Source organism: Akebia trifoliata, chromosome 9 (assembly GCF_017979445.1).
Source record: "Akebia trifoliata isolate Shusen 1 chromosome 9, ASM1797944v1, whole genome shotgun sequence".
Taxonomy (NCBI): domain Eukaryota; kingdom Viridiplantae; phylum Streptophyta; class Magnoliopsida; order Ranunculales; family Lardizabalaceae; genus Akebia; species Akebia trifoliata.
In genome coordinates, this window is record NC_141383.1 from 4,229,396 (window position 1) to 4,373,574 (window position 144,179).

The 144,179-nt window shown below is 36.8% G+C and overlaps 6 protein-coding genes, 4 long non-coding RNA genes and 2 pseudogenes across 32 annotated transcripts in view; 3 read left to right on the plus strand and 9 right to left on the minus strand.

Annotated features, from left to right (window-relative positions):
* Positions 1-11,363, plus strand: part of LOC147394138 (uncharacterized) — a 13,098-nt gene extending 1,735 nt beyond the window's left edge. Inside the window, exons 1-5 of one of the 4 annotated variants that reach the window (XR_015181792.1) lie at positions 1,382-1,567; positions 1,732-1,819; positions 1,964-2,156; positions 2,249-2,601; positions 11,090-11,363. This is a non-coding gene — a long non-coding RNA (uncharacterized LOC147394138). Of the gene's footprint in view, positions 1-1,378; positions 2,157-2,248; positions 2,602-11,089 lie in introns of those variants that run through there. The other 3 variants (XR_015181791.1, XR_015181793.1, XR_015181790.1) reach the window with 3 other exon arrangements.
* Positions 11,364-14,657: 3,294 nt separating this feature from the next.
* On the minus strand, positions 14,658-17,004 carry LOC147394139 (uncharacterized). Its single transcript, XR_015181858.1, has 2 exons — positions 15,453-17,004; positions 14,658-14,997 (listed from the first exon to the last, which is right to left on the minus strand). It is a non-coding gene; the product is annotated as an uncharacterized LOC147394139 (long non-coding RNA).
* A 155-nt stretch (positions 17,005-17,159) lies between these two features.
* LOC147394140 (putative disease resistance protein At1g52660) lies at positions 17,160-18,814 on the minus strand. The gene is made up of 2 exons (XM_086454568.1): positions 18,439-18,814; positions 17,160-17,254 (listed from the first exon to the last, which is right to left on the minus strand). Exons 1-2 carry the CDS (start codon positions 18,812-18,814, stop codon positions 17,160-17,162), a joined length of 471 nt encoding a protein of 156 aa, XP_086310694.1.
* A 9,938-nt stretch (positions 18,815-28,752) lies between these two features.
* LOC147394141 (putative disease resistance protein At4g27220) lies at positions 28,753-34,809 on the minus strand. Of its 5 annotated transcripts, XR_015181804.1 has the most exons (4): positions 31,524-34,809; positions 30,273-30,482; positions 29,579-29,742; positions 28,753-29,186 (listed from the first exon to the last, which is right to left on the minus strand). XR_015181804.1 is itself a non-coding variant. In XM_086454780.1 (2 exons), the coding sequence occupies exons 1-2, from the start codon at positions 34,770-34,772 to the stop codon at positions 30,474-30,476; spliced, it is 3,258 nt and encodes a 1,085-aa protein (XP_086310906.1). In that variant the 5' UTR covers positions 34,773-34,809; the 3' UTR covers positions 28,753-30,473. The 5 variants fall into 5 exon arrangements, 1 of the variants encoding a protein (XP_086310906.1); XR_015181803.1 differs by having other exon boundaries at positions 29,579-30,482; XR_015181805.1 differs by lacking the exon at positions 31,524-34,809 and adding an exon at positions 31,264-31,517 and having other exon boundaries at positions 29,579-30,482.
* An 8,573-nt stretch (positions 34,810-43,382) lies between these two features.
* LOC147394142 (dnaJ protein homolog) lies at positions 43,383-49,606 on the plus strand. Of its 11 annotated transcripts, none has more exons than XR_015181600.1 (7): positions 43,383-44,087; positions 45,306-45,407; positions 45,651-46,372; positions 46,699-46,891; positions 46,985-47,035; positions 47,171-47,337; positions 49,272-49,606. XR_015181600.1 is itself a non-coding variant. In XM_086454377.1 (5 exons), exons 3-4 carry the CDS (start codon positions 46,243-46,245, stop codon positions 46,878-46,880), a joined length of 312 nt encoding a protein of 103 aa, XP_086310503.1. In that variant the 5' UTR covers positions 43,390-44,087; positions 45,306-45,407; positions 45,651-46,242; the 3' UTR covers positions 46,881-46,891; positions 46,985-49,252. The 11 variants fall into 11 exon arrangements, 1 of the variants encoding a protein (XP_086310503.1); XR_015181596.1 differs by having other exon boundaries at positions 43,390-44,087; positions 45,651-45,815; positions 45,941-46,372; positions 46,985-47,337; positions 49,272-49,603; XR_015181598.1 differs by having other exon boundaries at positions 43,390-44,087; positions 45,651-45,815; positions 45,970-46,372; positions 46,985-47,337; positions 49,272-49,603.
* Positions 49,607-52,672: 3,066 nt separating this feature from the next.
* Positions 52,673-57,697, minus strand: LOC147394143 (putative disease resistance protein At4g27220; annotated as a pseudogene). The gene is made up of 5 exons (XR_015181681.1): positions 56,653-57,697; positions 56,592-56,602; positions 54,451-56,544; positions 53,505-53,646; positions 52,673-53,236 (listed from the first exon to the last, which is right to left on the minus strand). The product of XR_015181681.1 is annotated as a putative disease resistance protein At4g27220 (transcript).
* Positions 57,698-62,865: 5,168 nt separating this feature from the next.
* LOC147394144 (uncharacterized) lies at positions 62,866-68,273 on the plus strand (annotated as a pseudogene). Its single transcript, XR_015181682.1, has 9 exons — positions 62,866-63,030; positions 64,435-64,623; positions 65,873-66,009; positions 66,083-66,198; positions 66,276-66,408; positions 66,522-66,651; positions 66,772-66,851; positions 66,957-67,091; positions 67,580-68,273. The product of XR_015181682.1 is annotated as an uncharacterized LOC147394144 (transcript).
* A 1,342-nt stretch (positions 68,274-69,615) lies between these two features.
* LOC147394145 (uncharacterized) lies at positions 69,616-77,224 on the minus strand. The gene is made up of 9 exons (XM_086454570.1): positions 76,877-77,224; positions 75,991-76,075; positions 73,809-74,014; positions 72,040-73,664; positions 71,902-71,970; positions 71,734-71,814; positions 71,002-71,083; positions 70,122-70,198; positions 69,616-69,726 (listed from the first exon to the last, which is right to left on the minus strand). The coding sequence occupies exons 6-9, from the start codon at positions 71,785-71,787 to the stop codon at positions 69,616-69,618; spliced, it is 324 nt and encodes a 107-aa protein (XP_086310696.1). The 5' UTR covers positions 71,788-71,814; positions 71,902-71,970; positions 72,040-73,664; positions 73,809-74,014; positions 75,991-76,075; positions 76,877-77,224.
* A 355-nt stretch (positions 77,225-77,579) lies between these two features.
* LOC147394146 (uncharacterized) lies at positions 77,580-78,173 on the minus strand. The gene is made up of 2 exons (XM_086453088.1): positions 77,808-78,173; positions 77,580-77,721 (listed from the first exon to the last, which is right to left on the minus strand). Exons 1-2 carry the CDS (start codon positions 78,102-78,104, stop codon positions 77,692-77,694), a joined length of 327 nt encoding a protein of 108 aa, XP_086309214.1. The 5' UTR covers positions 78,105-78,173; the 3' UTR covers positions 77,580-77,691.
* A 1,185-nt stretch (positions 78,174-79,358) lies between these two features.
* Positions 79,359-91,609, minus strand: LOC147394147 (uncharacterized). The gene is made up of 4 exons (XR_015181717.1): positions 91,372-91,609; positions 86,725-87,161; positions 84,355-84,528; positions 79,359-79,472 (listed from the first exon to the last, which is right to left on the minus strand). It is a non-coding gene; the product is annotated as an uncharacterized LOC147394147 (long non-coding RNA).
* A 4,771-nt stretch (positions 91,610-96,380) lies between these two features.
* On the minus strand, positions 96,381-101,338 carry LOC147394148 (uncharacterized). 4 transcript variants are annotated; one of them, XR_015181731.1, is made up of 6 exons: positions 100,939-101,338; positions 100,065-100,215; positions 99,063-99,146; positions 97,333-98,808; positions 96,996-97,025; positions 96,381-96,429 (listed from the first exon to the last, which is right to left on the minus strand). It is a non-coding gene; the product is annotated as an uncharacterized LOC147394148 (long non-coding RNA). The 4 variants fall into 4 exon arrangements; XR_015181730.1 differs by having other exon boundaries at positions 96,996-98,808; XR_015181729.1 differs by having other exon boundaries at positions 96,381-98,808.
* A 4,257-nt stretch (positions 101,339-105,595) lies between these two features.
* Positions 105,596-109,125, minus strand: LOC147394149 (putative disease resistance protein At1g61190). Its single transcript, XM_086454727.1, has 2 exons — positions 107,087-109,125; positions 105,596-106,598 (listed from the first exon to the last, which is right to left on the minus strand). Exons 1-2 carry the CDS (start codon positions 108,830-108,832, stop codon positions 106,545-106,547), a joined length of 1,800 nt encoding a protein of 599 aa, XP_086310853.1. The 5' UTR covers positions 108,833-109,125; the 3' UTR covers positions 105,596-106,544.
* Between the last annotated feature and the right edge of the window lie 35,054 nt (positions 109,126-144,179).

The following is a 144,179-nucleotide window of genomic DNA, read 5'->3' on the forward strand; positions in this document are numbered from 1 at the left end:
ATTTTTGGGGATTTATGGGTTTTTCTTTGATTTGGTGATTTTCCTAAAATCATGGTTTTCTATTTTTGAAAAATTGAGATTTATAGATTGCTAATTTGGGAAACCCAATTTTGATAATTCTCTAATTTGGAAAATCCTTTTTTTTTTTAATTTCTAATTTTGAACTCTCAATTTAGGAAATTTCTAATTTCTAATTTAGAAATTTCATGAATTCCCAAATTAGAAGTTTCATATTCCCAATTTTCCATTTTAGAAAGTTTTCACAAATTCCTATTTTGGTCGATTTGGAAAGTCTTCACATATTTGGATTTGTAATTGAAATGTTGCGATGTAGACTTTGAAGCATAGACCGGAATTAAGGCTTTTTCAAATATTTCCATCTTTATGCGAAATTCGAGAAATTATATAATATTTGGAGAATATTGGCCTTGAGATTCGTTTATCACACTCGATATAATTTGATGATGATGGTGATGATGATTGGACCATAATCTTGACTTTAGTCTCTACTCGTTGACCGTAGGATAGTTTGGATCGTAGTAAAGACCAATCATCTCGATCGGACGGGTTCGGTGCCTAACACCTTCCGAAACCCGTAATCTGACTCCTTACCCAATTCTCTGATCTGTGGACCGACCCGATCAATTTCGGAGTCATTTATGGTTCCTAGACCTAAACTAGGTGGCGACTCCTTACCTTTCAAAATCCCCAACTTTCCAATCGGACCTCTACCCACAATTTGATGGAAAACGGGTCGAGGCGATTTCAATTACCACATCGATATGGTTATGGTCCCAAAAGTATTGTCAATAACTATATCTGATTCATGAACATGTTTTAGCAGTTGTAAATATTTTCATTTCCAACTGTTCGAAAGCAAAACACACAGCAATTAGGATTGTCTGGTCAATGCAATTAAGGGACATACATGACTATATCCAAGAGATGCTCCATTTATTATTGGATCTTACTTGATGTGTGATGAGCGACACATGTTCATTGATTTCAGGTAGAGCCAAAGAACCAGCTTTCAATATTTTACTTCCTTGAGAACTAATACCATTCTAAATTTCATGTCTATTTATTTCATCAGAGTAACATCAAGGCTTTTTGTTTTTTAAATTTTGCAATCAGTTAGATACGTAGTTTGTATTCTATTGTAGGCATTCAAGCTGCTATTGCTTGGATGCCACCATGTTGTCCATGTGTGTGCTGGCAACAAAGTAAGGGTGTGAGATGGGGTTGCTGTGAACTGCCATATGGCATGATTGGGGGAAAAAAAACAATGGCATTTGCTATTGACGACATGAAATGGCAACAACTGGCTACTATTGCATGTGAAAGAAGGTGGTGGCAATGTGGGCTGAGCATATGTGTTTGCTGTTGTGGGTAGTGAGAAGTGAGAGTGGCTATTTTGGCTTGCTACATTGATAGTAGATGGCAAGCACATCTGAAAAAACACGTCAAAGGAATGGAAGCAGCAGCTGTGCTTTTGTGCAAAAGGTACGAGGACATGTAAGAGGTGGCATAAGCAAGAGGAAAAGGCAAATGGCAAGTGGGACAATAGGTATGCGTGCTGGGTTTTAATGAAATGGAAAAAATAGAAAACAAATAGCTAGGCCATTGTTTCTCCTTTACTTTTATTATATGAATTAGTTTGAATTTCAACCAAAATCCTCGGTTAGGCCATAAGGTTAGTAACTTAAAGAACAAGTTTAAAAAAAAATGCAGTGAGATAAGTCAGTACTTGATACAACATGCACGCACAATAGCGGGGAAGTCATAGCCTTTTATAAATTCTTATGCAAAAGCACTTGAGGTAGGATTCATGATGCTTCCATTTATTTTTTATTTCCCTATTTTATTTCATGAATGTTTTCTTTATATATTTGTAATAATAGTTTTCCTTGATGACGGATACTGGTATTAATTTATGGGGTTGACGTTATTATTTGTACAACAGATCAATTCAAGGCAATTGATGACGAGGGAATGCTGATGTACTAGAGGCCCTTCATGAAGGGGAAGCTCAATATCCACTTCATAGTTGAATTCCCCGAATCACTGACAATGGAGCTATGCAAGATGCTAGAAACGGTGCTACCCCCAAGGACATAAATGCAGTTGACAGACATGGAGTATTAAAGTGCGAACAGGTATTGCTTTTCTTCCTCTTTTTTCTCAAAACTTGTAGGTAATGTGGGACTAAATCTTCAACATACTAACTCTTTTTCTTGATGTATAACAGTTTGTTATCGACAAGGAGAGATGAGGGGATTATTTGGGAAAAACTGTACAGGTGTGTTTCATAACTTTGAAATTTGACATGTTTTCTCCTCTGTTTCATCGTATCTATTTTGATTGCTCTAAATCCTATATTTGCAACTGAATATGCCTCTTTGCCTTATATGGAACATTGTGTGATTCAAATGAGATGTTCCGCAAAAGTCCAAAAAAAGAATGAAGTAGTGATAGAATGGACTCACTGGACTGGGAAGCAGTGAGATATACAGATGTCACCGTGACTTGAAGTTGGAAAATACACTATTGGATGGAAACCCGGCTCCTTGTTTGAAAATATGCGATTTTGGGTACTCCAAGGTATATGTTGTCCTTTACATTATTTTATCGTTTTGGTGTTAGTATTTATGAGTCTTATATGATACTTAACTTTGGGAGTTGAGATTACAAATTTTACGTTTAAGACTTGATGATGTTTTCTACAGGGATAGCATATTTCTGAACTCCGAACAATTTCTTATTTGTAGTAATGTACAAACAGCGTGTTGTAACAAATTTTACAGCAAGCAACTTTGCAAGACTTAGAAGTTCCATTATATTTGGGGCGATTTGAAGTTCAAAGACGATACTAAACATTAGAGCAGAGTATCAATGTATTGGATGTGATACTCAATGCACTTAGGTGTCTTAATTACACTTGGCATGCTTTGACGATGGTGATTACACTTTTTCATTTCTCATGTTTGTGTATCTTTCCTGTGGGGTTGTCATTCATCTCTGAATCTTGGATTGTGTCTTATTACAAATGTGTAATCTAAGTGTGGTTAGGTTCCCTATGGCCTCTATATGGGGTTGTGGTGCATTCAGCGAAAGTGATTCCATAGGAGCACCTCCATTGCATCCATTTTTGGTGGAATTACGATTGCAAACTTGGTTGTTTGGTAACCATGCTCAAAAACTCCATTTTAGTGTTTACAAGCGGGGTTGATCATTTTGAAGAAAAAAAATTCTGCACAGTAGATTGTGTATGAGTAGCATTATTAAAGAGAGAGAGAGAGAGAGACAGAGAGGTGTTAGGAATTCAACCCGAAATTCCCAACCTGTGAGAAACAAGAAATAGAGAAAAACACACACGTTGAAAAAGAAAACAATCACACGCACAAAACAGTATTTACGTGGTTCGGCAATTTGCCTACGTCCACGGAGTTGTAGAGATTTCACTATTTCGAGAAGAATTACAAAGTGCGGTTCAAGTCTCAAAGACGACAACCCAAAATCATAAAAAACCCTAATCACCAAAAATGGCTTCTATATACTGCGCACATGATACACAATGGGTTACAAAACAGGCCCAAAATACCATCAAAATACCACGCAAACATTATTCGGGTCGGGTCGAGTCGTCAACCGGATCAAAATATAACTAAGCTCCACAAAGCCCAACAAATCTCCCACTTGGAGACTAGTTCAACCACCAACATCAACTGCAATCTTCCAAAACACAATCCCTCATCCCTACTGTAGACACCCCATTTTTGCACCCGCCTGATTAATCAACTCGTCAACCCGATCGCAATGATTCCCAATGATGGATGTGTATTCCATTGCTTTACTTTGTTACCAGATATGTTTCAGAAATCCGGATGAGGTATCTCAAACTGACAAAACCTTAGAAACCACGCTACGCTAGGAAAATACAACCCTAGAAACATAGAAATCATCATCTTGCGGACCAAAAAGAAGTTTCACGATAAAAATCACTAAAATTGATCAAATTACTAAAATACCCCTAACCTCAAAACCACCTTAGAGCCTACGTTACGCTTAGGAAAACTCTCTCAAATACATAAAATAACAAATTGAAACCAAATAAATCATTTCACCAATTTTAACAGAATTCGACAAAATTACGAAAATACCCCTCATAAAGTTCACGACCATTTCACACAAAAAATTTCATAAATAACACAAACCAATATTTCCATTGAATTCCTTACGAAAAATCGATTCTAAAATATCCTAGAACATTAAAAACTGACTTAAAACGTGAAAAGTCCTCTCCGGGGGCAAAACGGTAATTTCACAATTTTCATGATAAAAAATTCTGAAATTAATAAATAAAACATTAAATAATTAAATTGAAACATTAATAAAATTAATTTAAAATTTTGAATTAAAAAATCGATCAATCGGGCTCTCAGGCAAAATTGTTGAGGGTTCGTGAGATATTTCTTTAAGGACCCCTCAATTTGGGGGTCCAAAGAATTAAAGATATTTTAGAGGGGGGTTCTCCAAAAATTAAAAGTAAATCAAGCAAGACTAAAGTCAAGGTATTAAAGTCAATTAAGTGAGACTGAAGTCAAAATTAAAGTCAATTAAGCAAGACTGAAGTCAAGATATTAAAAGTCAATCAATTAAGACTAAAGTCAAAACATTAAAAGTCAATCAAATAAGACCAAAAGTCATAATAGAATTATAATTGATTAATAACTCTATCTAATAGAGTTCTAACTTAAAAATAATTCTACCTAAAACAATTCTAATTAAAACACAATTCTACCTAAAACAATTTAAACTAAAACACAACTCTAATTAAAAGATCTCTAATTAAACACTAACTCTATCCAAATCAACCCCTAAAAACATCTATAAATAGAGGTGCTCACACCCTATTTTCGATAAAAATCAAAAACCCTAGGAGAAGTAGGTCTAGAAGCTCCCCTAGCCCCCCATAAACCCTAGTTTTGGAGCCCCAACTCCTTAACTAACATCCCTCCTTCAATTTTAGTCTAGAAAACACCCAAAAGCCTCCTAAAAACATCCCCAAATTCGCAACGAACTTGAAGAGTTCAGATTCAAAAACAAGGAGATACCTTGCCTCGGAGATCCGAAGTCAAATCCGGAAGCAGAACGAAGCAAGGGAGCACGGTACAAGGAGTTCTTTTTGTCAGATCTGAGGGAACCAAGTCCTTGCCATCGGAAAGGTAAACCTTTTATTTTTATTTTCTTATCTAGGTTTTAGCAATGTAATTTACTTGGGAATTTAGTAGAGACCGGCTTTGGTCGGGCGGGGTTGGTGCCTAACACCTTCCAACCCCGTAACTTGATCCCCGAATTCAGTTTTTTTGGTTTTAGATTAGTTTTTAGCCGTTTAGAGTCATTGATCGGTTCCTAGACCGTAATAACTAGGTGGCGACTCCCAAACCTCAAGGGTCAAAAGCGGATCCGCGCACCCCGCGGATCGAGGGCGCTTTCAGCAACTCATCCTCCTGTCCTCAAGCTAGAAGACCAACTGAAGCTGCACACAGCTTTAGCTTCTCAATAGTGACACCCTTAGTCAACATGTCTGCTGGGTTTTCAGATCCACAAATCTTCTCAAGTATTATCAACTTATCTTCAACAAGGTACCGGATAAAGTGGTATTTTGTTTGTATATGTTTCGACTTTGAATGAAAAGTCGAATTTTTAGTAAGAAAAATTGCACTCTAACTGTCACTGTGTAAAACACCCATCTCCTGTTTCTTGCCCAATTTATCTAAGAAACCATGTAGCCAAATCATCTCCTTCCCAGCTTCAGTTGCTGCAACATACTCAGCTTCTGTAGTAGACAAAATAACAATCTTTTGTAAATTTGAAGCCCAGGATATAGCTGTACCACCAAGAATACAAACCCTGTAGTACTCTTTCTACTATCAACTTCACCAGCAAAATCAGCATCTACATAACCCTGCAGTTTCAAACTTGCACCTGTGAAGCAAAGACATGTATCTAATGAACCCCTAAGGTATCTCAGAATCCACTTGACTGCCTCCCAATGCTGTTTTCCAGGTCTACTCATGAATCTACTCACAACTCCCACTACATGTGCGATGTCTGGCCTTATACACACCATAGCATACATCAAGCTGCCAATAGCTGAGGCATAAGGCACCTTGCTCATTTTACCCCTTTCTTCTTCTGTCTTCGGTGATTGTTCTTTGCTTAGCTTGAAATGACTGCCCAAAGGTGTGCTAACTGGTTTAGCTTCATTCATGTTAAACCTATTGAGAATTTTCTTCACATACTCTGACTGTGAAAGCTTCAATGTACCATTAGTCTTGTCTCTAATGATTCTCATACCAAGGATTTGTTTTGCAGCTCCCAAATCCTTTATTGCAAATTGTTTTGATAATTGCTTTTTCAGATTATTAATCTCTTTAATGCTAGACCCTGCAATAAGCATATCATCCACATACAACGGTAAAATGATGTAAGAATTGTCAAAAGACTTAACATAGCAACAGTGATCAGCTTCACATCTCTTGAACCCAATTCTATGCATGAAGCTGTCAAATTTCTTGTACCACTGTCTAGGAGCTTGTTTTAGGCCATACAAGCTCTTTCTCAATTTGCAGACTAGATTCTCTTGTCCTTGAACAGTAAACCCTTCTGACTGAATCATATAAATATCGTCTTCTAAGTCACCATAAAGGAATGCCGTCTTCACATCTAACTGCTCAAGATGTAAGTTTTCTGCAGCCATCATTCCCAGCACCAGTCTAATTGTTGACATCTTCACAACTGGAGAAAATATTTCTGTGTAGTCAATGCCTTCTTTCTGTTGGAACCCTTTAACAACTAATCTGGCCTTGTAACGTTTGCTACCATCATGCTCATTCTTTATTCTGTATACCCACTTGTTGTGCAAAGCCTTCTTTCCTACTGGTAATTTAGTCAGTTCCCATGTCTGATTCTCCAACAAGGAATCCATCTCATCCTTCATGGCTAACTCCCATTTGCTTGAATTCTCATCTTGCAAGGCTTCATCATAACATTCTGGCTCACCACCATCAGTCAGCAAGAGATAATTTAGAGCGGGTGAATAACGTTGTGGAGGTCTAGTGGTCCTGGAAGATCTGCGAACTTCAGCTACAGGTGTACTCTGATCTACTTGTGAATCTACATTCTCCTTATCTTCTCCACCCATTTTTTGAATAGTACTTTCAGTCAATTCATCTAAGTTGACAAACTCAAATTTATTATGATCTATCTCTGTAACATTTGGCACTACATTTGACCTGTCCTTATACATAACCTGATCATTAAATATCACATTTCTACTTCTGATGATTTTCCTATTTTGTTCATCCCAAAACCTATATTCAAATTTCTCATCACCATAGCCAATGAAAAAACATATTTTTGATTTTGCATCAAGTTTACTACGAGCATCATAATCAATATGAACATAAGAAACACAACCAAAAACTTTTAAATGGGAAAATTTCACCTCTTTTCCGCTCCAAACCTCCTCAGGAAGTTTGAATTCCATGGGAACTGATGGTCCTCGGTTTATCAGATAAGCTGCAGTGCTAACAGCATCAGCCCAGAAAGTTTTTGGTAGTCCAGCATGCAACCTCATACTCCTAGCAAGCTCATTGAGAGTTTTGTTCATGCGCTCAGCCACACCATTCTGTTGTGGTGTCCCAGGAATGGTCTTTTCCATCCTAATTCCCTGTGCAGCACAATACTCACTGAACCCTCCATCTATGTACTATCCTCCATTATCTGATCTTAAACATTTTAGTTTCAAGCCTGTTTCTGTCTCAACCATGGCCTTCCACTTCTAAAAAATTTCAAATACATCAGATTTATTTTTCAGAAAATAAACCCATACTTTTCTGCTTGAGTCATCAATGAAGGTGATGTAGTACCTTGAACCTCCAACGGATACGACCGGAGAAGGCCCCACAAATCAGTATGTACTAACTCCAATTTTTCAGTCTTCGGTGTTCTGCTAGTTTTCAAAAAACTCACCCTTTTCTGCTTTCCTAAAATGCAACTTTCACACATGTCAAAGTCAATGGACTTTAATTCTGGTAGCTTTCCTCTTGACAACAGCATCTTCATCCCTTTCTCACTCATGTGCCCAAGCCTGTGATGCCACAGGTTTGTGTCAGTACTTGCTTCAGCAATTGCAACTGTATCTCTTGGACTTGAGGTCATATATAGAATGCCAGTCTTCTTTCCACGAGCTAATACTCTAGCTCCCTTTGTAACCTTCCAAGTACCACCAACAAATAGTATTGCATGCCCTTCATCATCAAGTTGTCCAATAGAAATCAGATTCCTCCTTAAGTCAGGAATATGTCGAATCTTCTCCAGTAGCCAAACAGACCCATTGGGCAACAATATTCGGACGCCTCCCATACCCACAACATCCAAGGCTGAACCATCAGCTAAATACACCTTACCAAAATCACCTGCAACATAATTTTGTATGATTTCTCGGTGTGGAGTGGTATGAAACGAAGCTCCTGAGTCCAAAACCCAATCATCAAGTGGACTGTCAACTGCAAGAAGTAATGCATCCTATACCTCTTCTATTACAACATTAGCAGAATCATCTTCATTCTTCTTCTTAGGACTTTTGCATTGTCTCTTAAAGTGACTTGTTTTCCCACAATTCCAGCATTGTACTTGTTGGCCTCATCTAGATTTACTTCGGTTCCGATTAAAATTTCTGGATTTTGATCTGCCCCGATTTGAATTTCTATCATTTCCTCTGCCTCTTGTCTCAAGGTTTAGGGCAGAACCAGGTCCTGAGGTTTCGCCTGCATCTCTTCTGCAAATCTCTTCAGCCAAAATTAAATCTCGTATGTCATTGTACTTCAACTTTTCTTTTCCTGTAGAATTGCTCACTGCCATCCTCATTGCCTCCCAACTGTTTGGTAAAAAAGCCAAAAAGATCAGTGCACGAATCTCATCATCAAAATCAATTTCTACAAACAACAATTGATTTGTGATAGTGTTAAATTCATTTAGATGTTGTGCTACTGATGCGTTTTCTGCCATCTTCAGATTGAACAGTTTCTTCATCAGATGCACCTTGTTGTTTGCTGACGACTTTTCATACATACCAGACAAAGCCTTCATCAAATCTGTTGTGGTCATTTCCTTTACAACATTGTGTGCAACAGACTTAGACAGAGTTACCTAATAACTCCCAGTACTTGTCTGTCAAGAAGAGCCCATTCATCAGCCTTCATAGTCTCAGGTTTTTCCCCCAAAAGAGGTAGATGCAATTTCTTACCATAAAGATAATCTTCAATCTACATCCTCCAATACGCAAAGTCTGTGCCATCGAACTTTTCTATTCCAGACACCTTTCCTGCTTCTTCTACCATTGCTCCCACTCAAACCTAACCCTAGGCTCTGATACAAGTTGTTAGGAATTCAACCTGAAATTCCCAACCTGTGAGAAACAAGAAATAGAGAAAAACACACACGTCGAAAAAGAAAACAATCACACGCACAAGACAGTATTTACGTGGTTCGACAATTTGCCTACGTCCACGGAGTTGTAGAGATTTCACTATTTCGAGAAGAATTACAAAGTGCGGCTCAAGTCTCAAAGATGACAACCCAAAATCATAAAAAACCCCAATCACCAAAAATGGCTTCTATATACTGCGCACAAGATACACAATGGGTTACAAAACAGGCCCAAGCCTTCACTCCATGGACTAAGCCTCAGAAAATATCCCATCAAAATACCACGCAAACATTATTCGGGTCGGGTCGGGTCGTCAACCGGATCAAAATATAACTAGGCTCCACAAAGCCCAACAAGAGGGATGTGAGAATAACCATCCAGAGATAGAGGTGAGAATAATCATGGATGAGGGAGCATTATTTCTACCCATTTTGGCTTCTCTTTTTTTTTGGGAAATGAGAATCAGAAAGGTTACTAAACGTTATTCTGAGTGCCAAATATGTTTTTGAGCATTAAGTAGTGGGACGTGAACCTCAAAACCAATTCTCAAGCACACCTATTTCCTCCAACAATTGGCATGTGGTTGTTTATTGTTGATGGTGTAATTCCCCACATTTTACGAGTCCATCATGGGAAGGGATGTCCCAGCTCTCATCCTAACTTACAGTCCTATCAATTTTTAAGGAAAAAGAGTTGAAGAAGTATTCTACATGTGGGCTTGGCTGTCAGTCCTGTTGTTCCCACTCTATTCTATTTGAAGTCATTTATTCTGTTATTGCAAGTGTTATTAGGTTTCCTTCCCTTGAGAGCTGGGCGTGTGAATATACACTATTGATGTTGTAGGAGCCCACCTTATATGAGACAATGGTGGGAAGTATTACATTTGGTGATATAAAATCACCACACTCTCGTTTCTTAGAGTGGATGGGTTTTACCACTCGTGTGGAATATGTATATAATACGCATAAAAGAATTGGGTTGGGGGGTATTAGGGTTCTTTTTCACATGTATTGTTTATTGGTGCACTTTCTTTTACCTTGTGCTTGCATTGCACACATTCTTTAGGTATTGGATGCCGGAATTAATTAATAGTTATTTTGGATTGATTCCTATTAGACTATTCTAATAGTCTTTTTTTCTCAAATGTGGGAACTCTTGCTTTGTAATATTTATAAGGCACCAGTTTACTGAAACAGGGTTATTTACATACAAAAAAATTTCAGAAATAACATTTGGCGTGATCCAGTATAAAACTAGCATACAATATACACCAAAACTAAGTCCAAGTGAACATTATAACACCAGCTACAAACTTCATCCCCATACACTCACATCATGCTAGTTTGACCCCCTCACGTATAAATTTGGTAGTAATCAGGTGTTTTGGCCCACATCCTAGAACCAACTGATTGGAAACCAGAGGTTGTTATCTATGTTATGCCATATGTGAATGAAGTTTTTAGAATGTAAAACATCATATGCAGAACATGTTATACATTGTTGTTAGTTACTTTAGCCATTAGGAAATTTTTTTTTGATGCAGTAGCATTTATATACTAAAGCATTATTTTTGTGTATTTCTACAACTTGTAGTTCCTTACTACAAGTTCCTTCTACGTGAACCTAGATCGATCTCTTGAGGTGGAGCAATCAAGATTTCTACAAGCCTTATCCAAGGCGGCAACAGGGGGCAATATTTCTGCTCTAACAATTCCAGTTGAAGAGTTATCGGATGTTTGCCGTCGCAATAAAGGAGTTCAAGAGATTGTTTAGGGAGCTTTGAGGCCACATGAATTGAATTTTGTACCTATGACTCATTGTAATTCTTTTTGTGCATAAATTAATGTGATAGAGAACCTTGATGTTTTCTATTTGGGTCTATTTTGATTGCGGGTAATAGGTGCGTAAAAAAAAATTAAATTATTTATTTTTTTTAAAGTTTAGATATCAGTTTGTAACCGATGCCTAAAGTCTCGGACTTAGGACATCACTCTTATAGACATCGGATTTTAAATCGATGTCTAAGATTTTTTTTTATATATATATAAATACAGATTTCGAATGGTTTTAAGTTGCTCCAACATCTGAGTTTTGGAATGGTTGTTAACCGTTCCAAATCATGAGATCTAGAACGGCTTCCAACCATTTAAATTCATTAACGATGCCTCTATTAGAGAGGGTCTGCAAGTCGTTTCATATTAGTTGAGGAGTAGTTATAAACTATTCCTAATTGCTATATTTGTTGTAATGGATTGATGGGTGAGCTTGGATTGGGTTATATGGAAAATGATTTGAGCTTGGGCTAGGAAATCTCAACTTGAATTGAATTTGAGTTGAGGCTCCGAGCAACCCAAACCTAATGCTATGTATTTACATGTAAATATTTTTATTTATTTATTTTTAAAAAATATTAGTTTTCTCTTCCTAAATATATTTTTATAATTAAAAATAAAAAAATTATAATAAAAAAAATAATAGATATGGAGGTCGTGTGAAAATTTATTTACTAGTGATTTTGTTTTTTTTATATTGTATTTATATTTTAAGATATAAAATAAAATTTATGTGTTGCTCAAAATGAATTAGACTTGAGCCCAACTAGTCCAAAAATACCTAACTTGGGCTAACTCGAGCTCAACCCGATTTTAGAAGCTCAATCTTGGGTTGAGCTTGGGTTAATAAGCTCTAACCTGATGGTTGGGTTGAGGGTTCAGGGTGGAGCCTAGGTCGAGATATGAGTGAAAAACATCTATGGTTCCTTGCACAACTCCACATCAACGCAATGTTGTAGGAAGCCAATTCAACATTTTTCTTCATTTTATAAGTAATCATAAAAGAACTCATAATTTATATTATAAAAAAACTATGAAAAACGATTTGACATGCTTAATTGCCCAATGTTTATTGAAATCAATAGATTGTCCAACATTTTATGCCTTCCCTCATTGCGCTTTGGAGTCATTGGTTCATCAACTTACCAAAGAATGCCATTCACAACAAATATTTGTTTACACATTTGCATTATAAGCCTTGCTTGGTACAATTCACATCACTACAAATGTTTCGCAATGCATATAGTTTACGTTGAAAGATTTACTAATGCTTGGTAACCATTGGAAAACCTCTTCCAAATATTTTTTGTGATTGTTTGGTAATTGTAATAAAAAATTTTGTTGTGATTTCTTGTTAAAATAAAGTGTGGAGACAATTTTAATTTATTCAACCTCATCAAAGAAATTATTCAAATTACAAATATACCCTCAATACTTGCTACATCAAAAGATGAATTTACAAAAATGCCCTATCAAAATATATAGTAACGTATATATTGGAATAATAAAAAATACCCATCATAAAAAAACTGTTCAAATTATAAAAATACCTTTAGTATTAGTTACAATAACATGTATATAACCTTCCAAAATACCACTGATGAGAGATATTTTTGTAATAAAATTGATGAAGGTATTTTTGTAATTTTCTTTGATGAGGGATATGTTATAATTTCAATATGAAATTTAATGTATCTTAGGAAAGGTATTTTCATAAATGTATGAGCATATTTGTTGTATCAAGTACTGAGGGCATTTTTATAATTTGATTAATTTTTTTGATAACTAGTATTTTAGTAATTTCGATATGCATAGGTTGGAGTCAAATAATTTTGCAAATGATTTTCGGTACAATCTGTGCCGCAAATCATTTGCTGAAATTTCTTAAGAATTTAGGTGATCGTGCAATTTTTTTTACAATGAAAATCATTTGCATTATGTAACCAAGCACCAATAAAATTAATTTTAAAAAACTAATTGCGTTTGCAAATGATTTGCAGCATACCAAACAAGGCCATGGTATCAAAACATTTTAATTACCAAAAACATGAAAGTGCGAAATCTCGCTGGTTTCTATAGTGACGAACTCGCTAAAATTAGCGAAACCTACAATATGGTCACTTCATACCTGTGAGATTGTCACTTTAAAGCTGCTAAATTGTAACTTTCAAACCTCCAATATCGTTGCCGTTCACGTTTTGATAATTAAAATGAACCTCAGCTGGAATTGTAAATTCGTCAAAAGTTGGTCATGTTTTCGTTAATATCTTTATTTGTAAAGCATAACAGAATAAACAGGGCATGTTTATAAACATGAATATGTTATCTTCCGTAGGACTAGAAAGTTGGGTGGCAAGAAAATGTGTTGCATCAAAATATGCAGCTTCAAACATTTCAGAAAGGGTTTGTAGGCAATGGGCATTTTCATATTCAAATATATAAAGAAGCCTGAAACGTGATACGTTTGACCAACCAGCGATCTCAAACATTGTCATATAATTAATTAAGAAAATCAACATTTTATGAGCTATTTTCCCATAAAAATAAGGTTTAAGGAGATTTGAGAAGTAGAAGAATGAAGGTTGAAGATGATGGTATAGCGAAACATTTCACTGATTTAATCGACTAATCCCTTGTATGGTGAATTTTTGAAAAAAATTCAAAGATTTTTGTAACAATATCCCAAAAAGTGTTTAGAAATCGGATCAAACCGATGGTTTTATTAAATCTAACCACATTTTGCAATGGTTAGTGAACCATCGAGTTTTATGAAATAATTTTAAAGAGATCCGATTGCTAAATAACCATCTATATTTATTGATAAAGAAAGGTAAACACTACAAAATTTTAGGTTTTTAGCGGGGGTCAAAAACCGTCGCAAATACAAAAAAACCGCCGCTATTATTAATAGTGATGGCCACGTGTAGCGCCATTATAGGTGGTATCGCTAAAGGCCATATGGAGCCCTATAGTGGCGGTCAATAACCGCAGCTAATAGATTGTACTACCGTCGCTATAGACATGAGTGAGTCTTGACTGAGTCCTTTAGTGACGGTCAGAAACCGCCGCTAATAGTGTATTACTGTCGCTATAGATACGAGTGAGATCTTTGGTGGTGGTTAAAAACTGCCGCTAATTAGTTTTTTACCGTAGCTATAAATACAATTTTGAATGCCTATAGTGGCAGTAATGATCACCACTAATAAGATTTTTCTTTTATTTTTTAATTTCTTTTATTTTAAAATTATTTATAATTAAATACCTAATTTTATACAACCTATCAATTAAACACAATTAATTAGTAAATCAAATTAGTTAAGAGACAAGTATAACAAAATAATAAGTCAATTGAATTAAGAGTCAATGCTTATAAATCCATGTTTATGACTCAAAAAATAAAAACTATCTATCATGGTTGTTGTAGACACTGATCATTGTCAGGTTGATTGTGCTGCTCATTAACCTACAATTCATATATATTAATCAAATTAATATACCCAAGTATCTTTGGAGCTTAGCCACATGCTTCCCCACAGGCTGTCCATGGCTATCTCGCACTATTTCAAACCTTTCTCCTGGATTTAGATTCTGTAATGAGAGGCATCGAGTACGGCCTCCTTTTCTCTTCGACTTTGTCCTCTCACCAGATGAACTTTGTCCAGGTTCCATCTGCAAATGTAAAGTGCAACAAAAAAATAAATTATGCTTTGTTTAATCTTTTCCAATGTATCATCTATTGACACTAGCATCTTAAAGGCCAAAATGAAGCATGATGAACAAATTGATAAGCATCTGCTATGAAGGTAATCCATGTCCAAAAGGAGATATTTCTAGGCCGGCATCCTAAAGGGGAAAATGAAGTATGCAGAGCAAATACATACTGGACAACATCTCGTTCTTCCTAGTGTTACTCGAATTCCAATAGGAATTCAAGCAGTACTTCTACAACATAAATCTTACGTGCTGTAGCTCTTTAAAACCATGTCCCTATTGGACACCACACCACAGGAGTCTCTATTGGACACTTAAAACATAAAGAAGACAACACATGTTGACATGTAATTGATGTATGATCCTTGTTGCGAACATTAGCAGATAAAAATTTAACTGGAAGTAGCTCATACCTTTATCAGCTTCTTCAAACAAATTGTAACCCTCTCTAAGGCTTTGACATCTTCATCTATCCCCAAATATTCGAATTGGAATCTGCAAGATGGAAAAATAAGTATAAAAATAAGTTATTCTGAAGTCTGATATACAACCCTCTGTTTTTTACCATCTGTAAACTATAATCTGAATCCTGTTTCTTTTATGCAGTTAGAATTTAGTGTTCTTATCCATCAATCAATTGATGTTGCATTAGAATCACTTATGCATTTGAATTCATTATTCAAATAAACATTAGAGCTTCATAACAGATAGCTTACCTTATAAAAACAAAAAATCGGTACATGTGATGGTGTTGGGTGAACAAACAAAATGAACATGAAGATGATATGAGCATGGGCCTACATCTAAGATTCCGAAAAAAATATGGAAATAGAACAATAAATGCTTGTATTGTTCTAACATGGCATGATGAATTTGTCTATTAGCACAAGTTATTATGTTAAAAACAACAAAAGGGCTGTAAAAAACAATGCCCCACCCACTAAATGTTATCAGAAATTCTATTCTCTTCATCTTCATTTGATTTTGAGAGTCGGGATACTTTTTTGCTCATAATTATTACAAAGAAAAATAGTTGATATAGGTTCAATCATTGTTTGTGTTTTATGACCAACCAACCATAGTCTTACACTTCCATTCAACCATTTCTCATGTCGGAGACAAAGATACATTTCTACACTGCAGATCATCGAGTACATGATGCTTATATGAACAGAACATTTAGATCATCATTGTCGCCAGGTTGTTAACAAAAACACTTTCCTTACTAGGTTAGTCAAGCTAGGCCTACTCTAATTTTAATATGTAATGAGATAGAAAGTTTAGCTAACAAAATCTCTGATACAAAACATAGGAGCTAGAAATATAATAAATAAAATGGTAGCTGGTTACACTATGTGAAAAAAGCCCATATTTGACGGTCTTAGCCCGCCAAAATTTGAGAAATTTGACGGACCCTCCCATCAAATATTCTCTTGTAGAATTTTTTTTTTTTTTTTTTTTTGACGGCCCTGGCCTATCAAATTATTGGAGAATGGACTTAAAAAAAAATAAACAAAATCCATAGAGTATGACCGTCCAATTTGAAGGTTTAACAAACAATCTAATTCACCAATCACAATGAACGAAATAATAATAAAAAAAATTAGAAAAATAAAAAACAAAAGAAAAATCATAGAACAAGAATATGATGGGCATCCATATTATTGAAGAACAAAGAAGAGAAAACTGAATCAATATTCATCAATTAATATTTTGAAATTGAAATAGACCCAGCTTTACATTAAATCGAAGAAAAAAGAAGAGATAACTGAAGAACAAAATCTCGAAAATCTGAGTAAGAGGAGAAAATAAATTCGGTGGCCCAATTGATTTTCTTCACTGACATGCACTTGTTGATTGTTTCTTTGCAGCTGTGACTTTCTTCGCAGCCTCTTTTAGAGCATCCATTGCCACATTATAAACATGTACAGATTGTACCCCTTCATCCATTGCTTAACCAACACTTGTATAATGGTAGATGCATTCACATACCCATCAAAAAACGAGTTTATGCTATCAATCCCTTGGGTTATAGACATTTCTCCCATGTGGAGCGAGTGAGGCAAAGGCATAAGATGTGATAAATTGTATAAATAGACATGCAAAAATAAAGTGAAAATCTACGTGCTTACAGGACATCCGATCCGTCCATTAGGCAAAAGCATTGGCATCATCGCCATGCCAGCAGGAGTGGGCCCCTGCCATATATCAGTGGCTACAAATAAACATAATTCAAGATCAGAAATGTAAAAAACACATAATAGTACTCCACTTGCATTACGTGAAAATCTAAAATTTGCATTAAAAAAATTGTTGGGCCTGGTCCGTCGAATTTTAAAACCCAAAATCCGCGGCCTGTGAACCACGTTTTAAAACTCAAATTATAGTCTCACTCTCTCACTGTTTCTCTACCTCTCTTATCGATCGATCGCTTCTCACGGTCTCTCTCTTTCTCTCAGTCTTCGATCGATCAATCGCCTCTCACGGTCTCTCGCTTTCTCACAGTGGCTCTCTTGATCGATCGACCACTCTATCGATTGATTGACCTCTCTATCTCTCTCTCGTAGTCTCTTTCTCAATCGATCTCTCTTTCGATCTATCTGCCTCGATAGATCTCATCTCCCACTCTATTTGATCGATCTCCTAGATCTGATTCCCGTTCTCTCTATATCTCCTCACTCCCTGTCTTTGATCAAAGTGACCTATCGATCTCACTATTTGTCTCTAATAGATCGAAGGATCAGATTGCTACGTCACCTTGCGCGACAAGCCAAGAATCATTGTGACTTCAGGCTAGGTACTCTCTTTAATCCATCTTTTCTTTATATATACTGTATTAAAGTTTTTTATCCAAGTTATTGGTTCTGGTTAAGCATTGAAGAAATAAGGTGGAATTTGTGGTGGTTATTTCTCCCAACCTTAACCACTTTCTGTTTCCGGAAACCAATAACTACCTTAACTACTTTCAGTTAGCATTTATTTAGAAAGGCAGTCTTATAAATAGAAGCTGTTATTTTGTATTTGAGATGAGATATTATATTATAAGAGATTAGGACTCAAGAAAAAGAGAACTAGCTTCGTGAGAGAATTTTCAAGACTGTTTGGAAAGTTGAGAGCTTGAGTGCTTGTATGAGAATTTGTATTCTGAATGTGCTAGTTCTTCTCAACTGTGAGGAGTGTGTAATCTCAGATTCTTGATGTATAATGAAGGCTTATGGTGGTGTCGAAAACTGGATGTAGGACACATTGTCCGAACCAGTATAAATTACCTGTGTTGATCTTTTACTTTATAGCTTTCACATTTTCTTGTTTTCTTGTTTTTTAGTTCCTATCTTGTTTAATGTTATTCGTTATATTGTTTGATCTTTAGTTGAATCTTGTTATTGAAATTTACAACACCTCGCAATGCCCTTCCTACTGTAACAATTGCTAACGGCAAACCTCCACATTCAGCAGCAACCTCCGTGGCCAAAGTTTGCAAATCAGGAGAGTCCACGACCTTATCCGCCTTCTGTCGAAACAGATTCCATGAATCTTGTTTTGATAGTACTTGAAGTTCAATAATTTTGTGTGCTTCCATATGGCTACATACATCTCGGCTTCTGGTGGTGAGTAAAACTCTGCAATGATTGTGGTCATGATTGTCAAAAGAGATTCCCAAGTTGGCTAATTCCAATCTCTCCCAAACATCATCCAAGATTACAAGGACCCGCTTCTTCAGTCTCGCACATAAACGTCCTGCTCTTACATCTTCAATATCTTCTTCAAGATTCATCCCCAATTTCGCTGCGATTTCACCTTGAATCTTTGTCAGGACTGGGTTTTGGGATACGGTTGCAATCACAACCTCATCAAAAAGCTCATCCCTTTTAACTTTCTTTCCTATTTCTTTGATCAAGGTGGTCTTCCCCACCCCTGCATCCCCCATACCCCGATCATGTTGACGTTCTCATCCTTCAAAGCTTCGATGATTTGCTTCGTTGCAGATTTTGTGGATTCAAAATCATGAAAATCTCCAGTACTACTACTACTGCTGGGGATAGATTCTATGCTGGGAGGAGGTGCAGGTACTGATACATTAGTAGTAGTAGTGCTGAAGTTTCTTCCATCATTGAGGAGCTTCTCCACGGTGCCAATCTTCTCTTTTGCTTCTTTACCAACATCATAACGAGAACAACACCACCCTTTGAACCAGCTATTATTGATCTGTTCAACTTCATCATTCAACCTCGTCGCATCAGCAGAAATGGTGTCCACACTTGCTAGCCACGCTTCAACAACTTGTTTGATCGTATCTCCTCTTCGCCGAGCTGCTTCTACCAGAAGCCCTACGTCGTTCCTCATCCTTTCTAATTCTTCAACTTCTCTCTTAAGGTTTCTAGTTTTTCTCTTGTAATGAACAATGTAACCGATATGATGCCCAATAGGACCAATCCAACGCTTGACAACATCTGTAACAGGTGCAGACAAGAAACCCAAGATTTCCATTGTTGTTCCTTGAGATGCAAGAGAAGGGGAGAGAGAGAGAGAGAGAGAGAGAGAGAGAAAGAATCTGTGTGTTTCAGATAAACACGGAAAGCATCAAAGACTGCCATCCACAAAAAAAAAAAAAGAAAAAAAAGAAAAAAAAAAAAAGAAAAAGAAAAAGAAAACATCATATTCTTAGTATATCCCGAAGAAAAAGATCTATGATTTTATATTTTGCCAAGTCATTAATATACAAATCAAGCGAAAATTTTCTGATTGGAAAATCACGACTCAAAGTTGACGGATCACGTCTGTAGTGTACAGACCAAGCGAAAATTTATACTTTACTTTTAGAGTCGTGATTTTCCAACTCACCTATACCAGACTCTCCGTAGCTCTCCTGACGTGACAAGTGCAAGAATCGTAGATTTTTTTCTTAGGCTACATATTGCAAATAAAAGTAATTATTGTACTTTGGGCCCAGTTAGTTGAATTTATTAAAAACAAATGGATGCCTTCTAAGTAAGTCAAAAGAAACATGCTTCCTCTTCCACACGGTATCCGAAAATATATGTAAATCAAATTTGATAAATATACGTTTATTTGATTCGCTTTTATGATGAAGTCGGTGATGATTTGTCATCTATGATTAGTGCTTCAGAGACCCCACTTGTCTTTTTGAGAATCTTTCAAGGTGTAGACCTCAAACCCTAGTCTTATTTACGTAAGTCCTCCTTCTTTCTACTGCAAAAACTCGTAAATAGAAATTTTTACAATGATTTATGGAATACGATTGCTTGGATATAAATATTTTTGTGAGTCTCATTGTAAATAATCGTGACATTTCACAAAAAATCATTTAAAAATATCATAAAATTTTGTGAAACAAAAGCCTCTACAAAACTTTATATTTTTATCTTCTTTTCCACATGATTTAAGAACAATCTAAGCTCATCTCTCTCTCTCTCTCTCTCTCTCTCTACCCCTCTGTCTCTATTCTTCCTCAACATGATTGTTCACATTTTGATAATTAAAATGAAAAGTGGTTGAAATCGTAAATATCTCATTTCTAACTCACAAAATAGTAATTCACTCTATATTTTTGTTTTGCTTTGACGAGCCACACATACCAACCACCTTAGCACGAGTTAATAGTTAAATATAACCACTTTTTAAGTGGAGGGGCTTATAAAGATTCAAAAGTGTGATTTAGGAGTATCCAATCACCCTTACCATCTCAACTTACTCTTGATGGTGTAATTCACCCTATATGAATAGTTTAGTTAGTTGACAATGAAGGTGCCACTTAGTTAAGTGGTAAGGCTTGTTGAGAGCTGATCCCATGACCTAAGGTTCAAATTCCTATTAACCAATAATCCCTTACTTGCTTAGCCAAAAAAAAAAAAAAAGCTTAGTTAGTTGACACATTACATATCAACTCACTAATATGGATTATGTTAAATAGAGGCTCATTTGCTCATGTTAAAAGTTTGTTTGTATTTGGTTTCTACTAATGACAATGATAGGTTTGAGATTTATTTTATTTTATTTATTAATTTAACTTTTTGGTTGGTTCAAATGGGTAATCATCTTTCAAATGTTAATCCATTATAGAAATGAATCTTGGTTTGCAGTTTTTCAATTTGTTGAAAAATGATGGAGCCAAATGTCAATTTTTCAAAATTTTAAATTAGATTTTATAAGAAAAATAGGGTTTTTCAAAGAAAATATAAATTGCATTTTTTTATTTTTTGTGATTTCGAAATAACCAAGCAAAAACAAAATTCTGCATTCGACACAACCAAGCACTCTAATTGTAAAATTACAAAAAATCTAATAAACGCAAAACTCTATAACCACAAAAATTTTGCATTTATAGTGATTTGAGATCCAAACAAGCAGGACCGTAATTACTCCTTTCAGACCTTATTTTACTAACTTCATTATAAATTCTCCCTTGAGAACACCTATTTAAAATAGGGATTGTGTACAAATTGTTAAAAAAATAAAATTTTGATTTATGATCTAATGATGTTGGAAATAAAATGTCCAACATCATTAAAATATTAATTATTTTTTAAATAATAAAAAGGTTGCTTTTATTTTCATATATTATCAATTAGAAAATCATGATAGGCAACACGATCGTGATATATCAAGTTTTACTATTTTAACTATTTTCTAATGGAAAAAAAAAAAAAAAAAAGGTTTCCTAATGTGTGGATTGCCACATTGGTCCTAACGACACTTCAGCCCTGTAGAGCTCATGTTTTAGTTATGTAAACACCCCAATATGCATGGGCCCACTTCAGAAGGGATTCATTTTTGTCCTGATAAAATGACCCAAAACCTTTAATTGGGTCATGGGCTGATAGAAAACTTGATTTCAAATTCTCATTTGCATCCATGCACTCTTATTATATTCACTTCTAAGTTCATCATTTCTAAATCACTTCTAACAAACTAACCCCTCTTTCAAATCCTACCTTAAACCAATTTTACTAAGTTAACTTCCAATCCTTAGCCAAATCCCAATCCACCCTGATTCAAAGTCCATCTAGATATCACTCTTGAAAGTCCACTTCATTTCAAATCCAACACCATTACAAACCTTCAATCAAGGTCCATTGACACATGTAAAGGTCCAACAAGGCACCAAAGGCCATTATCACAAAATTGCCATAAATCACCACCTCATTCACCCTTCCAAATCTAATCCATAAAATCGCATCAACACCTTCAAAAACTGGTGCACATTGGATTGGGTAGATCTGAGAACCGAACCAATTCGAAGCCTGTCGGATTAGATTGGATCGGATCGGATTGAGTATGGTTTGGTTCGGATGGGGATTGCAAAAAAAATCCGATCGATTTGGTTCGATTTCGGATTAGGGGTATAATGAATCGAATAAATCCGAGAACCGAACCAATCCAAAGTATCTATTATTATTATTATATATATATATATATATATTTATCTAAAAATAAAATCTTAGTTTCGTTCTTCTATTTTCTATTTCTCTTTTATTCAAGTTTGAAGAAAACCTAACCGTCATTCGTCTCCCTCACCTTGCTACTCGTCAACTCGTCGGAAAACGAAAGAGGTAACTATTCTCTCTCTCTCTTTCAACTGTGTTAGTATGTTACGAAGAGGTAACTCATCAAAGTCATCAACTTCATCTCCTCTATTTTTTTCTAACAAAAACTCAAAAAAAATGTACACAAATCTCTCTCTCAACTCTTAAATGGATCTACTCATTTATGGAAAAACTTTATCAAAGAGTTTGATTCCTTATTTTTTTACGAGAACCTTTATGTCATGTTTGTTAGATGAAATACAATATACGTACCTAGACTTGGATTCGTTAATCTACCATTTATGGATTAATTTCCTCACTAATCCATCCAAAATACCAATTTAAAATTCTAATTTTTTTAGTCACATTAAGCTTCCTCTAGTTTTCAATTTATATATATTTTAGTTAAAATTTAATCATAAAATCATTTTCATTTTAAAAATAGGCATTATTTATGATCTGTTCGAAAGGATTCCTCTTTTGAAAGAAAAAATACTAGTTTTTCTATTTTGAAAGTATGAAAACTGAGAACAGATCCGAACCAAGGCTGATTTGGATTGGTTCAGTTCTATAAAGTCATTGGTTTTGTACACAACAATGGGTTGTGAGTTTTTGTGATTACTTTTTATAGTTTAGGTGTAAAAAGTATAGAGAAGATAGAAATACAAACCTGATTAGATTGGTAGTTGGGTTTTGGTGTGGCTTTAGAAGAAATGGAGAGAGATGAGCTTCTGTTTGTTGAAGGGAAGAGGAGGAGAGAGGGCAAGGCCCTGACAGATGGGAAGCTCAATGAATAGCTCATCTTAGAGAATCACTCTTTTTTCCATCTCACCTTATCTTTTGGGTTCAGTTTTATGTGTTTAGAGGGACTTCTTGTGTGAAATAAAGTAAATAAATATGATAATTTAGAAATACTCCCTAGGTTTTGGTTCAATTTTTGAAATATCCTTCTATTATCAAATTGATGATATAATCCTTGACAACAATCTTCTATGAAGACTAATTCAATGACCTAAATGCCCTCTTCAACCTTTAGCTAGAAACCCCATCATCATCAACATCTAGGGTGAATTTTTTTTTCACTTTCACATTTAAACTTAAGACTATGTTTGGATTGACAGAAGGGAAGGGAAGAGAAACTCATTAAGGGAAGAGAAGGGAAGATTAGTTTCTCTTCACCTTGTTTGGATTGAAAGAGAAGAGAAGGGAAAGAATCAAGTTTCTCCTGTTTGGTTAGGATTCATAAGAGAAGAGAAGAGAAATTATTCTTGTCAAATGACTATTATACCCTGCATAGTCTAAAGAAGAAAATTCTACTTGTACAATGATACAAAATATAAACACCTAAACTCATTTGACCTTCTTTGTTCTAAGAAATATTTTAAAAATCGGAGCAGTCGAGTTAAATTAATCGGATAAAAAAATGTAATATTAAATAGATATTTTCTATTTCTTTCCAAAATAAAGTAACTTCAACTTCAAAACCATGATCCAATGCCATAGGATATAATCTACAAAGAAGCTCTTTTTGTAATTTTGGGTCTTAAAAGGCTCAAAGATGATGAAGAGAAGCTCAATAAATTCATCAAAACGCATGTATTGAGGCTCTTGAAGATGGACATGATTGCTGTCTCACTGAGCTTGAAAGGCAGGAAGAAGTCACTTTGGCTCTCAAGGTGCTGTTTTTATGCCTAATAAGTTCTACTTTTTGTTTTCTTGAATGATTTTACGATAAATACTCGAGATTTCTTACTTTCAAGGATAGTTTAGGGTTTTCTTAAATGGTTTCAGATTTTTCAACTTGTAGTTTAATGCACCAAGTTTTGTCTAATTGTAATTCGTCCTTCGGGTTGTAAGGAAAATCCGCAAAATTAAGGAATATTTGCTATAGTGTACTTAAGACCATAGTGATAAAAATCTGAGTTTTTTTTTTTTTTTTTTAAATATCTCAATTAAATCATGATTTAAATAGTTATTGATTAAATCATCACAAAGTTTTTGAAAAAAGTCACAATTAATCATGATTTAATCGAGGATTTTTAAAAAAAAATCACATATCAATTTTGTTTTTTCTTATCATTTTTACTTTTTAAGTTATCCGATGTTTTCCCAACTGTTTCCAAAGCTTTCTCTTGCCGAATTATTCTCAAACCGCGACTTTGTCACTGTGGTTAAGAACCATGTATAGCTAGTGTTCAAGTTCTGGTTTGTTCTGCTTGATATTCATTTGTTTGTCAAGTTAATTTACAAATGTAATTAAAAATGAGAATTTCTATTTTCACACCAACCCTTTAAGACTCCAATTAATGGAATTATAAATGAAACACCTAGTAGCAATATAAGCGTACACTGAATATCTCCTCCTTGAAAGAAGAAAAAGAATGAACATTAGAAGATTACAAATACCTAGAGAAAGATGAATGGGATGACAGAGATTACCTTTTGGGTAATTTATTAACATTCATCTCAACCCATTGTTGACCCCCCTGTTCCTCATTTTAGTGTAAAAAATGTTTGTACTCTCGTTATCTCCTTCTAAGCAATCTTAAAATCACAAAGAAAAAGATAGGATATTTGGGAACACATAATAACATGATTTCTTAGAGAAGTCTCAAGAGGTATTTGAAATCAATCATATATCACTTTGGGGAAGAACAACAATATTTCATTGCTACAAACTTGAACTACCGTGTATAGATATGATTTTTTCTACGACATTGGAATTGGAAACCAAACATGTCTCAACAAAAACATTTAAGTTACAAGTTTGTGTATACATTGCATTCACAGATTAAGCTCTACACCCACTTCCCCATAACCACCATAATTGTTGCCATTGCCAGTACCACAAGAACAGTTCCTGTGGCCAGGTCTTTCCATATATTGTTTCCATAACTATTTCCCTCGATTGGATTTATATGGATGCAATGAAACAACTCTGATAGATTTTTCACCATCGCCAACACTCTTAACTTGATCGTTTGCATCAAACTCATGGCCGAGCTTCCAAATGGTTCTCCAATATCGGGATTATTTTCTGGACTTTTCTCACCCTCAATTCTTGATGTAGATCCCACCCATGTTCTTGTTCATTTCTGGAGTAGAAGTAGAACAACCACAATGCAATAAGTATTTAAGAACACAAATATGAAAAAGAGTTTATAAATAGCATACTTTTATATAACTCCATAACCTTCTCGTTCGTCATCACAGCTTCCTAGACATTTTTATCAGAGGTCAGTGAGGCTATTACATTCAGCAAACAGAACAAAACCACATCATTCGGATGAGAACATGAATCACATTGGCCATCTGTAATCAGTGAATCATTCTTTTCCATTCAATTCTATCTAGATCTAAATCTTACATCAAGGCACGAGTCTTTGATATTTTGAAACAACTCATAATTTATGTCACTTTCAGCCTTCTTCTCTATTTAGAACCTTCAACCAGCATTACTGGTCTTAGTTAGACAAGCCAAAACCATCTTAATTGAATTTTTTTACCTCTTTTAATAAGGTTACTACTAAATTCATCAGGTTGTTCTCACTTTTATTTCATCTTTCCTAGTCTTTCCACTCATCTATCTCGATACCATCATTCCTCCTACAGCCATTTTAGATGGGCCAACTTTCTGCGGCCTAAAGATATTTCATCTTATTGTTATGATGTACAATTTTCGTTTCCCTTTGGTTTAATCAGAGTACACATATCAAATTGATGATATAATCCTTGACAACAATCTTCTATGAAAACTAATAAAATGACCTAAATGCTCTCTTCGATCTTTAGCTAGAAACCCACCAACATCAATATCTAGGGTGACTTTTTTTTTTTTACATTCGCATTTAAATTTAAGATTCTATCTCCTTAAACCTTCAAACCTTAAGAACAAGTTGGGATTTTTAGGAAGAAAAATTGAATGTTTTTGGCAAGAAATTGAAGAGTAGTCAATAAAAGGTTAAAAAAAAATTAGCCTAAAGGAGGGAGAGTCTGAAAAACGAAGGCTTTATGTCATTTCATATTAGTCTTTCATAAAAGACTTTAGTCAATGAGCAAGCCATAGAAGCATGAGTTATTCCACGTGTCAAAATCCCCTAAACAAAGAAGAGGCGAAGGTTCATTCCAAACTGAATTTGTGGATATCATTATGATATGGGTAGCTGTATTTGCACCTACCATTTGATGTAAGTGCACCTTACTAATTATCACACTTTAATAAATTCACCTACACTATTAAGTGCACCTACCAAATCAATCTACCCGATCTCGACTTCTTGCCATTTCCCGCCACCTAAATTTACATTCTTCCTTTCCTCTTGTTTTTTCACCTTTTATAGTTCATTGTAATGATAAAAAGGTAGAAATATAGGATTTCATTTGAGATAAATTTTCCTTCTTTCTTCTTCTTATCCCTTCTTCATTTTCTCTACTTTCGATTTTATCAATTAAAAGAAATTTGAAATTTTTTGCCATTCCAAGTCGATAGACTAGTGTTGACATGGCTTAAGCCATGTCGGATGGGCCTAATTAACATAGAAAGGTTTCAAGCTTTAATTGTGTTGATAGGGACCATCTAACATGGCCTATTACATGTCGACATAGGTATTCCAAAATGTTTATTGATCGATCCTTTTCTTTTCTAGCTTATTTTTTCTTCTTGTTCATTTAACTCATCAATTCATTTAGTTTGTGTTAGAGCAAAATCATCGATAGAAGTATAAAATCAACAAAAACACGAAAAAACAATCACACAAGACACAAGATATACGCAGTTTGTCAAAATAGACCTACGTTCACGGGTGAAAGTGGCAGTTTCACTATATTAACCAATTGAAGAACAAAGTTACAATCTTCCTCTACCCCCTGTATCTATTTAATGATGCGGCTAGGGTTTTTTTCTTGTGCAACATGAAAAACAAAATACATATATATCACTCCCGAGGGTAAAATTGATGAGGACCTCTAATAGAAAACGTTCATTATATTTTGGCCCAGGGGCGTTGCCCCCACAACTCGACCCCCGTGAGCTTAGTGAGGAGCTTGACCCTCGTGTTTGTCCACAACATTAGTGATACCTATGTGATAGTCCCTTCATACCTGCGAGATTGTCACTTTAAAGCTGTTAAATTGTAACTTTCAAACCTCTGATATCATGGCCGTTCACGTTTTGGTAATTAAAATGAACAAAGAGCTGGAATTGTAAATTCATCAAAAGTTGGTCATGTTTTCGTAAATATCTCTATTTGTAAAGCATAACAGAATAAACAGGGCATGTTTATTGACATGAGTATATTATCTTCCGTAGGAATAGAAAGTTGGGTGGCAAGAAAATGTGTTGCATCATAACATGCAGCTTCATACATTTCGATGGGCTTTTAACGTAACGATGCGAAATACTGGACTGTCCAACATTTTGTAGGCAATGGGCATTTTTCATATTCAAATATATAAAGAAGCCTGAAATGTGAAACGTTTGACCGACCAGCAATCTCAAAAAATGTCATATTATTAATTAAGAAAATCAACCCTTTATGAGCTATTTTCCCATAAAAATAATGTTTAAGGAGATTTGAAAAGTAGAAGAATGAAGGTTGAAGATGATGGTATAGCGAAATATTTCACCGATTTAATCGACTAATCCCTTGTATGGTGAATTTTTGGAAAAATTCAAAGATTTTTGTAAAAATATCCCAAAAAGTGTTTAGACATTGGATCAAACTGGTGGTTTGAGCAAGTCTAACTACATTTTGTAATGTTAGTGACCTGTCGAGTTTTATGAAATAATTTCAAAGAGATCCCATATGAATCAACAACTCTTTCTGTTTTGAGGGACTCTTGGTTGTTTGTTACCCTTCTTCTGTTGTTAACATGGTGTAAACTACTATATAACAAAATCATAAGAATCTCTATGAGACTCAACTCTATATTTCAATTCTTAATGGTATTAGAGCATATCACATTCTAAGTGGTAATTCGTTTTCTTCACAACGTTTCATCCCTGGCATCGTCTTCATCACCACCTCTCAACATTACTACCATTGCTTAGATCACAGCTATGGTGGTGTCCAAGAAATTATCATCCACAAATTATTTGGCTTGGAAAAATTAAAATATCGTGCCACTGATTGTGAGAGTTGATCTCATTCATCACCTTACTCCAACAATGAAGAACTAAAGCAAGTGATTACAAATACCCCATTATCTATCGATAATATTTACATCATGTGACAACTCATGAGTCGAAGTACTGACTTATAACAATAACAAGTGGCATTCAAGTTTGCATATGTCCTTCCCCAAAATCAAAGTTGCTTGAGTGAAACGACATAATGAGCTAGCTTTAGTCATTCATTTATGATGCAAGTTCGAAACCAAGAATTAGAACTTCGTACTCCGCAATATTTTTTGTGCACTGGAATGTCAATTTGAAGGATAATGGTCGAACCAGGGACAAGAAGGATAATGCTGGAGAGCAAGGATATTGTTTCTGCAAGCCAGTCAGCAATGATCTTCCACCTTGACGTCGGAAAGTATAAAAACTGCACTTAACAGCTCAACTGCTTGTGTTTGCATCAAATTTTTACCGGACCACGTGTTTAACTAACAACAAAAAAGGGGAAAAGTAATTCAATTAAAACTAACCAGCAAGAAGAAAAGGTAAGACACTACTTGAAATAAACATGGACAAGATGTTAGGGCATCGCGACATTTTTAAGATTTTCATTGTGCACTCTCAGGTCATAGAACCACCAATTAAACAATGGCAAACGGTTACATAATCAAATCCAAGCAAGAAAATGGGCACTAATTACTGAGTACCTTTGATTGGGCAAAAAGGACTGACTGGACATCCGAGTTGAGTTTTCGAATTCTAAAACTATCCCATAAAATGAATTTTGATGATATGTGATTTTGATATGTATGAACAATGCACTAACTTTAACTTAAGAGTGTTGAAAGCCGAACAAAAGGATTAGGAATTAGGACTTTACAGTTATAAGCGCGACTTTATACTCTGCACAAGGATGGAGAGGCATGGACTTCTTAACCTGGGTCAGCAATGGTGTGAACTACCATGAATGTGGATGGCACCAAATTATCTCGAACAGTATAGGTGACGATGGAATGAGACCAAACATTCAAGTGGTTTTTTCACCTATTACATCATTAGATTAGAAGCAATAGACCATTTTAATCATAAGGTTGCAATATTTTTCTAATTTAATTGGCTGAAACTCAAATCAAAGACTTTAGAGAAATATTTAATAATGAAGATAAAAATAAAAGCAAGACACTAAACAAATAAGGCTAAAAAACGAAGATGTACAAATTTGATGATTTGGGGGAAAAAGATTTGAGGGCAGTGAGCTAAAAGAAGTGTTGTAAATGATTTTTTGGGAGTAAAGATCAAATGTTGCTCTCCAAGTTTGGAGAGTAAGCTTGTTCTCTTCCCATATGTTGGAAAGAAACCAATAGGATGTACAAATGATGAATAATTTCTAAGAAAACAAAAAAGTTTTCTTTTTAAATGAAGATAAATATTGTAATAAAAGTTACATGAATTGAGATGATGAAAGAGACAATAAGTCTCTCATAAAAGTCCTTTTTTATTTTTTCAATACTAGAGAACTTTGATTTATTATGATATAGAAGAACCATTAGAACTTGAAGCATGTTTGGCCATACTGGTTTCTTTCACGGCAGACGTGGACCACATCGCAGACATAGTTTTTGAGAGAGGGCTTTGTTCAATCCTCTAAAAAAATACTCCATCTTCAATGAGATGGCACTTCCCTTGTAGTTTTTAGAGCTTGAGGCTTTGTTCAACCACATTGTTCGTTCGTCATCTCCCCAACTAACCAGTAGGCAACAAGAATGAATGAAACATCATTGCTTCTGAAAATATAGAACAAAAACTGCACTGAGTCGAGTGAAGAACTTTATCGAGTTATTCAGATATTAATAATATTTTCGTGGAAAGCAATATATAAACATTTTTATTCTATTGAAAATACTATATATATATATATATATATATATATTTAACATTTTTAACTCCAATATATTTTTATTTGGCTCATATGAGTCATTATTGAGTCAACTCAATGGACATCCGAGTTGAGTCAAAAAATTTAATTCTAATGGGGATATGTGTGATTTTAATATATGTATGAACAATATGCACTAACTTTAAATTAAGAATGTTGAAATTAAGCAAAACAATAGTAGGAATAAGGAGTTTACTGTCTTGAAAGCCAAACAAATTAATGGCTAGAAATTAAGAGTTTCGCTGCAGGAACAGGGGTTGCAGATCTTCCCATTCCAAACCGTCAAACCATTCAATATTCTCCCCATAAATCCTACTTAAGTTGGGGGTGCTTTGGAGACCTAAAGGGAGTCTTCAAATTCAGACACTTCACCACAATTAGATATTTCAAGGAAGGCCAATAAAAAAGTAACCTCCGTTTGTAGAAACAGTCCTTGTAGTTCCAGAGAAAGCAAAAATATTTTTAACATTTTTAACTCCAATATATTTTTATTTGGCTCATATGAGTCACTATTGAGTCAACTCAACGGACATCCGAGTTGAGTCAAAATTTTGATTTCTAAATTCTACATTAATCTAAATTCTACTCATTTTTATAGAAATGAAATAAAATTCTTTCGATCCACGAACCTTGTTATAGAGAAAACTTCAAACGCCACAGCCAATCAAGAGGTGCAACAAATTAAATATTCTCTTCTTTAGTCTCTTTTACTCATAATCAGACTATTTTGCACTAAATTTTTTATTTTATTTCTGCAGGTGTATGGAATAATTCTGGAAACAAATGAATATATTTAAATTCAGATTCTCTGATTTCGTGAGATATGTGTAGTTAAACTTAAAATGTATTGAATGCCAAACAAATTAATGGCTAGGAATTAAGAGCTTACCTGTCGGAACAGGAGTTGTAGGCGAGACTTGATGCTTTCATCTTCCCATTCCAAACCTTCAAGCCATTCACTATCCTCCACAAAAAAATAATTTAATGTGGGGGCGCTTTGGGGACCTAAAGGGAGTCTCCTCAAATTCAGACACTTCACCACAATTAGATATTTCAAGGAAGGCCAATCAAAAAGTAACCTCCGTTTGTAGAAACTCGAAAGCTTTGGTAGTCCTGTCAGTGCTAGAACACGTAATTGAAGGAGCATCTTCTTGTCCTCCTCTTCGTCTACCTCCTCCTCATCTACAATTATTTCCTCCATCTCATCACAGTCATATACTTGAAGCTGTTTTAGTTGCACGAGACCACGAGCTAGTTTCACTGGGAAGAGGTAATTTAGACTGCCACACGAACTGATTTCTAGATCTGTTAGGTTTGGGTAGATTAGAGGTGTCGGAAAAGAAGTAGAAACATCACAAGAATTAGACTGCCTTAATCTGGTGGCTGAAGTAGTAGGAATCTGAAGGACTTTCCATATGGTCGTTAGCTTTGGTAGATTCTTCAATTTCATACTTCTTAATTTAGGGATCATAGCATGCCCTTCCTCAAGCCCCTCTGACTGAAATATCTCTTTCAATTCATCACAGTCCTCGACATGGAGTTCTTCCAGATCTTGTAGCCTTGAAAGCAAATTGCAAGGGATAACATGGATTAGTTTACGGCACTTTTTTATGTTTAGGGATCGTAATTTTTCAAGGAATCCATTTGGAAGTGCTCCATTACAGATTGCCTCCAACTCCATCTTTTCAATGACTAATTCCTCCAAACCACTAAATGCAAATTCTGAAGGCCCTTGCACAACACTCATAGGATAATCCATTTCATGACATTCTTCAATTTTAAGATACTTCAAATCGTTAAATCCACATGCATTAAGTTCTACGACATTCTTGAGACCTTTGCAACGATACAGACGAAGTTCATACGTTCTTTTCAGCAAAACTTTAACCCAATTTGATATTGGGTCCAATGTAGTAGTGAGGCTCATAAACCTCAATGATTGAGCTAAATCCCATTCCCCAGTTTTCTCATGAGCACATATACCAAAAACTGTTAAATTTTCAAAAAATGTGGGAATGTCTTCGGACAAGCAAATAAGATTGTCTACATGTAAGAATAAAGTAGTCAAGCGGTTCAAGGATGATAGCTCAGCTAATCTAGCCATACTTCCACCTCCCATTTCTCTAGCCTCCCACCCACTAAAGCTGAGAATCATGTTCAATTCCTCCAAGCGAGACAAGTTCGAGAGCACATCTCGTGGAATACTTTCAAGTCGCTGATTGTCTGACAAGTCCAACAACCTTAGATTGGTCAATTCCCTCATTTCTTCCGGCAATCTTCGTATCGAAGTCCCACTTAGATCAAGCATTTCAAGTTTCTTCAATTTTCCTACTAGAGATACATCTTCTAATAGAGTAGATTGAAGCCGAAGTACCCGAAGGTTCACGAGGCATGACAATGATTGAGGTAATGATAAAATTCCAGTATCCGTTAGATCTAGAGTCACAAGGGATGTCATTCTACTGAAAAAACTATCAGGGAATTTCTTGAAAGAAGAATTATCTGACAATGATAAGGTCAACAGCTGTTGGCATTCAGGAGGTTGATCAGGGAGCTCACTGATTTGGTTACGCATTAGTGACAATCGAATGCAAGTCCCCAAATTTTCCTCATGTGGCCACTGACTGAGTCCCCTGCCAGCTTTTACAATGAATCCAAAATTGCTTTCTTCAGAAGCAATTGATATGGCTACATCGCGAACAACATCGTGCATCATCACTACGAATCCATCCTCCTCCTCATCATCATCATCGACTTTTACCAACAAACATGAAGCTATAAGCGTGTCGAATAGTTTTCCCAGTCTAGCCTTTGCTTCCTCCAACGTATAAACGTTTTCAAGTAAATCATCTCCCATAACATACGGCATCAAATTGGAACCAGAAATTGGAAAGTCTTCAGGGAAGAAACAACAATATAAGAAGCATTTTTTGGTTTCTTCTTTTTCTAAGTAATCGTAGCTCAACTTTACTGAGGTGAAGACTAGTGACATTATATCTTCAAAGATAGATCTCTTTAGTCGTCGCAATGCATCATCCCACAAAATTTTTTGCTTCTTACCTCGCAATGCCCTTCCAAGTGTAATAATTGCTAACGGCAAACCTCCACATTCAGCAGCAACCTCCGTGGCTAAAGTTTGCAAATCAGGAGAGTCCACGACGTTACCTGCCTTCTGTCGAAACAGATTCCATGAATCTTGTTCGGACAGTACTTTAAGTTCAATAATTTTGTGTGCTTCCATATGGTTACATACATCTCGGTTTCTGGTGGTGAGTAAAACTCTGCAATGATTGTGATCATGATCGTCGAAAGAGATTCCCAAGACGGCTAATTCCAATCTCTCCCAAACATCATCCAAGATTACAAGGACCCGCTTATTCTTCAGTCTCGCACATATACGTCCTGCTCTTACATCTTCACTATCTTCTTCAAGTTTCATTCCCAATTTCTCTGCAATTTTACCTTGAATCTTTGTCAGGACTGGCTTTTGGGATACGGTTGCAATCACAACCTCATCAAAAAGCTCATCTCTTTTAACTTTCTTCCCAATTTCTTTGATCAAGGTGGTCTTCCCAACCCCTGCCATCCCCCATACCCCGATGATGTTGACGTTCTTGTCCTTCAACGCCTTGATGATTTGCTTCCTAGCAGATTTTGTGGATTCAAATGCATGAAAATCTATCCTGGGGATAGATTCTATGCCGGGAGGAGGTGCAGGTACTGATACATTAGTAATAGTAGTGATGAAGCTTTTTCCTTCATTGAGGAGCTTCTCCACGGTGCCAATCTTCTCTTTTGTTTCTTTAGCAACATCATAACGAGAACAACACCACCCTTTGAACCAGCTATTATTGATCTGTTCAACTTCACCATTCAACCTCGCTGCGTCACCACGGATGTTGTCCACACTTGCTAGCCACCCTTCAACAACTTGTTTGATCGTATTTCCTCTTCGCCGAGCTGCTTCCACCAGAAGTCCTACGTCGTTCCTCATCCTTTCTAATTCTTCAACTTGTTGGTTAAGGTTTCTAGTATTTCTCTTGTAATGAATAATGTAACCGATATGATGCCCAATAGAACCAATCCAACGCTTGACAACTTCTGTAACAGGTGCAGAAAAGAGATTCAAGATTTCCATTGTTGTTCCTTGAGATGAGAGAGAGAGAGAGAGAGAGTATGTGTGTGTTTCAGGTAAACGGAGAGCATCAAAGACTGCCATTCAAAGGGGAAAAGAAAAAAAAAAAGAAAAAGAAAAAAAGAAAAAGGAAAAGAAAAAGAAAAAGGAAAGTACCGGTGAACATTTTCACTCGGTCTGTACTTGGATGACGTTCCAAGGGCATAGAACCGGTGATCGTTTCCGTAGTATAAAAATAAATAAAAAAACCTATGATTTTGTATTTTGCCACGTCAGCAGTGTACAGACAAGTGAAAATTTTCGAATCCTGAAATCACGACTCAAAGTTCAAATGCACTTTGTTTTATACTCTACTTTTAGAATCGTGATTTCCTAACTCACCTATGACAGACTCCCCATAACTCGTCTGACGTGGCAAGTGCAAGATCCATAGATTTTTCCCTTGGGATACTCACTAGACATCCCCATGAAAATGTGTCATTGTGCATCCCGAGGAAAATCATTATTCTTATTTTTATTACGACTTACAAGAGAATAAAAGTGAACATTTAAAACCCGTCCACTCGACTCATTGTACTGAAGTTTAAGTTGACTCGTTTTTTAAACTTGTTGAGCCAACTCTCCAGTCAGACTCAAAAAGCCGATGGAGTTCACTTAAAAATTTTCAGCGCTAAAAGCCCAGGCATAATACTTCATGATGGTATGGAAAAACAGAAAATAATATAGGCAAGAGTCCTGATGAATACATGTAGTAAATCATATGTGGTTGACGAAGCAAAAACACAAAACCATAGATCTTATTCTTCGGCATACACAAGAAACAGATGTGCGGTTCTGTGCCCTTGCCACATCGGCCGCGTAGAGACCGCATATGATCTACTATGCGCATTCATCATTATTCTATAGGAAAATGCTTGGCTACCTGCATTCGACATTGCGATTAACACTGCACTAACGTGGTAGTGTATAGAGAATTGTTGATTTTCTCACTTGTATCTCGAGAAAATAAATTTATGGTTATCTTTGCATTGCCAAGTCAATGTAGTGTCCAATGAAAGCAATGTATAATGACTCAATAATATATATATTTAAGTTTAAAATATTTTAAGATGAATCATGATAATCTGACGCCCCCCTCTAACATACGCCCCATCATAGAATCATTAGATAATTGCTTTGGGATACACAAGAAAATATTTATGATTCTGCGTATCCCAAGGTAAATGATCTATGGTTTTGTGATGAAGGCATCAGAATATCATTAGTATTTTAAAATAGTTAATAAATTTAATAGATATTTATTTTACTCATCCAAGTTGACTCGTAACTCGTCAAGTTGTCTGAACTCCATAAATTGAGAGTGAGTCGTTTTACACTAACTTCCTGCAACACTACAGTTGATGTGGTGGTGTGCACTCAACCATATATGCTTTCCATCACATCTCAAGGAAAAGCAATTATGGTTATGTAGACACCATCACGTCAACACGATGTTCAACATAGTGTTGTAGGAAGTGAGTTTAGCATTTTCATTCAGGGACGAAGTTAGGATTTTGTCTACATGGGAGCAACTAAGAAGAACTTATTAATAGTATTAAATTTTATTTGATAAAATCTATCAAAATCAACGTCTACTATATAGATATCTGCAATGATTTTATGACATAGATCCCCACTCCAAGGTTTGGTTACCACTGACTTGTGATCAAAATATGAGAACTCTTCAGAAACAATTGTGAAAACTTATACATATAGATTAGTGAATGATTTTTTTGTGAGACAATGTTAACATTTTGTATAAATGCTATGTGTTGATAACATATCATGGAGTGGATCCTAACCGCATCTATTTGTGGCATCCAAAAACATGATCTGGTGTTACAAGTTATAAAGGAAAAAATTCTAAAATTTTGAGAAAAAACGTTAATTTTTATGGCTGAATTTTAGTTTAGATTTGGGAGTTTGGTAACCATCTATTTTTAACACATTTGATTAGGCTAAATTTTTTATTTTATTTTAATTTTTTATTTCTTTTTGAATCGATGTTTTCCATGAAATCTAGAAGATTGTGGTGTTGGATTGAAAATTTGATAATCCATATAGGCCCAACGATCTTTAGTAAGACTAATTCATAAAGGAGGGTTTGTTCACTAACAAACTTTGATAAAGCAAGGGAGTTTTTTAAATAAAATTGCAGCAGATAAGTTTGTCCAGTAAAGCTCTCTTCAATTTTTTTTAAATTATTCAAAAGTCCTTTTAAATTTTGGAAATTTGTGTGTGGACGAACTCTTACCAAATTATTTTAAATTATTAATAGAGAGTTACTATTGCCATACTAATGTTTACTAATGCCACACCAATTCCTATATAAAAGAATTCACACAGTTGGTGTGGCCTTAGCAACTCTCTTATTACTAACCTATTAAGATTTTCAAAATTCTTGTGAGGGTAATAAGAGATTTTAGAAACTTTTTTGGGGGCAAACTCTTAGGAAATCAATTTTTCATTATACATTACAAATTACTCTTTAAGATTTTATAAAGTCTCGTGGGGGCACCCATTGCCCCCACTGTAAATCCACCCTTGCTTTCATTGAGATTTGCGATTAGAAAAATGATGTTAAGATAATGAATAAATGGCTGAAGAATGCTAGCCTCACTAATAGGTTGAGGCTCTCCATCAACATGATCGTTGGGATGGTTGTAACCCTTGGACAAAGTGTAATAATCCTGAGAAGACAGAATTTAATCTCAAGAAAATCTACGTTTTTCCTCAAAGCCCAACAATCGAGGTTGAGGTTAGAAAAGTAATTTCTCTCCGCCTATGACCTAACTAAGATAGGTTTGCAACTCGGGCGGATTGGGGATCAACCCTCGCCCAACCCAACCTCGGACATGAAATGCTCAACCTAAACCCTAGCCAAGTCGGGTTAATTCATTCATTAATACTAGGTAATTCAGTATTGGTTTATATAAAGATAAAATAATGATGAATGTACGTGGTAAATTGTATGCGGCTGATGTGGAAATGACATAGAACCGCAAAAAAAATTTCCTTGTATATCCCGAAGAAAAATATATAAGGTTCTTTGCCCTTGTCACATCAACCACGTACAGATCACGTATGGTTTACCACGTGCATTCATCATGATTCATAAACATAAATGGCATGTAAAAGAACTTAAAATTTACAATTATTTTTTCTAAAAATATGTTTCAAAAGTTTAGATACATAAAATTATAAGGAAATTTAAAGAGAGAAGAAAAATAATAAGATTAACTAAAACTGTAATGTCCTAAATTTTCAACACGCATATTGAGGAATAATGTTTTAGTGTGTCCTTAATATTCCAATATTTGAGAGAGGACTTTTTGGTACATATTTTCAACAAATAAGCCTTTAAAGTTATTTTCATTTTATAATATGGAATAATTACTTCAGGAACCGTCTAATTGCACACCATCCATTACCAATTGCACTCCATCACTTAAAAATTCTCTTTTCACTCCATGGACGATTACATTTGAAAAATGATAGAAAAATATTGGACTCATTTTCTTCTTCTTCTTCTTCTTCTTCTTTTCTTCCTTCCCAATCATGCTCACATAAATTATTGTTGGTTCAATTATTTTTGTTTAGTCTAATATATTTGCAAACATCACAAATCTCTTCTAATCACCATATATCCAGATTGATAAACCAAGGAAGGGTTTGTTTTGACGATTTTAAAAACATTGTGCGAGGTTTAAGAAACTCATTGGAATTCATGTCGAAACTTTCGGCTAACCAGTGATCACCAAATTGTAGGACATAGGATCGAAGCATAGGCTTTTATCAATTTCTAAACAAAATCTACATATAAATTAAAAAATCAATACCTTCAATTGGTGCCAATGAGAGAGAACATGAACAAAACCATTCAAAAAAAAAAAATGAAGTGCGAACATAGAAAAAGCCATGGGAAGATGAATAAGCCCCTAAATTATAAGGTTTACCATAGTGAAACGCAATTAGTAGGTTAAATTTGAGGTTTCTTTTTAAAAAAAAAGAAAAAAAAAATCATTTTTTTTAATGTTAGAGTGCAACCAACCACTAGTGGTGTGCAACTAGTTTATCCCCTTACTTTATTGACCTACCCAGAGGGACATCTATCTAAATGCACCCTGACTTTAGTGGGTAGCTTAACAACCAGTTAGTAAAGTCTTTTTTTCTTAATAATACTCACTAAGTCGAGATCGACAATTCAATTATTGAGATCTCATTTAAATCATTGATTTCGATGATTTACATAATTGTTGAGATCCCGAAAATTATAAAATGTCAATGTCGATGATTTGAATAAAGGTCGATCTCGATGAGTTGAATCATTGTTCTCAACAATTGAAAGGGGTGAGGGGGCATTAAAAAAGAAAATGTTTACTTACTAGACAATCAAGTTATCGCCCAAAAGTTAAGGGGTATTCAATAAGAAATCACTTTATCAGGATTCATTATTATAATTTTTTCTATAGTTTATAGTATTCTCTGCACCATATAATTAGATTGCATTTTACCAATTTAGTAATTCCATTTAAAATAGAGCTAATAGGCCCTAAACAAGTCTCATTAAGTCAACTTAACCACTTAATTTATGAAACATATTGTTCAAGGGTAAGACTTGGTCATCTTGGTCATCAAAGAGTTAGCTCCTCATAAATATTTTTATCAAATTTGGTAAGGATTGCAGTAACCTCATTAATGCATTTGTCAATTAAAATGTAGGTTTCATCTAATGAAAGATTTTTTATTTTTTTTTATTTTTTATAATCAAAATTGTAGTGAGATGAGTTTAAAAGAAAGACAAAAGAAGAAGAGAGAGAGAGAGAGAGAAAATAAAAAGTTTGAAAGAGGACCCACTTAAAAAGAAGAAGAAGAAAGAGAGAGAAAATAAAAAGTTTGAAAGAGGACCCACTAAAAAAATTAAAGAAGCATGATTCCTATTCCACAAGGTGTCTGGGGACGACTTTATCTGATATTTTATAAAGGAACCCTTCATTTGGTTCACTTTTATGATGTTAGTGCTTATGGTTAGTGCTTCACTGGTCCCACATGCTATATAAGAATCTTTTACGATGAAGATCTCAAACCCAATTCATATTTACATAATCTCCCTAACCTTACTCTACCAACTTCCTTACAAATCCTCCCTTTACAAGTCATTTATTTTTTTAATGATCAGATTATCTATATTTAAAATGACGATGTTTACAAACTGAAAATAAAAATGATATATTATCTAATATTGTTGGATAGAAAATGTTCAACATCATTAAAATATTACTTATTATAAAATACAAAATTATCCTTTATTGTCATGTATTATCAACTAGAAAATCATGGTAGTCCCACATTGCCTGGGTATCATGACTTTGGGTAGTATATAAACTTGGGTAATCCTCAATTTTGTGAGGATGAATTAGGCCCATGGGCTTCTTTATGGTATCAGAACTCAAGTTCTACTGAACACAATAATCTTGGTACGTCGTTATTCGAAAACGACGCCATCGCCCTCGTCAGACCTAAATCTTGAGTTTTTTTTGTTCTCACTTTACTATTGTTTTAGTTTTTCGATAAAAATCACACCTCCTTACACATCTCTACAAATCTCCCAAGTTCCCATATAATGTCTCACAATCTCTTTTTTTTTCTTATCTAAAGTCTCTCTGACCAGAGTTATTTCATTTAAATCATAAAATCCTACATTGTATGCTCTTGGGATAGATCATGATAGACCTAGTCTCACAAGCCACCAGCTCCGACAAATTCAAAAAAAACGAGCGAGAGAATAAAGTAAAGAAATAAGATAATTTAGAAATACTCCCCAGATTTTTGGCTGAATTTTTGAAATATCCTTCTGTTCTCAAATTGATGATATAATCCTTGACAACAATCTTCTATGAAGACTAATAAAATGACTTAAAAGCCCTCTTCAATCTTTAGCTAGAAATCCATCAACATCAACATCTAGGGTGAATTTTTACTTTTTTTTTTAACTTTAGCATTTAAACTTAAGATTCTATCTCCTTAAACCTTCAAACCTTAAGAACAAGTTGGGATTTTTTGGAAGAAAAATTGAATGTTTTTGGCAAGAAATTGAAGACTATCCAATAAAAGGTTAAAAAAAATTAGCCTAAAGAAGGGAGAGTCTGAAAAATGAAGGCTTATGGATAGAAAGCTGAAGATGAGGGTCATGTCATTTCATGTTAGTCTTTCATAAAAGACTTTAGTCACTTAGTAAGCCATAGAAGCATGAGTTATTCCACGTGTCAAAATCCCCTAAACAAAGAAGAGGCTAAGGTTCATTCTAGACCAAATTTGTGGATACCATTATGATATGAGTAGCTCTATTTGCACCTATCATTTGATGTAAGTACACCTTAACTAATTATCACACTTTAATAAATTCACCTACACTATTAAGTGCACCTACCAAATCAATCTACCCGATTTCTGCTTCCTGCCATTTCCCCCCACCCAAATTTACATTCTTCCTTTCCTCTTGTTTTTTCACCTTTTATTGTTTATTGTAATGATAAAAAGGTAAAAACACAAGATTTCATTTGAGATAAATTTTCCTTCTTCCTTCTTATCCCTTCTTCATTTTCTCTACTTTCGATTTTATCAATTAAAAGAAGTTTGAAAATTTTTGCCATTCCAAGTCGATAGACTAGTGTTGACATGGCTTAAGCCATGTCGGATGGGCCCTATTAACACAAAAAGGTTTCAAGCTTTAATTGTGTTGATAAGGACCATCTGACATGGCCTATTACATGTCGAAATAGGTATTCCAAAATGTTTATTGATCTATCCTTTTCTTTTTTAGCTTATTTTTTCTTCTTGTTCATTTAACTCATCAGTTCATTTAGTTTGTGTTAGAGCAAAATCATCGATTGAAGTATAAAATCAACAAGAGCACAAAAAACAATCACACAAGACACAAGATATACGCGGTTTGTCATAATTGACCTACGTTCACGGGTGAAAGTGGCAGTTTCACTATATTAACCAATTGAAGAACAAAGGTACAATCTTCCTCTACTCTTTAATAATGTGGCTAGGGTTTTTTCTTGTGCAACACGAAAAACAAAATACATATATATCATTACCGAGGGTAAAATTGATAAAGACCTCTAATGGAAAACATTCATTATATTTTGGCCCAGGGGTGTGGCCCCCACAACTCGACCCCTGTGAACTTAGCAGCGAGCTTGACCCCCCGTCTTTGTCCACAACATAGTCTGCAATCACCAATCAGGAATAGAAGTCATAATTCAACAATTTTTTTGGAGTTCTTTGAGTTCATTCGATTTATATTGAAACCATTGAGTTCAATGGTGAATGCATGGAAGAGAGAGAGAGAGACAGAGCGAGTTGCAACTTGGGCGAGCTAACTCGAACTCAACCCGATTGATGGGCGAGCCTGGGTTGGGTTATATGGAAAATGATTTGTGCTTAGGCTAGAAAATCTCAACCCGAATTGAATTCGGATTGAGGCTCCAGCAACCTGACTAAAGCCGAACCCGATGCTATATATTTACATGTAAATATTTTTATTTATTTATTTTAAAAAAAATATTAGTTTTCTCTTCCTAAATATATTTGTACAATTAAAAATATATATATATATATATAAAAATCAATAGATTTGGAGGTTGTGTGCAAATTTATTACTAGTGATTTTGTGTTTGTTATATTGTATTTATTTTTTAACAAATAAAATTTATGTGTTCATCAAAATGAATTAGACTTGATCAATGAGTCCAACCCACCCAAAATTACTTAACTTGGACTAACCCAAGCTCAACCCGATTTTAGAAACTCAATCTCGAGTTGAGCTTGGGTTAATGAGCTCTAACCCGATGGTCGGGTTGAGTTAAGCTCGGGTTAAGGGTTTTGGATGGAGCTTGGGTCGAGATATGAGTGAAAAGCATCTATGGTTCTTTGCACAACTCTACATCAACGCAATGTAACCAAGCACCAATAAAATTAATTGCATTTGCAAATGATTTTCACCATTCCAAGTCGATAGACTAGTGTTGACATGGCTTAAGCCATATCAGATGGGCCCAATTAACACATAAAGGTTTCAAGCTTTAATTGTGTCGATAGGAACCATCTGACATGACCTATTACATGTCGACATAGGTATTTAAAAAAGTTTATTGATCAGTCGTTTTCTTTTCTAGCTTATTTTCTCTTCTTGTTCATTTAACACATCAGTTCATTTTGTTTGTGTTAGAGCAAATCATTGATTGAAGTATAAAATCAACAAGAGCACAAAAAACAATCACACAAGACATAAGATATACGCGGTTTGTCAGAATTGACCTACGTCCACAGGTGAAAGTGGCAATTTCACTATATTAACCAATTGAAGAACAAAGTTACAATCTTTCTCTACCTTTTGTATATCTTTAACGATGTGGCTAGGGTTTTTTTCTTGTGCAACACGAAAAACAAAATACATATATATTACTCCCGAGGGTAAAATTGATAAAGGCCTCTAATAGAAAACGTTCATTACATTTTGGCCCAGGGACATTGCCTCTACAACTCCCGTGAGTTTAGAGGAGAGCTTGACCGCCAGTGTTTGTCCACAACAAGGTCGAAGTCACCAATCAAGAATAGAAGTCATAACTCAACAATTTGTTTCGAGTTCTTTGAATTCATCATTCCATTTATATTGAAATCATTGAGTTTAATGGTGGATGCATAGAAGAGAGAAATTCGGGCTCAACCCAATCACTACCAGAAAAAACGAATTAGGAACAGTAGTGTGAGATGGATTTTAGCCGTTTTAAATCGAAAACGATTTAAAGTCGTTTCTCCATTGAAGACCGTTTCTTAGTATCGAGTTTAGATCACCAACCCCGGAGAAACCTTTAGATCTCACATGTGAACCGGAACGAACAGTGAGACGGATACCCTAACAAAGCTCCGTCCTTTATTTCCATCAAGTGTTGATCGACTTCTCACATATGGCTCTTATTTCTCACACTCTAACGAAGCTCCATCTTTGATTTCCATTAAGGGATCTTCAACTTCTCACATCTAATCTCTGTTTTTCAAACCCTAATGAAACTCTATTTTCGATTTAGATCAAGTGTTCTTCTATTTCTCAAATCCTCTTACCTTACAATGCTCCATCTTCATCTCGACCAGCCTCAATGCATAAGTGTAGAGGGAACTTTTTCTAGGGTTTCGTTGCAGAGCTTTTCTCAAATTGGTTTCCTTTTGAGATTTCAAAGTTTTATTTGAGGATTTCTACAAATCTTCAAGGTACGGTTATCTAATTGTGAAAATCTTTCATATAGTTTTTTATTTTTTTTTTAATTTTTAAATATTTTCGATAGAATTTCGAGTTTCAGTTGTTGTTCTTGCTTGATCATTGGCAGTGGAAAGCCCAATCTAAGCAGAATTCATTACTTTTTTTTACAAAATTCAAGCTCTTTGAAGGATTCCTATCGATTTTCGATGTATGATCCTAATTTCAAGCATTCTGCCTTTTATTCTCTATCTTTCGTGGTTTATATCTGAAAATCAAACATTTCTAGTTGTTTTATTCTAAATGAGACATAAATTTATCTTTTGTGGTTTCTTTTGCATTCTCTAGATTTCCATGCGACAAAGATTTCATTCAGTGGGCGAAAAAGTTCTTTGAAGAGAATGGAAAGTGGTGAAAGTAAAGAGGCCAAGCCTCGAGCTTGGGAACTTGTTGACCCTGATTGTAGCGAAGTCTATGATATTTAAATGCCAATATCTCATTTTGAAGAGAACGTCACTATTTCGTTTTTTTTTTTTGTTGATTTATTTTAGCAAGTGTGGGTTGTGTGGTGGTTCAGCAAAAGTTTTCAAAGCAATTTCAGTGTCATACTCTTTGTTTGTTTCTTTCTTTTTTGTTGAAATTTAGACTGAATGTTGGTTTTTGGTTACAAAAGTTTTTGATAATTTATATCTTTAAATGCTTTTGGTGAGATTTCATGATTGTCCATGACAACAACTCTATAGGGAGAAAAACAGACCTGTGGTGGGAGAAGCTTTGCTAAAGGACAATATAAATAGACAAGTCTATGCAAATAGCTACTATGTTTACTTTTCAAAATAATTCAGGAATAAATGAATATATTTAAATTTGGAATTTGGATTGGGTATGTGTGCTTTCAATGTGTATGAACAATGAAGGAGCAGGGAATCCATTCACTTAGACTTAAGATGTATTGAACACACTAATTTGAATTTGGATTGGGTATGTGTGCTTTCCAATGTGTTCTTCCATGAACACACTAATTTCTTAGGACACTAAAATGAACCAATCAGCAGACCTGGGATGTAGGACTCTATCTATGACCAACTCATGAAGATACTTTTATCCTAAAATGGTGTTTGAGAATGTCTTCCTTTCTCTTTCAATAAGAAAAACAAAATTCTCTTTATTTAGGACCTTTAGGGGTAGCTAGAAAATATTACTGATCAAATAGTCCTTTATAATTTTTACAGGTTCAGACTATATGCAAAGATTATGGCATCATCGGCATTCGTAGGGAAGGCAAAAACGTTGAGAAAATCATATCTGCTGATGAAATTTTGAATGAATATAAGGTAAAAATAAGAATCTTTGGTGGTTCCATAATTTTGTTTTATTTTATTTTTTTTAAAGTTTACTATGATGGACTCTCAAATTTCATGATGAATATGGGTGTCTGTGCTCTGTATGCAATACTCAGTGTACGTATGTATGCCCTTGTCAATCAGGGTTTTATTGGCTGGTTACCACGTCGATATGGCTATGGTCCCAAAAGTGTTGTCAATAACTATATCTGATTCATGAACATGTTTTAGCAGTTGTAAATATTTTCATTTCCAACTGTTCGAAGGCAAAACACACAGCAATTAGGATTGTCTGGTCAATGCAATTAAGGGACATACATGACTATATCCAAGAGATGCTCCATTTATTATTGGATCTTACTTGATGTGTGATGAGCGACACATGTCCATTGATTTCAGGTAGAGCCAAAGAACCAGCTTTCAATATTTTACTTCCTTGAGAACTAATACCATTCTAAATTTCATGTCTATTTATTTCATCAGAGTAACATCACGGCTTTTTGTTTTTTAAATTCTGCAATCAGTTAGATACATAGTTTGTATTCTATTGTAGGCATTCAAGCTGCTATTGCTTGGATGCCTCCATGTTCTCCATGTGTGTGCTGGCAACAAAGTAAGGGTGTGAGATGGGGTTGCTGTGAACAGCCATATGGCATGATCGGGGAAAAAAAAAAATGGCATTTGCTATTGTGGACATGAAATGGCAACAACTGGCTACTATTGCATGTGAAAGAAGGTGGTGGTAATGTGGGCTGAGCATATGTGTGTGCTACTATGGGTAGTGAGAAGTGGCAGTGGCTATTTTGGCTTGCTACATTGACAGCAGATGGCAAACACATCTGAAAAAACACGTCAAAGGAATGGAAGCAGCAGCTGTGCTTTTGTGCAAAAGGTGCGAGGACATGTAAGAGGTGGCATAAGCAAGAGGGAAAGGCAAATGGCAAGTGGGACAATAGGTATGCGTGCTGGGTTTTAATGAAATGGAAAAAATAGAAAACAAATAGCTAGGCTATTGTTTCTCCTTTACTTTTATTATATGAATTAGTTTGAATTAGTGAGATAAGTCAGTCCTTGATACAGCATGCACACACAATAGTGGGCAAATCATAGCCTTTTATAAATTCTTATGCAAAAGCACTTGAGGTAGGATTGCTTCCATTTATTTTTTTCTTTCCCTATTTTATTTCATGAATGTTTTCTTTATATATTTGTAATAATAGTTTTCCTTGATGACAGATACTGGTATTAATTTATGGGGTTGGTGTTATTATTTGTACAACAGATCAATTCAAGGCAATTGATGACGAGGGAATGCTGATGTATCAGAGGCCCTTCATGAAGGGGAAGCTCAATATCCACTTCACAGTTGAATTCCCCGAATCACTGACAATGGAGCAGTGCAAGATGCTAGAAATGGTGCTACCACCAAGGACATCAATGCAGTTGACAGACATGGAGTATTAAAGTGCTAACAGGTATTGCTTTTTCTTCCTCTTTTTTCTCAAAACTTGTAGGTAATGTGGGACTAAATCTTCAACATACTAACTCTTTTTCTTGATGTATAATAGTTTGTTATCGACAAGGAGAGACGAGGGGATTATTTGGGAAAAACTGTACAGGTGTGTTTCATAACTTTGAAATTTGACATGTTTTCTCCTCTGTTTCATCGTATCTATTTTGATTGCTCTAAATCCTATATTTGCAACTGAATATGCCTCTTGGCCTCATATGGAACATTGTGTGATTCAAATGAGGTGTTCCGCAAAAGTCCAAAAAAAGAATGAAGTAGTGACAGAATGGACTCACTGGACTGGGAAGCAGTGAGATGCACAGATGTCACCGTGACTTGAAGTTGGAAAATACACTATTGGATGGAAACCCGGCTCCTCGTTTGAAAATATGCGTTTTTGGGTACCCCAAGGTATATGTTGTCCTTTACGTTATTTTATCGTTTTGGTGTTAGTATTTATGAGTCTTATATGATACTTAACTTTGGGAGTTGAGATTACAAATTTTACGTTTAAGACTTGATGATGATTTCTACAGGGATAGCATATTTCTGAACTCCGAACAATTTCTTATTTGTAGTAATGTACAAACAGCGTGTTGTAACAAACTTTACAACAAGCAACTTTGCAAGACTTAGAAGTTCCATTATATTTGGGGGGATTTGAAGGTCAAAGACAATACTAAACATTAGAGCAGAGTATCAATGTATTGGATGTGATACTCAATACACTTAGGTGTCTTATTACACTTGGCATGCTTTGACGATGGTGATTACACATTTTCATTTCTCATGTTTGTGGATCTTTCCTGTGGGGTTGTCATTCATCTCTAATCTTGGATTGTGTCTTATTACAAATGTGTAATCTAAGTGTGGTTAGGTTCCCTATGGCCTCTATTTGGGGTTGTGGTGCATCTAGCGAAAGTGATTCCATAGGAGCACCTCCATTGCATCCATTTTTGGTGGAATTACGATTGCAAACTTGGTTGTTTGGTAACCATGCTCAGAAACTCCATTTTAGTGTTTACAAGCGGGGTTGATCGTTTTGAAGAAAAAAAATTCCGCACAGTAGATTGTGTATGAGTAGCATTATTAAAGAGAGAGAGAGAGAGAGGGATGTGAGAATAACCATCCAGAGATAGAGGTGAGAATAATCATGGATGAGGGAGCATTATTTCTACCCATTTTGGCTTCTCTCTTTTTTTGGGAAGTGAGAATCAGAAAGGTTACTAAACGTTATTCTGAGTGCCAAATATGTTTTTGAGCATTAAGTAGTGGGAAGTAAGCCTCAAAACCAATTCCCAAGCACACCTATTTCCTCCAACAATTGGTATGTGGTTGTTTATTGTTGATGGTGTAATTCCCCACATTTTACGAGTCCATGATGGGAAGGGATGTCCCAGCTCTCATCCTAACTTATAGTCCTATCAATTTTTAAGGAAAAAGAGTTGAAGAAGTATTCTACATATGGGCTTGGCTGTCAGTCCTGTTGTTCCCACTCTATTCTATTTGAAGTCATTTATTCAGTTATTGCAAGTGTTATTAGGTTTCCTTCCCTTGAGAGCTGGGCGTGTGAATATACACTATTGACGTTGTAGGAGCACACCTTATATGAGACAATGGTGGGAAGTATTACATTTGGTGATATAAAATCACCACACTTTTGTTTCTTAGAGTGGATGGGTTTTACCACTCGTGTGGAATATGTATATAATACGCATAAAGAATTGAGTTGGGGGGCATTAGGGTTCTTTTTCACATGTATTGTTTATTGGTGCACTTTCTTTTACCTTGTGCTTGCATTGCACACATTCTTTAGGTATTGGATGCCGGAATTAATTAATAGTTATTTTGGACTGATTCCTATTAGACTATTCTAATAGGCTTTTTTTCTCAAATGTGGGAACTCTTGCTTTGTAATATTTATAAGGCACCAGTTTACTGAAACAGGGTTATTTACATACAAAAAAATTTCAAAAATAACATTTGGCGTGATCCAGCATAAAATTAGCATATAGTATACACCAAAACTAAGTCCAAGTGAACATTATAACGCCAGCTACAAACTTCATCCCCATACACTCACATCATGCTAGTTTGACCCCCTCACGTATAAATTTGGTAGTAATCAGGTGTTTTGGCCCACATCCTAGAACCAACTGATTGGAAACCAAAGGTTGTTATCTATGTTATGCCATATGTGAATGAAGTTTTTAGAATGTAAAACATCATATGCAGAACATGTTATACATTGCTGTCAGTTACTTTAGCCATTAGGAAATTTTTTTTTTGATGCAGTAGCATTTATATACTAAAGCATTATTTTTGTGTATTTCTACAACTTGTAGTTCCTTACTACAAGTTCCTTCTACGTGAACCTAGATCGATCTCTTGAGGTGGAGCAATCAAGATTTCTACAAGCCTTATCCAAGGCGGCAACAGGGGGCAATATTTCTGCTTTAACAATTCCAGTTGAAGAGTTATCGGATGTTTGCCGTCGCAATAAAGGAGTTCAAGAGATTGTTTAGGGAGCTTTGAGGCCACATGAATTGAATTTTGTACCTATGACTCATTGTAATTCTTTTTGTGTATAAATTAATGTGATAGAGAACCTTGATGTTTTCTATTTGGGTCTATTTTGACCGCGGGTAATAGGTGCGTAAAAAAAAATTAAATTTTTTTATTTTTTTATTTTTAAGTTTAGATATCGGTTTGTAATCGATGCCTAAAGTCTCGGACTTAGGACATCACTCTTATAGACATCGGATTTTAAATCGATGTTTAAGATTTTTTTTTTTATATATATATATAAATACAGATTTGGAATGGTTTTAAGTTGTTCCAACATCTGAGTTTTGGAATGGTTGTTAACCGTTCCAAATCATGAGATCTAGAACGGCTTCCAACCATTTAAATTCATTAACGATGCCTCTATTAGAGATGGTCTGCAAGCCGTTTCATATTGGTTGAGGAACAGTTATAAACTATTCCTAATTGCTATATTTGTTGTAATGGATTGATGGATGAGCTTGGGTTAGGTTATATGGAAAATGATTTGAGCTTGGGCTAGGAAATCTCAACTTGAATTGAATTTGAGTTGAGGCTCCGAGCAACCCAAACCTAATGCTATATATTTACATGTAAATATTTTTATTTATTTATTTTTTAAAAATATTAGTTTTTTCTTCCTAAATATATTTTTATAATTAAAAATAAATAAATTATAATAAAAAAATTAATAGATATGGAGGTCGTGTGAAAATTTATTTACTAGTGATTTTGTTTTTTTTATATTGTATTTATATTTTAAGATATAAAATAAAATTTATGTGTTGCTCAAAATGAATTAGACTTGAGCCCAACCGGTCCAAAAATACCTAACTTGGGCTAACTCGAGCTCAACCCGATTTTAGAAGCTCAATCTTGGGTTAATAAGCTCTAACCTGATGGCTGGGTTGAGGGTTCAAGGTGGAGCCTAGGTCGAGATATGAGTGAAAAACATCTATGGTTCCTTGCACAACTCCACATCAACGCAATGTTGTAGGAAGCCAATTCAACATTTTTCTTCATTTTATAAGTAATCATAAAAGAACTCATAATTTATATTATAAAAAAAAACTATGAAAAACGATTTGACATGCTTAATTGCCCAATGTTTATTGAAATCAATAGATTGTCCAACATTTTATGCCTTCCCTCACTGCGCTTTGGAGCCATTGGTTCATCAGCTTACCAAAGAATGCCTTTCACAACAAATATTTGTTTACACATTTGCATTATAAGCCTTACTTGGTACAATTCACATCACTGCAAATGTTTCGCAATGCATATACTTTACGTTGAAAGATTTACTAATGCTTGGTAACCATTGGAAAACCTCTTCCAAATATTTTTTGTGATTGTTTGGTAATTGTAATAAAAAATTTTGTTGTGATTTCTTGTTAAAATAAAGTGTGGAGACAATTTTAATTTATTCAACCTCATCAAAGAAATTATTCAAATTACAAATATACCCTCAATACTTGCTACATCAAAAGATGGATTTACAAAAATGCCCTATCAAAATATATAGTAACGTATATATTGGAATAATAAAAAATACCCATCATAAAAAAAACTGTTCAAATTATAAAAATACCTTTAGTATTAGTTACAATAACATGTCTATAACCTTCCAAAATACCACTGATGAGAGATATTTTTGTAATAAAATTGATGAAGGTATTTTTGTAATTTTCTTTGATGAGGGATATTTTATAATTTCAATATGAAATTTAATGTATCTCAGGAAGGGTATTTTCATAAATGTATGAGCATATTTGTTGTATCAAGTACTGAGGGCATTTTTATAATTTGATTAATTTTTTTGATAACTAGTATTTTAGTAATTTCGATATACATAGGTTGGAGTCAAATAATTTTGCAAATGATTTTCGGTACAATTTGTGCCGCAAATCATTTGCTGAAATTTCTTAAGAATTTAGGTGATCATGCAATTTTTTTTTTGCAATGAAAATCATTTGCATTATGTAACCAAGCACCAATAAAATTAATTTTAAAAAACTAATTGCGTTTGCAAATGATTTGCAGCATACCAAACAAGGCCATGGTCTCAAAACTATTAACACTTTTCTCTCTAGTTGCCAATTTTAGTATTTGATGATATTGAACCAGTCCTATCAAGCCTGGGTAAATTACCATTTTATAAGCCGAATTTAAAAAATTTATGATTCCAGCTAACTGTTCATTTTAATTACCAAAACATGGAAGTGCGAAATCTCGCTGGTTTCTATAGTGACGAACTCGCTAAAATTAGTGAAACCTACAAGATAGTCACTTCATACCTGCGAGATTGTCACTTTAAAGCTGCTAAATTGTAACTTTCAAACCTCCGATATCGTTGCCGTTAACGTTTTGATAATTAAAATGAACCTCAGTTGGAATTGTAAAGTCGTCAAAAGTTGATCATGTTTTCGTAAATATCTTTATTTGTAAAGCATAACAGAATAAACAGGGCATGTTTATTAACATGAACATGTGTTGCATCAAAATATGCAGCTTCATACATTTCAGAAAGGGTTTGTAGGCAATGGGCATTTTCATATTCAAATATATAAAGAAGCCTGAAACGTGATATGTTTGACCAACCAGCAATCTCAAACATTGTCATATAATTAATTAAGAAAATCAACACTTTTTGAGCTATTTTCCCATAAAAATAATGTTTAAGGAGATTTGAGAAGTAGAAGAATGAAGGTTGAAGATGATGGTATAGCGAAATATTTCATTGATTTAATCGGCTAACCCCTTGTATGGTGAATTTTTGAAAAAAATCAAAGATTTTTGTAACAATATCCCAAAAGTGTTTAGAAATCGGATCAAACCAATGGTTTTATTAAATCTAACCACATTTTGCAATGGTTAGTGGACCATCGAGTTTTATGAAATAATTTTAAAGAGATCCGATTGCTAAATAACCATCTATATTTATTGATAAATAAAGGTAAAGGATAGCCAATATGAATCAACACCTCTTTCTGTTTTGAGGGACTCTTAGTTGTTTGTTTCCCTTCTTCTGTTGTAAACATGGTGTAAACTACTATATAACAAAATCATAAGAATCTCTTCACATTCTATATTTCAATTCTTAATGGTATTAGAGCATACCAAATTGTAAGTGGTAATTCGTTTTCTTCACAACATTTCATCCATGGCATCGTCTTCTTCACCACCTCTCAACATTACTACCATTGCTTAGATCACAGCTATGGTGGTGTCCAAGAAATTATCATCCAAAAATTATTCAGCTTGGAAAAATTATAATATTGTCCCACTGATTGTGAGATTTGATCTCATTCATCACCTTACTCCAACAATGAAGAACCAAAGCAAGTGATTGCAAATACCCCATTCTCTATCGATAATATTTACATCATGTGACAACTCATGAATCGAAATACTGAGTTATAACAATAACAAGTGGCATTCAAGTTTGCATGTGTGCTTTCCCATAATCAAAGTTTGCTTGAGTGAAACGACTTGATGAGCTAGCTTTAGTCATTCATTTATGATGCGAGTTCGAGACCAAGAATTAGAACTTCGTACTCCGCAATATTTTTTGTGCACCGGGGTGTCAATTTAAAGGATAATGGTCGAACCAGGGACAAGAAGGATAATGCTGGAGAGCAAGGATACTGTTTCTGCAAGCTAGTCGGCAATGTCCTTCCACCTTGACGACGGAAAGGTTAAAGACTCCAATTTACCGCTCCATTGATTGTGTTCGCGTCAAATTTTAACCGGACCACGTGTTTAACTAACAACAAAGGAGAAAAGTAATTCAATTAAAACTAACCTGCAAGAAGAAAAGGTAAGACACGACTTGAAATAAACATGTACATGATGTTGGGGCATTGCGACATTTTAAAGATTTTCATTCTGCACTATCAGGTCATAGACCCACCAATTAAACAATAGCAGCGGTTTTTAATGTTTTGTACAATAGGAGCCAATATATTATTGTAAAACACAAACGGTTACATAATAAAATCCAAACAAGAAAATGGGCATTAATTACTGAGTACCTTTGATTGGCCAAAGAAGACTGATTGAGGGAAGAAAATGATCGCAGGTCTCATAAGGCCTTCTTTCTTGTACATATATATCACCTCTTTCAAGTGTGGAGGAAGTTCTTGCAATGCTTTGAAACTTACTGAAGCCCTAGCTCTGCACAATCGAAAACAAATCTGCTAGTTTGGGAAATCAACAAATGCAATGTGTTTCATGCATGAGAGTCTCATCAAAATTGATTGTCAAAGCGATGAAAGCCTAGCCTAACACAAAAAGGCATGCAGAGTAAAGAATACGTATATCTTTCCTTTTCTTTTTCGTGTGCAAAGAATCCATTTATCCTTGGCTGAGGGAAGCAGTACAGCATTGTTAAAAGTTGATCAAGCATTGACGGAGTGAACAAAAATAACAGGGAAAAAAGAAGATCAGACTACTGCTCACCTCCTTACCCAACCACCTATACATAAACGGTGACCAACTTCATTCAAAATTACTCTTGCTATACATTAATCTAAATTCTACTCATTTTTATAGAAATAAAATAAAATTAGCCAAATATTATATGTGAGTTCTTTCAATCCACGAACCTCGTTGTAGAAAAAACATCTTACGCCTACTAAAGAAATTTCAATATTTATAAATCAAGAGGTGCAACAAAATATTTATAAAATTGAGACAAGGGCATTTTCTTTTTTAAAATTTCATTCCAAATTTTAAAGAAAGTGTTTTCTTATTTATGCACCAAATGGTGCAACAAATTAAATATTCTCTTCTTTAGTCTCTTTTACCCATAATCAGACTATTTTGCACTAAATTTTTTATTTTATTTCTGCAGGTGTAAGGAATAATTCTGGAAACAAATGAATATATTTAAATTCTGATTCTCTGATTTCGTGAGATATGTGTGGTTTCAATGTGTTCGAACCATGAAGGAGTAGAGTAGAGGAATTAAGAGTTTACCTGCTGGAACAGGGATTGTGGGCGTGACTTGATGCTTTGATCTTCCCATTCGAAACCTTCAAACCATTCAATTAATCCGGGGGCGCTCTGGAGACCTAAAGGGAGTCTCTTCAAATTCAGACACTTCACCACACATAGATATTGCAAGGAAGGCCAATCAAAAAGTAACCTCCGTTTGTAGAAACTCGAAAGCTTTGGTAGTCCTTCTAGTGCTAGAACACCCAATTGAGGAAGCATCTTCTTGTCCTCCTCTTCGTCTACCTCCTCCTCATCTACAATAATCTCCTCCATCTCATCACAGTCATATACTTTAAGCACTTGTAGTTGCACGAGACCTCGAGCTAGTTTCACTGGGAAGAGGTAATTTAGGCTGTCACACGAACTGATTTCTAGTTCTGTTAGATTTGGGCAGATTAGAGGTGTCGGAAAAGATGTAGAAACATCACAAGAATTAGACTGCCTTAATCTGGTGGAAGAAGTAGTAGGAATTTGAAGGACTTTCCATATGGTCGTTAGCTTTGGTAGATTCTTCAATTCCATAATTGTTAATTTAGGGATCATAGCATGCCCTTCCTCAAGCCCCTCTGACTGAAATATCTCTTTCAATTCATCACAGTCCTGGACATAGAGTTCTTCCAGATCTTGTAGCCTTGAAAGAAAATCACAAGGGATAACATGGATTAGTTTATGGCACTTTTTTATGTTTAGGACTCTTAATTTTTCAAGGAATCCATTTGGAAGTGCTCCATTCCAGATCGCCTCCAACTCCATCTTTTCAATGACTAATTCCTCCAAACCACTAAATGCAAATTCTGAAGGCCCTTGAACAACACTCATAGGATAATCCATTTCATGACATTCTGGAATTCTAAGATACTTCAAGTTGTTAAATCCACATGCATTAAGTTCTACGACATTCTTGAGACCTTTGCAACGATATAGACGAAGTTTATACGTTCTTTTCAGCAAAACTTTAACCCAATTTGCTATTGGGTCCAATGTAGTAGTGAGGCTCATAGACCTATCTGATTGAACGAAATCCCATTCCTCAGTTTCCTCACAAGCATGTATACTAAAATCTTTCAAATTTTCAAAAAGGGTGGGAATGTCTTCGGACAAACAAATAAGATTGTCTACACGTAAGACTAAAGTAGTCAAGCGGTTCAAGGATGATAGCTCAGCTAATCTAGCCATACTTCCACCTCCCATTTCAATAGTCTCCCACCCACTAAAGCTTTAATACATGTTCAATTCCTCTAAGTGAGACAAGTTTGAGAGCACATCTCGTGGAATACTTTCAAGTTGCCTAGTGTATGACAAGTCCAATGACCTTAGATTGGTCAATTCCCTCATTTCTTCCGGCAATCTTCGTATCGCAGTCCGACGTAGATTAAGCATTTCAAGTTTCTTCAATTTTCCTACTAGAGATACATCTACTAATGGAGTAGATCGAAGCCGAAGTAGCCGATGGTTCACAAGGCACGACAATGATGGTGGTAATGATAAAATTCCAGTACCCATTAGATCTAGAGTCACAAGGGATGTCATTCCACTGAAAAACCTATCAGGGAATTTCTTGAAAGAAGAATTATCTGACAATGATAAGGTCAACAGCTGTTGGCATTCAGGAGGTTGATCAGGGAGCTCAATGATTTGGTTACGCATTAGTGACAACCGAACGCATGTCCCCAAATTTTCCTCATGTGGCCACCGTCTCAGTCCCATGCCAGCTTTTACAATGAATCCAAAATTGCTTTCTTTAGAAGCAATTGATAGGGCTACATCGCGAACAACATCGTGCATCATCACTACGAATCCATACTCATTATCACGGACTTTTACCAACAAACATGAAGCTATAAGCGTGTCGAATTGTGTTTCCAATCTAGCCTTTGCTTCCTCCAAAGTGTAGGCATCTTAAAGTAAATCATCTCCCATAACATACGGCATCAAATCGGAACCAGAAATTGTAAAGTCTTCAGGGAAGAAACAACAATATAAGAAGCATTTTTTGGTTTCTTCTCTTTCTAAGTAATCATAGCTCAACTTTACTGAGGCGAAGACTCGTGACATCATGCCTTGGTAGATAGATCTCTTTAGTCATCGCAATGCATCATCCCACAAAAGTTTTTGCTTCTTACCTCGCAATGCCCTTCCAACTGTAACAATTGCTAACGGCAAACCTCCACATTCAGCAGCAACCTCTGTGTTGCAAATCAGGAGAGTCCACAACGTTACCCGCCTTCTGTCGAAACAGATTCCATGAATCTTGTTTCGATTGTACTTGAAGTTCAATAATTTTGTGTGCTTCCATATGGTTACATACATCTCGGCTTCTGGTGGTGAGTAAGACTCTGCAACGATTGTGGTCATGATCGTCGAAAGAGATTCCCAAGTCGGCTAATTCCAATCTCTCCCAAACATCATCCAAGATTACAAGGACCCGCTTCTTCAGTCTCGCACATAAACGTCCTGCTCTTACATCTTCAATATCTTCTTCAAGATTCATCCCCAATTTCGCTGCGATTTCACCTTGAATCTTTGTCAGGACTGGGTTTTGGGATACGGTTGCAAGCACAACCTCATCAAAAAGCTCATCCCTTTTAACTTTCTTCCCGATTTCTTTGATCAAGGTGGTCTTCCCCACCCCTGGTATCCCCCATACCCCGATGATGTTGACGTTCTCATCTTTCAAAGCCTCGATGATTTGCTTCGCAGCAGATTTTGTGGATTCAAAAGCATGAAAATCCCCAGTACTACTACTACTACTACTACTACTGCTGGGAGGAGGTGCAGGTACTGATACATTAGTAGTAGTAGTGCTGAAGTATCTTCCATCATTGAGGAGCTTGTCCACGGTGCCAATCTTCTCTTTTGCTTGTTTACCAACATCATAACGAGAACAACACCACCCTTTGAACCAGCTATTATTGATCTGTTCAACTTCACCATTCAACCTCGCTGCGTCATCACGGATGTTGTCCACACTTGCTAGCCACGCTTCAACAACTTGTTTGATCGTATCTCCTCTTCGCCGAGCTGCTACCACCAGAAGTCCTACGTCGTTCCTCATCCTTTCTAATTCTTCAACTTCTTGGTTAAGGTTTCTAGTTTTTCTCATGTAATGAACAATGTAACCGATATGATGCCCAATAGGACCAATCCAACGCTTGACAACTTCTGTAACAGGTGCAGACAAGAGATTCAAGACTTCCATTGTTGTTTCAGATAAACACGAAAAATTGTACTTTACTTTCAGAGTCGTGAGTTTCAGATAAAACGGCATCTGAAGATGTTTACGATGAAGTCGGTGATGATTCGTCGTCCATGTTTAGTGCTTCAGTCATTATGCGAATCTTTCAAGGTGTAGACCTCAAACCTTAGTCGTACTTACGTAATTACTCCTTTCAGGCCTAATTTTACCAGTTTCTTCCGATTTAAAATAGGGATTGTGTACAATTTGTTATAATAATAAAAAATTGATTCAGTATCTAATGATGTTGGAAATAAAATGTCCAACATCATTAAAATATTAATTATTTTTTAAATAATAAAAAATATATCTTTTATTTTCATATATTATCAACTAGAAAATTATGATAGGCAACACAATCCTGATATATCAAGTTTTACATTTTTAACTATTTTCTAATGGAAAAATAAGGTTTCCTAGCATGTGGATTGCCACATTGGTCTTAACGACACTTCAGCCCCTTTGTTGAGCTCATGTTTTAATTATGTTATAAAATATATATAATTTTTTTTTTTTAGTTAGAAGTTTGAAAATGAATTTTCATTTAATTCCCAAATTTTAATCTTAAATCCTATGCTAAAAAAACATCTTTTTATTATTTTTTTATTTTTATAGTTCATAAAATTTTAAGCTCAAACATCGCTATGGTACCCCCATCGTGTTACTGGGGTGTCATATCGAAATTCGGTCCATATAACTAGGTGTCCCTTACCCTTGGGTTGCCTAAGTGGTAAGGGCGAGCACGTGAACTGTGGGTTAAGCGCACGTCACGGGTTCAAATCCCCTCTTGAGTTTTCTCATGAATTAACTGAGGGACCATGGAGATGGGTTGTTATGGTAGTCCTCCCCGAGATTAGTCGTGGTGCACGCAAGCTGGCCCGGATATTCGGTTAGCAAAAAAAAAAAAAAAAACTAGGTGGCCCCTCAATCCATAAATATATTTATTCTCTTTATAAATGTTTGTAACTTGAGAATCTAATTGTCAAAAATAACTTAGAGAACTTGTCTTAATTTTACACTTTATACACAAATGGCACAATATTGATGGTTATAAACATCCTTAAGTGTATAATACCAATGAACATTACAATTATCCTTTCATGTTTAAGTGTAAAGAAACTGTACCGAGGTGGTGAGGAGCATTTTTATTTGTTTTTTTAATTTTATTTTAAATATTTAATATTTTAGTGGTGTTAGATATTTTGTGTCAAACATTGTGGAATAACATAATTGTCCTTTTATAATTTAGGACCACTATTCATAAATGTGTGGCAATGTTGTCATTTTCACATAAGCAAGAATTTGAAAGAGTAAGGTTTGTGTGAAGGGGGGGAGGGGGTTATGTGGACACCCCAATTTGTGCACGGACCCCACTTCAGTAGGGATTCCTTTTTGTCATGATAAAATGACCAAAACCTTTAATTGGGCCATGGGCTTTATAGGAAACTTGATTTCAAATTCTCATTTGTATTCATGCACTCTTATAATATCCACTTCTAAGTTTACCATTCCTAAATCACTTCTAACAAACTAACCCCTCTTTCAAATCTTACCTTAAACCAATTTTACTAAGTTAACTTCCCAATCCTTAGCCAATTCCCAATCACATTCTCAATTCAACCTCAATCTTAAGGCAAATCTAACCCATTGTCCAAGCCCATTCACTCAAAGCCATTTCAAAACCCATATCCACCCTGATTCAAAGCCCATCCAGATGTCACATTTTAAAGCCCACTTCATTTCAAATCCAACACTATTACAAATCTTCAATTACGGCCCATTGACACTTGTCAAAGTCCAACAAGGCACAAAGTCCATTCTCACAAAATTAACATATATCACCACGTCATTCATCCTCCCAAATCTAATCTATAAAATCGCATTAACACCCTAAGAAACTATTCCTCCACTATACCACATGTCATAATCTAACTACATCACTTTCTTTAAAAATCTCACCACAAGTCACCTTCATGCTACACCACACTCTTTCTCCTTAATTAATTTACCCAACCCACAAAAAATCTAGGTATACTTACCTCTTTGTCACATGTTATCATTCATTTCACTCTTTCAAAATCAAATCATCTAACCCCTTACCTTAACCATTCTTTCAATCAACAATTACAACCCTTTTAACTTAACCACCATACAACCTAAGGTATGGATTGTTAAATACATTTGAGAACCAATTTGGATCCAACCCCATGGGTATGAGTCAAAAATTCATTTATCCTTTTTACCATACCTACCCTCTATAAACTTCAAATCCCAATCAAAATTCTCTCAACTCCCATGTCATATTTTCTCATTTTTTATTTTGGACCATCTTACCCCCAAATGTCCCTTAAACCCCTATAAACCCCCCTTTCCCATTTCCATGAGAAACCCCATGCTTGGAGCTCCCCCCCCCCCCTTCAAAATTTCTCTTACAATCGCTCTAAAATCATCTCAACTCCCAACCTCAAATCCCTATACTAAAATCTTTTCTCTCTCAGTCTCAAATCCCTATACCTTTTCTCTTTTAACTTCCAATCTAAAATCTTTATACCACCAATCTCACAACTCCAATCTTTCTATAGAAAAATTCAAGATCAAGAAGACTCCCTTTGAAGATTCAAAGGACATAAAAAAAATAACAAAGAAAATAAAAGGTAGAGTTAGGGACAAAGAAGTGTATTAATAATCCCCTTTCCCCCTTCTATCTCTATTATCTATTCCCCCTCTCTCCTTTTATTTAATTTTGGTTTAGAAAATTCTTAAGATGTGATGAGCACCCTCTCCTACGCTTATTTGACACACACAACCTCAAAGTGTTTTTAGGCTAAAGGTATTTTTAAGCTTCTTTTTCCATAAAAATGAACCTATGATCATTAGAACTTACACTCTTAAAAATATTTTGATCTTAAGGCAAAGACATGGATTCAGGTCTTCTCTCTTAATGAGATGATCCTCATGATCTAGGCTAAAATTAACATCCCTTTACATTTATCTTCTTTTCTTTTATTTCTAATTACTTAAAAAAATGATTATGTTTCAAGGCAACCACCCAAGGTGGAGAAAGAGGAGTGTTTAACACCTTTCACACTCTCTAATCAGAACCCTTACCTAAACTCTAGGTAGACCGGTTTTCTATCCATACAAGAGTCATTGCTTTACATAAAATCAATTTTCCAATTTATTATTCAGGTCGCCATTCACACCTATTTCTTAAAAATGAATAGTGACAACTTCAAACCAGGGAGTGTTGATCTTTCGAATTAGAAAATATTCATAGCTAAAGTTTCAATCTTAGGAAAGCATCTAAAAATAGTACTTTGATTTGAATTACGCCAGTCAAGTTTTTGAAAGCTCTTTGGTCCATGGAGGTAGATCCACTTTGAATTTTTTGAGAAAAATCTCTTTGTGAGATTTACAAAGTCACCACCTAATTTTATGGTGCAAGAATCAAAATCGACTCTAAGATGGATAAATAACTACAATTTATGAATAGATCAGATTACAGGATTGGAAAGTGTTAGGCACCAATTCTGTCTAGTGAAAGTAGATTATTATTAATACCAAAAATCTACATTGCCCAATCTTAATTTCTAATGTTAGTGTGATTACCTTTGAATGTGATTGACGATTGATTACTAGCAATGTGTTCCCTCAAAGACTGATGGTAAGTGTTCTTCTTGCACATTTTTTCGGTTTGTATCTGCTTCTAGATCTATTCTCAAACCCTAAAATGATAATTTATTCGTTTATATTTGAGTGTGTTTTTAGGGTTTCTAGATGTTTTTTGGAATGAAAATTGAGGCTTGGGTATGGGTATTGAGTTAGGACTTCAATTTTAAGATTTGGAGAAAATTCTAGAAAGGCTTTACTCACTTTTTCCTAGAATTTTTGAAGGAATGCGAGATTTTGTGGTAAGGTTTACTTTTTAAAGAATTTTTTTGATAATGTTTTTATTAGATTAGATCTCTTTTAGATAGAATCCATCTCTAACTTATCTTCTGGTGATTTTAGATAAAGCCTTTAGTAATTTTATTTGGATTCAATTTATTTGACTTATGAAAAAGTAAAATCTCTTTAGATTTTTTGAGACACCCCATGAAGTATTATTTATTTAATTATTTAAAATTTTTTGAAACTCCCATAAAGGATTCTTTAATTAAATATTAGGTGAACCACACTTGAATTAATGCATCGTTACTTGGAATTGGGCTCATAGGCTTAACTAATTTCATTTATTTATTTAAAAATTTTAATTTGATTTATCAAGATTTTAATTTATATTTATTAAGATTTTTAATTATTGATTTAAGATTTTTGAATTTTAGAGTTTAAAATTATCATTTTGCCCTCAAAGAGGACTTTTACTTTAGGAGATCGTTTTTCGATGTTTAAAAACTGCATTTTGACGAGAAATTCATTGGAAATATTGGTCTATGATATTTATAGTTTTTTGAAGTGAAATGAATGCGGGCCCCATAAGGAGCATTTTAGTGATTTGATAAAATTTTATGGAAATTGGCAAAATAATTTATTTGGTTCCAGATTTTCATTTTATGTGTTCAAAAATATTTTTCTAGGTGTAATGTAACAATTAGGGTATTTTGGTGTTGGTGATATTTTGGTAATTTTACAAATTTTGACGAGATGCTTTGTTTGGTTCCAGAATTGATGATTCCTACATCCTAGGTCATATTTGCTTAACGTAGTATGGTTTCTAACATATATTGTCGGATTTTGAGATTTTCGTGTGTTTGAAACCATGTGTGTGTCATTTTTGAGTCTAGATTTATCATCGAAACGGTTAGGGACTCGAAAAAGATTGAGGAATCTAAATTATTGTTGGTTCAATACCAGAATGCAATAAAACTTCCTATATCCTAAACTTCATCGTCTCAACAATAAAATTAAAACAAAGTTCAGATTAAGAGTCCTACATTGGCCAAAATAGCTCCGATTTGAATCGCTAAACCACAATTCTTGGGGTGCCACAAGTAGTTTTTCGGCATTCCATCGACGTGACTATATAGTTGGCTTTGTACACAACAATGGACTGTTAGTTTTTGTGATTATTTTTTTATAGTTTAGATGTAAAAAGTACAGAGAACATATAAATACAAACCTTTTTAGATTGATGGTTGGATTTTGGTATGGCTTTAGAAGAAATGGAGAGCGATGAGCTTCTGTTTATTGAAGGGAAGAGGACGGAGGGCAAGGCCCTAACAGATGGGAAGCTCAATGAGTATCTCAACTTAAAGAATCACTCTCTTTCCCATCTTACCTTGTTTTTTGGGTTGTGTGAGTTTTATGTGTTTAGAGGGACTTCTTGTGTGAAATAAAGTAAAGAAATAGGATAATTTAGAAATACTCCCCAGGTTTTGGTTGAATTTTTGAAATATCCTCCTGTTATCAAATTGATGATATAATCCTTGATAACAATCTTCTATGCAGACTAGTAAAATGACCTAAATGCCCTCTTCAACCTTTAGCTAGAAACCCATCAACATCAACATCTAGGGTGAATTTTTTTTTTACTTTCGCATTTAAACGTAAGATTCTATCTTGTTAAACCTTCAAACCTTAAGAACAAGTTGGGATTTTTAGGAAGAAAAATTGAATGTTTTTGTCAAGAAATTGAAGAGTAGTCGATAAAAGGTTAAAATAAATATTAGCATAAAGGAGGGAGAGTTAGAAAAACGAAGGCTTTATAGATAGAAAGCTGAAGATGAGGGTCATGTCATTTCATGTTAGTCTTTTATAAAAGACTTTAATCAAGGAGTAAGCCAAAGAAGCATGACTTAATCAACGTGTCAAAATCCCTTAAACAAAGAAGATGCTAAGGTTCATTCCAGACCGAATTTGTGGATATGGGTAGCTCTATTTGCAACTACCATTTGATGTAAGTGCACCTTAACTAATTATCATACTTTAATAAATTCACATATACTATTAAGTGCACCTACCGAATCAATCTACCCGATTTCTACTTCCTGCCATTTCCCCCCACCCAAATTTACATTCTTCCTTCTTCCTTCTTCCTATGCCTTCTTCATTTTCTGTACTTTCGATTTTATCACTTAAAAGAAGTTTGAAAATTTTCGCCATTCCAAGTCGATAGATTAGTGTTGACATGGCTTAAGCCAAGTCTGATGGGCCCTATTAACACATAAAGGTTTCAAACTTTAATTGTGTCCATAGCGACCATCTGACATGGCATATTACATGTCGACATAGGTATTCAAAAGAGTTTATTGATCGATCCTTTTCTTTTCTAGCGTATTTTTTCTTCTTGTTCATTTAACTCATCAGTTCATTTAGTTTGTGTTAAAGCAAAATCAAAGATTGAAGTATAAAATCAATAAGTACACAAAAAACAATCACACAAGACACAAGATATACGCGGTTCGTCAGAATTGACCTACTCCCATCGGCGAAAGTGGCAATTTCACTGTATTAACCAGTTAAAGAAAAAAGTTACAATCTTCCTCTACCTTCTGTAAAAATAAATCATATATTGTAGATACCAGATGAATCAATGATTTCCCAGAATTGTTATCTAATCAATCTACTTCTGGATCTGCTCAGGAGAAAGCACCAAGATACTTTGATTTTGTATGTTTTAGCAATACCATGGAGGGAACTAATTTTATAATTCTTTGAGTATTTTTTTTTTATTGTTGGTACCATCTATGATTTTTTGTTTAGGAGCTTAATAGTTTCTTTGGACTTAACAGATACCTCTGTGCTATGTTTCTAAGGCTGCTTATAAGACGTCAGTTGACTGGATTAGCAAGAGATCTCCTGAGGCACTTAGTTCCTTTGCTTTATGGTCATTGGACGACATCCTTGCTGACCTGGCTAATCAACAAGGCCCTGTTAAGGGCTCCGAAAAGGTGTCTCAGTAGGCACCATCAAAGGCCCAGGTAAATTGCAGTTGTATGCGTTGCATTATTAATGTCCAATTAGTATTTATATTAGTGCTGGTTATGATACTCATGTCCTCGACATCACTATTTCATTTACTTCATTAAGCATAGCATGTCCAATTAGTTTTTTTTTCCTGAAATTACTGATTCTGAATGATAACTGTGTAGGTTCATATTGATCTTTCTGTTGAGATTCTTGAGAACTTTGCAGTAGTAGATATGTTATAAAGGAATGAGAGGTTCCCAAATCTAATTCAAAGGTTCACTGAAAATAGGAGTTTTCAGGGAATAAAAAAGTAGACATGTATATAACTATAAAAAGACTGGTGCTGACTGTTAAATACAACATACAAAGGGAGTGGGTTTCCCAAGTTATATATGAAAAAGGAAGAACCTGAATGAAAGATTTTAATTCCTTAAGCAAGTAAGTTGGAGTGAAAAACTGTGGATTCATCAAGCTTTCTTAGTGTGAGTCTTAAATATCTACATTAGACGCCTTGGAATGCATTTGGATATAGTGTGGAAGTGGTCCACAGCTGATGAGGTTGTCCTTAAATGTTAATCGAAGTAGGTCCAATGGACCAAATTGTGGGAAACTGGGTAGAGTATAAAAGAGAGATCATCTATAGCTGGAGTCGAATGAACATTTTAATCGGTTTGGAAAGTTTGAGGGGAATCCTCAAGTTTGAGATTATTTTGTGAGGGCTGGTGGAGCTCCAAGACAAGTTCGTAGCTCTACACTAGAAGCACCTAATTGTCGCTCAGAAGTCAGAAGGGTCCACTAGACACAACTGTAGATTTGGATCGCTTGACCTCCACTAACCTGGTTTTTGGAGTTTCCCAACATGCCTTTAAGGTTCTTGATTGGATTGAGGGACCATTTTTTTTTTCTTTTTGTGAGTTTTGTAGATATGGTTTATCACTTACCAAACTGCAGCTGTAGAATGAATTCTTTAGGCTTGTGATATACACGGAATTCTCCAATTCACAATTGGTGATTGTCACGCTACTCACTTCCTTTGAAATTTGTTTATGTTATTTGCAAGATGTTTCTTAATCCCTATCTATGCCAAAGAGAGCCATGAGAAGTATTCATTGGCTCCTTAGATGATTTTCACTTGAAGGGCTTAATTTTTCATAAGGCATCTTTATTTAGAAACTATACCTGTCATGTTGTTTTGCTTTGCTTCTCAAAAGTTACATATTTTTAGGTAAATGTATAAATGATATTCTATTGGTTCTACAGGTTACAATATTTGTGGTTTTAGCAATGACATTGCAATGGAAACCTGATGTGTTAATAAGCATATTGCCAACATTGGGGGAAAATCTGAAACATCAAGGGCAAGATAAACTTCCAGTCTCATATGGGTGATTGCTCAGGTAAGAGTAATTAATTTGGTGCAAAAAATGATTTTTTTTTTATGTCAGATGTTGAATTATTTGGCATGTGTAGGCCTGTCAAAGAGATCTGGTTGTAGGGATGTCGTGGGTATGCAACCTCTTACCTATAATCAGTGGCAAATTTTGTAATCCGCAGTCGAGGGACTTGATTTTGCAATTGTTGGAGAGGTTAGCATGAACAAATTATATCTAGCCCTGTTCAAAATTTTGTTGTTGACATCTGAAAGTTTATTGTGTTGTTGCAGAATTTTGTCTGCCCCGAAAGCTCATACCATTTTATTGAATGGCGTTGTCAGAAAGGGTGAGCGTCTAGTGCCACCATCAGCTCTTGAGCTGTTAATGCGAACTACCTTCCCTGCAACTTCAGCCCGAGTCAAGGTTAGTATCATCGTGGAGAATCTGACATATCTGTCCTTGATACATTAAAATACCAATTCTGTAATCAAATTTGGGATCCTATGCATGATATTTAATGAAAGCTTTTGGGTTAGGCAACTGAGAGGCTCGAAGCAGTATATCCCACTCTCAAAGAGTTGGCTCTATCCGGTTCTGCTGGGAGCAAAGCAATGAAGCAAGTTTCACAGCAGATATTCAGTTTTGCATTCAAAGCAGCTGGCGAAAGTAAGTGCAAACACAAAGGAGTGACTCTCTGCCTTCAAGTTTCTTTAGTTTTCTTTGTTTGAAATCTTATCAAGTCTTAGGTTTGTTTATTTGAGCTTGAGCTATAATTCACTTTTACAGGCATCCCTGAATTGTCTAAGGAAGCAACTTCTACTTGCATCTGGTGTTTGACTGAAAACCCCGATTGTTACAAGCAATGGGTGAGTTTTTTTTTTCTTTTTTTCGATTTTCTTTTATTTTTTTGCTTCTCTGTAATGACATTTCGGGTTTTTTTTTTTGTGGTTGGGTAAAATGGATGAAAACAGGACAAGATCTATCTGGATAATTTAGAAGCAAGTGTTGCTGTTCTGAGAAAGCTGTCCAACGAAGGGAAGGAGTTCTTTGTTGAGAACTCTTCTCTTGAACCTCTCAGGGAAGCTCTCAAGAGTTTCAGGCAGAAGGTAAACAAACAAGCCAGTGTTCTACAACTGTCTATGTTTCTAAACTAATCACAGCCAAATTTTCACGGTCATGTTTAAATTATGGTCCTACCGGACACATTGTTGAATATCTATTTAGATAGGACAAAAAACACATCTTTAATTGACTCAGGATCATATATTAATTGTGTTTGTGAAAGAGGCTAATACCCATCAATTTTTTATTTTTTTAAAACCCAATCAAACGAAACCAACAACATATGGTAAAAGACTTAAAGTCATGCAAATGCTTGTAAAGTATATAATAATTCCGATAAAATATGGTTACATGATTATTAAAGCGGGAAGAAATTTAAATTCCGTTAGAAGAGATGAAAATGATAATATTCTAGTTGATAACATAGGCCAGCCTTCACCCAATACAGTTTCTCTGTTTAAATTTAGATAGAAACAGAAAACATCTTAATGGGGAGAGAAATATCTAATTTGTTCAATTTTTTAAAATGCAGAATGAACATGCATTGGCTGATGAGGAGGTTGCGGATCATCAAGCATCCATCCGTGATGCAGATAAGTACTGCAAGTTGATCTTGGGAAGATCAAAACGCAGTCGTGCATGCATGAAAAGTATGGTGGTGGCTGTTGTGGCCGTGGCTGTTGGTGCATTAGTTGTGTCTCCTAACGTGGAGTTGTGGACGAAACTATCTGTAATGTTCAGCTCCCCCCCTGAATCCTACTGAGAGCATAAATCCTTAGGAAAGAAAAACTGATGGTGGTGATGGGACACACCAACACATACTTCACTTTTGTTGTGTGTCTGGCATTATAGACAATCTAAGCAAGTTGGCCCAAAGTGATGGGCAGATAATGAGGTATTTATCGTAACGTTGTTTCCCATCTGCCATCAAAAACTGTGAAATTTTACTGATAGGAGTATAGAGGGATTGAATAGGTTATCTGGTTTTCTTTTTTATATGACTTAGTTATATGTTGTTTTCTATAATATAGACAGTTTTCAAAACATTTAGTGGGAATGGGAACTATGGTTCAAATACCATGGGATTTTGATGTTTTCGTATTAGAGAATAAAGTTAAAGCATTTGTACTCTAATAAACATGAGAGAGATCATTTGCTTCAATTACATGTGAGCTTGTTTATTGTCTTGGTTGTTTTTTCACATAAATCATGTAATTGTTACATAATTTGGCTTTAAAATTTTGATGTTGGTTGCGTGATGAAGAGTGGTTGGGTTTATGGTGGTAGCCTCAAAGCGCAGCTACTATGAATATAAATTTACCTGGAAAGTTGATTATCTTTTATATCCTGTGCTCACATGGTGCAAAATTGATTGGTCTGCCTGTATATATATTATTATATGTTCTCACCATGGGCAAGGCAGAGTCACTGGAGACAAAGAGGAAGGATATATAGATTTGGAGGCCAAGAGATGATCATGGCTTAATTTAAAGTCCTTAATCCAAGTATGCATCATCGTGTCTCACGAGTTGGATAAATTTTAGTCTGTCTTGTCATTTGTTTTATTTAGGGTAACACTTTTAAAAAGTATATTTTTTTGTGACTTCTAAGTAAAAAAAGCTACACAATTGTGATTAAAAAAAACTACTTCTAAAAAGTAGATTTGAATTTTTTATTTATTTATAAAAATCCAAGTGAAGAGAAAACAACTATTTCTCCTTTTCACTTATGGTTCTAGAAGTAATATTACTGCGGGTTCAAAACCCATTGTGGTGCAAAAAGGTCTTCACTTTTTTAAGTCTGTGGAAGACCTTAAATAATGGAAAACTGTGATGGCATGAGAAATTAAGTAGATACCATTTCTTATCCTTATCAATCTCTCATCTTTCTCTCTTTCATTCTCCTCCCAATGTCACAAACACCCATATCTTCCTATCACTACAACATTTTTGGTCTATAGCGGCGGACATATCCGCTGCTAAATGGCAAAATTTTCCGCCAGTAAAAGATATTGCGACGATGAGGAGCAGAACCCAGATCCGACGTTGTATCCTCGATCGCTAAATGTAGCGGCGGAACATCAAATCCGCAGTTAAATGTACTATCTTTCGTGGCGGATATTTATATCCATCATAATAGATCGATTTTTAAAATTAATAGAATATTCAACATATAGCGGCGGATATTCGAATCCGCTGCAATAGATCAATTTTTAAATTAATAGAATAATCAATAATAGGTTCATTTTTTAATTAATAAAATATACATTATATAGCGGCGGATAGTCAGATCCGCCACAATAGGTCATTTTGCACTAGCAGAATATATACCATATAGCGGCGGATATTCAAATCCGCCACAATAGATCATTTTTCAATTATCAGAATATACATTATATAGCGACGGATATTCAGATCCGCCACAATAGGTAAATTTTTAAATTTAAAAAAAAAATATATTTTTTCCTGAATATTAACAAAGATCTGTTTTTTCTCCTTTATCAATAGAATTAGTAAGTAATATAATCCACAATAAGGACACCCAATTAATAGACCTGATGACGCATCATCACCACTGGAACCAATACTTTCTCAACAAGGATATCTCTGTATGGACAACATCATCATTCTTGAGGCAAATCTCACATAGTGCAGCAAACAGATAAGCGATTGCAATTCCCTGCGAAGAAGCATGTCTTTGTTAATCAAAATTTTCAGACACAAATAAGCTTACACAAACTGAAACCAACTCAAATGTGAACACCGTTTAATGGCCATTTCTGTGATTATAGATCACATAACACCAGTGTTCTAACAAAGGGATAAAGAAGAGTATTAGTATTTCCATGGCTAGTCTCCATGAATCGAAGGCAGAAAATGCTGCAAGTTATCAGCACTTGTACTTAACATTGATTTCTGGCATGGATTCATCCAGAGAAAACATATTGTTTCTATTGGACTCTCACCAGATTCAAACAATTCAGAATTCCAACTTGGAAAAAAAAAAAAAACAGCTAGCCATGCTAATAGATCCCATGACCTAAATTGTAGCATATGGAGTGGGAAAAAAAATACCTGCAGTATACCCGTCCATCTAATGTGTTCGATATCAACTCCATAAGTTAGATCATAGAGTCCATGAAAATAACCTCCTAAATAGAAGGAAAATACACAAATTAGAAATAAGATCGAATATTTTCCTACATTGCTGCAGGCATTCATCAGAGAGTTGCTAAAGTTCTAATTTAATATCTACTAGTTTTAAAGAACAGGGCTGCTTAGATATATATACAAATTTTTTGCCAAAATCTTCAAATAAACCTATAAAATAATTCTTTCACTTAATCTCCAAAGGGGTATTTATGTCTTTTAAGAATACATTCTTGTTCCTGAACTTCAAAGAGATGAGTCGATCTCCTCTTCTGAGTATTCTCCCTTTCTAAGGGAAGATGCCCACAAGAAAAAATAGAAGTGCCTCCTGCATTTTTTTCCTTTCTCTTTTCAAACACTGAATTGGTATTCTTTTCATAATTGTTTTTTTCCTGAGAATTTGAAAAGATTTAACTTTTAACCCAAACTCAACAATGCTGCCATTGGCTCCATTATTTAACTATTCTTATATCTAAGATTTATATGTAAATTTACTACGATACTCTTAATAATTTCATGTATTTTACTATCAACGCAATAGAAAAAGTGATTGTCGCATTTCTTAAAGGGAAATTTCTCGACTTAAGCATATCACATGGGTTTTACATGCCTCCTGCTAATATGTTTGACTAGAGTTAGAAAAAAATTAACTATTTTCAAACACTTCTCAACAAGCTTCCTTTCTTTTTGTGTACCAACTGAGAACAAAAAATATGCATGCTAATGCACTTTGAAAGCATAAAAAAATGAGGAAAACCAAACGCATATTGAATTATACAGTAAGGAAAATAATGAAATACATCACCTTGAAGTAAAAGACCAAAGGCCAATAGTTTCAAAGCCCGAAGTACAGCCTTTTTAGATGCAACAACTCTGCATGACAATTTCTGTGTGCAATTTAGATTGTTAGCTCAAGAATACTTCAAGAAAAAAAAAAACTCTATTATTTCCTCATTTTGGTATTCAATTGTGTTAAATGATTCAGACACTACAGTAAAACAGGGAACTAGGTTAGTGCATTAGGGATATAATAACATGAGCTGATGAGAGAAGTTTGAAAATAAAAAAGTTCTTATAATAACATGAGCTGATGAGATAAATTTGCAAAAATTGAGCAAAAAATAAAAAGTTCTTAAAATAACATGAGTTGATGGGATTAGAGCTATGGTTAGTGCATTAGGGATATAAAGCCAACATCAAGAAATGGTTGAAATATGTTTAAGCTTATATAATTAGGGTCATGTCGTAGTGGAGAAAAAAATTAAAGACTGAAACAAAATGGTTAAATTGAGAAGTGTCAAATGTATAAACCGAACAACCAGCATGTGTGCCTTCTTTACACTTCTATGTTTTTTTATACAACTCGAAAAAACAAAAACAGAAAGTTATCCTTTGATTAGAAGCAACAGTGAAACACGGTAACACGCAGCCAAGCACCACTTTCTAAATTAAATAACACCCCATACACATAATGGTTGCATAAATTTTGCACTTTTAGAATAGATGGCATTGAATGTGTTAATAAGAAAATATATACCTTGATTGTGTACCCAAGAGTAGTTAGATACATATCATCTTCATCTTGTTTCATTGCAGCTGTCCCTCGAAACAAATCAAACTGCGTTCCATAGCACCATGGTTCATCAAGATGAATGAAAATGCAATTTTTTAACCCACAAATCGAACAACTCAGAGAGATTACTACCTTGGTGCTGTTGCCATTTCAAAGCCTGACCAATCAGAGCCATTAATTATGAAGGTGGCACCACAGTAACTTCAGCAGCAAGAGCAAAAAAACTCATAAGAGGGATAATTAATACAAGCATTTAGAGAGTGAAATTACCTGTAACCCCATTCATTATCATACCAAGACACGAGTTTCACGAACTTCTCATTCAGAGCAATTCCAGCCTTTGCATCAAAGATGCTTGACCTGCCAACATGATAAATTAACAACAATAAATAAACATATAAAATCCATATGAAGAAGAAAAAGAAGAAGAAGAAGCTATCTGTACTTACTATATAAATGAGAAGCAAGACTACCATTGCTCATGTACACGTATTTAGAAAATAATTGAAGGGTATAGTTTTTAACTAAAAGTTGAAGTCTGCTTATAAAATCTAAAGAGTCGTGATACCTGACTATCTCATGGGCATACTCAATCGACTACGTGACAAGTAGGGACAGCATAGATCTGTGCTCCTTAGGATACATGGTTCCCTCTAGATACATTTTTTTATGGGAAAGTACAGCTGTGAATCCCGAGGAGAGTAGATCTACGGTTTTGAACTTGTCATGTCAGAGTAGTCGATTGAGTTTGCCACTTGGAATAGTCAGATTATAATGATTTAAAATCTAAATAAATAAATAATGAAGAGTTGTGGTCGAAGTCTAATATTGGCTCTTCATTACAATAACAAGCCATAGAAAGAGACTCATTATCCAGGTTCAAACTTAATGTTCTGACTTGATCCTTTATTAATAAACTGTTGGAGGCGAGATAATACATAGCCATCCAACAATGTCTTCTTCACTTTCACTCACATTTTCCTTCATATTCCTTTTCCTCTTCATCCTTTCCTCTATTTCTCAAGCCACTGTTCTTCCTTCCAAGACATTCAAATTTATCAATCAAGGCAAATTCGGAGAATACATCATAGAGTAAGATGGAAACTACTGAGTTTTAGATGTTTTCAACTCTCTCTTCACACTTTGCTTCTATAACATTACCCCAAATGCCTACACCCTCGCATTACGTATGGGTACCCCTTGTTCTGAATCACTCATGCGATGGGTTTGGGAAGCTACTTAATCGTGGTAAACCCGTCCACGAGAATGCCACTCTGACCTTTGGTAGTAATGGCAATCTAGTCCAAAACATGTAATATGAAAGAAAACATTAACATATCAGATGGTTGTTGTATGCAACATGAATCATGTTTCGTCGTTCAACTCTCATGAGATTTCTCTATGCCATACTCTTAACTTGAGCACAAGTTATTTAAGAGTTTTACCTAAGACTAGAAGTCATTAGGCACTAAGAGTTGATAGATAATGATGGAGTAGGAATGGGCATAATAGTATGCCCAATTTTACATATTCCCAGAATGTCCCAATTTATCTCTCACTGTATTTGATTCTAACATGTATAAAAAGGTTTCTACTTTGGTTCATGGTGATATGTACCTACTCATGGACAGTTATTGCAGTTGAAATATTCTCTTATCTCTAGTATGACCAACTAACGAAAGACTTGCCAATTGCACACGCTAATGAAAATGTAGGTAAATGGATGAACAAGAGAAAATTTTAGTGCAAGATATGCAAATCCTTGTCACTATCGAAAAAAATTGGCTTACGCATGCAATTTTTTCTTTTGTCCACATAGCACACTTAACCATGTTTCGACGCTAGAGGTTCCATTACTTGAGGTGGTTGTGATTTTCTCATATCTTTCAAATTACCTGTGAAGTTGAGGAGGCATAATCAGTAATTTCCTCTCTCATCACTAAACAGAAATTTGAATAATCAACGAAGGCAAAAGCACAACGATATTAAATTTGTTCCAAATATGATGGCATTTTGATCACCATCAGGAGTGTACCGACCAGAGCAACTGATAGGACCTCAGCCTAGTCCCAGTTGTGTTATTTTTGAAGATGATGGCATTGGGAGTGGAGCACTCAGGCTTCCCACTCCAGACCCAACCTTCTCCCATTTGGTTGTCATAGATGCAGCATTGCTGTGGTTGCTGAAATTGAGTTTCTTGCCTTCAGATTGTCAAGTGTCTCCATGAAATCTGCACACAACGAACCTACACAGGAAATTGAATACTGAAATTGGTACCAATATGATAATATATGAATGAAAAAAATGGTTCAATAGTTTATGCATGATTTTATTAGTAGTTCCTCATATTAAAGAAAATCAAAAAGGCCATGGATTTAGGTATTAAGAGTGGATATGAACATTCTTAACAGAAAACATGGCTATAGGCAATTAAGTGGATATTCTATTTCATTTTTTCAGTCCTTCTTGAATTTGTAAGAGCACGTCTCATTAAATCTGAAAAATGGGTTGCACCATTCTAATAATTATTATGAGACCCAACAATGTGGAAAGTGTAACAGCAGAAACTTGATGCCAAAGGAAGTAGTGTTGAAAAATTTTGGATTTAATATAATAGGCCCTGTATGACCTCCACACATGAAAAAATTTCTTTTAACAATGACTTAGGAGTGAGCATCTGATAAATCCCTTCAAACAATTCATGGATGCTTCACTTTAGTAATGCGTTAACTAACCCAATTGGGTATCTAATTAGTAATTAATGAATCATTTTTCCTGTATTTCCAGAGTAATCTTGGCAAATAAGAAGCGCCCAATATTACATGCGCGGGCAAAATTGTTCAAAATGGATTCCTAAAGTTCAAAATAAATTAACCCGAGTGATAAATTGCAACAAGAGTAAAAACAATTGCATGATGAAGACATAATAAAATAACACAATCTCATAAATCACAAGACAAATCAATCACTAACCTCCAAGTTACAAAGAGACCTAACACACCTAAGAATATCAACACCACCCAACAACACATCCAAAGAAACCGCTTTTTATTCTTAATTGTGCAGGTTTGTGAAATGGAACCTGGTTTTTATAGGGAGTGTGATGTCTTGGTGAGGAATTTGCAAGGGAAGTTGGAAATACTTGCTGTATTGGTGCATTTTGAGGGTGATACCTGTGTTGATCACTATGATGACCATGAAGACATTCCATCATGCCATTCCAAGGATGACACCATTGATTCCATAATCTGATTAAGTGAGAAAATACAGAAACAAGTCATCATCTCTGCAATAGTAAATGAAAATGCTGGAGAGGTCAAGCAGAACAAGTGCATTACAAGCAATGCAGCTGTGAGGGACGCCAAGCAATATCGGGAGCACTTTAAAAGCGAATGGCACAAGCATAACCTATCATGGACTTTAAGAGCACCTTAAGTGCAAGTTTTTGTCTTCATGGACATGGACTTTGAATACATATCCACAATCTATCACACTTTTCTGACATTGAGTTCGATATATATATATATATATATATATATATATATATATATATATATAGAGCTAACATATTGGATGATTAGGTACATATGTCATGTTCTTTACTGATTTTTCTTGTTACAATACACATTTGATTCACATTGCATTTAATGATTGATAGAGAGGTGAATGATAGCTATGATGTAGTACTAATACTATTCTTTGAAGAAAAAAAAAAAACAGATGTCTATACAACCTACTGTGCTGGTAAGAAACTGAGTGACAACCACCATCCATATTGACCATTTATAATATGAAACTCCATAACCAAACTCCATCTTATTGTTAAGAACAAGGGATCTAATTGCAGCTTGTAACAGAACCAAACAAAAGCCTAAAAGAGGAGGGATTGTCCTAGGAGTAACGCCCAGCTCCATTACTCTTTTATTTTCTTCTTGATAAGATGACTGACTAAAACATAGAGCTATTCAGATCTTGAATCCATATAAGGCATCTCGAGATAATTGACTTCATCAGAGGGATCTTGTTCTCAAAGATTGGTAGGCAAAGGTTCATTAGCCAACCATATATGTCATTGCTTATATTATACCAATTTCTGCTTATAGAACATTTTTGCAATAATCGAAAATCTACTAATGGCACTAGTGATAAGAACTTTAACAGCTATAGTAGAAACAACCATCAAGGAATACAGTAAGTTATATGCAAATTGGTTTGACATACTGGATGATACTTCAGAAGGTTGTTGATGATGGTAAGCCCGATTCTCTCTAACATATCAGGATCCACAACTTTGCGCCCACTGTCCCTGCCATGTTAACAAAATCAATTTTAAATGTAACCACTTTTAAAAACACTGATCTGGGGAAGGTGACACCTTATTCAGGTGATAGTCTATGTGTGATAATAGTATAGACCTCGGATCAAAACTCCACCTTTACACTCACAAGTCACAACTATCAAAATAAGGGAGAAAGGGGAAAAAAGTAAAAAAATGCTGATCTGGTAACAGAGCTATCTAGAAACAAATAACCAACTAATAAATTCAGTAGAAAGTAAAAAAAAATTCTCAATGCTTTTTTTTTAATTGCCAGTCATTTACACATATGTGTGCTAACAAGTAAAAAAAAAAATGTTAAATTGTCTTAACATGCAAAATAACAGACTGAACTTATGAACATGGGACATGGGAGTTTGAACATCTACTGAAATGTGTGCATCTTCCTGTAAGTGTCCTTTATTTCATATATTTTCGAATAAATTCTGGAAAAGTATGTCTCTACGCATGTTTAAATTATTGGTGTGCGTCATGACCATGAAAATCAGACACTTCACATAGCCAAGAATCGATGAAAGAAGAAAGAATACCCAAGGAGATTTTCATAGATCAACTAGGTGACTAGTCAAACCAATTCCACTTTGTGAGAAGCTCCAAACAACTTCATCCATGTCTGTATGTAAGTTTTCGTAAGTGCATAGGTGCAGGTATTTATGCAATATCTATGCACTCAAATGCACATACAAAACAAGCGGTACATAAGGTTATTACAAAAAGATTCCTATGCTATCATATTCGAAGAAGATAAACAAAAGATGATTGAGTACTCACAATCGTTGAATGAAAAATTTTGTTTGTGTTACTGATGCCTCAGTCGAGACACTTCCCTTTGCCACATCCAAGCCAAAATCTTTAAGGGCCTTCATCTGTAGAATTGTGAAAAAAACCAGACATGAGAAACTCTTACCTCCATATATAAACCAAATGAATCAACATCTGATGAAATCAATTAAGGAAAGAAACCTATTACCTGCGGTTATATGGAACGTGCAAATACAGTATAAACACACATAGCCATTTTATTTCAGGTGCTCAACGTTCAGAATGATTTATTCTTCACCAAAGTACAGCAAGTTTTACCCAATTGCAGATTATTTTTAACACAAATCAATTAAGTCCACCAAATAATCATCTTTGTTTGAAGACAACTAACCCATCTTAAGAGAAGGTTCATCAGACATGCAAAGAGTTAAAAAGTAATGAATCAATGGCATACCTTCTCCCTCCTCCTTTATCCGGGCTTGGGACCGACAATGTAAAACGTTAATTTTACATTGGCGGAGTTAAAAAGGTTTTACCTAATACATGTAGAGTTAAAAAAAGGTTCTACCTAATGAGTGTTAGATATCAATCCATATATATAAGAAATGATATACACATTGAAGATAAAGTTCTTGTCTAATTTTTATCTTTACATAGAACTGAACAATGATAACATCTTCAACTATCACTAATGAAAGTTACAATACAAAAAGTTGATCATTCCTACCTGATAAACAAAAGTGTGTGGATCCAACTATTACTATTAATAAAACTTGAAAAACAAAAAATTGATCATTGATATATACTTAACAAAAGGTTGTCGATCAAGATTGTGGATCGCTGCCATTGGAAGCCTACAAACAATATTATTTTAACTATTAGTACAAGAAAATACAATTAAATTTTTTTTGTTTAAGAAGGCAGAATAACAAGTTATTACCTGTGTACTTTGAAGAACTTCAGCCATATTTACGGAACGGCCAAGTTGTTGACTCATAAATGACATCAGTGCTTCTAATTGCATCGACATGTTTGTCTGAAATTCAATCATCTCTTGGCGTGTTGCAGCGGCTTCTCGGCGTGTTGCAGCGACTTCTCGGCGTGCCTCATCAGCATGATGATTTGCCTCAACGGCCTGTGAGATACACTCTTGACGGGTCGGTTGGGGTCCGAAAAATGCTGAGGGTCTCACTCCCATCCCCATCTGCCTGACACGACCATGCCCATCTTCTCCCATGACTTGGGAGAAGATGTTGTTCCTACCTGTGTTGCTTTGGGAACCACCTAACAATTGAGATTCATTCTTTTTTTGTCTCATCTCTTCCTAAAATAAATTAAATACAATCAATACATACATGATTTAGAAAAAAACAAAAAGACGTCAAAAAATTATTATAACTTAAAAACATTTTTATAAGATAAATAATTTGGATACATAAGTTTTTCTAATAGAATAGGTTAGAAATATATACTTACAACAACTTTTGCTGTCTCAGCATCTATAAAGGTCTGGTCTTTTCTTGTGTGGGTTACTATGAACATTTGCATCTGGTATGGCTCCACCCCATTATTCTTTTCTGTCTATTAACAAGTAAAGCATAATAAGTCAATACATATTATTGCAATCATGTACTAAATAGGCTCGATGGGTATTTGATTTTACCTCCTCCTCGAATTTTCTTGCAAAGCTCTTTGTGCCAGATGTGTGGTGCATTTTTTGGTTCTTACGATTAGCTTTGTTTGTCATTCCACTCGTCTACAAAGTAAACCATAAAAAATTAGATAATATTCAAATCTTACCAATAGTTAATTAAATGAATTTATATGTAAATATGGTTGTAACTTATACCTTACCAACTTTGCTTTCCCAAAATTGAACAAGCCAATCCCACTCCACTTGATCCATAAAAGGTGGGAGGTTCTTTTTTGCCTCATCTGGAGCACCCACAAAGTCTAAATAGTATTTTGTTTTCAGGAGAGATTTGCGGTCTTTCCATTTTTTATTGACGGATTCAAGAACCCAACTCTTCAAGTCGGCATCAATATCAAAAGCCCCCTACATCACATTTAAAAAAGCATAAGAGTGAAATTTTTGGATTAATATAAACAATCGGTGTAGTTTAATTGATTTATTTTTCAGATTACTTGAACTGTTTGCCAAATGTTCTCTTTAGCTTCAATCGGCACTCGCTTTCAATCTGAATACATGAAAGATATGAACTGTGGCTTCCGTACCGCAGTGCCTAAGAACTGCCCAAGTAATTTAGCCCCATTGCCAATAGGTTGCTTGTAGTTATTTTTCCGAACACCTGTTTTTAAATCCTGTGGGCCAATGTTCCAAAGTGATTCAAGACGTGTATTACCCCGCACACGTTTTCTATGTGTCTTGGTAGACCCTGCAGAAAATCATGTACAAAAAATTGAGTATCATTCAATTATCTTACATATACATATATGAATGCAAAATCTTAAAAGCAATTACTCCATCTTACTAGATGTTGAATCAGATGCCTAATCGGAATGGCCAGTCATGTCGATCTGCGTGGGTCCCAAATGTACCGTCTCATCCCCATGTTGGGGAGGTGGTGAATCATGACGATGCATCCTATAATAAAGATCAAGAAAATGATTAGTTATTTTCAAAACTTATAAGAAATGTTATTAAGTTAATGATAATGGAGGTTAATTCAAAGATTTACCAATGAGTTTTATTGAATTATTAATTTCCAAATCTATGTCAAATGATATATTGAACTTGTAATTGCATAATTGTACATGAATAATTTCAAACAGCATCACTGGACTCCAACTCTTCCCCATCAATACTATTAAAATCTGACTTGTCAATGTCATCCTCCCTAATTTCATCTGTGACAATTAAAGGTGTCGTGATAATTAGAGGTGCATTGATCGTTATTACTGGCATATCTGACCTATCCCATATTACATTATCATCAGAGGCAATCAAAGTATCCACCATATTTTGATCATTGCAAGGCAAACTTTGCAAGTAATCATCGATATCCTCTACTGTACCATTTCCTCCCATTTCAAACAAGTCTCTTGGTTTTGATTGTATAGTGGTATACCAGTTTGAATCCATAGAGTCCTTGACGTAGAATACTTGTGTGGCTTGAGATGCTAGTACAAATGGTTCATCGTTAACATTTGCTCCAGTATTGGATAAGTATGTGAAATTCACGAGCGTAAATCCTAAGTCATTTTTTTTTATTCCTCTTCTAACATCAATCCACTCACACTTAAACAATACAACACACTTCCATCCATAATAATTGAGCTCTATGATATCAGTCAAGACACCATAATAGGTAATGTCTCCTTGAATTGGATTTCTATCACTAATACTTGCGAAACTTGATGTATTTGCAACCACGATAACTCCGCTGTTTTGAGTTTTTCTCTTACTTTCACTACCTTTTGTGCGAAACCTGAACCCATTAATGATGTACATGTTGAATCTTTTTGCAACACGATCAGGACCCTTTGCTAATTTCCTAACTTCATCTGAAAATGCAAAATTCTCTGAATGGGAGGACATGTTGAAAAGCCAATCATCAAATTCTTTAGCATGAAGCCTATCAATTTCAAAACGACTGACCCGACGATGCCGCTGCTTAAGTTCATTCTTGTGTTTTCTGTATATGTTTGAGTTCAAGAGATATGATTAACTATGGATATATTACATTCACCATGCATGGTAAAATTTAAAATAAATATGCATTCTTACTCAAAGTATGGGACAAGCATCTCAGAGTTGAAAAGCATGTATCGATTTGCTTGTCTCCATGATATTTTATCTAGAGTAAATACTTGTTCTTTCCCCAACGATCGACCTGAGATAGTGTTACCAAAGTCATCATTTCTTATTCGCCAATTAAACCTTGTCTCCACACTATCAAAGTACCTCGAGCAAAATGTTAAGCATTCTTCTGCGAGGTACCCTTCTGCGATGGAACCTTCTGGTCGACTTCGATTAGGCAGATACGATTTAAGTGTGAGAAGGTACCTATAACCATGCATTGAGATAATTTGACTATGAGATTGAATAGTGTGGTGCATGTGAAACTAAAACAAAAAAGAAGACAAAAATTAATGCATACCTTTCAATAGGATACATCCATCGATAATGTACTGGTCCAGCTATTCGTGCATCGGCAGCCAAATAAACGAGTAAATGCACCATAACATCAAAGAACGCTGGGGGAAAAATCCTCTCTAAGTGGCATAATGTTAACACAATCCGAGACTGCAACCTTTCAAAGTCATCTACCCATGCAACCTTAGAACACAACTCCCTAAAGAATGTGCACAACTCAATTAGGTTTGAGCTCACATGCTTAACCAATGTACCTCGCAAGGCAATCGGGAGTAGTTGTTGCATCAACACATGACAATCATGACTCTTGAGTCCTGAAATCTTACGTTTTTTGGGGTGTACACATCGTAAAATATTCGCTGCATACCCATCTGGAACCTTAACATTCTTCAACACATTACAAAATTTCTCTTTTTCAATATTGCTCATTGTAAAACACCCGGGGGGATAATATGTCTTATTTCCCATACTAATTGGATGAAGTTTATTTCGTATTTTCATTTCTTGCAAGTCTAGACGAGCCTTCAAATTATCCTTTGTCTTTCCTTCGATGTTCAACAAAGTCCCAATGACATTATCACATACATTTTTTTCAATGTGCATGACATCCAAACTATGTCGTATCAAATTATGTTTCCAATAAGGTAAGTCAAAGAAAATGCTTTTCTTCTTCCAATTGTAAAAATCTCTCGTATCATCTTCTCGCCCTCTCTTGCGACCTTTTGCAACCTTAGAAATCTTTCCGAACGTGATGTTCATGCCCTCTACTTGTTCCAAAACCTCATAACCAGATGGCGGGATTGGCATAATTCGATGTTCTTGTTCTCCATCGAAACATCTCTTGTCAAATCTAAACCTATGGTCAGTCGGCAGAAATCGACGGTAACCTAGGTAACAAAATTTTCTACCATGCTTCAAACGTCGAGAGCAAGTGTCCTTATTGCAACAAGGACAAGCAAGACGCCCTTTGGTGCTCCATCCAGACAATATAGCATATCCTGGAAAGTCGCTAATCGTCCATAATAGTGCAGCTTTCATTTGAAAGGTTTGATTGCTGTGTGCATCATATGTGTCTACGCCAAACTCCCATAGTTGTTTCAAATCATCTATCAATGGTTACAAATACACGTCGATATCATTGTCGGGTCCACAAGGACCTGGAATCAATAATGATAACATGAGATAAGGCTGCTTCATGCACATCCAGGTGGCAAGTTGTATACTGTTAGAATGACAGGCCATGTATAATGAGAAATACTCATAGTCTTAAATGGATTAAAGCCATCGGTTGCCAATCCAAATCTAACATTGCGACTATCTAAAGAGAATGATCGATGTTTAATGTCAAAATCTTTCCAGGCAAGAGAGTCGGCTGGATGCCTCAAAGACCAATCTTTGGTCCGACTCTCGTCATGCCATCGCATGAATGATGCGGTCTTCGTTGACATGAATAACCTTTGAAGCCTTGGAACCAATGCAAAATAACGTAATATTTTAGCAAGAATCTTTTTTTCTTTCGTCCTTGGAGAAATATTCTCATAATTCTCATTATGTTCAACTTGCTGCCATCTCGAAGTACCGCACACCTTGCATAATTGATCATTGGTTGTGTCCTTCCAATATAACATACAGTCATTGGGGCATGCATCAATTTTATTATAATTAAGTCCCAAGTCCCTAATGATCTTCTTCGCATCATAAAAAGACTTTGGCAACAACTCTCCCTCAGGTAATGCCTCTTTCAAAAGCGTAAGCAACATGTTGAAGGATTTGTTGCTCCATCCAGACAAACACTTTATGTGATATAGTCGAACAATGAAAGAGAGCTTTGTGAACTTGGTGCATTCGGGATACAACTCTCTATCTGCATCTTGAAGCAACCTGAAAAATTTTCTGCTTCGGCATTGCGTCCTTGTGTAAGAACACTTGCTCCATCAGGTACATCATTGTCCACACCCGACATACCAAAAGCATCATGCAAGATTTCATTCATATCAACACCACCTAGAGCATCATCACATGGAATCGTGGGTGTGGATGTGGAAGAAGTTTTCCCGTGAAATTTCCATAGTGTGTAATGCTCCATAATTCCATTAATGATGAGATGCTCCTGGACAACATCTCGTTTCAAGAGCTTAAAGTTGACACATTTCTTACATGCACATGAGATGAGGCCGGTTGATGTATTGGCAAATGCAAAGTCGAGGAATTTATTAACACCGTTTATATATTCACTACTCACCCTACATTAGAAAATAATGTAGGAGAATTTTTAAAAACAAATCCCATTGAGTTATAAACATTGACAATGAATCATAACTAGATGAGTTTACCTCGACTTTCTCATCCAACTCTTATCCATCACTTCCTTCAACACCTAAATTCAAAAATTACTATAAAAAATAATACTATAAAGACTGTAACAAATGTGAGGTTTTCTATACAATCCATTTAGATTGAGAGAAGATAAGAGAAGAGAAGAGAAAATATGCAATTTTATCTTCCTTTCTCCTATTTGGATTGTTAAGTGGGGAGAAAAGAGAAGAAAAGTAGAGGGAAGAAAAGGGAAAAAATGTCAAATTTGGTTATCTCCAAAAGTGGAGATACGATGAGGGAAGATAAAAGAATGATGTTTTTCATTCAAAAGTTGTCCCAATTATCTTGAAAATTTCTAAAAATAGGTAATATTGGCAGGCCAGCTATTACTACTTACACCCCAAGTAAAGAAACATCCTGCAAGCCATCCGACAGGACATTGGGCAAGCCATCCGACATGCCATCCAACAAGCCATTGGGCAGGTCATCCAACAAGCCATTGGGTAGGCCATCCAACGGGCCATCCGACAAACCATTGGGCATGCCATCCAACAAGCCATTGGGTAGGCCATCCAACAAGCCATTGGGTATACCATCCAATAGGCCATCCGACAAGTCATTGGGTTAATTTTGATGGCATAACCTATCCAATCCATAAATCTTTTCATGGTTAATTTTACTTCGCTAATCCAAGGCATATACAATAGAAACCAAAATAATAGCTCATAATAATCACAAAATATATATATTTAACACAATTCAATCTTTTTTTATTATAAGATATACACATGTCACTATTGCAATATGCAGAGTTTTGAGAGTCCCATTGACCGATCAACATGAGGGGGTGAAGTGGGTAGCACCCTTTCCCAAGGGTACAGGGGTGGAGCCACTGGTCCAAATATTATAAGGGGTAAGGAAAATAATTTTCAAATTTATTTTCTAAAACACCATATAAGATTAATAATCCTTCAAACCAAATCCAATGCAAATTTAGTCCCAATGAAAATAAATGCATGAGGAAGGAAACAAAAATAATAAGCGAATGTTATACCTAGTTTGCGGTGAATCGATCTTCAATGGAACGCCACTGGGACTCCAACCCGTTCTCTAAAAAAATTTCCTATTTTTTAATAATTTTCAACCCTTTTCTTACTGCAACTCCCGCTCTTTCTCTGAGTGTTCAAAATCCTTGCTTTAGATGAATCTCCTCAGCTCACCATAGTTCCTAAGATTCAAAAGAGACAACAAAAACTCCTTCATCTATTCTACTTCAAATGAAACTATTTGTAAAGAAATTAAAAGAAAAAATGGAGATTTGAAAAACCCCATTTCCACAGAAAAATAAGGATTTTTTTATATTTTTTGTTTTGAACCTATTTATGAAGGAAAAAAATCAAAATCAAAATCAATAAAATAGGGTTCTTCTTCAAATCTCTGTGATGCATATATCGATTAAAAAAAAACATATGGCATCTCTTCAAGTAATCAAAGATTAAAACACGAGACACGAGCTTCTCCTTTTAGCCTTAAACGATGATAGAGTCATTAATAGATTAAAGTTTCATTTGGAAAACACATCATATAAATCCCATTATATAGACCTTGCAAGATCTTTGAAATAATTCTTAAGTTTTATATAAGTATCCTTCATATTGTGTCAACTTCTTATATTTTTTTAAGAAATTTGTAAAAACTTTGGGCCAATGATTAATAGGAACATCTAATCATTGCATTGTTAATTGATTCAAATCGTTACTATTCCTCTAAACAGAAGTTAAGAAATGAGCGCTTGTTTTCTTTTAACATCTAAGTCCCTCGAAACAATCAATAACATGTGTTACCTTACCTATCCCTACTAAAAGTTGAATATAACAGAAAACTTTTCCTCAGTTTTTTCCCCCCATGATTTTGTTTAGATGAAATCAAACAATGAGTTTTGATTTTCCAACCATACCCATTTTTCTATGGAAAGTCACTTTCCACGCAATCAAGCATACCTTGAATTTTTATTTTCTTTTTCTTTTTTCGAAATACTTTAATAATGTAACATACGATGACTCTATTACTGCAATAGCTTAAAATTGATTATTGGGTGGCTAAAAAACAACCACTGCAGTAGGTTTTTCTGTAGTTGTGGTTCTTTTAATCTTCAATTATCAACTCCATTTGCTTATTTTAAAATGTTGTTATCTAAAGCATGCAGTTTAGAGTATTTTATAGACTAATTTATGTCTTTTTATGTGTATCCTCTTTCAGAAAAGCAAAATAAGGTTGAGGCTATAAGGAACCGAAGACTCCTACATCTACAAGTGTGATGGCAAAAAAAGAGATATTGCGGAAGAACTTTAATATTATTGTAGACTTTAGCAAGAACTTGACAAAAAAAGTAAATGGTTGAGAATAACTTTTGCAGTAGTACTTTTAAACAACAAAATTCTGTTTTAGTAATGCAATGATAAAAGTAGTTAATGAATTAACAATGTTTTAATTTAACCAATTACCTTAAATTAAAAGCATGCAAGATGTTAAAATTTCATTTGGATTCTACGCTAAGGATAATTTCACAAATCATAAACCAATTTTATATTGGATAATGCTGAAGTGACCTCAGGATCGAACCTCATATCGCACTTCTTGATGTGAGTGTATGAGAACCATAGATGCTTTTCAATGAGAAACGAGTGAAAAAGCATCTTTGGTTCCTATCCACTTTCAAGTCGAGAAGTGTGATATGAGGTACCAGATTTAGGTCACTCCAGCACGACTCTTTTATATTTATGAGGACTAAATTCTATGAACTTTGAAAAAAAAAATCAAAACAAATTTATTTTTGACCATTGAATTCTAATTTTAAATTTGGAAGTTTGAAAGCCATCTATTCTCAAAACTTTGGATCAAGCCTTTTATTTATTTATTGTTTTTCTTTGGGATCTGAGTTTTTTCACGAAACCTAGAGAATTGTGGTGTTGGATTGCAAATGTGATAATCCAATTGAGCTCAAAGACCATTAGTAGGATTTTAACTCAAACTAAGTTAGTAAGAAAAGTATTTTACTTCTTACCCGTGTTCTCTTTCTCTTACACGGTTATGCCGAGAAAATTTTACTTCCGCTAAGTAAAAAGTAGAAGTCATTTTAATTTGACTTCTACTTTAAGTGTTTATTTCTGTTTTCATGTAGTAGGTACTGGACCAAGTTTAGAGCCTTCCTAGTAAATGGGTTCAAGGCAGAAACTTGGGAAAGAAAGCATTGATGCATGCAACACTCATGAGAAAACCAGAAACCAAGAAGAAAAATTAGATATTGTGTCATTTGGTTGTGATGAAAAGACAAAATGCATTGACTTGATCTTTACTCTTTCTACATGTACACACAAGCAAATTGGGGAACTATATAAATTTGGGTTGGGCAGGGGACATATACCTTCGAAATCTAACATTCTCTAAACCCAATGCATCTCTCAACGCTGCATCACCATTTGCGAGACAAAATGCAGCAACACCAGGTTAATTATACCGATCAGACCTGAAACTCACTACAAACAATCAAACAATTCAAAACCTGACCAGCCCAGATGTCAAAAAGTAGTTTCCAACTGTGTTGGCAGAAATTTCTGGAGAGATAAGAAACAATTACTTATAGGATATAGCAGCCAGCACCTTAGTTCAGACAATCGCATCAGGGTCTGAAGTGAAATTAGACAGGAGAGGTTCTAGGCCATTTGCTTCCATTACAAGTTGGGCTCGTGGGGTTGCTCGGAACAATGGTTGTTACAACTGCTGCCGTCTTTGCTCCAATGCCAAAGTGCGAGTTTTTGAGGTAACCAAGAAGAGGTACTAAACCACCAATTGAGTGAAGGTCTACAGAAGGATTAAAGCCTCTTTAATATCATCAACAGTTGGGCAAATCATAAACAATTATGTGTTTGGTATGTCGATTTTCAAGTTTCTTATAAATGATCTTTGTTCCTTCGAGCCCCATGACTTCAACTCGTGGAGCTCCAGGTGTTGCACCAAGATTAATAATATTACTGACTAGAAATCAACAGAATTAAAACGATCTCTGGTCATATTGTTCATTGTCCGAGAAGGTTAGGTGTTGCCTACTTAGTACCTCTGGTTTTACTAATTACTTTCTTTGTTCTATTTCAGCTTTATTTCAAATAATACGTACAGCAACAAGTGGAGGCATGGCTTGAATACATATACACTGGTTACAGGCCTTGGTGTGGAGCTAATGGTGATTCACCATCTGTCATCTTGATCAGGATTTATTTTCTGTTCTAGGGCCTAAAATAGTAGTAGTATTGCAGTGATATTTTACCTGAGGAAATGAACATGTGACTTTGGACACGGGTGTTATGGTCATTTGTAGAACCTGATTAATAAATTAAAGAATATTTTATTTCCCAATGAAGGTCTTGCAATCCCTTTTATGTTACCCATTTTCATTCCTATCTTCCCAGCATTATCAATCCATTGAAGTTCAGTGGGTTTGGATGGAATTTGTAATGTAGGCTTCTAGTACATGAAGAGTGGCTGTAATGGAGAGCATCTCACAGTGGGCACCAGAGGATATTAGTTGATACAGGTATGAAGCTGAAGTTGCATTTTGTTCTTCGATAATGAGACTCATGTTAATAGATCGAGCATATTAGTGATACAGATATTGAGGAAAATCAAAATTATAAATTAAGGCATTCAAGAAAATGTGATAGTTCAAATGAATAATAAACAAGAGAATGTCAATCGAGACAGTTTTGGTAAGTTTAATAAAGACCAATTATAATCTAATCCCAATTAAAAGAAATATAGGATTTGAAGGTTATAAAGGAGTGAAAGAAAAACCTTACAAAAGTGAATTGAAATGGCAAAAGATGGTATGAACTCAGTTCTTAAGAATTTTTTTAAAATCTTGTTCATATCGATTACAACGTGGCTTTTAAAAAAAATTAGATTATAACGTGGTCTCCTTGGCTCCCAGACAAATAAGACAAGCATTCAGACCTCTCACACCTCTAAGGCCAATCATATAGCGTTGTCACTAAATTGGGTCAAAATTGGATCGAGTTGAGTAGGGACAACTCAAATAAGGATTGGATTGAACTTGGTCAGATTGGTTTTTAACATTAGTATTGAAGTCGATATGACAACAATTAGATTTATGTGGATTGGATCAAATTTGACTTGATTTACAAATATAATTAATCTTCATATATTTAAACAAACTATAGTATAATTTACATACTATCTCACAATTTTTACAAATTGGGATTGGATTGGCGCGTGGTTGATTCAAAATTGACGTCGTAGATTATCAAATCAAAGCCTTATCTATAGGGTCATTAGTGAAAACCCAAATTCTCAATCAAGATCCAAGGTTACCAGATCAAAATGGATCAAATCAAACCATTTCAACCCATTTCATTAACAGTTTTCTCTGAAGTGGGTTGAAGCATCTTGGGAGCATCAATGGCTGTTTTGGTGATGGTTTTTGAAGTGGTTGTGTTGCTCTGTATCTGCTCTGCTTTGTTAAGATGGAATGAAGTTAGATATAGAAGGAAAGGCTTGCCTCCTGGTACAATGGGGTGGCCAGTTTTTGGAGAGACTACAGAATTTCTTAAACAAGGACCAAACTTCATGAAGAATCAGAGAGCAAGGTCAGTTTTTGAGGATCTTGGGTTTGTTTCATTTTCTTCATTTTTAGTTGTTTTTCAACTTTGATAATGCATTGTTGAAGTAAATTTATTCTTTGATATGGGTTTTCTCTTATATTAAATTTATGTGTGTTAGAGAATAATCTTTTACTGTTTTTAAGGTTTGGGTTTTTCTTGTTATGTTGGTTTTCTTACAATTTGTGTTTGTTGTTATAAAATAATCTCTATTGTTTTAAGATGTTTTCAGCTCTAGTTTCCAAGTTGATTGACTTGTGTTGTATGAGGGGTTTCTCTTCACTCACACAAGTGTTACCTTGGCTTATTGTCTCTTCTAGTCTAGACCAGCTTTAGTTTGCTTAACATGCTTGCAAACATGGAATATTTATTTATTTATTTTAATTTTTTTTAATTAATAGATTTCATTTGCATGACAAACCCATGTAAGATATATATGTATAAAACCAGCCAATATTATACTAAAGAGAAGTTCTATTGGGTCTTCTATCTATTTTAATTCTGAAAATTCAAACAAAATGACTAATTTTTCTTGAAGTTTCCTTATTTTACATTATAATGTTCATTAATTTTGGTATCTTTTTTTTGTGCCCTCACATAACAAGTATGGAAATGTTTTCAAATCTCACATATTGGGGTGCCCCACAATTTTTTCCATGGATCCAGAGCTCAACAGATATATACTCTTAAATGAAGGAAAAAGCCTTGTTCCTGGCTATCCTCAATCCATGTTGGATATCTTAGGGAATTGCAACATTGCTGCGGTGCACGGTACCGCTCATTGTAAGGTCACATCTTAAGGTCACCTCGGTCTTCTTCAAATCATTTCTAACAATAGAAATTTATAAGCACATTGTACATGGAAGTGTTCCTCTCTTTTCCATCACACACACACACACACACACACACAAACACAATTGTGAGGCTATCTCCATAAATTTCAATTTCACAACCACATTGAGAATATCATTAAAAAATAAAAATATAAAATAATAATAAAAAGATGTATAGCTTGTCAACCAACTATAAATTAGATTAAACATTGAAAAAAATATAAAATAAAAGTTCCCACTACTACACAATAAGAGTTCACTAACTTCTCCTCTCTAAGTTATCAATAATCAGTTTAAAAATATAATTTGGATGTCATTATTTAGAAAAATTGCAACTTTCCATTACAAATCTAGGTTTCTGCCTAATAGCTTCTAGAACATTCACATGTTGAGTGCTTGCTTGTTTCAAAAGACAATTTATAGATTGATCTTCAAGATGGGTATGTTCTCCGCACTATAAAAAGGGTTGCACCCCTCCTAATTTCACACACGTTTGAACTCTCAATTTCATTTCTTTTTCTTTCACCTACTCTTACTCATTCCTTCATTCTCTTGCCATTTTTGGAAGACGCATCATCTCTTAACGAACCTCAAAAACTTGTCCACTTTCCCCAACCTTCCTAATTTCAAACATCGAGCCACCAATAACCCACATAGTTGAACCCCCACAAAAATTGCCCAAGTTATTTCCTAGTTTTCCTTGATACCATCGAACACTTGCCCAATTTACCCCTAACACTACCCCCTATTTATCCCAACGTAATAGAAGCTTTGCTTGCGCTACAACTCAGATATTGAAAGGACTATCGAAGTATTGCCCAATCTTCCATTGAGCTAACAAGTGTAAAAAATAAAATATTTACATTCAATAATAAGACTATTCTGTGTAAATGCCCAATCTTCCATTGAGATAATGTGAATAACCAGGATTGTTTGATCTCTAGAAAGATTCCATTCAATAGAGAAATAGGTAAATTACAAGGGAAAAAAAAAAACCCAGCAATAACTATTCTGACTTGTGTGATCTCGTTACAGAAATTGGTCAAAGATTCTCACTAGAGGAGGCTTGTTGGATGATCGGTGGTGGTTTCTATTATAATATCCCTAAATGCATCTGGAAATAAAGTGTTTGCTAGGACTTCACAATCTTTATTTAGGGTGTGAGGGTCTTTTTCTTGGTTTGAAACAGCTTAGTTTTGGATGGTTTTGTTTGTTACAAGACTCTGTAGGACTCTGATGCATTAAGTAACAATTTTTTTTTCCCATTAAATTTTCAATTTTATATGTTCTGATGTATTTCATCAGAACATTGATTATGAAGACTGCAAATCTACCCTTATTTTCTACCCTTTATAGTGATCTCTCTCCTCTCTTCATTTCTTTTGACATGTTCACCGTTTTATTATCATTCTTCTTTCTGATTTAGAAATCTGAAATAAAGCTCTCATCCAATCTGAGATCCCAGTCATCTCATACTCGAAGTTAATTTCAAATTTTTGCATAAAAAAACTAAGGTTTCAACCCGACAACAAGTAGAACAATCGTAGTTCAACATCAAAAGAGTACCTGAGATGCGAATCCAAATTGAAGATTGAGGAGAGTTTGTGGCAGCTGAGGTTGAGGGTTCAAGTCCCTCCTTTCGCTCCTAGCGGTACAATCCGGTGTCAACCCTCACGACAGCGACCACGAAGCTGGTGCTACACGAAGCCGGTGCTACACGAAGCTGGCGCTACAAATAACGATGAGATTAAGGGCCGAACCAACCCTCTAAACAAAAGAAGGGTTGATTGAAACTCCAATCGAGCTCAAATGAAGTTTTGAACCTAAGATTTAGGGATTTCAAAGAAATGGAGAGAATGAGAAGAAGAGAAGAGAAAATGGCTGAACGAAAATGAAGTTTTGAACCTTCGTCCTTTAAAATTATCGCGAAAATTTTGCGCCAAATCGATCGGCCGTTTGGAGTATATAGTATAGTGGTGGAGCAAACAATCCGCTCTCATTGGAAATTAAAAAAAAAAATCGCAAGCCAAAACAATTAAAATAACTATTTTTTAGTGGCGGATACCCTCATCCGCTGCTATATTAATTTAAAAAAAAATTAATACAGACGAATTCACAAACCGAATTTTTTATATTAAAAAAAACTAATTTTTTAGTGGCGGAACTATTTATCCGCTGCTATACTCAATTTTACAGAAAGAAAATAATTTTATAACGGCGGATAAATTCATCCGCTGCTATATCCACTCTCAATAAAATGAATTATTTTTTTTTAATAAAAATCATTCTGTAGCGGCGGAAATAATAATCCGCTGCCATATTCAATTAAAAATAAATTGATAAAGAGCTCATCAACATAACTTTTTATACTTCAAAAAAAATAATAAAATAAAATCTGATTTTTTTAGTGGCGAATAAATTAATCCGCTGCTATAGTCACTTTTCATTAAATATTTAAAATATTCATTCTATAGGGGCGGATATCCAAATCCGCTGCTATATTAAATTTTATAATAAATTGATAAAGAGCAACACATTAACAGAACTTTTTATATAAAAAAAATTGAATTTTTTACGGGCGGATTCTCATATCCGCTGCTATATTCAAATAAAAACAATTTTATAAGCAAAACTCACTAAATCGAACTTTAATAGAAAAGAAAATTTGGTTTTATAGCGGCGGACATACTGGTCCGCTGCTATAGGAATTGAATATATGAGGTTGGCATTTGCTGGGGTATCTATCGAGGCGGATAATTATATCCGCTGCAACATGTATATATATATAGAGGCGGATAAACGGATCCGCTGTTATAAAATGCCGCCTTAGGCCAAAAATGTTGTAGTGTATATGAACTATTGTCATTGTTTGCAAGGCTTGAGATTTGTACTCAAAAGGCTTCGAAGATGTTTAATGATATGATATAAAAGGGTTATCTCCCCTGTCGCGTTACTTATAATTCGTCTCATATATTACTACTGTGAAGTTTTACACCACCTTTAAAGCACATTAAGTGCTCTCTGTGGTCAATAGAGAATTAATATACATTTAAATTTATTTATAATTCATTAAATATTTTTATAATTGGTATAACCAAACGAAATCATATTGTTAAAAGGTGCTTTTGCCAAAGTTATCATCACTCTCTAGTGTTTTTATAAAAATTACTGAAAAGTTACTTAGGCACTAACACATCCATCTATCTATTATTGGGTTTGGAGGGCGGAAGTCTCGATCTTATATGCCTTATTTGCATTGGGACTTTGATTTTCACCCCTAAATCCTCTAAATTTACATACAACGTGGGATCATTTTCTTCCTTGATTGATAAGCTATGGTTCTATCATGGGTTTGTGAGGTGGAAGACGTTCGATGGGATTCTTGATGGACATCTACAGAAATAACATCTCAACATAAAAAGATCCAAAATATTAACACTCACTACAAGAAAATAGTGAATTTGGAACAAAATTATGAAACGGGTTATGACCGTTTTTTATGGAAAACGGGTTTGAACCGTTTCTCTATGAAGGACCGTTTCATAAATCAGATTTTAGATCCGTAACCTCCTGAGAAGCTTTCCCGGATTTCAAATTCGAATAGGAACGAGAGTGACGGAAACCTTAACGAAGCTCAATCTTCGTTTTCGATCAACTATTCTTTGATTTCATTGTGTTTCTCATACTCTAACGAAGCTCTATCTTCGATTTTCAAATTGTTATTCGATTTCTCACATCAGATCTTTCTTTCTCAGCCTAACGAAGCTCCATCTTTGTTTCTTAGACCTAGCGAAGTTCTATCTTCGTTTTCGATGAAGTCTTCTTCAATTTATCAAATCCTCAAATCCTACGAAGTTCTATTTTCATCTCGATCAATCTCAGACTCTCAATGCATGGGTGCAGAGGAATTTTTTCTAGGATTTTAGTTTCTCTTTGAGATTTCAAGTTCTATTTGAGGATTTCTAACAATCTTCAAGGTACGACTGTTTATTTGTAAAAATATTTTATAGAGTTTTTGATTTTTAGATTTATATTTTCAATGTTTTTTATTGGATTTCAAGTTCCAAGCTCATTCATTGGCAAGGAAACATCGAATCTGAGCAGAATCCATAATTAAAAAAAAAAAAATTCAAGATCTGAGAAGGATTCCTATCCATTTTCGATGTATGATCATAATTTCAGGCATTCTACCATTTATTCTCTATTTTTTGTGGTTTATGCATGAAAATCAAATATTTCTAGTTGTTTTATAATCCAATTAGGCTAATGTTCATGATTTTATTGTCATAATTGAGGTATTTAGAGTTGGGTTAGTATGTACTTAAGATTATTTGTTCATTTTGTTAATTTTGCATAGTTGCAACAGTGTCAAGGCTTATTAATTTATACCCTTGTTGAGCTCATAGAGAAATAGTTAAGTGGTTCTCTTCTTATTTGAGAGCCTATATACTAATTGAATGGCTTGGAATGATTTATGAATTTGTTTCCATTCTATTGGACTTGGATGTTTTTATTTATATTATTTTTTATATCTAATATTAGCATTGTATTACCATTATGTTTATGCTTTGATATGGTTCAACGAGTTTTAAACCTACACTGGGATACTTTGCACATGAAAGAATGAATGATTGCTTAGACCCATTTGCATTTTGAATATGAAATTCTAATTTCTGTTCATATTTTTCAAACATTCTTAAAAAAAAACTTATAACAGAGATGTTGTATTGGAAAGAAGCTTTGAATCCCATCTACAACTTCCATTGGTAGAGAATAGAGATGATGAGGAAATAAACTCTTATATAAAAGCATGAAATTATGACATTTGTGACGCGGACGTTTGTTACAAACTTATAACAGAGAGGATGTATTGTGAAGGCAAAAGACACACTGCAGCAAAATAGGGATATAGCGACGGTTTCCGACCGTCGCTATAAGGAAACAACTTGTCGCAAAAACATCTGGCGACAGCCACCCGGGCCGTCCGTGGTCGCGAATATTTTTATAAAAACTTTTGCGACGGTCGCCGACCGTCGCTATAGGATAATTTTTTTTGAAAAAATATATTTGGTCATTCGCTACGGAACTTTTGAAAAAAATAAAAATTAAATTTTACACCTGCCCCCTCACATGTTGTTAAATATTGGAGATACCCCTATATTTTGAAATTGATGACCTAGACCCCAACTAACAACATGAAAAGACCCAAATGCCCTTGTCTTCAACTTTTATAAATCTAATTAATTTTTGAACCATCTAATATCATATAATCGAGAATTAAGTCTAAAAAGGGAGAATTATTAAACAACTACTCATTATCATTAAAAACAATTGAATGGAAATTACATCATTTTTTCACAATAATGTAATCTCAAATAATGATGGACATCTGTTTTATGATTTAAAGAATAATGTAAACAAGTCGTTCACAATGTTACCTTTATAGTTGTAGCAATAAACCAAAACATCAACATTCCCCAATGCATCCACGCCTTACCTACAACCTCATCGAAGATTGGCTCCTCAGCTTCCATATCCACTCCCACTACCATAACATGGATACGAAACCATTGACTTTCCCTACTTATACATTGATGAAAATACTCAATCAAAAAGTTTAATGCAAGAAGGAGAATCGGATGAAGATATCAAATTTGATCAGGAAGTAGATCAATGAAATAAGCAAAGAATAACAAGTAAATCAAGTAATTGAATGGCTCTATAGTGTGCACCAAGTAATTAAATGAAATATCAATTTTTTTTTTAGGATAAACTTCAAAATAATAGAAAGAGCAATGGCATCAGGGATTGGACAAGAATCAAACCTTAAAGATTTTCTCAAACTCCAATATCTCGTTCCATTGATATGTGGCTATCAGATTGGTCATGGCCAAGATCTCTGGATCATTTTTGTATATGCAAAATGGCAAAAACTAGTATTCCAAAGAAACAAACTAGCATTCAAATATAGTAATAAATAAATAAATAACTCATAAAGAACATATGGTTTTGCTTCCTGCCCATCGAATGAGTTCACGTCAGATTAAAATGTAAAAGGAAACTACTTTCTAATCGACTTCTTCTATCTAAACAACTTAAAAGCAAATTTTGGATCTTAATAAGCCACTTGAACCGCTAATCAGAAGATTAGGGAAGACACGACAGAAGGGGCACGACTGCGATCTCAAATGCCTGAAAGGAGTCAACCAAACATTATTCTCAAATATAAAATAAATAAATGGAATTGATTTTTCTTATAAGAGTCCAAGAAAAGATTAAATACAACAAAAGAAGATTTTTCAAGAATGCATAGGGTGGTCCATAATTATCCTCTCAAACCATCTCAGTAGAAATTTTCTTAGTTTATTGCCTATTGAAGCTACTCTTATATATTCTCGAGTGCCTTCATTTCTAGTTTGATTTTTCCCAATATTGCCACTTATCCACATCAACATCCAAACTCTACTAAACTCGATTTATTAAAAAATGATGGCTCCGAGTAGATAGGAGAGTATTCAATAGAGGTCAACGAGCTTATGGACTGAAAAAAAATTAAATAGAAAAGAGTAGCTGACCTTGTGTGATTGAAAGAAGGGATAAAGAGAAGTTTCATCACATTAAAAGCTGAAAGTAAAACTGGGCGATGTCAGTTAGAAGATCCAGCCATACAACTTTAGAAAAACAAAAACAAGATTGAGAAATTAACACTAAAAGATGTAACAAAGGATAAATAAAAGGGGATCAAAAGCAACCAGAACATGTCCAAGAAGGGTACACAAGGAGTAACTCAAAAAAAAAAAAAAAAAAATTTTCTACTGCCACAAGTTACCATATTGGACACTAGCAAATCTAGAAGGTCAAATTTTCATCTTATGTGTTCATGCGCATTGTTTAAGGAAATTTGCATTTGTGTATCCTAAGTAAACAGATCTACGGTTCCATGTCCGTAACACGACAGCCAAGTATTGACGGAGTGAAGACTTTCTAGTTAGAAAATCATTATTCATAAAAGAATGACAGGATGAAAGGATTAAAGATTAAAGAATAAAAGAATAAAGAAAGTTAACTAGTAATTGATAGCTCAATTTCAGTGTCTCCATAATGAACTTAGGAAAGAATGAAAAGATTCATAAAACATTTTATAAAAAAAAAAATAGAACTTAGCAAGCAAATTTAAAATTTGAACTTACACTTTTCAGGACAATCTGGTGGACAGTTCACTGTCAACAATGTCAGTCAAACCATCCATGGAAATTCCAAGGTCCGAGTCAGGACAATCGACCAATGTCAAAACAAAATGTACCGGCGGAGTTAGTTTGTATTCTTGCAGAAGATCTCAAGTCTACTTTTACTAATAAAAAAAAGCGGAAATTCAACATATTTTTGCAAATAAGTCATGACAAGAGAAGTACTTGATATGTATATTTATTGATTGAATTGAGAGAAGTATATTAAATATTGTTCATTATCAAGAGAGGTAAGTAAAAAATTTCAATCGAGAGAAGTATGTTAAATATAACCACTTACAAGAATTTTGGTAATTTATATCAATCTTCTCTTCTCTTCTCTCTATTGTGGGATTAGTTACCTGCACTAATTCAGACTTTTCCCTGAAGTTTAAAAATCTTAAACACAAGTGTTCAAGGCATATCGGTTGCTAATATATGGAAGGGAAAAAAACATTTGGTTATATAAAGGCAGATCAAAGTATTGAGTGGTATATGAGACTCAGTAGAGATCTGTAGTACTAATGTCTTGTGTACCTTAAAAGAGGAAAGAGTATATTACATTTGTATTAGACATCATGTAACAACTAGAAGTCCACAAGTATTTTAGTGTTCTGTCCAACAACATAGCTGAATTAAGAGTGCCGGCCGCTGGGCTTCAGGTTGCTGATTTGTGTGGCCTTAGAGTATTGATTGTATCTGATTCAATCGTAGTGGTTCGAGCATTAAAGGATGGCAATTATCTTTGGATTGCCATGGAATGGGTTCATTTTTTTTAGGAAAAATTAGTTAAATCCCATTGGAACATCAAGTATGTGTATCGAGAAAGAAATCTGGTGGCAGATGCTATGGCCAAATTTTCATTTGCTTGCTTAGAAAAAACAAAAACACAAGAAGTCCACAAGTATAAGTTTATCAATAGTTCATATCTGACTCTTAAGGTATATTTGACTCCCTAATACTTTCCAATCAAGTCAAAGTTGGGGATATCTCAGAAAAATTCTACAGAGCGATGCGACAAGTGCATCATATCTCATGCCATATCAAACCCAATTTTTGAAACAACAATACTACACTAGCGATCAAAAATACATTACAGAAGTAGCCTACCACCTTAGGTTATAAAAAAAAACACAATGATGACTAAACCCATTTGCAAACGATTACACGATATGTATTTTGCATTGTCCTTCATAAGCATTGAGATATTCAGATAACAAATATTGCAGATTTTGTTGGACACTTGTGGGTAGGAAACCTTGTTCAAGACAGAATCCGAGTCAGGATCAACAAATGTGCTATTTGTGACAAAACAACGCCAAAACCAGATTAAAAAAACTTTCCATTTATTGCTTTAAGGGATTTACGACTCAAAATTGGCAGGAAACAAAGAGGAAGGAGAAGCATTCTACAATAACTAAAGCTTGTGAGAATTCAGCTCACCTTATCTCAAAAATCCTGGGATCAGCTTTTGAGACCACTCAAATTAAAGATCTTGAAAGCTCAGCATTGCACATCTATTCATATGCACGAAGTGTGCACTAACATACAATGCCACACATGTGCACAAGAGATTACCAAGAAATAAATCTACGAACAAAGCTAAAAAAATGGGGACATACAGAAAGTGCAGCTACAGCACGACCACTAAGAAGTTGCTGTGCTCGCCACATAATGATGCATAGTGCTTCTGGTGTTGCCAGCCCACATGCATTAGATGGCAATTCCACTCTCTGTTGATCTCCAATATTGGTTGGTGAAGCAGATGCTTGATTCCCTGCATCAATCAAATCAAAAAAAAAAAATTTATATATAAAAAAGAAAAGAAAAAGAGGATTATGTTAAGCAACAGATAAGTAGAAGTGATTTAGTCAGCCAGGGTAGACTATCGCCCCTAGGTCAAGATGATTGGATGGTCATCGGGACTCAACACACAAATCTCTCAAAGGCCATTCAACATTCTTGACTCTATGGAGGACATGTTCCCGAGTCTAACAGCAACATCTTACTCCTATTGCTAGCACCACTAACCGGTATGCCAGAGGATATATTGCTAGCACCACCAGTAGGAATCTGGTTCCCAAGTCCAATTGAATTCAAAACGGCTCCTATAATCTAGAAGTAAAACAAAATAGTTAGAATCATGCAGACCCCTTGTACCCCTAAATTCTTTAAACACTTTACACCAAAAAGAAACAAGAAACCCATAAATATGGACATTAGATATACAAGTGTTTTCCATATTGGCTCTTGTTAAGCATGATGGAAGGGACAACTACCAATCCAAACTCCTGCAACCAGTTAATAAAACTAATAGGGTGAAAAGTCTTCAGGGAGTAGACCCACATGTTGGCAAGTGGATCAAGATATACCCAAAATCAACAATAATTAGAAATCAAGCAATGAGTCCAGTTACAAATAAAAAGATTTGCAAGAAATTTTCCCAATAAAAATGCGAGGAATGCAAACATGGAGAACACATGAAAGAAGTAACTTCCAAATTTGCTCATCTACCGATAACCAAAAAAAATGAGGTGCGGTCATCTCTATGTTTTCTTTTAAGCAATTAAATAAGTCATACTATGTTCTGCATTCTTAAGTTGGGCATATGGGAAGATATAATCTAAATTTTCATCTAAGGTATTTGACTCTACGCTACCTTCCATAATGGTGCTCAAATACTTAGTAGCTTAACATAGCAGCCACAAGTTAGCAACAGGACTCCATGACAAAATACAAGAGAAACCAGAACATTTGACCAACATGGCACACATGCAAGGAGATTAGAATCAAACATTTGATAGTTTCCAACAAGGAGATCACTAGGTGACAATCACGCGAATCCACCAATTCTAATAGTGCTTGTTATGGATTTTACAAAACTATTCGGCAATCTTCCATAATCGAAAGAAAATAATACAGTTCCATCGGGTTTGGTGGCAAGGATCATCCATTCCATAGAGGTGCCCATCATAATATGATACATTTGATCCCCCTACATACAACATAGAGGAGTACATTGAATGCATATACCTCCTCTGCCATTTTTGTCAGGTTGGTGCCATACTCCTCAAGTGTAGGCATTTTATTGCCGCTATTGCCTCCCCCAACTCCAACACCATCTCTCTGTTCTTATTCATTAAGCACCAACAGCCTCTGTGCTCTCACTCACCATACGAATAACCTGCTTGCATCAAGGAAATGCAGAATCTTCATGATGATGAATATTCATTTTGGAATCAAGAGCATGAAATGACTTTGAGAAAATGGAGGGAATACACAATATGAGATAATGGCATACTAGGATTAGCACTGAGGTTATGAATATTTTATGAATTTCATAACATCACCATGCATTATGTCTAATCAATTTTGAACTTAAAGACTAAACTTTATAACAAATGCATCAAAATCCAACCAGAAACTTCACTCTAAACTCAAATTCATGTTCGGACTCTTCGAATTTGTAATCGAGAACACAGATTCAGCCACAAGGATAGTAATGTTATCGATTTAATTGGTTTGATGGAAAAAATCAATATCTGAGTTCAAATTCAACTAGAAAAGGTACAAATCATGAAGAAATCCAATCGTTAAAGCTCAATTAAGTGTGACGGAGGTAGGTTTTGAATGCAGAATCACATACCTAGAAGAGAAATTTCTGCTATTTTGAGATCAAAATGGTTTACTGAATCCATCCCTCTAACTTAGATTGTTGTCAAAAATCACACCACGTGAGTCAAAAATTGAAACCCTAATGTAATTAGTTAGGGTTTGAGACGATGGTAATGGTGGTGAAGATTCTGAGGTCACTGATCGAGGAAACGAAAGAGAAATTGGAGATAATCCAAAATCAACATACAAAACTACAACGAAGAATCACAGAAAAAAAAAAAAAAATTCTTACCCGAAATGTAGGATTTTTTGGCGATGGTGGCAGCAACCACTTCGAACCTCGAAGAGAGAGAGAGAGAGAGTTATAAAAAATGAGACAGAGGCGATGGTGGCAGCAAAAAGAGAGTTTGAACCTCAAACGAGAGAATACCATAGCGACGGATGAGTTAGTAAGTTGTCGGTAGCTACTCTACTACGACGGCTAGGGGGTGTCCATCCCTAATTTTCGTTGCTATAGATTCAATTTCTTGTAGTGACATGCAGAACAATTGAAGAGAGGCATTCAATGTTGTTGAATAAGAGTTGTTTCCAGGATGTCCCATGGATGGTCTGAACTTTATCTTATATAAATTTTTGGATCTTAGTTTGAAGCAATCATAAGCCCAGCTGTACGTAGTGATTTTTATACATTAAAGATGTTGAATTCGACCTAAGTAATGAGTGTTATTATGCCTTGTTAAAATGTTTGCTTGAAGTTCTATTACCATCTTTAAGATATACTGTGTTAGCTTTCTAAAATTTAGGCCATGCTTGGATATGTGAAAATGGAGTTGCTCCTGATCGTGCATTATATTTTGATCGATAATTTAGAAAAGGATTTAACTACTTCAACTATTGTGGATTTCATTTATAAGCATACTTCTATTTCATGTCAAGCACATGTGTTCCCCAGCTTGTCATTGGAATCATAAACAAGGGGGATTGTTGTTGTAGATAACCAAGAGAAGCTCTAGAGTTATTTGACTTCATATCATCTTGTCCTTGAGAGAAAGGTATATATTTTCACTGTTTTTTTATGTTTACACTAGAATGTTTTCTAAGTGGTTGGGTCAATATCTATTGCATTTGTTTCATTTATTGATTCAGTTTTGGTATGAATTTCTTATTGCTTTTGACTCTTTGATGAATAATGATTTCCACAATACTAATGCATTGAACGTTAACTTGTGGCAGTTTTAGTTCTAGTTTACTTAAGAACCTCCTTGTAGTGAGCATGTTAAACTCAATTGTTGAATTGGTTCTAGGTCTATTATGATTGGAACAAAACCATGTTTAATACAGATTGAAAGGTGAGAAGCAGAGTCCCAAAGTCCAGTGAAGTATTTTGGTCACACTGCTATAATGATTTAGACAACACTTTTTTCTTAATTTTTGTTTGTTTAGGACCTATTGCTGAGGTTGAACCTTGGGAACATTGCCCCAATCCTTGGACAGACTTATAAGTTCTTATAGTAGAACTATAGCCAGCCAAGATGAATAAAGAAAGAAAGAAATGAACCCTAAGGCAACCTTTGTTGAATTCACACACCCTAATATCGGTGATATTTCAATAACGTAAATTTGCATTCCCTTTGTAATGCAAGTACTTCAAAACCTACAGCATATTTTTACTTCTTATTTAATAATTGTGCCACCCTTTGAATCTCATAATGTTCTCATTATTCAATAATCAACCAAGTGCTTATGTTATTATTCATTGTATGCAGACTGTGGGTGATAACTGAGAAGAAATTAAGGCGTGGTACAGTTGCAGGAACATTGGGGAACTTCATGCCAAACTTCGAGGTTAACTTTGAAGTATTGTCTTCATATCATTGCTAAGATGATAAAGCCATTTGCCACCAAACCATGTTTCTTGCATGGATATGCCATACTTGGTCAAGTAAATGTTGCCCATTTACATTGATCTTTTGAGTCTGAAAGCCCTCGTGCTTCATCATCCTGGGCATTTCTTGGAGCAACAGCTATAGATCATGGAACATATGAGAGTCAACGATTTTGGCATGCATCAGATCATCCAAAAGAACTTGTTTTCCAATGGTGGGAGATACCCTAATCCAAGCCAAGAACACTTCTGGCCAGTTGACATGCAGGATTGGGTGGCTATTGATCCTATTCATGTATTAGCCTCGTTCCGGCCTCCCTTAAATGGCAGTAGTTTCTTGGGTCAGAATTGGTTTCCTGGCAAACATCGGACTTGTGGGGGCTGGTCCACAATGCGTGTTTCTGGGAATCCAAGCATGTGTTTGGGAAACAGTAGCAGTGCAGATGAGGGACTGTATGGTGTTCTTCCTCAATCTAACAAATTATAGTCTCCTTGTAATTATCTGAGAGCTGCTCAGCAGTATAACACGCCAACATCAAACTTTTTAAGCAGGGACATTTCAAGAAATAGTGAAACAGGTCATCAACTAAACAACTTGAGTGGGAATGAAGTCGCTACGGCTACTGCCCTGAAAGCAAACAATATGTCATGGATGAATATGCCACACTAGAATTCTGATATTCACGATACGATTGGGAAACCATTCTTGAAGTCGCGGAATCAATAGAAATACGTTTCAAAATGTCAGAAGGTTAGATCTTCACATATGTGGATTAATTAGAAGATGAGATGAGTGGATGCAGATTACAAGCAGGCAGTTTTAGGAGAAAGTGTTTGATTTGAAATAAGCAGTGTTTTTTTTTTAAATGTTTTACATATCAGTTTATGATCACTTTAGATATCGATTTCTAACTTATGCCTAAAATCTTAGACTTAGGACATTAGTCTTATAGACATCGGATTTAAATCGATGTCTAAGATAATTATTATTATTTTTTTATATAAATGCATATTTGGGACGGGTTTAAGCCGTTCCAAAATCTGAGTTTTGGAACGGTTATAAACTGTTCCTAATTGCCATATTTGTTGTAGTGACTATTATAGCAAAAGTCCAAGATTCACAATCTTTTATATATTTTTACTTTTTACAGTGGAACAAAGAGATGGTATGCGTCTTGAATTCAACAACTTTTTTCTTATAATGAATCATCAGCCTTACTTTGAATCAGTTAAGGGAGGATCTTGAGGTGTAGACCAAGGATACGTCATAGTTGGATCTCTTGGGAGTCGCCTGAACAAATGGTGCCCAAGGAAGAATTCTACAGGAAAAAATAGAGATTTGTTAAAATAGGTGCCAGCTTATTAAGTTTGTTCAAGTCTGTGAGTGGTGATACCACCACCTTGCCTTCACCTACTAATTACTAATCACTAACCCACTTTCAAAAATAAAATGATAATTTTTTAGCTTGTGTTACACATTGAGTCATATAATATTTTTTACTGTGAATCTTCACAAAGTAAAATTGTCTAAAAAGTCTAAAATGAATAGCAGCAGCACTGAGTCAAAACGCGTCAAGGTTAAGTATTGTTCCTTCGACGATCTTAGTACCAAGTAAAGCACTTCTTGACGAGTTCTAACATGATCAGATTTGTAACAACGAATCCCTTGTAAAATATAAGCAACACTAAATCCTTCCATTTATCTGATTAGTTGTCCCCATTGCTTGACCCTTCCACTTCCAGAAGGGTGTCCTATTCTTATAGAATAGAAACGGTGTCTATGTGGCACCTTTTGGTTGGATATTAAATGCATTGGGTTCCGTGCCATGTAGAAAACAATTTGATTAGGAGTAGTGTGTGTATTATACTCTTCCAAAAGGTGTCATGTAGCCACCGGTCCTATTCTATAAGAATGGGACACCGTTCTAGATCCTGATTCCTTCCTCTAATGGTGATTGTGTAACAAGTGTGTAATGTCCTCTGAAACGTCCATGGATTATATCAACAACTTGATAGATAGATTTATTTTTGGATATACAACTTTCCTATTATAGCAGGTCGTTCAAAGGGATTCCACGTTCTTCCATCAAATATTTTGTTTTTTTGCTTTTTCTTCCAAAGACTCGGATTCAAATACCCATGGATTTTGTTTGCTTATTGGTTTCATATAATCAGTTTTCTCGAAATCTCTTGTTCCTATCTTCAGGTTTTGGTCCTAGATTGCTGGTATCACTACATAAAGTTTGCCACCACACCAAGGCAGCACCTTTATCATCCATAGAAATTAGAGGATGATTATAAGCTTGAACAAAAACAACAAAGCCTTGCGCCAAAGATTTGGGGTCGACTAAATGAATCTTGTTTCTCTATCGCACTCTTTCCAAATCTAAGACTTCTGTTATTGAAACCTGAAAATCAAACAAATATTATGCATGCATTCATGGAAGGGTATAACCTAAGCAGGTCGTTTGTACAAAGATAATCTGCATCTTTTTTGGCTAAATTTGTAAATAATCTGTATTGAAACCAAGTAAACATGTGTAAATTAGAGTAAAAAAAGGTAAGGCAGAAGAGATAGTAACCCAGGAAAGAACATAAACACAAACATGAACTGAAAATACATCTCTAAGAACATCCGTTTGTACCATCTGAGCCTTAGCCAATTCAAGATGATCGGCTGCAATTCACGCCCCAAAATGAGAATCATCTTAACTACAAATATTTGCATTCCAAGTTTAAATAGACCCATTTAACATGAATGAGGTTTCTACTCAGATAAAAAATGCAGCTTCATACATTTCAGAAAGGGTTCGATGGGCTTTTAACATAACGATGCGAAACACTGGACTGTCCAACATTTTGTAGGCAATGGGCATTTTGTCATATTCAAATATATAAAGAAGCCTGAAACGTGAAACATTTGACCGACCAGCGATCTCAAAAAATGTCATATTATTAATTAAGAAAATCAACCCTTTATGAGCTATCTTCCCATAAAAATAATGTTAAGGAGATTTGAGAAGTAGAATAATGAAGGTTGAAGATGATGGTATAGCCAAATATTTCACTGATTTAATTGACTAATCCCTTGTATGGTGAATTTTTGGAAAAATTCAATGATTTTTGTAAAAATATCACAAAAAGTGTTTAGACATCGGATCAAACTGGTGGTTTGAGCAAGGCTAACTACATTTTGTAATGGTTAGTGAACCATTTATATTTATTGGTAAAGAAAGGTAAGGGATAGCCAATATGAATGAAGAACTCTTTCTGTTTTGAGGGACTCTTGGTTTTTTGTTTCCCTTCTTCTGTTGTAAACATGGTGTAAACTACTATATAACAAAATCATAAGAGTCTCTCCATTCTAATTGAAAGAATGAGACTCAACTCTATATTACAATTCTTAATGGTATTAGAGCATATCACATTCTAAGTGGTAATTCGTTTTCTTCACAACATTTCATCCCTGGCATCGTCTTCATCACCACCTCTCAACATTACTACCATTGCTTAGATCACAGCTATGGAGGTGTCCAAGAAATTATCATCCACAAATTATTCTGCTTGGAAAAATTAAAATATTGTGCCACTGATTGTGAGAGTTGATCTCATTCATCACCTAACTCCAACAATGAAGAACAAAAGCAAGTGATTACAAATACCCCATTATCTATCGATAATATTTACATCATGTGACAACTCATGAGTCGAAGTACTGAGTTATAACAATAACAAGTGGCATTCAAGTTTGCATATGTGCTTCCCCAAAATCAAAGTTGCTTGAGTGAAACGACATGATGAGCTAGCTTTAGTCATTCATTTATGATGTGAGTTCGAGACCAAGAATTAGAACTTTGTACTCCGCAATATTTTTTGTGCACCAGAATGTCAATTTGATGGATATGATCGAACCAGGGACAAGAAGGATAATGCTGGAGAGCAAGGATATTGTTTCTGCAAGCTAGTCGGCAATGACCTTCCACGTTGACGTCGGAAAGGTTAAAGACTCCACTTTAGAGCTCAACTGCTTGTGTTTGCATCAAATTTTTACCGGACCACGTGTTTAACTAACAACAAAAAAGGGGAAAAGTAATTCAATTAAAACTAACCTGCAAGAAGAAAAGGTAAGACACTACTTGAAATAAACATGGACAAGATGTTGGGGCATCGCGACATTTTTAAGATTTTCATTGTGCACTTTCAGGTCATAGGACCACCAATTAAACAGTAGCAGGGTTTTTTAATGTTTAAGTTGCTGATTGTCTGACAAGTCCAACGACCTTAGATTGGTCAATTCCCTCATTTCTTCCGGCAATCTTTCTATCGAAGTCTTACTAAGATCAAGCATTTCAAGTTTTTTCAAGTTTCCTACATCTTGTGGGATACTTTTAAGTTTCCTAGTGTGTGCCAAGTCCAACGACCTTAGATTGGTCAATTCCCTCATTTCTTCCGGCAATCTTTCTATCGAAGTCGCACTTAGATTAAGCATTTCAAGTTTCTTCAATTTTCCTACTAGAGATACATCTCGTAATGGAGTAGATTGAAGGAGAAGTACCCGAAGGTTCACGAGGCATGACAATGATGGTGGTAATGATAAAATTGAAGTATGCATTAGATCTAGAGTCACAAGGGATGTCATTCTTCTGAAAAAATTATCAGGAAATTTCTTGAAAAAAGAATTCTCTGACAACGATAAGGTCAACAGCTGTTGGCATTCAGGAGGTTGATCAGGGAGCTCACTGATTTGGTTACACATTAGTGACAATCGAATGCATGTCCCCAAATTTTTCTCATCATGTGGCCAGTGTCTCAGTCCCATGCCAGCTTTTACAATGAATCCAAAACTGCTTTCTTTAGTTATTGATAGGGCTACATCACGAACAACATCGTGCATCATCACTACGAACGGATCATCATCATCACCGACTTTTACCAACAAACATGAAGCTATAAGCGTGTCGAATAGTATTGCCAATCTAGCCTCTGCTTCCTCCAAAGTGTAGACATCTTGAAGTAAATCATCTCCCATAACATACGGCATCAAATTGGAACGAGAAATTTTAAAGTCTTCAGGGAAGAAAGAACAATATAAGAAGCATTTTTTGGTTTCTTCACTTTCTAAGTAATCGTAGCTCAACTTTACTGAGGCGAAGATTCGTGACATCTCACCTTCGTAGATAGATCTCCTTAGTTGCCGCAATGCAACATCCCAAAAAAGTTTTTGCTTCTTACCTCGCAATGTCCTTCCCAGTGTAACAATTGCTAACGGCAAACCTCCACATTCAGCAGCAACCTCAGTGGCCAAAGTTTGCAAATCAGGAGAGTCCACGACGTCACCCGCCTTCTGTCGAAACAGATTCCAAGAATCTTGTTCCGATAGTACTTTAAGTTCAATAATTTTGTGTGCTTCCATTTGGTTACATACATTGCTGCTTCTGGTGGTGAGTAAAACTCTGCAATGATTGTGGTCATGATCTTCGAAAGAGATTCCCAAGTTGGCTAATTCCAATCTCTCCCAAACATCATCCAAGATTACAAGGACCCGCTTCTCCAGTCTCGCACATAAACGTCCTGCTCTTACATCTTCACTATCTTCTTCAAGTTTCATCCCCAATTTCTCTGCGATTTCACCTTGAATCTTTGTCAGGACTGGATTTTGGGATACGGTTGCAAGCACAACCTCATCAAAAAGCTCATCTCTTTCAACTTTCTTCCCAATTTCTTTGATCAAGGTGGTCTTCCCCACCCCTGGCATCCCCCATACCCCGATGATGTTGACGTTCTCATCCTTCAACGCCTCGATGATTTGCTTCGTAGCAGATTTTGTGGTTTCAAAAGCTTGAAAATCTCCAGTACTACTACTACTGCTGGGAGGAGGTGCAGGTACTGATACATTAGTAATAGTGCTGAAGTTTCTTCCTTCATTGAGGAGCTTCTCGACGGTGCCAATCTTCTCGTTTGCTTCTTTACCAACATCATAACGAGAACAACACCACCCTTTGAACCAGGTATTATTGATCTGTTCAACTTCACCATTCAACCTCGCTGCGTCATCACAGATGTTGTCCACACTTTGTAGCCACGCTTCAACAACTTGTTTGATCGTATCTCCTCTTCGCCGAGCTGCTTCTACCAGAAGCCCTACGTCGTTCCTCATCCTTTGTAATTCTTCAACTTCTGTCTTAAGGTTTCTAGTTTTTCTCTTGTAATGAACAATGTAACCAATATGATGCCCAATAGGACCAATCCAACGCTTGACAACTTCTGTAACAAGTGCAGACAAGAAACCCAAGATTTCCATTGTTGTTCCTTGAGATGCAAGAGAAGGGGAGAGAGAGAGAGAGAGAGAGAGTATCTGTGTGTTTCAGATAAACACGGAAAGCATCAAAGACTGCCATCCACAGAGAAAAAAAAAAAAAAAAGCATCATATTCATAGTATATCCCGAAGAAAAAGATCTATGATTTTATATTTTGCCACGTCAGCAGTATACAAATCAAGTAAAAATTTTCTGATTGGAAAATCACGACTCAAAGTTGAAGAATCAGGTCTGCAGTGTACAGACCAAGCGAAAATTTATACTTTTACTTTCAGAGTCGTGATTTCCCAACAGACTCTCCATAACTCTCCTGATGGGCAAGTGCAAAAATCGTAGATGCACATTGAAAAAGCAATTATTGTACTTTGGGCCCAGTTAGGTGAATTTATTAAAAAGCAAATGGATGCGTTCTAAAAGTGAAAAGAAACATGATTCCTCTTCCACACGGTATCCAAAAATATATGTGAATTTATTTGATTGGCTTTTATGATGAAGTCGGTGATGATTTGTCGTCTATGCTTAATGCGTCAGTGACCCCACTTGTCTTTTTGAGAATCTTTCAAGGTGTAGACCACAAACCCTAGTCCTATTTACGTAAGTCCTCGTTTTTTATTTTTACCACAAAAAGTCATAAATAAAAATTTTTACAATGATTTATCGAATACCATGCATTGGATATAAATATTTTTTTAAGCCTCACCATAAATATTCATGACATTTCATAAAAAATCATCTAAAAATATCGTAAAATTTTGTGAAGTAAAAATCTCCATAATCTAAACTCATATCTATCTCTCTCTCTCTTCACCCTTTTGTTTATATTCTTCCTCAACATGATTGTTCATGTTTTAGTAATTAAAATGAAAAGTGATTGAAATAGTAAATATCCCATTTTTAACTCACAGAATAGTAATTCACTCTATATTTTTCTTTTGTTTTGACGGACCACACATACCAGTCACCTTAGCACGTGTTAACAGTTAAATATAACCAGTTAAATATAACCACTTTCTAAGTGGAAGGGCTTATAGAGATTCAAAGGTATAAGCTAAGAGTATCCAATCGTCCTTACCATCTCAACTAACTCCTAATGGTATAATTCACCCTATATGAATAGCTTAGTTAATTGACAATGAATGTGCCACTTAGTTAAGTGGTAAGGCTTGATGAGAGTTGATCCCATGACCTAAAATTCAAATCCCCATTAACCAATAATCCCTTTCTTATTTAGCCAAAAAAAAAAGTTTAGTTAGTTGACACATTACATATCAACTCACTAATATAGATTATGTTAAATATAAGCTCATTTGCTCATGTTAAAAATCTGTTTGTATTTGATTTCTACTAATGACAATGGTAGGTTTGAGATTTATTTTATTTTATTTATTAATTTAACTTTTTGGTTGGTTCAAATTGAAAGATCTTTCAAATGTTAGTTCAGATGGGTCATCATCTTTCAAATGTTAATCCCTTATGGAAATGAATCTTGATTTGTAGTTTTTCAATTTATTGAAAAATGATAGAACCAAATGTCAATTTTTTAAAATTTTAAATTACATTTTATAAGAAAAATAAGGTTTTCAAAGAAAATATAAATTGCATTTTTTGTATTTATTGTGTTTTCAAAATAACCAAGCAAACATAAAATTATGCATTCGACACAACCAAGCACTCTAATTGTGAAATTACAAAAAATCTAATAAACACAAAATTCTGTAACCACAAAATTTTGCATTTATAGTGATTTGAGATGCAAACAAGCAGGGCCGTAATTACTCCTTTCAGACGTTATTTTACCAACTTCATTATAAATTCTCCCTTAAGAACACCTATTTAAAATAGGGATTGTGTACAAATTGTTAAAAAAATAAAAAATTGATTTATTATCTAATGATGTTGGAAATAAAATGTCCAACATCATTAAAATATTAATTATTTTTTAAATAATAAAAAAGTTGCTTTTATTTTCATATATTATCAATTAGAAAATCATGATAGGTAACACGATCGTGATATATCAAGTTTTACTTTTTTTTAAAACTATTTTCTAATGGAAAAAAAAGGTTTCCTAACGTGTGGATTGTCACATTGGTCCTAACGACACGTTAGTCCTGTAGAGCTCATGTTTTAGTTATATAAACACCCCAATTTGCACGAGCCCACTTAAGAAGGGATTCCTTTTTGTCCTGATAAAATGACCCAAAACCTTTAATTGGGCCATGGGCTGATAGGATACTTGATTTCAAATTCTCATTTGCATCCATGCACTCTTATTATATTCACCTCTAAGTTCATCATTTCTAAATCACTTCTAACAAGCTAACCCCTCTTTCAAATCCTACCTTAAACCAATTTTACTAAGTTAACTTCCCAATTCTTAGCCAAATCCCAATCCACCCTAATTCAAAGCCCATATAGATATCACTCTTGAAAGTCTACTTCATTTCAAATCCAACGCCATTACAAACCTTTAATCAAGGTCCATTGACACATGTAAAGGTCCAACAAGGCACCAAAGGCCATTATCACAAAATTGCCATATATCACCACCTCATTCACCCTTCCAAATCTAATCTATAAAATCGCATCAACACCTTCATAAACTAAGGGTGCACCTTGGATTGGGTAAATCTGATAATCGAACCAATTCGAAGCCTTTTGGATTGGATTGGATCGGATCGGATCGGATTGAGTATGGTTTGGTTCGGATGTGGATGAAAAAAAAAAATCCGATTGATTTGGTTCGATTCTGGATTAGGGGAATAATGAATCGAACCTGTAGACACCCCAATTTGAACGGGCTTTCGCTCGGAAGGGACCAAAAATAGCAATGTTTCAATAAAATTGGCCAACAAGTCTCGATGGCCCGAAACATGATATTTTCGCCAGAATCAAAGCCTCTAACACTTTTCAATGGGTTAGTAGGTCCACCAAAAATCTCAACATGCTCTGTTCCATTCAAAATATCGGTTTTCCAACAAAATAGGCCAACGGGCCTTTAAGGCCCAGAACGCTGAAAAGTGGTAATTTAATTGAACCAAAGCCTCTAAGACCACCCAATGGTCTAAGGGACCCACCAAAGGGATCGGACCCATCCTATGATGTCTCAACCTTCACCACTCCACGCTTATATCCAAAAAATCGATAAAATCCTTCAATGGGCCCAAAAAGCCCGATTTGCCAACACGTGACATTTTTAATCAAATCAATGATCACAAAAATCTCAAAAAAATTAAAAAATTAAAAAAATGTGAGACTTGGGATGCTTACCTTTTATCTACCTTCTACCGCCCCACTTCCGAATTCGCAAACACCCTAAACCCATCCGAGGCCCATGAACCCTCAAATCTACGAAAACCAATTTCCCACCTTACCCTTAACCTAAAAATGATCTCATATCACCTAAACCCTAAAATGAAACCACCCTCAAAAATCCAAAACAAACCTTATCAAAGCCAAAATAACTTACAACCCATCCTAAAACCCAAGCCCAATACATTAAAAGCCCACATATCACTATTCATACCCCATTCATTATTCAACCCACAACCCTAACCCATTAACCACTACCCACATCAACCAATCACCCTCTCAACATCAAAAGATGACACATGTCATCACCACCCTTCACCTCCCTCATCTAATCACCTACCCCCATCACCATTCTCTAAATAATTCATCTAAACCACATCACCTCTCTCTAAAATCACCTCAACCCATACCCTACCCTAACCTAACCTATCCCCATTCTCTAACCAACCACATCACAACCCATACCCAACACACCTTAACCTATCATCATTTCCTAACATCATCAACCACCTACATCACAACCCACATCTACACCCATCATTTTTCTTAAAATACTCCAATGAAATCACCTCAACCCATACCCCTCTCATCATCAACTAACCAACCCACACTCTTCACTCTAATCAAACAACCACCATCAACCAATCTCATCACCTCACTCTCTCATCACATATGCCACATGGCATCATCCCCTTTCTCCTCCCAAAAATCAATTTATCAACCTCTTACACAACCCATTCTCGTAAATTTAAACACCTCACCTCTTCAACCAACTTAACACTCCTTCTCCAAACAACCCTCTTACACCCCCACTCTCCCCATCAACCATCACTTATATCATCCTACCAAATACTCTACCCAAATGAATTTGGGTAAGATCCAAACCATTTGGATCAAAACCTCACCCATTTTCATCATTTACACAAATACCCTCACTTTCATTCTAAATTTCACACCTTCCACCCCTAAAACCTATGCCATTATCCCTCATTTCAAAATTTCACCCCATTATACCCCCAAACCTCTCCTAAACATCTATAAATACCTCTCCCCTCCTTTCAAAAATGGTTACCAAGTCTTACTAGAAAAAAAAAATAATCTCAACTCATCTCTCCTGTCCTCTCCCATTCTCACTATAACCTTAAAAAAAACATACACACTCTTTCCTAAGTCTACTAAGGACTCAAGAAGAAGAAGAAAAGAAGATCAAAGATACAAGGTGGGTTCGAAGTACACCCCCCTCTCATCTCTCATCTCCTTCTCCTTCTTCTAATATCCCCTTCTTCTCTTTTATTTTTATTTTAAATGAGTAGTCCCTAAGGCAAATGATTCACTAGGATCATCTCCTTCAATGAGATGATCCTATGATCGAGTCGAAAGCGAATCCCTATCTAGGGTACAAATATACCCACGTGGTACTTTATTTTCCAATTTTCTTCAAGATTAAGATGATCGAGTTGCGTAGAGGTTATCGCCACTTGGCGGGGAGAAAAGGGCCTAACACCTTTCCTTTTCTCCAACCGAGCCGCTTACCCGAATCTCAAAGTTGATTACCCCTTATCCATCGTGAGTCACTAAAATGTCAAAAATAGTAATTTTTCGAAAAATGTACATCGGGTGACCATTCACACCCACTTACAATATGAATGGTGGTGACTCCAATTCATCGTAGATGTGGCCGTCGTAATGACGAAAACCACATGTTTACAGCTGGCGACTCCACTGGGGATATGGTTCATCCCTTGTGACAACTCGATCATTTAAAAAAAAAACACAGATTTCTATTTACTAACATGGTTTGTTTGTGGTTTCCTATGTTTCCTTCTTATTTTGTTTCATATGTCCATTGTAATATTTATTTATTTTTCATCACTTGTATTATATATTTGTAAAGAGGGTCGATGAAAAGAAATGAAAAAAAAAAGGCACGTGCATTTGCTAGCATAGCCCCACTTCCAAGCCACCCCACCCTCAACATACTTAGCCACGATATTTAGTAGTTCCATGGCTTGAGATCGTTATTTCAAGTATCGGGAATGAACACATCAAACCCGATCACCAACCAACGACGTGTGTATTTCAGTATGCATCGAGGTTTGAAGATCGGGTAGCTATGAAGCCACCTATTAAGCCGCATGCATGTGTCCGACTAGACAATGCTAGGACACGAGTTTCCAACGTTACATCGACCCCCAAACAATGTTGTAATTGTGCAAGTTGTTGTCGGGTCTAAAAGCCCAAGTTGTAAGCCCAATGGGGCACCCCTAGTTCACTAGGTAGATGTTTCAACTTATTTTTATCCTCCCTTATGTAAAAGGGAGTAGTGCACATAACATCATTAAAAAAAAAAGAGGAAAACAGTGAGCAAAGGACTTAAAACTGGGAAACATGAAAAACATGGGCAAAGAAACAATTCTGTGAATTTCCAGAAACTAGATTTCATTCTGGTCCGTATCCATGGCACGGATAGACCAAAATGTACATCATCAGTGTTGGGAACACGGTTGATACAGAATATGCGTCATCCTTATTTGAAACATGGTTGAGACAGAATATGCGTCATCCGTATTTGGAACACGGTTGAAACAGTAAGTGTCTCATTCGTGCCCAAAGCACGGATGACAGAATGTAGACCCTATCCGTGCCATTAACACGGACCAAAGTGAACTCGACCCTACAATATGAACTCGACAGTCCATTTTTTTTTAAGGGGGCCCACTTACAATTGATCAAACATTAATGGCACCTTTAGAAAAATCCTAAGTTTTAGACGAGTTAAGTAAAATGGATTTTGTTAATTAATGCTTTCAAAAACAAAAAAAAAAACAAAAAAAAGGAAGAATTTGTAGATTTTCCAACTCAAAACAATTTTGTGAACCGGGTCCCCACTTATATCTATCTAAACTGGGTCCACGACCCAGATTCAATCCCACTGAGTCTACGACCTAGACCCATTTCCAACTGGGTCCACAACCCAGATCCAATCTAACTGGGTTATGACCAAGATTCAATCCCACTGGGTCCATGACCCAGACCCATTTCCAACTAGGTCCACGACCCAGATCCAATCCAACTGGGTTCACAACCCGGATCCAATCCAGCTGGGTCCACGACCCAGATCCATGTACCTTTTCAACTGGGTCCACGACCCAGATTCAACCCATTTCAACTGGGTTTACAACCCAGATTCATTTTCAAACTGGATCTACGACCTAGAACCATATCCATACCGACTGGGTTCACGACCCCGATCCAAACCCATTTCAACTGGATTTACGACCCATATCCATTTTCAAACCGGATCCACAACTCATATCCATATCCATTTTTCAACTGGGTTCACGATCTAGATCCATGATCCAAACCCATTTCAACTGGGTTTACGACCCATATCCATTTTTAAATCGGATCCATAACCCATATCCATTTTTCAACTAGGTTCACGACCCAAATCCACAACCAGATCCGTTTCGACTGGGTTTAAGACCCAGATCTACTACAAACCGGATCCATATCAAATTTCAAACCAAGTCCATGATCTAACAAAGATAACAACGAATCAATCAATTCAAGGGAATTCAATCTTTTTCAACAAAAAAAAACAAAGATATTAAAAAGCACCAATTGCGGTCCTTGATCAAGGTCGCTGCCTAGAAAGATCTTATCCTGTTGATACGAGGGGGATAGACTGCGTCTATTCAGAGAATAAGGTGACTTAAGAGTGTCATTGTGCGCCGCCTCTTCTTTGGAGATCTGCCTGGTCGACGATGATTTCATAGAACTGAATTGGAGGCTACCAAAAACATGGGTTGTTCAAACTCAATTTATCTTAGAAACTACCATTTTCAAAATATTTTCTCGACTCTGTGTCGATGCCAGCTCCGTGCTGATGAAATTATCTTTTCAAAACGTTTTCCCGACTCCGTGTTGATGCCAGCTCCGTGCTGATGAAACTACCTTTTTCAAAATATTTTTTTCGACTCCGTGTCGATGCCAGCTCCGTGCTGATGAAATTATCCTTTCAAAGTGTTTTCCGACTCCGTGTCGATGCCAGCTCCGTGCTGATGAAATTACTTCTCAAAAGGCTTTCCCGACTCCGTGTCGATGCCAGCTCCGTGCTGATGCCAACTCCTTGTTGATGCCGACTCCGTGTCGATGCCAGCTCCATGTTGAGATAATTTTGCTTTCAAAATATTTTTTCGACTCCGTGTCGATGCCAGCTCCGTGCTGATGAAATTACTTTTTTTTCTTTTAAAAATGATTTATCGACTCCGTGTCGATGCCAGCTCCGTGCTGATGCCAACTCCGTGTTGATGCGGACTCCGTGTCGATGCCAGCTTCGCACTAAGTTAATTCCATTTTCAAAAACATATTACCGACTCCGTGTTGATGCCAACTCCGTGCTGGTGTAGTTCTTTTGTAAAATATTCTACCAACTCCGTGTTGATACTGGCTCCGCGCCGATAAATTATTTTGTCCGTTAAAACTCACAATAAACAACTTTACCTGATCTAATAAAACATCATGCATCTTCATTTTTTTGTAAACAAGACAGTAACACTTGGTTTTCTGTACCCACAGGTGGCCAAGCGAAAGAAATACAAGCAGCCAGAAGTACCTCCATATTTTCTGAGATCATCTACAGTCACCATGAGTTCTTCTGAACCAGCACAACCCCTAGTAACCGAAACGTCAGGTATCAATCTGCAAATAACAACACTACTAAAGATAATTGAGAGGCAAGAAAAAATAGTGAGTACTGTGTTAGCCAATGCTAGCATCCTACAGGCTCAAACAATGCAGCAACATGCGTCTAAATCAAATTAGGATTTACCCGAACAACGTCCCCAGGGACCACAGACCACTATGCCGCCTGTAGTGTCGGAATACCAGGGGCCCCCACTCTATATTCTACAGAATCGACCACACCCTGTGGTCATTCCTGATGACGAATGTGAGTACAACGCTACAGAAGCTAAAAACACAATAGAGGAAAAATTGGCTGAGCAAATCGAGTCTCTGCAGGAAAAGATGAGAATAATGAAGGGCCTCAATACGATGAATGGAACTCAGTTCAAGGACTTTTGCTTCTACCTCAATGCTCAATTACCGGTTAAATTCAAGTGTCCGGATTTTGAAAAATATAATAGAGTGGGGTGCCCTCTGTCACATCTGAAGTTGTATTGTGAATCCATGTGCCAATATGGTGAGGATGACAGGTTGTTAGTGCAGTTATTTCAAAGGAATTTGACGGGACTGACACTCAAATGGTTTTCTGGATTGGACCATTCACTCATTAAGAACTGGCAAGACTTAACCGAAATGTTCTGGCAGAATTACCGATTCAATACAGATGTTGGTCTAGACTGGAACGACATGGCCAAGATGACAAGAAAGCAACGGGAAACGGTGAAAGAGTATGCACAGAGGTGGCGAGAGTCGGCCTCACAAGTAAGGCCCGCAATGACAGAACAAGAGATGAACACTACGTTTATCTCGACACTAGGGCACGCCTTTTATACTCATCTGGTGGGGCACACCATTGGCACATTCTCGAACCTAGTACAGGTAGCGGATCGGGTCGAGGATGGGATCCGAACCGATCTGATCTTTGACTTCACAAGTCTAGGGGCAACAACAGGAATCCCTTATCAGAGAAAGTCAGTGCTTACGGGAAAGAAGAGGAAGAAACACAAGTTAACAACATACAGCCAAACCGACCCCTCTTCATCCCTTCGCCAGCACCGTCGACTTCATGAGCACTAGCACCGCCAACATGGAACCCTCCACCTCAGAATCCATTTCGAGTAAATCCTCCACCAGTTGAACAGCAGGCACCACTATATGGGTAGAACCAGCAGGCACGTCCCAACAGAGTAAACAGAGTGTTCACCAGGTTACCCATGACACTATCAGAATTACTACCAATCCTGCTCAGGGGTGAGTATCTTACAAAACATCCGCCAAATTCTGAGACTGCTAAAGGGCCAGGGTACAACCCCAATTTGTTCTGCGAATTTCACATGGGTGCACCAAGGCACTCTACAGACCAATGCTAGCAGCTCAAACATCAAGTATAGAACCTAATTGATAAAAAGGCTCTCATCCTGGATGAACCTGCTAACTTGTCCCAATAATAGAATATCAATCAAAACCCCTTACCAACTCACAATGGAGAGGGGAGTGGGCACATGGTAAATGTTATTTGTGGATAACTCAACTTCAATCCTTCGGATTTGATAGCACCTACCGGGACAAAAATCAGGGTCTACTTAACCCAGGAACCAAGGTCGTCAGCGGTTAACACAGTCAACCATTATGAAACAAATCCATTACAGTATTCACAACTGCCTCTCAAGATGGCCGACCTTACCATTTATCCCACTCATCAAAATACTACTACCCGACCGCCTTTAGTTATACCATACGGATCACCTCATCATCAAAATTCGACCTGGCCTCCCCTTGTTATACCCTACACACCACCATATTCTCAAGGTTCAACTCGACCCCCCTTCACATACCATACACTTCGTCTTCACGTCCACCGTTCGTCATTCCATATACTCCATACGATCCTCACATAACTCCCCCCACCACCTCTACATCCAAATCATCATCACCACCTCTCATTCTCAATGAGAAACCCAATCCACCCCCCATAACCATACGTTCGCCTAAGCCATTCCCCTATAACTCCGATTAGGCAGTTCCCTGGAGTTATGAGACCACTATCACCACAACTACCGAGGTTGAGACCATGAAGAAAGTAATGGTAGCTGATATCGGCCATATGACAAGGGCAAGGAAATGCCAGAAATTATTAGAAAATGGGGTAAACATCATGACAGAAACAAAAGAGGTGACAGATGAAGAAAAAAGGAAAGCAAAGGGAAAGGGTAAACAGTATAAAGATGACAAGACAGAAGAGAAGGCGAAAGTGACAGACAAGGAAGCTGCGGACTTCATTAAGCTCGTTCGAAAAAGTGAACATAATATTGTGGACCAGCTAAACAAACAGCCAGCTCAAATCAGTATTTTGGGCCTAATACAGAAATTAGAGGAACACGAAGAGGCATTACTGAGAGTTCTGAGAAAATCACATGTACCTGCAACTACCTTACCGACATAGTTGGAACAAATGGTCAGCCAGATCATGGCCCCCAATCCTATTATTTTCGTAGAAAGTGAATTTGTGCCAGAAAGGTAGGGGCATATCGAACCGTTAAACATCATGGTCATATGCAAGGGCATGATGGTTGCTAGGGTGCTGATTGATAATGGTTCAGCGCTTAATATTTGTCCACTTGGAACCTTCCAGAAACTTAACGCTGATTGGTCACATGTCAAGCCAAACAACAAGGTTGTCCGAGGCTTCGACAGTTCAAGAAGAGATTCCTTGGGATAAGTGGATTTACTGATCACAATAGGTCCTTACACTTTTGAAGTAACGTTTGAAGTCATGGAGATACCGATAACCTTCAATTTATTATTGGGCAGGCCATGGATCCACATAGCAGGGGCTGTACCGTCTTCATTGCACCAAAGAGTCAAATTCATTATGGTACAGAGAATGATATCAGTACTGGCAGAAAATGTTATCCTAGCTGGGAGAGCTCCAGATGTGCCATTCATCGACATTGAAATGACGAAGGATAAAGCGATGTACCACTCTTACCAATTTGCTGCTGTTAATCACATTGAGAAGGGAAAAGAGAAGATAAAGGCAAAGCTATCAAGAACAAATTTGATGATTGGTCGGGTTATGAAAAATACGGGTTACCGACCCAAGCAAGGGTTGGGACCTGGAGGAAAAGGGAGAGCTACATCAGTCAAAGCAAAAAAATACGATCCTTATTTTGGCCTGGGATTTAGGCCCACAAAAAAGGATATTGCATAAATGAATGACAAGAAAAAAGAGCTTCGACTAGCGAGAAGGCAAAATCGTGAACCGAATGTCTGGAATCTAGGCAAGGTTCCACATATCAGCATTAACTTCCCAAAATCACATATCAGAACTACAACCAACAAAAAAGTCAAAAATGGTAAATTTCGCACAGGTGCACATTCAAGAAAACCAAGTCGTGGAGTCCCAATCATCCTTCGTAGAAGGCATTGATGTTTTATTCAATGGGAATTCCGATGAAAGTCTATCAGAAACGGTTCCAGAATCCACCAACGTGGAGATCACTACCGACCAAAAGGAAGACTCACCCTTTCCAACGGGCATTGATTAGGCATCAGTCGTCATCCCACCGAGTTTGGGAGGGACTATGCCCCAATCTGACAACAATCAATCGGAGATCATGGTCATCTCCGAACAACCAACCAAATCATCCAACAAATCACTCGCTCATCTCATCCGCCCTCTCAAAGAAGGGGAGACATTGCACAACTAGAAAGAATTCTCATTAACTCTTGAGGCTGTTGAGGCCTCTAAAAAAAATGCTATTAGGCGACATCAATATGCCCGAGGATCATAACGAGCCCTCGTCCTCGGGTAAAGATTGTTTTGAGGGCTTCCTATTTTTATTAACGAATTTGCATGATTGTTCTTCTTATTTCAGGTATCCAGAAAATTACAAAAAAACAAATATTTATCAAAAAATCAAAAAATTCTCAAAATTCAAAAAAATCAAAAAGCTTTCAAAATTGTAAAAAAAAAAAAAAGATGTTTTTCGAAAATAAAAAAAAGAGTTTTCAAGGGATCTGTCTCCGTCAAATGAGTACCCAAATAAAATAGAATTTGAAAGGGACGAGTATGATATTGATCTTGAACTCGACTTCGACCTCATGGGAATAGAAGAAGAGTTTGAGGACTTAAAGGAGTACCCACCCAAAGAAATCAAAAACTTGGTAGAACGTCACGAGAGAGGTGTTCAGCCAAACATCGAAGATACAAATTCAATCAATCTTAGTATCGAAGAGGACCCACGAATTGTCAAGATCGAAGCTTTGTTAACATCGCAGCAAAATGAAGCAATGGTTGAACTCTTACGAAAATATCAAGACGTCTTCGCATGGTTATACAGAGATATGCCAGGATTAGATACAGATCTCGTTGTACACAAGTTGCCAATTACCTCGGAAAGCAAACCGATTAAGTAGAAACTGAGAAGGCTAAAGCCAGAATGGACCATCAAGGTCAAAGACGAGGTCATGAAGTAATTCGAAACAGGATTTCTCGTCGTCTCTACATACTCGGAGTGGTTGGCTAACGTCGTCCCGGTACCCAAGAAAGATGGGAAGGTACGCATGTGAGTTGACTACCGAGACTTGAACAAGACCAGTCCTAAGGATGATTTCTTGCTACCACATATCGACACTCTAGTCGATAGTACAGTAGAGCACGACATATTCTCGTTCATGGATGGCTTCTCGGGCTATAATCAGATAAAAATGGCGGAAGAAAACCAGGAAAAAATTACATTTATCACACCATGGGGTACTTTCTACTACAAAGCCATGTTATTCGTGCTGAAAAAAAGGGGCGACTCACCAACAGGCAATGACCGCATTATTCCACGATATGATCCATAAGGAAATGGAGGTCTACGTAGATGACATGATCGCTAAATCCGACATTGAAGAAAATAACCTGGTGAATCTAAAGAAGTTGTTCAACAGACTCAGAAAGTATAGTTTGAGGATAAATCTGGCAAAGTACGTGTTCGGGACAACATCAGGCAAGCTACTAGGGTTTATCGTCAACAGAAGAGGCATTGAGATAGATCCAGCAAAAACGAAGTATATCCTCAAAATGAAAGCACCCATTTCAGAGAGTGATGTTCGGGCATTTTGGGGAGAATACAGTATATTAGCAGTTTCATCGCTCAGCTTACACTATCTATTAGTCAGTCTTCAAGCTACTCAGGAAGGACACACCAAAGAAGTGGAACAAGGACTGTCAGGAAGCATTCGATAAGATCAAGTAATATCTACTCAATTCACCAGTCTTAGTCCCTCCTACTTCAGGGTGACCTCTGTTGATATACATCTCAGTGCAAGAAACGTCAATGGGGTGTGTACTAAGGCAACATGATGAATCAGGACAGAAGGAACAGGCCATCTACTATCTCAGCAAGAAATTTACTGAATACGAAGTAAAATATTTGATACTAGAGAAGACTTGATGTGCATTAGTTTGGGCATCTCAACGACTACATCATTACTTGCTCAGTTACTTGACTATGCTTATATCTAGGATGGACCCCCTAAAGTACCTGTTTGAGAAACCGACACTAACAGGTCGTACAGCAAAATGGTAATTATTATTATCTGAGTTTGACATCACCTATGTCACTCAAAAAGCCATCAAAGGGCAAGCTATTGCCGACTACCTTGCCGAGCATCCACTGCTTGATTATGAACCATTAAAAATGAACTTTCCAGATGAAGTCATACTATTTACCGAGATTGAGGATGATGACGACGAACCAAGTTGAAAAATGTACTTCGACGGAGCAGCCAATTAGAAAAGAAACGGAATAGGGACAGTCTTAATCAAACCAGATGGGTATCATGTACCGATCGCAATTAGATTGAAGTTCCAATGCTCTAACAACGAGGCTAAATACGAAGCATGCATAGAAGGGTTGAAAGCAGCGCTAGATCTCGAGGTAAATGAGATCGATGTTTTCGGAGATTCAAGCTTAGTAGTCTATTAGACGACTGGAGAATAGAAGACTCGGGAACAGAGACTGGTCCTTTACCACGAGTATCTAGAGGAACTTAGCTCGCACTTTGATAGAATTTCATTCACATATATGCCGAGAGCTAAGAATCAGTTCGCAGATGCACCAGCTACGCTTGTTTCTATGATTAGTATTTCAGAAGATCTAGTCATCGACTCAATTGAGATTGGAATTCAAGATGAACCGACTTACTATTTTCCCGTCGAAGTAGAAGAATCTGAAAAAAAGCCTTGGTATTCGGACATCAGGGCATATCTCGAGGATTGAACCCTTCCCTCAGATGTAACGTCAAATGATAGCAGAACCATTCAAAAACTAGCAGGGCAATTCTTCTTGAGCAACAGTATTCTGTACAAGAAGTCGCACTACGAGGTCTTGCTCCAATGCGAGGCAGAAGCAGAAGCAAAACGATTAATTGAGACTGTACATAGTGGAGTCTGTGGACCTCACATGAATGGTCATCTACTAGCAAAGACGATTATGCGGATGGGATATTACTAGACAACAATGGAAAGTGATTGCTATCAGCATGTTCGCAAATGCCATCTGTGTCAGATCTACGCCAACAAAATCAATACTCCGCCTTCAGAGCTACATAATATGACCACTCCTTAGCCATTCTCGCTATGAGGAATGGACGTCATCGGGCCAATCTCACCTAAAGCTGCAAATGGGTATTGCTTCATCGTAGTGGCCATCGACTACTTCACCAAGTGGGTAGAAGCTGCTTCATACGCCAACGTCATGAAAAACAATGTCCTAAAGTTTGTTAAGAACAACATTGTCTGCAGATATGGGCTTCCCAATGGACTAATGACTGATAACGCCAAAAATTTCAAGAACAAAGATATGATCAAGATGTGTGAAGACTTCCAGATCACTCATCACAACTCTGTACCTTACAGACCAGAGATGAATGGAGCAGTCGAGGTAGCCAATAAGAATATCAAGAAAATTATCGAGAAGATGGCAGTTACATAAAAAGATCGGCACGACATGTTGCCTTTTGCACTTCACACCTATCGAACCTCGTTCAGAACTTCGACTGGGGCAACTCCGTATTCATTGGTCTACGGAATGGAAGCAGTCTTACCCGTAGAGGTTGAGATTCCCTCATTTTGGATTTTAAAAGAAGCAGAGTTAGATGAAGTGGAATGGATTCAAACTCGATTTGATCAACTGAATCTAATAGAGGAGAAATGTCTTGCAACCATTTGCCATGGACAGATCTATCAACGACGAATAGCTCGTGCTTACAACAAGAAAGTCAAGCCTAGGGATTTCTCACCAGGAGACCTTATTCTGAAGAAGATCCTGCCAATCCAAGAAAATGCCAGGGAAAAATTTCGACCAAACTATGAGAGAACATTCATTGTACAGAAGGTAATGACAATAGGAGCTTTGATACTCACGGAGATGGACGAACAACTCTTCCCGCAACCGATCAATGCCGACACTGTTAATAAATACTACGCCTAAGAACTGATCCTAAGATGACGAAAGGCTATCCTTGATATCCTGAACAAACTATCTACCTTATTTAACCCTTTTGAGCCATCACATTCGTTTCTTAACCTAAGACTGGGGCAAGTCAACAACTACAAAATAATACAAAAAAAAAACAATAAAAAAAAGAGACAAAAGAAAATACAGTTAGAAAAAGCAAAAGCATCGAAATACTCCTGGCCGGTATGAGGATAAACTGTGAAAGGCTAAAAATATAAAAAAAATCAAAAAATTTGAAAACTCGGACACGTGATCTAAGCTTGACCCAAATCTCCAGCCTAAACAAGTTTGAGAGACGTTTGGAGGAAACATAGATCACCTTTTCGAAGTAGAAATAGACGAACCCCATGTCTAATCCATTCTAGCTAAGACCCAGACCTTAGCCTTTTGTATCCTTCCACTACCATTAGCCCGAGCCAACGTTTCGTCCCACCAAAAGTCCTTTTTGATCAGGAAATGTTTTAGGACAACATAATGACAGTGGCATCACCAATGATCTTGCAACTTGGTCCGGACCTCAAAAGTCTTATTAGTCGTTGGAAGACTCGAGAGGAGAATCCAGGTCGGATATTCGAAAAAAAAAGTGTACTCGAAGTGTAGAGTAGCCGATCTCGTGACTCAACTTGAGTTGTCGAATCATAAATAGTCGTCAGCAAACTCGAGAGGGGAATCTAGATCTATTACTCAAGAAAGAGTGTCACTACAAGAGTAGAATCGCCGATCTCATAGCTCAACTTGAGTTACCAAGCCACAAAGACACAGAGACTTCGAACAGAACCGTAATGTAAAAATCTAAAAACACAAGCATAGTCTGAAAGGACATAGTGAAAACCTGAAATAGTGCTATGAGTAAAAAAATCAGACTATGGTAAGATCAAAGCCACCGGCATGATGAAAATTTCAAAAAGGACGTCGATGCGCAAAAATGTGGAAATCAGATCTGGTGAAAATCGTAATTGGCACCAGGGACAATAAGGGTTTAAAAAAAAAACTCCTGGCCTGCAAGAGTATAAACTGTGAACGGCAAAATCCTTCCAAAATCCCGTGGCCCGAATAGAAAACAATCCTCCAAATATTAGGGCACTGGGGATAACTCTAAAGGAACTAAAAGAACAATAGACGTTTGTATCCCCTATGTTTGGCAAAAGCACCAAAATCGTCACAACCAAAGATTTTACAAACTCTGAATTTATTGGACTTATTTGATAAAGACATTTCACAAAATTGCAATTCAAAACTACTATTTTGGCCAATGATGACAAATCTAGGACTCATTCGACAAAATTTCGTGTTTTCAAGAACATTAGATATATCTGAGGCCAAGTAAGTACAAAACCTATTTTCTTTGCATTAATTTTTCAACATTTTGCATACATTCAGATAATGAAAAGAAAATACAAAAAAAAAATGAATACAATGCAATCAATCAAACGTCATGGTGAGAAATAAAAAAGGAGTCAAGGCGTTTTTCCAAAGCACGGATCCGGGCAGCCTGGCTCATCATCATTTTTTCATTATCAGAAGTATCGCGGCTCACCAAATATGCAATAAAGTCTTCGAAATGAGGATACTGGGCAAGTCTGTCTCTCAACTCAGCAACTTCAGTTCGGAGCCTAACTACTTCACCGTTGTCACTAAATCCACACTGGGCAAGGGCAGATGTCAGCCGAGCAATCTCTTTCGGCATCTTCTTATCAGATTTGAGCAAAATGGCCTGAATTCCACGATGATCAGTCTGAGATTCATCCACTCGATTTCGATAATCAAAGAAGGATGAAGCACCAGGGCGCATTCAGGGAACTATCGACACCAAGGGTCTCCCAGAAACGATTTCTCGAATCCAATGAAGATATGCCGGGAATAGGTGTGTTGGAAAGATGGGTTGATTGAGAACCTCAACTCGACCCCATTCTTTTACGAGTCGACAAAGGACCGACCAACTCATTGAAATTCTCGGGGACGAGCACACCCTGATCATAACCAAATTGACGAAGAACCCAAAGTGGTACATAATGAGTTACCTTGTGAAGACCAATCAAAACAAGGAAATGAACACCGTCAAATGCAATCACAAGAGACCCTCGAGGTTGGAAGGCACCAATCCACCTCACTTCATCATCATCGAGGTTGTCGATAAGAGAATACCAGTCCTCTTTGCCACCCGAGACGAAGGGAGCAACTCGCCTCAACATCATAAGTACGAGATTAGCATTAACGCAAAAGGGACGACTGACAACTTCAGTTGAAGCCAGATGATCCATAAACCAAAGCTACAATAACAGGGGCATTCTAAACTTTGGAAACTAGTAAATTCAAAGTTTAAATTTAAATCTAAACTAAGTTTTGAATTTATCTACAGGAGGGGAGCACATCCTCGGAAAATTCGATCATGACCGGAAGAACATGCCTTGAGAAGTTGGAACATCTCGCTCAAAAGCATTGGTGCCAACCGACGTCCCTCCCGGACTTGTTGAATCACGTGAATAAGAGAAATATCCATGATGTCTCCACCACCTGGAAATAGGAGTTGACTCACCACCATCAAAGTGAGAGCATTAAAGTGAATCAACGACTTCGAGTGATCCGTAAGGCGTTCAATCAAGAAAAATTTAGACATTGTTTTCAAAACCGATCCGCCATCCGGAATCTTAAAAAAGTTGTGACTTATCCCCAAGAAGTCGGAAGCCTCACCGCGGTATCCATCGCACAATGGTGGAACCACAACTGGGACTGATATCTCGAGTCCCAACAACACTTCAAACTCCTCAATGGTGGGAGTCATTTCATGCACCCCAAACCGAAAGAGATTAAGCTCAGGGATCCAATACCCCAACATGGCCTCAATCAAGCTCCATTGCAATGGAACCTTGGGCAAAGAAAGAGTGAACCCCAACTTATTCAAATACCATTGAACTCTATCTTCATTATCCATGCCATCTATCCAACTACTCAAGGAAGAATCAACAATACCATACCTTTTCAAGTTGGGAAGAGTAGAGGGCACCTCCATGAAACTTGAAGAGAAGAAGCTTTGAGGAAGAGGGAGAGTAAAAATCGCCAGAAATGTGAAAGAGGGAAGTAAAATCGTAAAAAGTAAGAAGTTAGGGCAAAAACAATGGTAAAACAGGCTTAAGATGTGGGGTAAATCGTGCTGGTCCGTGTTTGAAACGCGGATAATGTCAAATGATAATTGATCCGTGCCTGAAACACGGATGTAATTAAAATTAACTTATCTGTGTTGGGAACATGGATAAAGCAAGATGTGACTCATCCATACTTAAGACACGGATAAAATACAAAATGCCCTACCCGTGCTCCTGGCACGGATAAAAACTGGGAAAAGCTATCCATGTTGAGAACATGGACCAGAACATTTTAGCCTTAGGGCCTGAGTCATTTGAGATCTCGACAACTCCGAACCACATAATTGCCATCTCAGGGCTCGATATCTTAAAATCACATGGAAATGATAGAAATTCCTACATGCTCGATAAATGTGTTCAAAACTCTCAAAATATATATCGGGCACGTAGGAACTCGCCAAGATCATATTGGGCCAAATCAGACATCAAAGGACCACCTCACTCACCGTGGATCCTAAACGACTCACACCACTCAAAAAGCACACTCGAAGGGTCCTTGGGACCCTAATCGCACCCTTTACCCACCCGTAGGCTCACCAACACTCAAGAGGGTTCAAAAGTCCTAATGGTTGATACTACACCCAAAAGCTCGTTGGAACCCGAATCAGTTGCACATGTGATCATAATAAGATGAAAACAATGAAATATGAGCATAAACACACATATATACAAAAGTTGAAATATTTACATACAACGTCCAAAAACTAATATAAAATGTTTGTCTGTTTACAAGGTACATCAAAGGATCAAATCGAGGGGGGAGCATTGTCCCGGGCACTCTGAGTCTCTAGGATAGCTCCAAAAGAAGAATCGGCCACTGCACCAGAGCCAGACACCCTGGAAGAAGGCAGACCGTGCATCCCCAGTTGTCCCTACGAATCCGTGAAGAAAAGCTCCGCGTCCAGGGCAGCATCCTGTTCTGTAGTCCACGCAAGATCAGCACCCTGAACGGAGGGTCCGGTGGGGGGGAGGCCTGAAAATAAAGAAACAAAGCATATCAAAATACAGGCAGTGATATATATAGCATATGTAAATAAATGAATAACTAAAATGAAAATGCTTACCCTAGGAGGTGTCGGAGGCCGTGCAAAGGTGCTCGCTCCATCTCGGCGTTGATAGTAATCCTGAGAAAACCACGAGAAAATCAATCAGAACAGATGAAAAATATACTACGGTCTACACAGGAAAGAGAAAAAGAAACCAATGATGACATACCATCTCAGCCTGGAAACGAGACTCCCGCAAGGTTGCCTCCAACTCTAGTTCCTAGATACCAACTGTCTGGGCCTCAAGACGTGCCTCCTGCTCCTCGATGCAGGCAGCCTGCTCCTCCACCTCCTCCCTAAAGGCCCTCCATTGGTTCTCCATCTCCACAGCCCTCGCCGCCTGAGCCTTGATCACATCGTAGCCCTCTCGAAAATGACGAAGATCATCAGCTTGAAAACAAGAAAACCGACTAAGTGAGAATGGTAAAAAACATAAAATTCTAAGAGAAAGAAGGCAATGACAGAGTATATACTGTAATGGCATGCTCCTGTAACAGTACCCCTCCAATCTCCGTCCTCCCCCTCTATCAGCAGCAGGCCCATCAAGACTTCTATATTGATACGCCCCATCTTCCCCACCATAGAGGCAGGGACCCTGGTAAAGCCCAACAACTCGCCTACCTCCTAGACGGTCAGCATAGCCAGAGGTAGGGGCTCTCCATCCATCGCAACACCCGTGATAGCAACAAAATCTGAATCCTGATGCCTATCTCTACCTCTGGCATGTGGAATGAATGAGTCGCCGGAAACCACTTCTCTACCATGGCTAGAAACAGAGGTCGATCTGCTTTGAAAGTCGGTATCTGCAAGAAGGCTCCGAAACCCACTTTTGCGAATTGGGTCTGGATATCATCTGAAAATAAGGTAGCTATGGAGAGAAAGGCACTCCATCTGCCTCTGAAACTAGCTGAAGGATAGGGCGTAGGGATATCCAAGTGAACGAGCATAGAAACATGCCTCCCTAGCCCACTAAGAAAAGAAGTATTTGGAATCGCTCTCCTCCGTAGGGATCTCCACCTTACGGCCTACTCGGCCGGTACCTACGGCTAGATCCACCCGGCCTCTGCCACTATGCCTGCCTCTCCCTCCGCTACCACTGGGCAGATCCTTAGCTGGACCGCTCTGAGAAGTACTGGCCTCATCTGCCCTACTCCTAGAAGAAGAACTAGCTACAGATGACTCAGGCCTCTGTGAGGGCTATCTCGACCAGCCATACTCTATGGCCACACCAGACCCCAAAGCAAAGAGGGTTCGAGTCCTAGGCCTCGCCTCCTCCTCCTCAAACGACTGATGCACCACACGGGTCCTCCGCTCTCTACCCATCTGCAAGTCGTCATGTGATCAATCAACAATGTAAAAATCTTATGATCATGTATCTCGATGAAGCTGTCTAGGTCAAACCTACCCAACTCAATCAAACCCATTCAAATCTGAGTCAAACCTATCAAATCCAGTCAACTCGAGTCAACCCAAGGACAACTCAAGTCAAACCCAGTCGACTCAAGTCAAACCCAGTCAACTCGGGTCAAACTTAGTCCATCTAAGTCAAGTCCAATCTAACCTAAGTCAAAACCCAATTAACTCAGTCAACCGAAGTCAGCTTAGTCAACCAAACCAACCCAACCAAAACCTAGTCAACCCAGTTTAGCCCTAGACCAAGTCAACTCAATCAATCCAAACCCACCCACTAAGTCTAGCCAACCCAAGGACAATCCAGTCAAAACCTAGTTAACCCAATCAACTCAAGTCAAACCTGACCTAACTCAGTCAAGCCAGACAAATTTAGTCAAACCCCAGTCAAAGTCTAGTCAAACCTATCCAATTCAATCAACTCAGCCAAACTTATCCCATCTGAGTCAAACCTATCCAATTCAACTAATTCAAACCTGTCCAATTTGAGTCAAATCCAATCAACTCAGTCAAACCTATCCAAGCTAACTCAAAACCTAGTCAACTCAGTCAGCCCATCAGCCTAGACAAACCGGTCAAATCTAGTCAATCCTAACCAATCTAGTCAACCTAATCTGCCAACTCAGTCAAACCTATCCAATTTAAGCCAAACCTAACCCATCTGAGTCAAACCCTATCCAATCTAAGTAAAACCCGGTCAACTAAGTCAAACCTAGCCCATCTGAGTCAAACTTATTCAACCTAGTTAACCAAACCAACCTATCCAACTCAGCCAGCCAGAGTTAACCCAACCAAAATCTTGTCAACCCAGTCTAACCTCAGTCAACCTAGTAAATGCCAGCCAATCTTGTTAACCCAACCTAATTCGGGCAAACCTAACCAAACCGGTCCAACCCAACCAAACCCACACCCATTTGGCCAGGGAACCATTCAAGGGAAGGAAAGTAAGTGCATGCCCGAAACAAAACAAAAACGAGCATATTTTAAGCAAGCAGGGCATGGGTAGCGAACCAAAACATTCATGCCTCAAACAAGCAAAATGAGACAAAAGGACAGAAAGAGACATAAAAAGAAAAGCAAGCATGATAAACAAATTTCTTCAAAATCTAAAGCATGCTAAAATGAGGAAAAGAAAATGAGGGAAAATTAACTCGCCTAACAAAACGGTTCAGCACAGGCCGACTCGGACAACCCGCAAAACCGTCCTTAAACCATGCCGATTCCCACCACAAAGCCAACGCCTAAACTACCCCGTTTCCCACCCTAAACAATCTCGTTGATGGCCTAAAACAACCCCAAAATCTTAACCCAAACAATGTCCTACTTTCGTTCCTAACAGCCCCTAAACCATCACAGTTCTCACAATAAACAACACCTAAGTCGTCTTATCAACCCATAAAATCACCTCATACTCACCATCGTTACCCAACAAACCTCCCAGTCATCAATCTATCATCGAAAGCAAAGCTCCCGCCCAAACAATCCAAAACTCTCAAAACAGTCCCAGGCTTCCTTAAAAACCCATGACCATCTCATCCAATCCCCAAAACAACCCCTTCCACCCCGTGTATCCTAACCTAATCCAATCCATCAACTATTCGAAGAAGCCCAATCAGTCCATCATAAACGAACCACCTCTTCCGAGTTAATGCAAAAGGCTACCACCCACTATTCGAAACATACCCGACAAAGTTTGCCATCCAAAACAATACCCACAAAGCCATCCACTCCCCAACAACCCATCCAAAACCACGCATCGTCCCTAAATTCCCAAACATCCTGGGAATCCTCCTCCGAAACAATCCTCCAAACCCTCAAGTTTCACAAACCCACCACCACCATGCATTCAAGGCCAATCAGATAATACAATATCAATCGAAATAAAGCAATCAAGATAAATAGACAGCAAGTGACAGCGAAAGATAATATACATTATTCTCAAAACATGATGACATTTCGAAAAGCAAGCATGACCCGTCCCAGACATTCGGAGAATCACAAAAACATCATAATATAAAGAAGACAACAAAATGACAAAAGAAAAGTCTGTGTTCGGTAAAAATCGAGGTTTTTGTTATCATTCTCCTATGGCAAATAGGCGCAAAAAAAAAAAAGAATAAAACGAAGGTAAACTTACTTCAAACACGTAAAATCGCAATCTACCCTCCAAAGCTTCAAATCGCTCTCACAAGCACCCAAAGGCCGCACACGCACTCCAAATCGCTCCAACTATCGTGTCTGTAGACACCCAAATTTGATCGGGCCCTCGACGCAGAATGCCCCAAAAATCACAAAAATTGGAATGGGCTTTGAGGCCCAAACCTACAAAAATCCAATGATTTTTATCATTTATCTTTCAATAAATGGCTCAAGGCCTCTCACGTGGCCCACGGACCAAATCTCTTCCCATCATTCTAAACCCAACTTAACTCAATCCATTACCAAAGCCCAAAACCCAAAATCCAATTCATTATCCAAATCCAACTCAACCCAATCCAACATCACAACCAATCACCACAATCATCAAGGTGTGACACATGTCATCACCCCATCTCACCTCTCTCATCTAATCAACCAACCAACTCCATTACTTCCCTCCAAAAATTAATTCAACCCATAACCTTACCCTAACCTATCCTATCCATTCTCTCAAATCAAACACTTATAACCTATCACCCTCCCCTAATCTACTCCCATCATTCCCTACAAAACCCATCTCTACAATCTACACCTATACCCATCCTCTCAAATCAAACACCCATCCTTTCATATCAATTCATCTCAACCCTTCATTTCCACCCACTTTGACACATGTCATCATCTCCCTCACCCTCCCAAAATATCATCAACCACCTCATTAAATCACTCATTCTCTTAAATCAAACATCATTTAATCACAACTACTACCTTAAACTCACCTCACCAAACACTCAACCCAAATGGGTTGGGTTGGATCCAAACCATTTGGGTCAAAACTCACCCATTTAACCTTCTTACACAAATATCCCTCAAACCCCATCAATTTACACATACCCTTCTCTTAAACCCCACACCATTCTACCACTTCTCATTATTTCACCCAACTCTACCCTTCAAAATAACTCACAACCTCTATAAAAACCCCATCACTCTCAACTCTCAATCCCTAATGAAAAATCCCACATCCAACCCTCCAAAAGATAAAAAAGAAATCACTCTCTCAACCTTTCTCTCTTAACCCTCAACTCACCTTACATCTCACAACTCTCAACTCTCAAACTTCTCTCAAACAAATCAAGCAAGGAAAAAGAAGTCAAGGAAGGTCAAAGGAAGTCAAGGAAGGGTCAAGGTGGGTTTGACAAAAGGAACACCCCCCTCAACTCCCCTCTTCTACTCTCCCTTTCTCTACACATTTGCACACACCACTATGGTCTAAATCACCAAAGGGCCCCTTCTTCATAAGGGTGCCCTCAATGATTTGAACCTATATCGAAAGCCCCTCACACTTGAGGGCACACATCAAATGTTTTTTTTTATTTATTTCATTTTATTTATTTCAAAAAAATCGAATCCGAGGTTACCACATTACGTGGGTGGAGTAGGGTGCCTAACACCTTCCCTACTCCATAAATGGACCCCCTTACCTTGAATCAAGGTTGGACCATGCATCTTATCCTACGAGAGTCATCGAAAAAAAAAATGTCAAAATGATATGTTTTTCAAAAATACAACTTCGGATGACCATTCACACCCATTTCCGAAAATGAATGGTGGCGACTCCAAAACACCCCAAAGTGGAGGGATGTTTCAAAAATATCGAAAATCCCGTGTCCACAGCTTGGCGACGCCACTGGGGAGTACACATTAGTGGGTCCGATCCTCTCCCTTGATTCGGTTATTTCAAAACAAAAAAAAAAGTTTGTTTTCTTTTTATGTTGTTTCTTTTGGTTTATCTACTAACGCGTTTGCTTTGTTTCTTTTTTTTTTTATTTCACAAGTTTCACATGGGATGGTTGTAATATTTATTTACATATGCTTTTGTTTTATTTTTATTTTGGAATAAAGAATGTAAGGATGGATACGATTCAAAAAATGCACGCACATGCACATGTGATTCACACCCCTATGCATGAGCCACCCCCTCCCATTTAATTTTCTAACTCCGGATGCCGGTACTCTCAAGCCCCCAAGATCACTATTTTGGGTGGCTGAGAGGAGAACATCCACCCCATTCACCAACCTAAGACATGTACACTTTGGTGTACATCGAGGTTTGAAGAATGGGTAGCCGAAAAACCACCTACAAACCGCATGCATCGAAGCGTAATTAATAGACAAAGGACACTAAGGCTTGCAAAATCAATTCCGTATCCATCCCATGTTCATATGTGATGTATTTTTTTTTTTTAGCCCACGAAGGCAAGTTGTATAGATTTTAGGATTTTTATTTTGTTCCCGTTTACATGTCCCCTTAGGTAAAAGGGGAAAATCTGTTTTTTTTATTTATTATCATGTACATCATCAAAAAAAAAGTGACATTTTTGTGGCCAAAGCCAAAAAACAGAGGCTATGTGCCTCAAAACCCAGAAATTCCGGACCAAAATGGGATGAGGATAAAAAACAGAGCAAGGTTGGAAGGCCAGAAAAGGTTCTGGTCCGTGCTTGAAGCACGGACTCAAGAAATATTGTCAAGTCCGTGCTTAGAAAATGGACTGGGCAAATTTTCTCAGGTCCGTGCATGAAGCACGGACCAGTGAAATTTTTTTTTGATGTTCTGGTCTGTACTTAAAGCACGGACCAGCCAAAAAGTGTTAGGTCCGTGCATGAAAAACGGACAAAAAAAAAAAAATTTTGATGTTCTGGTCCGTACTTGAAGCACGGACCAGCTAAAAAATGTTAGGTCCGTGCATGAAAAACGGACCAAAAAAAAAAAAAAATTTTAATGTTCTAGTCCGTACTTGAAGCACGGACCAGCCAAAAAGTGTTAGGTCCGTGCATGAAAAACGAACCCCAAAAAAAAAAAATTTTTTTTTTTTGCTCATTTTGTTCCTTACGTCAGTCTTAACAACGTTTCTTCTTGAAGTTTTTTTTATTTTGAGTTTTAAAGCTTGAAAATGATCAAATGATTCACTTTACTAGAAAACTCAGGGCCTACTACTCATAATCGATCCTACTCAAAACGGACTTCGCCCAACGTGGCTCACTATCGATCTTGGTCATAATCAAACCCGTCTTTCACTGAGTATTCACTTCAAAGTGGGTCCACGACCCAGATCCATGTCCAACTGGGTCCACGAACCAGATCCGTTTCCAACTGGGTCCCCGACCCAGGTCCATTTCCAACTGGGTTCCCAACCCAGATCCATGTCCAACTGGGTCCACGACCCAGATCCGTTTCCAACTGGGTCCCCGACCTGGATCCATGTCCAACTAGGTCCAAGACCTAGATCCAACCAAACTAGGTCCATGACCCAGATCCATATCAAACTGGGTCCACGACCCAAATCTGTTTCCAACTGGGTCCCCGACCCAGATCCATGTCCAACTGGGTCCACGACCCAGAGCCATTTCCAACTGGGTCCCCGACCCAGATCCAACCAAACTGAGTCCACGACCCAGATCCATATCAAACTGGGTCCACGACCCAAATCCGTTTCCAACTGGGTCCCCGACCCAGATCCATGTCCAACTGGGTCCAAGACCCAGATCTAACCAAACTGGGTCCACAACCCAGATCCATATCAAACTGGGTCCTCGACCCAAATCCAGGTCCAATTGGATCCACGACCCAGATCCACTTCAACTGGGTCCACAACCCAGATCCACAACAAATCAAGTTCACGACCCATAGCGAATCAAGTTCATGATCCATCTATGATCTAACAAAGATAACAACTGATCAATCAACTCCAATGCATTCAACTTTTTCAAAAAAAAAAAAAAAAAAAAGATTTCAAAAATAGGCACCAATTGTAGTCCTTGATCAAAATCGGTGCCTAGAAAGATCTTACCCTGTTGATACGAGGGGGATAGACTACGTCTATTCAGGGAACAACGTGATTTAAGAGTGTCATTGTGCGCCGCCTCTTCCTTGGAGATCTGCCTGGCCGACGATGATTTCAGAAAACTGAATTGGGGGCTGCCGAAAAACATGGGTTATTCTAACTCGATTTATCTCGAAAATTACATTTTTTCAAAATACTTTCCCGACTCCGTGTCGATGCTAGCTCCGTGCTGATGAAATTACCTTTTTCAAACCGTTTTACCGACTCTGTGTCGATGCCAGCTCCGTGTTGATGTAATTTCTTTTCAAACCATTTTACCGACTCTGTGTCGATGCCAGCTCCGTGCTGATGTAATTTCTTTTCAAATCGTTTTACCGACTCCGTGTCGATGCCAGCTCCGTGCTGATGTAATTTCTTTTCAAACCTTTTTACCGACTCCGTGTCGATGCCAGCTTCGTGCTGATGTAATTTCTTTTCAAACCGTTTTATCGACTCCGTGTCGATGTCAGCTCCGTGCTGATGTAATTTCTTTTCAAACCGTTTTACCGACTCCGTGTCGATGCCAGCTCCATGTTGATGTAATTTCTTTTCAAACTGTTTTACCGACCCCGTGTCGATGCCAGCTTCATGCTGATGTAATTATTTTCTCTCAAAAACAATCCAGCTCCGTGCTGACGAACCGTATTTTCAAGCTCACCTAACTAAATTTCCATTTTTGAGTACCATCCCATAATAATTACCGAACCTAATAAAACATCATGCATTTTCCTTTTTTTTTGTAAGTAAGATAGTAACACTTGGTCTTCTGTACCCACAGGTGGCCAAACGAAAAAAGTACAAACATCCCGAGAAGCCTCCATACTTTCTTCGATCATCTTCATCAACAATGAGTAATTCAGATGACCCACAGCCCGTTACGAATGAACTGGTCGAGGCTAATGCTATGATAGCAAAGCTGTTAGAAACAACAAAAAGGCAGGAACAAATCTTGACGGCCGTTTTGAGTAGCACTAATTTTCTGCAAGCACAGGCAGCCCAACATCAAGCATCTGGGTCAAACCCCGAACTCCATGAACAAACACGACTGGATCAACAAGCCAGCCCGCCTCCTACTGTACCAGTATACCAGGGCCCTCCACTTTACATCCCACAGAATCAACCACCTCCGGTGGTGATCCCAGACGATGAGTGCAACTTCAGGGTTCCCGAAGCCAAAAGTTCTACCGATGACAAAATGGCCCAACAAATCGAGTCTCTCCAAGAAGAAATGAGACGAATGAAGGGTACAAATACTTTAGGAGGGACAAGATTTAGGGACCTTTGCTTTTACCCTAACGCACAGTTGCCGGCTAAGTTCAAGTGTCCGGAGTTTGAAAAGTATAACGGGGTTGGGTGTCCTTTGTCGCACCTCAAATTATATTGTGGGTCGATGTGCCAATATGGCGAGGACGATAGGTTGCTAGTATAGTTATTTCAGAGAAGTCTAACAGGGCCAGCACTCAAATGGTTTTCGGGATTGGACCACTCACTCATCAAGAGTTGGCAGGACTTGGCTGAAATGTTCTGGCACAACTACAGGTTTAATACAGATGTTGATTTGGATAGAAATGACATGGCACGAATGACGAGAAAACACAAAGAAACAGTGAAAGAATATGCCCAGAGGTGGCGAGAGTCAGCTTCCCAAGTACGGCCAGCCATGACAGAACAAGAGATGAACACCACGTTTATCTATACATTAGGACATTTATTTTACACCCATCTGGTAGGGCATACCACGGGTACTTTCTCAAATTTGGTTCAAGTGGCAGACCGGGTCGAGGACGGGATCCGAACCGGTATGATATTTGACTTCACAGCTCTAAGCGCAGTAGCAGGGACATCGACAGTGAAGAAACTAATGCCGTTAGTCAAGAAAAGAGATGAACCTCAAGTCAACAATATACAACCCAGCCAACCTCTCTTTATCCAAGCACCAGTTCAAAGGCCACAGGCACCACAAGCCCCTTGGGCGCCAGTACCTCGAGCTGCTTGGGCTCCAGCACCACATAATCCCTTCCGGATGATTCCTCCACAAGCCATGCCAGCACAGCCAGCACAACAGTATGGACAAAATCAACAAGCAAGACCGAACAGGGTTAATAGAGTGTTCACCAGGTTACCGATGACATTATCAGAACTACTTCCCACATTACTACAGGGAGAGTATCTTACTAAGAGACCACCGAACCCAGAAGCTTCCAAAGGGCCAGGGTACAATCCCAACCTCTTCTGTGAGTTTCATATGGGTGCACCAGGACACTCCACTAATCAATGTTGGCAGCTCAAGCACCAAGTGCAGAATCTGATTGACCAAAAAACCATCATACTGGACGGTCCCGCTAACCCGCCCCAACAACAAAACATCAATCAAAACCCCCTATCTACCCACAATGGAGAGGGGAGTGGGCACAAGGTAAATGTCATCTGTGGAGAACTCCACTTTAATCCTTCGGATCTGATAGCACCTATCGGGTCCAAAATCAGGGTCCATCTAACTCAGGGATTAGAAGCACCAACAGTCAGCACAGTCAACCATTACACAACCAACTCACCCCAAAATTCACTACCACCACTCAGATGAGTCGACCTCACCATCCATCCCACTCACCAAAATGCCGCTACCCGACCACCTTTGGTCATACCTTATGGATCACCCCATCATCAAAGTTCGACCCGACCCCCTCTTGTCATACCGTATACACCGCCAACTTCTCAAGGATCAACCCGACCTCCTCTTCACATACCATATACTGCATCTTCACGTCCACCACTTGTTATCCCATACACTTCATCAACCCCTCCCGCTACCACTACATCCAAATCACCACCACCTCCTTTCATTCTCAATATGAAACCCGATCCACCCCCCATGACCATACACTCACCCAAACCATTCCCCTATAACTCTATCCAGGCAGTTCCCTGGAGTTACGAGACAACCATCACCACAACCGTCGGGGTTGAAACCATGAAGAAGGCCATGGTGGCCGATATCGGTAATATGACAAAGGCAGGGAGATGCAAAAAGATACCGACAAAAGGGGTAAGCATCAAGGAAAAGACTGAAGAAACGACGCAAGGGATAACCGATGAGGAAAAGAGAAAGGAAAAAAGAAAGGGCAAGATGGACGAGAATGACCAGAAGAAAGAGGAGGTGAAAGCGGCAGATAAAGAAGCTGAAGCAAAAGTGACAGACAAAGAAGCCACAGACTTTATTAAGCTCATCCTCAAGAGAGAGCATAACATAATAGACAGATTGAACAAGCAGCCAGACCAAGTCAGCATCCTAGGACTAATGCAAAGATCGGAAGAGCACCAAAAGGCATTGTTAAAAGTCCTAAGAGGATCACATGTACCTTCGACCACGACACCAGCGCAGTTTGAGTTAACAGTTGGCCAAATCATGGCCCCCAATCCCATTATTTTCACAGAAAATGAGTTTACACCTGAAGGAACGGGGCACGTCGAGCTACTAAACATTATGGTCATATGCAAGGGCATGATGGTTGCCAGGGTGCTGATTGACAACGGCTCAGCGTTTAATGTTTGTCCACTTGAGACCTTCCGAAAGCTGAATGCCGATTGGTCGTATGTGAAACCCAACAACAAGGTTGTTCGAGGATTCGACAGTTCGAAAAGGGACTCGCTGGGTGAAGTAAACCTACCAATCACAATAGGACCTTGCACCATTGAAGTGATGTTTGAAGTCATGGAAATACCAACGACCTTCAACTTGCTACTGGGTAGACCATGGATCCATACTGCTGGGGCTGTACCTTCTTCTCTACACCAAAGAGTCAAATTTATCATGGGGCAGAGGATGATATCAGTATTGGCAGAGAACCTTATTCCAGCTGGAGAACCCCAGACGTGCCGTTCATTGATATGGAAATGACGAAAGACAAGGCACTCTACCATACGTACCAATTCGCGGCTGTTAATCACATCGAGAAGGGGAAGGAGAAGGTAAAGGCAAAGCTATCGAGAGCGAATCTTATGATTGGTCGGATCATGAAGAGGGGAGGTTACCTACCCAAGCGAGGGTTGGGACCAGGAGGAAGAGGAAGAGCTACGCCAGTCGAAGCAGTGAAGCATACTCCTTATTTTGGTCTAGGCTTTAGACCTACGAAAAGGGATATCGCAGAAATGAACGACAAGAAAAGAGAGCTTCGACTAGCAAGAAAACAAAATCGTGAGCCGAATATCTAGAATCTGGGTCGAGTCCCTCACATAAGTATAAACTTCCCGAAATCCCATATCAGACCTGAGGACTTATCAGAATCACCATTGGCAAAAAGGCCAAAAAGGGTAAATATCGCACCACTACACAAAGACCCAATCGTCGAGTCCCAACCATCCTTCGTAGAAGGCATTGACGTTTTGTTCAATGGGGACTTCGAAGAAAGTCCATCGGAGACCGTTCCAAAATCCGCCAAAGTGAAAATCACTACTGGCCATGGGAACAAATCACCATTTCCAAAAGGCATTGACTGGGCATCAGTCGTCATCCCACCAAGTTTGGGAGGGACTATGCCCCAACCTGACAACAGCAACAATCATTCGGAGATCATGGTTATCTCCGAACCACCAACCAAATCACCCAACACATCACTTTCACATCTCATCTGCCCCCTCAGAGAAGGGGAGACACTGCACAACTAGGAAGAATTCCCATTGACACTTGAGGCTGTCGAGGCCTCCAAAAAAAAATGCCGTTAAGCGGCATCAGTTTGCCCGAGGATCATAATGAGCCTTCTTCCTCGGGTAAAGATTGTTTTGAGGGCTCCCTATCTTTACTAATGCATGACTGCTCTTTTTATTTCAGATGTCCGGAAAATAGCACTCAAAAATCAAAAAAATCAAAAATTCTTCAAAAAATCAAAAAAATTAAAAGTCTACAAAAAACAAAAAAATCAAAAAGCTTTCAAAATCTCAAAAAAATAGATATATTTCAAAAACAAAAAAAAAAGAGTTTTCTCAAAATTTAAGGGATTTGTTTCAATCGAATAGACTTTTGGACAGAACAGAATATGAAAAGGACGAGTATGATTTCGATCTTGAACTCAACTTCGATCTCATGGGAATTGAAGAAGAGTCTGAGGACGAAGTGGAATACCCTCCTAAAGAAATCAAGGATCTGTTAGAACGACATGAAAAAGGTGTTCAACCAAACATTGAAGATACAGACTCAGTTAACCTCGGCACTGAAGATGACCCACGTGTTGTAAAAATCAGAGCCTTGTTAACCCTTCAGCAGAAAGAAGAAATGATTGAATTATTACGTAACTATCAAGACATCTTCGCCTGGTCCTACAAAGATATGCCCGGTTTGGACACGGACCTTGTTGTTCATAAGTTGCCGATCACACCTGGGAGCAAGCCGATCAAGCAAAAATTGAGAAGGCTCAAACCAGAATGGACACTCAAAGTCAAAGACGAAGTAATGAAACAGTTTCAAGCAGGATTTCTCGCAGTCTCCACGTACCCCGAATGGCTAGCCAATGTCGTTCTGGTACCAAAGAAGGACGGAAAAGTAAGAATGTGTGTCGACTATCGAGATTTGAACAAAGCCAGTCCTAAGGATGATTTTCCATTACCTCACATCGACACTCTAGTCGATAGCACAGCAGGGCATGGTATGTTCTCATTTATGGATGGGTTCTCCGGGTACAATCAGATAAAAATGGCAGAAGAAGACCAAGAGAAGACAGCATTCATTACACCCTGGGGCACTTTTCATTACAAAGTCATGCCGTTTGGGCTTAAAAACGTAGGGGCAACTTATCAACGTGCAATGACGGCCTTATTTCACAACATGATCCACAAGGAAATGGAAGTCTACGTAGATGATATGATGGCTAAATCAGGTATAGAAGAAGATCATCTGGTAAATCTTAAGAAACTGTTCGACAGACTAAGGAAATACACTTAAGGCTCAACCCAGCAAAATGTGTATTCGGGGCAATATCAGGCAAGCTATTAGGCTTCATCGTTAGTAGAAGAGGCATTGAGATAGACCCAGCAAAGACCAAGTACATTCTTGAAATGAAAGCACCAGTATCAGAAAAGGATGTCCGAGCATTTCTGGGTAGAATACAGTATATCAGTAGGTTCATCACACAACTCACGCCTATCTGTGAATCAGTATTTAAGCTACTCAGAAAAGATATGTCGAAAGCATGGAACAAAGACTGTCAAGAAGCCTTCGACAAGATAAAGAAATATTTGCTCAATCCACCAGTCTTGGTCCCTCCTACGCCAGGGCGACCCTTACTGATGTACATCTCGGTGTAAGAAACGTCTATGGGCTGTGTACTGGGGCAACACGATGAGTCAGGTAGAAAAGAGCAAGCCATTTATTATCTCATCAAAAAGTTCACTGATTATGAGGCAAAGTATTCGACACTCGAGAAGACTTGTTGTGCATTGGTCTGGGCAACTCAACGACTGCGCCACTACCTCCTCAACTACCCGACTATGCTTATCGCTCGAATGGACCCGCTCAAGTATCTCTTCGAAAAACCAGTACTGACAGGTCGTACTGCGAAATGGCAATTACTATTATCTGAGTTTGACATCACCTGTGTCACTCAAAAGGCCATCAAGGGGCAAGCCATCGCCGACCATTTAGCCGAGCATCCATTGCCTGATTACGAACCATTGAAGATAAACTTTCCTGACGAAGCCATATTACTCACTGAGATTGAGGACGATAACGAAAAACCAGGTTGGAAAATGTATTTCGACGGAGCAGCAAATCAAAAAGGAAACGGAATAGGGGCAGTCTTGATCAAACCAGATGGGTCACACGTGCCAATTGCAATCAGACTGAAGTTCCAATGTTCTAATAACGAGGCTGAATATGAAGCCTGCATAGCAGGATTAAAGGCCGCACTGGATCTCGAGGTAGATGAGATCGATGTTTTCGGAGATTCAAGCTTAGTGGTCTATTAGACGACTGGAGAATGAAAGACTTGAGAGCAAAGATTGATCCTTTACCATGAGTATCTAGAGGAACTAAGCTCACGCTTCGATAGAATCTCATTCACTTATATGCCGAGAGCCAAGAATCAATTTGCTGATGCACTAGCAACGCTCGCTTCTATGATCAGTATCTCAGAGGACTTAGTCATAGACCCTATTAAGATTGGACTTCAAGACGAGCCAGCTTACTGCCTACCTGTCGAAGTCGAAGAATCTGAAGAAAAATCCTGGTATTCGGATATCAAAGCCTATCTCGAAGATCGAACTCTCCCATCAGACGCAACGTTTAATGATCGAAGGACTATCCAGAAGCTAGCAGGCCAATTTTTCCTAAGCAATGGCATTCTGTACAAGAAATCACATCATGAAGTCCTACTCCGATGTGTGGCAGAACTAGAAGCAAAACGACTGATCGAAACCGTGCATGGTGGAGTCTGCGGACCCCACATGAATGGTCACATGCTTGCTAAAAAGATCATGAGGATGGGATATTACTGGACAACAATGGAAAGTGATTGTTATCAACACGTCCGTAAATGCCATTTCTGCCAGATCTATGCCAATAAGATCAACGCGCCACCATCAGAATTGCACAATATGACTACTCCTTGGCCCTTCTCACTCTGGGGCATGGACGTTATTGGACAGATTTCGCCAAAAGCTTCAAATGGACACCGCTTCATCCTAGTCGCTATCGATTACTTTACAAAGTGGGTAGAAGCCGCTTCTTATGCCAATGTCACAAAGAGCAGTGTTCTGAAGTTTGTCAAGAATAATATTATCTGCAGATATGGGCTTCCTAGTGGATTAGTGACAGACAACGCCAAGAACTTCAAAAACAAAGATATGATCAAGATGTGCGAGGACTTTTAGATCACTCATCACAACTCTGTACCGTATAGACCCAAAATGAACGGAGCAGTTGAGGCTGCCAACAAAAACATCAAAAGAATCATCGAGAAAATGGCAGTCACCTACAAGGATTGGCACGACATGTTGCCTTTCACCCTTCACGCTTACTGGACTTCATTTCGAACCTCAACTGGGGCAACTCCGTATTCACTGGTTTATGGGATAGAAGCAGTCTTACCCGTCGAGGTCGAGATTCCCTCCCTCCGGATCTTAAAAGAAGCCAAGTTAGATAAAACAGAATGGGTTCAAGCTTGGTTTGATCAACTAAATCTGATTGAAGAGAAGCGCCTTGCAGCC

Bases quoted from the DNA above. Each gene is read 5' to 3' on its own strand.
- LOC147394142 (XM_086454377.1), top strand. From the start codon at position 46,243: ATGGCAAACACATCTGAAAAAACACGTCAAAGGAATGGAAGCAGCAGC. The intron at 46,373-46,698 runs GTATGCGTGCTG...TTTGTACAACAG, and splicing joins AATGGCAAGTGGGACAATAG to ATCAATTCAAGGCAATTGAT.
- LOC147394146 (XM_086453088.1), bottom strand. From the start codon at position 78,104: ATGGGAGAAGATGGGCATGGTCGTGTCAGGCAGATGGGGATGGGAGTG. The intron at 77,722-77,807 runs GTAATAACTTGT...TATTGTTTGTAG, and splicing joins AAGTTCTTCAAAGTACACAG to GCTTCCAATGGCAGCGATCC.
- LOC147394149 (XM_086454727.1), bottom strand. From the start codon at position 108,832: ATGGAAATCTTGGGTTTCTTGTCTGCACTTGTTACAGAAGTTGTCAAG. The intron at 106,599-107,086 runs GTACTTCTCCTT...TTTTGTTGTTAG, and splicing joins CATGCCTCGTGAACCTTCGG to TTAAACACGTGGTCCGGTAA.
- LOC147394145 (XM_086454570.1), bottom strand. From the start codon at position 71,787: ATGAAACAAGATGAAGATGATATGTATCTAACTACTCTTGGGTACACA. The intron at 70,199-71,001 runs GTGATGTATTTC...CCTTCTATTTAG, and splicing joins CTTTGGTCTTTTACTTCAAG to GAGGTTATTTTCATGGACTC. The intron at 69,727-70,121 runs GTATTTTTTTTC...GCTTCTTCGCAG, and splicing joins GATGGACGGGTATACTGCAG to GGAATTGCAATCGCTTATCT.
- LOC147394141 (XM_086454780.1), bottom strand. From the start codon at position 34,772: ATGGAAATCTTGAATCTCTTTTCTGCACCTGTTACAGAAGTTGTCAAG.
- LOC147394140 (XM_086454568.1), bottom strand. From the start codon at position 18,814: ATGAATCTTGAAGAAGATATTGAAGATGTAAGAGCAGGACGTTTATGT. The intron at 17,255-18,438 runs GTGTTGTAAATT...GTTTATTTGTAG, and splicing joins AGTAGGAAGGGCATTGCGAG to CCACTGATATATGGCAGGGG.